The sequence below is a fragment of the Myodes glareolus genome, chromosome 3 (genome assembly GCF_982192425.1).
Source record: "Myodes glareolus chromosome 3, mMyoGla1.1, whole genome shotgun sequence".
In the NCBI taxonomy this organism is placed as follows: Eukaryota; Metazoa; Chordata; class Mammalia; order Rodentia; family Cricetidae; genus Myodes; species Myodes glareolus.
Window position 1 is genome coordinate 723,448 of NC_142028.1, and position 144,179 is coordinate 867,626.

General features: G+C 35.5%; 7 protein-coding genes and 2 pseudogenes across 9 annotated transcripts; 7 read left to right on the forward strand and 2 right to left on the reverse strand.

The window, feature by feature from the left end:
- The first annotated feature begins 4,581 nt into the window (after positions 1-4,581).
- Positions 4,582-5,657, forward strand: LOC125399500 (olfactory receptor 4P4-like). Its single transcript, XM_048432918.2, is given in 2 exon segments — positions 4,582-5,506; positions 5,509-5,657. Coding segments are annotated over 2 exon segments (1,074 nt in total).
- A 13,802-nt stretch (positions 5,658-19,459) lies between these two features.
- Positions 19,460-20,386, forward strand: LOC125399499 (olfactory receptor 4C11-like). Its single transcript, XM_048432917.3, has one exon. The coding sequence runs from the start codon at positions 19,460-19,462 to the stop codon at positions 20,384-20,386; it is 927 nt and encodes a 308-aa protein (XP_048288874.3).
- Positions 20,387-34,822: 14,436 nt separating this feature from the next.
- LOC125399285 (olfactory receptor 4C6-like) lies at positions 34,823-106,056 on the reverse strand. 3 transcript variants are annotated; one of them, XM_087903810.1, is made up of 3 exons: positions 105,328-106,056; position 103,946; positions 34,823-35,022 (listed from the first exon to the last, which is right to left on the reverse strand). In XM_087903810.1, the coding sequence occupies exons 1-3, from the start codon at positions 106,054-106,056 to the stop codon at positions 34,823-34,825; spliced, it is 930 nt and encodes a 309-aa protein (XP_087759936.1). The 3 variants fall into 3 exon arrangements, with proteins under 3 accessions (XP_087759936.1, XP_087759935.1, XP_087759934.1); XM_087903809.1 differs by lacking the exon at position 103,946 and having other exon boundaries at positions 34,823-35,031; positions 105,336-106,056; XM_087903808.1 differs by lacking the exon at position 103,946 and having other exon boundaries at positions 34,823-34,979; positions 105,284-106,056.
- LOC148122457 (olfactory receptor 4P4-like) lies at positions 50,161-51,093 on the forward strand. The gene has a single exon (XM_087905014.1). The coding sequence runs from the start codon at positions 50,161-50,163 to the stop codon at positions 51,091-51,093; it is 933 nt and encodes a 310-aa protein (XP_087761140.1).
- On the forward strand, positions 62,127-63,053 carry LOC125399286 (olfactory receptor 4C16-like). Its single transcript, XM_048432767.3, has one exon. It carries the CDS (start codon positions 62,127-62,129, stop codon positions 63,051-63,053), a length of 927 nt encoding a protein of 308 aa, XP_048288724.1.
- Positions 87,333-88,268, forward strand: LOC125399287 (olfactory receptor 4C46-like). The gene has a single exon (XM_048432768.3). It carries the CDS (start codon positions 87,333-87,335, stop codon positions 88,266-88,268), a length of 936 nt encoding a protein of 311 aa, XP_048288725.2.
- A 16,954-nt stretch (positions 106,057-123,010) lies between the features above and the next one.
- Positions 123,011-123,931, forward strand: LOC125399498 (olfactory receptor 4A5-like). The gene has a single exon (XM_048432916.3). It carries the CDS (start codon positions 123,011-123,013, stop codon positions 123,929-123,931), a length of 921 nt encoding a protein of 306 aa, XP_048288873.1.
- A 6,424-nt stretch (positions 123,932-130,355) lies between these two features.
- On the forward strand, positions 130,356-131,252 carry LOC148122458 (olfactory receptor 4A16-like; annotated as a pseudogene).
- Positions 131,253-139,663: 8,411 nt separating this feature from the next.
- Positions 139,664-140,578, reverse strand: LOC125399496 (olfactory receptor 4C11-like; annotated as a pseudogene).
- Positions 140,579-144,179: the final 3,601 nt, after the last annotated feature.

The following is a 144,179-nucleotide window of genomic DNA, read 5'->3' on the forward strand; positions in this document are numbered from 1 at the left end:
TATTCCGGCCAGAACTCCAAACGAGAACCTTGAAAAAAGAAAACCAAAGAAACAACAAAACCCCAATCGACTGCTCAGATTTTTTTTTCAACTATACAAGACAGTAATTTTGGAACTTAACCACCACTTAATTTTTGCAGTATCCCATTAAGAGAACATTGCCCCCATGACAGTGGAAGCAATTCTAGAAGACGATGCCCTTATCCCAAAAAAAGATTGTCCGTAGGGTCGGGAACAATGTTTAGGTGTTGATGATTATTTCTTTTACTAGATAGAGGATTGGGGAGAAAACTATGTTTTTTTTAAAAAGGGTGGGGTAGGAATAGTAGGTAATAGAGTGAATAATTGTTAGCTTTTATTTATGAATAATTCACATTGGTATAGTATTATATATTGATACAAGTTAAAATTATATTTGATACTTTTGTTTATATTATTTATACATATATTCAAAGTTACTTTGTCTGATTGTATATATGCATATTTCTACTTCGGTTTAGTCACATTTTGTATATTGATACAACTTTTAGGGCATATTTTTATATTTATATAGGTCAATAGTTGTTCATAGTTTGTTGTGCATACAATTAGATCAATTAGGTTCTTTAGATACATAAAGATTGTATTCTGTCTAGATAAGTATTCTTCAACCACTTCAAGAATATGTGGAATATGACATTTAAATAACTTAGGGTTCTGTTGACATGAGACATGATTGCTTCTTACAGCACCAATCTATTCCCAAGAGAGTGTTAAGCACTGAAGACACCCCACTTGGAGCTTGTTTTCTTCTTGACAAAACTGGACTTTGGGTGAGGAGCTGACAATGCCTCAACCACTGACAAGCTACACAGTATCCGGAAATGGATAAGCAGGACTGTCAAATCTTACCAAGACAGGGCAAAATGGTTTTGAAATTTTTCCTGCCTCTGAAAATGGCCTGTTAGTTACACCAGGCCTTAGCCAAAGTTGGTGCTTCAACATTGCAAAATGAGACTTTGGGAGATTGCTCAGGTAGCTAATTGTCTGTGTCATGTAATGCTTGTTTTGGAAACTACTTGATTGTACTTCCTGCCTGCTCAAGTAATATTATCTCCATTCTCAGGCCTTTGATAGGGTTGAAGATTAGATAATCATAGTTACTGTACTCTTATGATCTAGCCAAACCATTTCCTATACAAGACTTAGACTCCATAGGATAGAATATCTATTAAAACATTTAGCATATGTTCCTTGCTTAATATTGTTTATGCTAATTCTAATCTTATACTTGATATCTGTTCCTAGTGTATATTGTTTTGTATTCGGTTTGAAATTCTCCTACTTAAACAAAAGGGGGAGGTGCTGCGGCTTACTGGGTAAAATTCCATCTGGCTGTCTCTGGTAGGGCTACATGGCTTCTCTCTGACTATACCCTTCATTTTCTCAGCATTCAAATTAGTTTTTCCAATCTAGTTCTGTTCCTCTATAGCTCTGTTATAGGCCCAAGCAGTTCCTTTATTAACCAAGGTAATCACTACATACAGAGGAAAATACCACCTCAGGGAAAAGCACACAGAATAACATCAACAGCAGCAAAAACTAAATTAACTGGAGAGAGCAATTACTGGTCATTAATATCCTTTAATATAAATGGACTCAACACACCTATAGAAAGACACAGGCTAAGAGATTTGATGTGAAAACAGAATCCATCCTTCTATTGCATACAAGAAATACACCTCAACCTCAAAGGCAGACATTGTCTCAGAGAAAAGGGTTGGGAAAAAATCTACAAAAAAATAATGCAACAAAACTAATGATATTATTAAAGAAAACTTTAAAATGTGACCACGTGATAGTGTTGGTTATAGTTTTACTGTCATATGTACAGGCTAGACTTGTTTTACAAAGTGCCCCTGAGACAATTCCCCTTGGGTTTTCATGAATTTTAGCTTAAAGCGTTTCAGGCGGTGAATCTTTAAAAGCTATATGGGATTAAAGATTCATGAGAGAGATAGGTGATTCCAACATCTAATTTTTTGTTTCATTAATGGTCACAGAAAGGAAAAAAATCCACTTTAAAGGACAGGTAGATCCTGCAGAGGTGAGTATTGTGAATGGTATATATCTACATCTATCTATATCTTTATCCATATCTGTATCCATGCTATGATTATAAAAAAATCTTTGAGGTATTGATTTAACTTCTACATAAAATTTGTTATTGATAAATTCCACAAACAAATTCAACTCCCAACATATCATTCCTAACAGTACTTCTTAAAGATTTAGACATTTAAAATATTATATGGAAACTACAGAAAAAGTTATCTTGATAGTCAACTTTTAAATAATTTTTATTTTAGCATGATCTTAAGAAATATGTAGATAAGGTTGAGGTACCAATCCCCTGTTGTTGTCCTTCTGCAGCCCTGTGTTTTTATGTGTCTATTTAGAAACAGGGAGAAGTAAAATGCCTAGAGTCCATCAGGAAACCATAAAGAAAAAATTGAAAAAGTGGAGAAAGCTATTTAATGTTGTGTTCAAAGAATTGCTAATGCTATGTATAAAACACATAATTTCCTCTTTTCTCCTAATTCCACAAGTCTTTGTTAATATGTATTATTATTTTACAATTTTTGCTAATAAGGTAAGCTTATTCAAAGTAGCCGAAGGATCATGGAATATTCTTTCTGATAGCTAACACTAGTAATGTATTCTCATAGTCTTAGCCTTCTTTAAAGTCTAAAGAGTTTCACTTCAATGTTGTCCTTCCTTTCTATTTTTTTCCATTAAAGTTGTTGTTGACATGGTTTTGAAAACCATATTTATCAAAGAAATTTTGATTTTAAAAATTAAATTGAAGACTTTCAGAAAATATAGTTTAGAAAACAAAAGGTATGTAACTAAATAGGAGGGATTAGATTACTCAAAACCTCATTACATCAGTTTCTGTGTATGTGAGAATGATAGAGAAAGAAAAGGAGATAGTGGGTGTACAGAGAAGGGGAGGCAGAGAAGGGGAGAGGTATAGAATGGAAGAGGAAGAGAAAGGCAGAAGGGCAGAGGAAGAGAGGAGAAAAAGACAGATGGAAAGTGGAGCAGAGAAAACAGAGCAGATAGTAGAGGCAGGAAAAGGTGAGGGGTGAGAGAGAGAAGTAGGAAGAAATGATTTTAGCATTGTAAGAATAGAAAGATAAAAGCATATAGTATGTAGGTGACATGACAGTCATAAAGGGACTGTTTTAGGTAGAAAAAGGAGACAAACTAGTTGGGGTGGGGTGGTAGCAGGATAGAGGAAGGAGCCTAAGTGTACGATGGGGAAAGTCTACATTAAAAGGGCAGTTAATGGAACAAAAACATATTCTCTCTGTTTCCTGGACTTGGATGTAACATGGCCATCACTTTGTGCTTCTGACTTCATAGTTAGAGTTTGTCAGGTGGCTATGACTTCTCTGCCATGATTAAGTGATAATAGATTTGCTCAATTGCAGAAAAATAAATATAGTGTGTCTGAGCTTTTATTCTTCTGACAAGCTTTTGCCTGTACTGCTCCTACTGATAACCCAGATTCGTTTTAATCTGTAGTCTATTAAAAAATAAAGTATTGTTTTGTAGGGGAGGACACTGAGTTGCTGTTAAAACATGATGTAATCCACTTATTTCCTTTGTTTTCAAGATGTCAACATCACCATGGCTACAACATTCTCAATATGCAATTAAAATAAAAAAAAACAGGATATGTCACTAGAAAATTAACATGTCTCTGAAGTGACTCCAACATGTCAGTTGTTAACTCTAAAACATGCCTTAAGATTTTTAGAATAATATAAAGATTGTCCTTTCAGTTTAAATGCCAGACATAGTTACCTCAAATTCTTTATTCTTAGACTCTCTGTGTCTTGAGCTTTGTTGGAATTATCTAAGGAGAAGCACGTAAACACTTGTCAGATAAATCAGGCAATTTCACTGGTGTGATTAAGAGCATTGCACCATTTGAAAAATGACGATCAATTTCACATGATGAATCAAATGCTAACAGTGATTTGGGTATATTATAAGAAAAAATATGTGAGAGTTAAAAGAAATTCCCAGAGATTAAATATTTCTGAAATGCCAGATACAACATAATATAATATAATCCTTACTTATTTGCAAGGAAGGAAAATGAGTAGAATCCTCCTTGTTTGTAGAAAATATGAAAGAAGAATTAATATAATGGCATCAAGAAAAATATGCAAGGCTTAACTGCTTCATATTAAATGATTTATGTAAGTCACTTACACCTGACATTTCTGTATTTCTTCACTAATTAAATGTTTATCTGGACACAAATCATTTGCTTCTATTAAAGTTAGAGATGTATAAAATATTTATAAAGTACCTATGCATAGAATATTATTATTATTATTCAATTAAGCCTGGGAGTATAACTATACATGTTTACAAAATGGTTAAATTAACATGTATGTAAGCTAATATAATGATTATTATTCAATTTACAAATCCCAATTAACTAAAAAAAATGATCAACATTGTTCATTTATTTTCTTTATTTTCAGATGAACTAAGTTTCAGGTGTGCTTTGTTTACTCACTAATGGAAAATCATAAAAATGTCACTGAGTTCGTTTTTATGGGCCTTTGGGAAAACAGACAAGTAGAGCTCCTGTTCTTCCTCTTGTTCCTGCTGTGTTACCTGGCTGTTTTAATGGGAAACTCCATCATTCTAGTCACCATCACTTGCAGCCACTTAATTGAACAACCGATGTACTACTTTCTTTGCCACCTTTCCCTCATGGACCTCTGCTACACATCCACTGTGGTTCCCAGGCTCATTAGGGACTTGGCTGTTACAAGAAAGAACATTTCCTATAATGAATGCATGACCCAGCTCTTCACTTACCACTTGCTGGCAGGTGTGGAAATCTTCATCCTGGTGTCCATGGCCTTGGACCGCTATGTTGCCATTGTCAAACCCCTGCACTACATGATAATCATGAACAGAAAGAGATGTCATGTGCTGATTGCTATGGCCTGGGCAGTGGGTTTCTGGCACTCTATTGCTTTACTTCTTATGGTGCTCAGTATGCCTTTCTGTGGTCCCAACCACATAAATCACTACCTGTGTGATGTCAAGCCTCTTTTGAAACTGGTCTGCAAAGATATCCATGTCGTTAGCATTTTAGTAATTGCCAACGCTGGGATGGTGGTCGTTGCCATTTTTCTTGTTCTAGTTGCTTCTTACATACTCATTCTGTATAATCTGAGGACAAGATCATCTGCAGGGCGCCGCAAAGCTCTCTCAACCTGTAGTTCTCATGTGACGGTGGTAGTTTTATTTTTTGTGCCCTGTATTTATATTTACATTCTCCCTGCAGGAAGTGAGAACAAGGATAAGGAAATTTCTGTGTTTTACACTGTGATTGCCCCCATGCTGAATCCCCTAATCTACACTCTGAGAAACAGTGAGATGAAAAGCGCCATGCACAAGGTGTGGTCTCGAATGTCTCACTCAGAGTTGAATAAATGAAACATCCCTGTGATTCTTGTTCTATGTTCCCAGGTCAGATATCATTTGAAAGATCACAGAAAGCACAAGTTATATGTGTATGTGTAGGGGAGATGGAAGTGGGAGTTATGTATCCAAGAAGCATCAAGTTCTCCCAGAGATGATAACATGGATGTGAAAACTCCAAAAATGGCCTTGGTTTGGTAGAGTGCTTGCTTAGGACAGAAAAACCCTAGATTCATTTCCTAGCCACCCCCTCAACACACACACTCAAACTGAAGTTCATCTTTACCTACTTCAATCTGCTGTCTCAGAAAAATTATATGAAACTGTTTTTTAAAGGAATTTAATCCCTCTTTCTCACTTGTTTATTTTTACTGTTTTCTTGGTTTTGTTTTTTTTCCTATTGTCATGTATTCATTGTATATGATACTGAATTTTCTAAAGCAATTTTCTCATATGTATATGGTATACCTTGAACACATTATTTTTCCACATTTATATCTCCTTACTCTAATATCTCTTCCACAGCTAATTTGTGTCTAAATATATAATGTGAGGACTCACTATGCTGGAATAGGTATAGTGCTATGATTATAGGCTTTGGGATTTGGGGAGTTTTGGGAGACATTCTGTCTATGTAACACTTGTTCTCTCTGTTTACAATTCTGTAATAGTTATATGAGTATATTTTTATGGTACATGTGTCAATCTGTAATGTTTCACAAATCAAAAATCTCAGTTAATAAATTATAGTCATAAGACGGCATGTGTTATTAGATACTTTCTTTTATTCCTGTCTTTCTTCAAGTCAGGTCCTGCATGTGGATGTACTCCAGTATTTCTCCCAGATCCAATGCATTTTTACTTCATCCCCTCAACCCAGCTTTCTCTGTTTACTTGGGTTGAGAGTCCATGTCTTATATATAACCTGTTGTTACATACTCAGGAAGATTCTAGAAACGCATAAATAGGCCTCCAATTCCTTCCTATTTCCAGTATATCTATGCCTGAAGATTTTTCTATTTTTAAAATAATCCTGTATTTGAGAACAAAAGTTCTTAAAAACAAAATACTCACAATTTGATTCAGCCAGGTTATAAATATAATTTACCTATATTCACATAAAATAAATGTATAATTGTTTGTACCTTATTTTTCCATGAAATGACTATCAAAAATTAAGGGCTAAATACATATACCAACTGACACTAATATATACTGGATTTTATATGTTTATGTTCATAGCAATATATCACTGAATTATAACCTCTATTTTTTTGTGGGTCTTTTATGAAAACATATTTCCTATGCGTTTAACTCCGTATTATCTTCTGATAATTTTTCTTATGTTGGATATGTAATGTGTTTTCTCCATCTATGGTTATTGAGAATTTTGCTGGGTATAATAGTCTAATAATTTTTTTCTCTCTTTGTGACGACAGAATGTCTGTCCAGCATCTTGTGGCTTTCAGAGTTTCCATGAAGAATTTGGGTGTAATTCTGGTATGTCTATCTTTGTAGGTTACTTGATTATTCTTTCCTTTAAGGTTTTTAATATTCTTTCTTCATTCTGAATGTTTGTATTTTTATTATTATATGGTGTTGGGACATTTTTCCCCTATCTATTTGGTGTTCTCTGAGCTTCTTCTACCTTCATAGGCATATTCATCTTTAAGTTCAGAAAGTTTTCTTCTATGATATTATTTACCATATATTCTTTGTCTTTGAGTTGGAAATATTCCCCTTCTTCTATTCTTAATATTCTAAGTTTTGAACTTTTTATGATGTCGCAGATTTCCTGCATGTTTGGGGCAGCCAGATTGATATAAACTCAGCCCCACATTGGGTGTCCAATGTAGCTCAATTAATAAACTCCCAAAGACAGATATTGGGGTTTAACCTGAAGGTCATAAAAGCAAAACTCCTAGCCACTGACTCCTAGCCGTTTCAGTCCAAAATGGCAATCCTGTCTCTAGGAATATTCATAATGAGACTGTTAGGAGCGGTCTCCTACCATCTTATATTCCTCCCTAATGCTGGGAATAAAGGCAAGCACCCTTACCACCCAGTTCCTATGACAAACTGCTGTGACTACTGGGATTAAAAGTGTGTGTCACCAACGTCTCATCTGAAAGGCATATCAGGGTGACTGTTTAACTTTCTGATCTTCAGGCAACCTTTATTAAAATGCAAATTTATTAAAATACAAATGAAATATCACTACAGTTTTGTGTTAAGAATTTGTTGGATTTTATATTCTGTTTGACTGATGAATCTCTTTCCTTTCTTGTATCTTCAGTGCCTGAAACTCTTGTTTTTCCTCTCTTGCTTTTTATTGGTTATGTTTACAGCTGTAGTTCTTGCTCATTTACCCAGATTTTCCATTTACAAAATTCCCTTGTTTTGTGTTTTCTTTGTCCCTATTTCAATTTTCAAATCCTGAACTGTTTCCCTCATTTGTTTAATTGTTTTATTGGATTTCTTTAAGGGATTTTTGATTCCTTCACATTTTCTCTTCGTCTTTTCCTCCATTTTTTAAGGAAATTTTTTTTCTCTTTAAAGGCCTCTACCATCGTTGTTATATTATATTTAAGACCATTTTATTCTTCTTTATCTGAGTTGGGTTGTTAAGGTCTGACTGTTGTAGAATCACTAGTTTCTGGCATTGTCATACTGCTCTTTATGTTTTTGAATGTATTCTTACACAGCTGTCTACCAACGTCTTACTCAAATCACTGAAGTTGGAGCCTATGGATCTGGTGGTTGCCAATGTAACAGGGGATGGTGAGGGAGAGTGGAAAGAATTCTGTTGCTTGGTATTGGATGGGTACAGTATGTGGGGGTATGGCACTGGATATGCCGGGGAGACAAGGTCTAAGAGAGCAGGGCATTCCAGCAGGTAGTTCAGATGATCATCACTTCCTCCATATATAGGAAGGCCCTGTGTTTCTGTTCGTCACCAATTCAGTAGAGGATGGTGGGGAAGTGTGGATTCTCTTCATGTTTTAACTAAAAATGTTCATACATCTAAAACCATTGCTTTTTCCATGCAATGGTTCAAAAGTGTAGAACATTAAGGGAAATATTTCGCACCTACCAAGATAAAATAAGCTCTTTCATTATTTATCCATATGCCTTTTCTACTTACTTGACATGATGTGACATCTTTCCTTGTAGGTTTTCTTATGTGGAATATTTAGTGGTTAAGGGGATGGGTACATAGGAGTGTTTGTGCCATAGAAATATTGCTATTCAGCAAAACAAAGCAGCAGAAGAAATAATATGCTATGATTATTTTTTTCAGATACGCAATTTGGGAGAAATATGGTGTTATAAGAGTGAAAATTATATTGAATTGTGATTAAATTATTATTTGTGTTTTTTAAGCTTCCTTTGAGACAAATTAATTTTGTAATGATCATTTATTTATTCATTATAATGATAATTTTTAGTGTATTTTCTTGCCATGAATATGGGTCAATATTTTCTATGTCACCATACATCTATTTATGACAGCCAATCTTGTATCATTGGCTAAATAATATAAATTGATACTCTGTTGATTTCCTCTAGCTCTTTCTATTTCTCTTAATGTCTTAAAAGATGTTCCTTGAGGTTTATAAATGTATATATGAGTATTATCCTTTTCAGAACTCTTGGATTCCATGCCATAGTGAGAACCACCTATTTGTATTTTGATCTGTCTTGATTCTCTGTTGTAACTACCACCAATTTATAAAGACTTTTCCCTCCATGAACAAGGTAAATGACAAAAATAGCTAATTGACATAAAGACAGATATTTAGAAGTCATTTGGCATACATTGAACAGCTACTTAACAAAAGAATAGAAGTTAACTCCTGACTGGTAATTATTACAGTTCCACACATATTTAATTTTTATATAGTCTTTCTTGTTTCCGGTACATAGCTCAGGCTCCCTTATTGCATTTCATGTAATAGCATGTAGAAATAAGTGTAGTCTTCAGTTATAAATATCTAACATATGACCAACGGCCTCTCCTGTGATATTTTTGCACTTCTTGACCAACAGAATGAAACCAGTCCTAAACATACTCATTTGTAGGGTATACTCTTGAGTGAGTACAATTTAAGTTATACTTATATAAAGAAAAATCATATTAAACACATGAAGTGGGGTGTCTTGCTTAGCTCAAAGTCATGAAGCACATATATAAAATATTTCAGTGATGTACTGAATTTCTCTGAGTGCACATAGCTTGGACCATAAGGTTTTAGCTTGAAATAAAAGAAAACATATTTTCAAGATACAGTCTTAACAAAGAAGTATGTTTCTGAAGTGCTTGCCTTGCTTAGTCACTAATACTTACTATAAATAAGCTGAACGGAAGCCTGGGCATATCCTGAGACTCTAACTAAGCTCATCATCATGATTGTGAGGTAATCGGAAAGGTCAGGCTTACAACTTAGAGAGGAGTAGGTCTGAACTCAAAAACAATAGATGCAGTGGTCTTGAGCATGGAATTTTGCCATTCTTACTTAAGGAATCTTTATAAGAAGAATATTGTTCACATCTAGGCAGCATCCTGTATCTCCTGACTGATTCCACAGAAGAACATCCACCTAAAAGCATTCTTTAAATATGACAAAACCAGCTATGCAGCAAGAAACTGCTTTATTCTTTAAACCAATGTTAAGACCTTGCCAAGACACACACGACACTGGAGGATCAATTGCTCCACTTTGTCAAGTCAAAGTAGGTCACTCTCCCCAAATTCCTACCCACAGAGAAGTCTGTAAGTTCTTCTGAACTTGGCATCTAAAGACAGTCACTGTTTATGGATCTTTGGTCCCACAATAACAACGGAGAAATATGGGACTTCCTAGGTAGATGGAAATCTGTCTCACTTATGTTTATCCTTCTCAGATCTGATGACATTGGATGAGGAGGATACTGATAATCTTACCAGTTCAGCAGCTTTCCCCCCTATTTCATCCCATTAAGGCTAAAACCAACTTGGTAGCTCACTGGTTCATTAGTTAAGTTTCCTGTTAAGAGTACAGACAGATGTTCCTCATTCACAGGCTTTGTGGTAGAGGATAAACAGGTTTCAGATATAACTTCATTGGTTCAGAGATTTAGCACTGAAAATGCAGTCTTGCTGAACTGATAGGGCCCTGATAGCAAACAGTTTTCTGGAGTCCTTAACTTTCTGTCAATTTTACTCATCCCAGGATTTTGACACAGATTAGCATAAGAGAGGTTATAGAACCCTACAAGTATATTCAGCTCCTTCTTCCTCCACTCACTCAACCTCTTTTGTTTTATGAATTTAGATTTAAATGTGTGTTTTTTCTAACTAGAACCATGCCCTAGGAAAAAAATGTTTATTTTTTTGATGTCCATCTTTTAGCCCCGAAGCCATAGCCTTTTGTTTTGACACCAAGGTGTAAATCTGTCCCAGTTGTTTTACATGTATCTGCAGGTTCTTGGGAAAAGTTCTGATTCTGTATCAAGAAATATGGTCTGTTTGAAACTACAATCTCCAGATCCCCTCTTTGACCCTACCTGTTTGCAAGCATATTTTACAGGTTCACTCTTCTTGCCTAGGCCAATACCAACCCACATGGGACTCCCAAGATACATAAGTCTTGCACCATCTTAGAGGACACTAACTGGATGAGTAATGGCAGCTTGATCTCACACACACACGACCACTAGTAAAAAGGCTACATTATCTCTTAATTCTTCTTAACACCTTCACAGGATGGATGTATTCACCACCTCCATTGAAACAGCAAATGTAATGCCTCAAATACTCCTGAAGAACACATCATCCATACATTTGGCATGCCATCTCCTGCTCAAAAGCTCCTGGGACATCAGTGCTGGTACCACCTTTCCACACTAGAGCACACACCTATCCAGCAACAGGTTTGGTTTTTCAAATAAGTCCCAATAAAGAGCGTATCTACTCTCATGTCTCACTCTTTTACCTTTGTCTCTTTTGAATAGCCAGGGTATTTATCCATTCCATTCTCTGGTGGTCTTTCTTCTTCACATGGCTATCCTGGTTCTTAGGGCTGGTGATAATCTATTCTTTCCCTAGTAATTTGCTTTCTCTGTCTCCTCAAAGAACAGATGCCTGAGGTCTCTAGGATGACAATTAGCTGCTTTTCCATTCATACCTCCTGATGAGCCTGGGCCCACAGATTCCTGTCCACCACTTCCCCATGTTGTCCCGTGCCTGCAGGAAGTAGTCAGACTTTAAAAAGTGCCCATATTCCCAAGAACTCTATACCCTGGGATGTTTATGTGGAAGCCCCACCCAGCCTCATTCCTCCCATTTCAGACTACACCTCTGACAAAGCTTGGCAAGGGTCAGCTCCTTCCCCACAAGTTCAGTACCATAAGATGCATTACCCCACCTGCCACATAGTTTTCCCTAATGGTTTTCTCCTTTCTCACCAAGGCCACCTGGAAGTAGCTTTGTATATTAACCCTAGACTCTTAATTTGGCTTGATTTGATTTATTGCATCTACAGAAAGATTTCATATTGGGGTATGCAAACATATCAGTGATAATTTGGAAATTATTACATGAAGGTTTTTAAACAACTGCATGTTATTTTAAGAAAAATGTATTATTCAATATGTCTTTTTACTGAAATTGCTAGGAAGCTAGGTTTCAGTGCCTTTTCACCAAAATTGCCAGGTGTCTAGTTAAAAGTTACTAGGTTTGAAAGCTATAGAAAACTGGATCTCTACTTAACAATGGCTTTGTATATAATAGCATGTGTCCTTGTTAACACTTAGCATTTAAAGAAGGAGAAAATATCACATAATCACTTCATGGATTCTAAAATATTATGGACAAGCACCAGGAATCTCCTTGACAAAAGGTTCATTTGTGTTGGAAGAGGGGCTTAGGTACTTGTTTATTCCCAGATACCCAGCTAGCTTAGACCTGAAATAACCACACAGAAACTATGTTAATTAGTTTGGCCCATTAGCTCTGGCTTCTTCTTGGCTAACTCATACATATTAATTTAACTCATTTTTATTAATCTGTACGTCGCCATGATGCCATGGCTTACTGGGTAAAATTCCTAGTTTCTGTCTCCAGAGGATTCATGGCTTCTTCTTAAATTTACATCCTTCCTCGCAGTATTCAGTTCAGTTCTCCCCACCTAACTCTGTTCTACCCTATTAGGCCAAGTCAGTTTCTTTATTCATTAACCAGTAAAAGCAACACATAGACAAAAGTACCTCCCACACCATTTCCTCTTTTCTGTTTAAACAAAAAGGAAGGCTTTAATTATAAAATAGTAAAATTACATGTAAAAAACAGTTATCAAGCAAGAATTACAATTACAAAATTTATATCTATTTTATTTTTAACCTAACTAAGGAAAACTATAACTATAAATTCTTAAACTCCATTAAAGATTCCAAAAGGATATACTATTATCTAAATAAATAATAACTTCATTGTCAAAGCTCTAGAATTGACAGAGACATCTCACTGCCTGGACAGTCCCCCAGAGTTTCTCTGTATCTTTGGAGCATCCATCTTCATCCTACTGGCCCATACTATTCAGCAGACTCTTTCATTAAGCAGGAAATTTCAAGAACTGTTCAGCCTCAATTAGCAGTTAGTCAGTCATTTTCTTCTGTGTCCTGCAGAATGTCTCACAGACTCTTTTATGAAGCAGGAACCCTCACCTTTAGAGAAGTTCAGCAGTCATCTCTCTTTGGGCTTTGCATGTCCAGGCCAGCAGTCTAGGCAACAGCAGGTTTTTGCCCAAGTGGCTAGCAAACTCTATGAGGAGCCTCTTTGATTCCCACCTTCCTCTTGGAGTAGATTTGTGCTGCCAGGAGCAGATGTGTTTCACTGTCATGATAAGTCCTAAGTTCTTCAAACACTTTAAATGCCATATTCTGAAGGTCTCTAAAAGATTTGAAGAATACCTATCTAACTGAAATATATCTCATACATCTAGAAATTCTAACAGAATTCAGATTTATATCTGAATCTGTCCTTATTACATTATCTTTAATTCTTTACTCTTTGAAGAGCTTTTAAAGTGGTAAGCAGCTTGATAACAGCTGCTCTGGATGCTGGCTCTTCCTCTCTCTGCTTTTAAAATGGTGGAGGTTTCATAACTGCCAGGTCTATTGCTGCCAGGTAGGAGCCACACTCATCACTTTAACTCTGAGAATGAGCATGCAGCACATAAAATCTTTTTATCTGAGTAATAGCTAAATCTGCCCTGCAGAGTACCGCACAGTCTGGAAATATCTCTGTATATGGCAGTAGGAATCTGCAAGCTCTCTTGCCTGAGCAAGCTTGGGAGACCTGACCCAGTCTCCTCTGGCGGGAAGTACTGAGCAATGGGCATTGTCTCAGGTACTTTTCTCTCAACCCTGAGTGGGCACACAAACACTCAGGCCCGCAAATGCTATTCAAATGCTCCATAGCTGGAGTTCATGCTGACAGCGTTTTAAAACTGCTTGTCTCCCCACCCTCCCCGCCCCCGCCCCTGCCCCCACTATGGCTGAATAAGGAAAGCCTCCCTTAAGGGAGCTGCAGCACACCACCACCTGAAAAAATCATGAGGCTAAACTTTGTTTTTTTGTGTGTCTTGAGTTCCTTTTCAAGCTTTTTCAGGTTTTACATGGATTTAGTCCACCACATTGGCATGCCAAATCTGTTAGAGAGGGGGCCGAGCTGCTTGTTGACTTAGACTTCAAATAATCACACAGAAACTATATTAATTAAATCCCTGTTTGGCCCATTAGCTCTAGTTTCTTATGCACTAACCTTTACATATTAATTTAACCCATTTCTATTAATTTGTGTATAGCTACGAGGCTGTGGCTTATCCAGCAAAATTCTTAGTGTCTGTCTCTGGAGGCTCCATGGCTTCTCCCTGAATCCACCTCCTTCCTCCCAGCATTCAGTTTAGTTCTCTCCACCTAACTCTGTTCTACCCTATCAGTCTAAGCCAGTTTCTTTATCCATTAGCCAATAAAAGCAACAAATAGACAAAAGGACGAACCACACCACATTCGGTTCATAATATCTTTTGAAAGGACTCCAGGGAGTTTCACCGGAACAACTGAAGATGTCTATGAATGATGCACATGAAACATAGGAAGATGGGAGGACTGTCTTCTGGATGAGATAGGCTTTCATATGCCCCAGAAGCCTTTCTGACTAATATAGTTGCTTACAGACCGTTACTGCTAAGATACCTGTTCTATGCCTTCCATCCTAGAAAACGGTCCTATTTCAGCACAATGGACCAAATCCTAAGCTGCATTCCCTGATACCATAGACATTCTTTCTGAAGATATTCCATTTCCCATGAGACAGAATTCTCTTACTAAACCTGAGAGTTTTCTTATATTGTAACTTAAAATGCCTAATTTTCTCTACTTACTCCTTTACAAGGAGCTGGAGCTATCTCTAGCTTACCTACTTTATTGTTTTGGTTTGGTTTTTGTTTGTTTAATTTTTCTCTTTCATATTCTGATGTAATTTGACTCAAGTATTTGAGAAATATTTAATGTATTTTATATAACACTAAGACCTGAAAAATGGAACCAACTGTTTCCAATGACCTGGGTTTGTAAAACAAATGTAGAGGGTTTTTTCTTAAAGTGATATGCAGAGCTCTGTATTGATACTAATCCTCAGAGAAATTATTATCAGTTTTGAGATCTTGAAAGGTATCTTCTGTAGACCACAGAATAGACTTTGAGTTCCATCACTCAACACTTCCCTACTTGATTATATTTAGCAACTACCTTGCAAATTCACCACGCAAACTATTACAATCTCTCCACATCTCCATCCAAGGTAGTAAGGCTAATTTAAGGCCATACATAGCAAGGAATCATGATTCAAATTCTCTTGTACCAATAATATTTTCTCCTTTTTTTGTTACTACTGTTGTCTTCACTACCCATTCATACATTTGCTTTTTTCTACTCTGGCAACTTTAATGCAAATTAAAATTCCTTTGTACCATAATTCCTGTCTTATTAGTGAATTCAAAAACAATTCATTTAATGTTGATATACTCTAAACAGACAGTGTAAATTAGATGCATTATAGTCTCTAGAGTGGTTTGACTATCTGGAGAGGAGAAAGTTCAGGTGATAGTGCTACCAACAACATCAATGTTCTGTACCAGTATGTGCTAATATAGTCCCTCTGGAGGGCAGAAGAAACATTTTCTTTTAAGCATCCTGTGGGATAGCTGCTATCAAAAGGTGTTGGACAGGTGAGACTCATGTACACAATCCTCTAACAGGTGAGAGAGCTTATTTATCTGTTGTGAGTTCATAGATAAATTATTCCAGTTTTGGTAATTATGCATATTTTAATGTGTTTCAATATGCTGTGTGAATATATGATTACTTAGCTAAACTTTGGAAAAGAAACATTAAATTTCGCAGCCCAGTATATTTTAAAGGGTTATTGTTATGATAAATACAAATTCCTATCTTTGAAATGAAGCGATGCTCTAAAGTCAATGAATTCCAAATAAGAAACAGGTATGTGATAGTTCATCAATATTGTGTACAAAGAAAAGGATGCATTTGATATATTAAAATTTAAGATTTTATTGTTTGACATGTTAAAGTATAGAAACATACTCAAATATTTTCATGTAATGTTTCTGGATGAGATTAGACTGACCAAGAACTATTCATGTACACAAAAAAACCCTAGAAGATTCTATCTCTAAATAAATTTGAAGAAAAGTTTGATGTGGAATAATGGACAGCACTTCTGGGAAGTGGCAGCTTTGTGATGAGCAAGTACAATATTTGAACAGAGTATTATATATCATAGCATAGATTAATATTCTTTACATGCTTCTAAAATGAAATTACAAATCTTTGACTTACAATAGACATACACCTGAGTTGACTAACTTCTTAAAATAAACTTTAGAAAAACCAAAACAGTGAGGGCACCCTTTAAATATGTAAATAATAATAATAATAGCAATAATAATGTATGGGGTGTTCCTTAAATCTCAATAAGAAGCTGCTTCGTCAAAAATGTCAGGTATCATATTTTCAGTCCTAAATCCTTCAAAAAGCACCTGCTATCTGTATAGTTGGACTCAAAAAGAAAGACTGCATAGTAATAACTGACAATTGAGGAAATCAGATGCAGAAAGTGTACTTTAAATGTATTGAATTTGTGTGTTTCTGTATCTCTGCCTAGGTGTCTCCTAGTTCTCCTTTTGATAATATAGCATGAATCATGGGATTAAGTAACATAGCAAGAGAGTTTTGAGAAGTGTTTATTATGTGACTTTTTAATTTAAGCTCTTAAATGCTAACTAGCTAGGGCAGCTAGTTAATATTCTCAGACTGTGATAACCTATGCATAGAAGTGTATTTAGGAGTGAGAGTCTCTGAAAGACACAATGTCAGTGCCACTGAATTCAGGACAGATGATTCTTTAATACAGCATTTTGGAGAAGCAGATTCTTCCCAGTGCAGTCTCCCCAAGGCAATGTATTTCTACCCTTCTGTATTCGTTGCCTTTTCTGGTTTGTTGTTATTTCAGATCTTATCCATCACAACAAACACCTACAAACTCTGGGTTTACTGTATTTTAACCAGTGTAGCCAGTCTAAAATTTTTTATCTTGTTTGAAAAGTTAAGGTAAGTGCAGTTGTTTCTAGAAGTTATGCTGTATTCTGCTGCTGTCTGTCTTGAGGATATTGTGGTACATTAAATGACTGAAAAGAACCTAAGAATTGAATTCATTGCTACTTATGGAGAGGTATGGGAACAGATATGGTTTATAGGCATAAAAACCAAGATATAAATAAAAAATAAAAAATAAATAAAAACCCAAACTAAAACAAAACACTCACAAAAAAACAAAGCAAAAAATTAACAAACCAAAACACATCTTACAGTCAAAGGAGAATTTTTTTTAAAGATTATCCTTGCATGACTCAAAGATTAAGGATTAATGTTCTCTGTTTGTTATGTTAAGACAGCCATTCTTCTGGAAGCCAACATCTTATGCTATGCTAAACTATACAGCACATGGGACCTTCCATTTCAAGTTTATTAGAAAACTCATTAAGATATTTCAATGAATCTGAATTTTGTAGTGCTTCAGTTTGGAGTTTTGTCTTGGCTTCATAAATTTTGAATGTATTTGTTATCTTCTGTACATAATATATAAAATCATCAATGCATTAGCTACATTAGTATCTTCATAATGTGAATGACGTTAACAATATTAGATAAGTATCGTCATATTCAAAATGTAATAGAGACTATTTTACTTGAGACATCATGAACCATCTACATTGCAAAAGACACTGAATTTAGCTCTGAGAGCATTGCTGAAGATGCATAGATTTCCACAAAAAAAGCTATGTAAAAGATACACATAATTATATTCTCCAATAATGCATAGATTTATGAAAATGTTAAAAAATGCCACTAATCTCTTTTAAAACTCTCAGGAATCATGCACACATATGATGTGGATATACACATGTAGGCAGAGCATTCATGCTTCTCAGGAACCAGGCACACATATGGAATTCACATACACATACATGGCAAATGTTCATACACATAAAACTAAATAAACTGTAATTCATTTAAAATAGTGGCAGAAAGCTCATTTTAAAATTTGGTGAAGTGATTCAATTTCCAAGGATGAGGTGAAACATGCATATAAAGGTAATTTTGTGTCTCTCTCAGTTATCAGATTCTGCCTTAAAGCAGTTCACAGTTCTCATTACAATGAACTGCAGGTGTAGCAAGAATCAGAAAGAGCACTGTGGATAAGTGAGCCTTTCAGAATATATTAACTGTATTGCATCTCAGTTTGCATGATGATAATGACATTTCATAAGCAAAAGCTAGAAAATGTTGAAAGTTTTATGAAATTTTGCCTGCTAAAAAATAGACTTTGCTTAAAAAATGATATTTCATACTTGATATCATCATAATTTCCAGATCTAAAAATAGGTTGAACAAAAAAGTCAAATATAGACTATCCTTCTTCCCTTTCTATAAAACCATACTTACCATCATCTTTGAAACATTGCTCTTACCCGAGAATGTGGAATTTTTAAATACCTGAATATAAAAAACTTTGCTAGAGATAATTACTGTGCCCTGACATTACAACAAATTTGGCAATAACCATTAGGGTATTCTAAGTATTAGGATATTTATTTTGCAGATATGTACAATTAGACAATATAAAATACCCCTTTGCTTTTAGTAAATTCTCAAAGCCTTTGAATAGTCTAAGGTATGCTTTTCAGAAGTAGAAGTAGACACTGAGATATTTAATAGTCATATCAAGGAACATTGTTTTCTGTCTACAACACAATCTGCAAGATATCATTTAGAATTCCTTAAGATATTACCAGATTATTTGCATTTTACAGGCATTTCTTGTTCTCATTTCAGTGAACAAATCTACAAATGAGTTTATTATTGCTTATAAATGTAGGTAATTAATGTGTAATGTAAATGGAAAATAAGATTTTTATATAATGTAAGGCCTAGACAATTTTACATGACTACTTTAAGGGACACTCAAAATATTCTAAATAAAGGAAAATAAACTATATAAATGATGCCCCATCAGAGTTTCTTTGCCCATGAAACAATTAGTTAAATAATAAATAAAAGTACACATTTTATTTTATATTAATTGAACTGCAAAATTAATCAGAACCATGCTAAAGTCAGTGAGTTTATATATGGATAGCATTACGGAGAAAGTGTTAATTCCATCAGCTTTTGTGATACTATAAAGATGTTGAAACTGAAGACAGAGATTGGAAAGCATAGTTATGAGAAAGAAATACTTTTATTTTATATAATCTATTTTACCACTTGTTCAAATTAGTTCCTTTGTCTTTTGCAGATGACACATTTCATACTCTTTCTTTCTCATTCATGAACCATGCAGCTGAGTATTAATGTGACCAATTTCCTTCTCCTTGGCTTGACACAGGACCCCAGAAGGAAGAACATAGTGCTTGCCATTTTCCTGTTCTTTTATATGGGGACATTAGTGGGTAATTTGCTGATCATTGCTACCATCAAGATAAGTCAGGCACTTGGGAGTCCCATGTACTACTTCCTGTTCTACTTATCCTTGTCTGACACCTGCTTCTCTACAACTGTAGCCCCTAGAATGATTGTGGATTCCCTCATGAAGCAAGCCTCTATCTCTGTCAGTGAGTGCTTAATCCAAGTCTCTGCATTTCATTTATTTGGCTCCCTGGAGATCTTCATCCTCATTCTCATGGCTGTTGACCGCTATGTGGCCATCTGTAAGCCACTGCACTACATGACCATCATGAGCCGCCAGGTCTGTGGGATGCTGGTGGCCATAGCCTGGATGGGATCCTCTGTGCATGCTTTAGTTCAGACACTTCTGGCCTTGAGTTTACCTTTCTGTGGTCCCAATGAGATTGATCACTATTTCTGTGACTTGCAGCCACTGTTGAAACTTGCCTGCTCAGACACCTATTTGATCAACCTTCTCTTTGTGGCTAACAGTGGGATCCTTTGCACTGCGAGTTTTCTCATGCTCATGGTCTCATATGTAATCATCCTTTATTCCTTGAGAAACCACAGTGCTGAAGGGAGGAAAAAAGCCCTATTTACATGTGTCTCCCACATCACTGTAGTCATCTTGTTTTTTGTGCCTGCAATATTTATATACACACGTCCTGCAACCACCTTCCCCATGGACAAGATGATATCGGTGTTTTATACAATTTGTACACCCTTTCTCAACCCTCTGATTTACACACTGAGGAATGTGGAGGTGAAAAATGCCATGAGGAAACTCTGGAGCAGAAATGTCTCAGGTGATATATAAAGAATCAACTGTATTTATATTAATAATGAAAATCTTACTTTTCAGTTATATGATTAGAACAGCAATGGCCTGAGAATGGTGGCTTGGTTCCTTCTAGAAAATGGGAAAATGGATGTATCCTTTAGTAAATATAAAGATATTATTTTGTTAAAGAAGACATAGTAGGAAGAAGTGAATATTTATCTCAGTCAAAGTTTTAGAAATTTTGATGGCTTGTGGGTCCATATTTAGAGAAAAAAAACTTAGATTCAGAGTTTGTAATGTTTATCTTCTCTCAAATGACTTCCTTTAGTATAGATTCTTTTCTTCCCAGATGTGGTAATGTTTTGTCATAAATTTTCCATTAATATCTTCTTCAATCAAAGAAATGTATTATATTCATAAATTGATAGATGTTTTCATTCAAGGTGCAGTCATTGTATATCATTTTTGAGTGTGTGTGTGTGAATGAGTGAACATATTTTTGCATGTTCTTTCTTTTCATGTACTCCTTGTTTCTTTATGAAATTTTTGTTAGTTCTTAATAAATTTCATATCATGCATCCCAATATCTCTCATTCCCTTCCTTACTACTACCCTCTGCCTTTTCAATCTCTGCTGCGGGAGCTCCTTCCGCTCCTTCAGCCAATAGCCGCTGAGATACCAGCCCACTGGGGCATGGTCTCTCTTTAAAACAGCAGCGGCTGTCCTTCATTCTCTCTCCGGCTTCTGGCTAATCGACCCCTTTCCTGATTGCGCAGAGGGGCTGTTGTCTGGGATGGTAATCTGTAAGTTTTTTCCCTTTGAATAAATAACCATACTATTAATCATAATTCCAAACTGGTGTGGGATTGTTTGTGACTTACGCCTTCAAATCTCCCCTCAAATATATATAAAATCTTGGTATGAAATGGATGGTATGGTGTTGCCTCCTGAGTCACACAGTATACTCTTTAGTTAACATACCTTTACTTATAAATGTTCACTACATTGAGTCATTGGTCTGGATCGAGGCCCCTGGCTTCAGCTATGCTGTTGAAAGTCGGCTCTCACTGGGTCTCTTCTTGGATATCCTGTTGTTGCCTTGTGTCCTAGTGATCCTGTAGTTTTGGTTCTGCAGATCTGCCCCCATGTTCTAGAATTTCCTAGTTAAGATAGTTGTTGGGATTGGGCTACTTATTAGTCCTTGTTCTAGGCCTGGCTAGTAGCTGGGTTGGTCATCCCGTCAGCTTTTCCTTATTGTTAGCATCCAGAAGAGCTCTCCAGCACTGCCCTGCCTAGCTCAGATCAAAGAGAAGAGATCAAGGAGCAGTACCATTTCTCCTGCTCTCACAGCTCGAGTCCAGCTCACCTGTACTCACATAACCAGAGCCAGTTCTACTGTTTTGATCAGATGAGGTACAGGGCATAGTATCCGATTACTGTACTTCCTGAGGAGCAGACACGGCTCTTCTGTTCTCATGCCTCTGAGGTTGACTCTCCTGCCTGTCATAGGCACGAATAGATGAGGAGTGTTGTGGAATTTTCCTTTTTCTCTGTAAAAATGTGTCACTGTGGTTGGTTTGTTAAAGAGCTGGATGGCCAAGGCAGGGAGAGGTTAGACATGACTTCTAGGGACAGAGAGGTGTTGAAGTAGAAGAATAGTGAAGTACCTAGCCAGATGCACAGGAAGCAGGATGTGCAGGACAAGATAGGTAAAAGCTATGAGCTTCATGACTGGATGCTAACAATGAGGGGTAGGATCAGCTCTCCTACCCTCATGATTCTGGGACCATTTTTTTCTACCCTGCTGTAGGTGTCACGGGATCAGGTACTAGGAACTAGGAGGATATCTCTCCTTCCCACACACCAGAGCATGACAGACCAAGGGACTAGCTCCTCCACTCTCGCATATTTAGGGCCAACTTACATGCATCCTCACCAATAGGAACAGTTTTACTCTGATGCCCAGGGGAGGTACAGGTTTGTGCTGTCATCCAAAATGGTGTACCTGGTGAATGGTAGCGCCAATTCTACACAGCCCTATCCTCACTGCATTCAGTGGTATCAGGAGCCATGTTCAGGTTCAGGCAGAGCCAAGGAACAAGACATAGCCCCAGTTACAGTTCAGGAGAGTCTGAGGCCCTGGCCCTGGGTGGCAGTGCATATTACTCAGGTTGGGATGGGCCCAACAGCAACAACCCTCAGGAATCAAGAAAACCACAGGTGGAGGCCTGGGTCCTGAGAAATAGTGTGGTCCTTTGTGGCAACATGGGCCACAGATAACAACAGGGACTCAGGCTGCTGTAGAACCACAGTCACAGATATGGTCCTTGGCAACAACCCAAACTGGATGTCATCGTGGTCTTACTTGGCCCTGCCGGAAAGCTCAGATCAGCATGATCAAAAAAACAGCATCATCCCCAAACACTAGTATGTCCACAGGTCCACTCAACCTTAGATGGTAGTAGGAGCCATAGACATCAACACAGACCCTTGCTGTGGTAGCAACACAGGCACGTATGTGGGCTACTTCTACAGTTTGGGACTGGATGACACCAGGACCCTAGGTTGCATTATAGGTCACACATTTCTGTATGCTTCCCTGTGGCAGCTAGACCCTGTAAGACCGACATGGTCTTAGGTTTCAGCCTGAAAACGCAGTCTTCAGCATGAACCCCATTGGCAACAGGAGTCATGATATCAACTCAAACTCAACCACAACAGAGCCACAGACATGGCCCCTGGCAGCAATCTGGATCAGAAGTTATCATTGTTCTAGGAGGCAGCATAGAAATCCTGGATTTGAATGGCCCCTGTGGAGGCTCATGCCTTGGGCATCAACTTAGTCATAGGTAGTGGCCCAGACTCTGCTATCACCAGGAGCCTTGGTGGGAAAGGGGTAACAGATATCAATACAGACCCCTCACAGCTGTATCAGGGTCATGAGCCAAGTAAGGACCGTTGGAAGAAGCACAAATCAAGACATCTGACCCTGGGTGGCAAGTTGGGCCTGAACCTCAGTTCATTCTTCTCTTCCCTCCACCTCTTCAGATCTGCCTCTCTCCTCAGCACGAGAAGTATTCTGCACCCCCACCCCCACTCCCATTTTGCCACTCTGTACTTACCATGAAGGTGCCCAAACTGCCTGGTGTGGTCGGTGCTGAGCAGGCTCCTGGGTGAAATTCTTTCTGTCCCAAGTCTAGAGACCGGGGCCAAAGCTGTGCTTATCCTCCAGAGTCTGCCAGGCTTGGAAATTCCATGTGGCTCTAAGGTAAAATTCTTCCTGCCTTGAATCTTATTCTTAACAACTAACCAGATAATATATCTGAGTATATAGAGAGATGTGTATATATATACATATAAATTCACATATACATATGTGTATATATATACACAAAAATATATCTACATTTATTATATGTGTGCTAGACAATTTTCATTTAGTTTTGAGATTATGTTCTGTGAGGTTTTTTTTTGTGTGTGTGTTATTACACAGAGCTTTAATAATGTTAAAATAAGTAGAGTGATGTCACCCATGAACAGAAACTCTGAATTTAGGAAGATTCCACTGTTTTTAAATTTAATAATATGACACTTTGGGAAAACATTTCATCTTCAAGCATAAGCATTATACTCACTTTCTTTTCTAATGCAACATTAATAAGATTGATGTGTGTGTGTGTGTGTGTGATTTTAGTGATTAAATTTGTGTTAAGGATTTCTCTGAACTGTGGACTACCAGTGGACTGCTGGAAAGCAAACCTTGTTTTTTTTATAAGATCAATGAATGTTTATAACTGTTGCTCCATCTCTCTAGCAAAGCCATCACTTGAATTTGCACTATATCCTACAGATGAATGTTTTGAATGCTCTTGATTAGGATGCATTGCCTTGGTGAATACTTTAGAAACTGTCTTGTGGAATCTATTTCTGAAAGTATGTTATTAGGTTATAGACTTTGAGTATATGTCTATTTCTGTTTCCTTTTCTGAGATCTCTGGCTCAGTCTGATAAATAATGCCTGGAATAAACATTTCTATTACAAAAGGAAGGAACAGAATGGCTATGTCAAAACAAAATAAAAATAAAGTTGAACAAATATAAAACCCTGTAGCTTTCTTCCAGAATGGAGCGATATGCTGTGAAGATGTGTATTCCAATGGCTTTGAATAGCTTCATTTCCAAGTCTTTGTCTTCTGTTCCACACAGGTTCTTTTTCTTAGACCAATAACAATCTCTTCCTTCAGTTTCCTTATAGGAAATTCACCATTATTGGAATTGAAAAATCAAATGATCACCAGTGCAGCTTAGAGTTGATGACTCCAATGTCACACATTACCTTGTCAGAGGCTGTACAGAATGTGTTCTAATGTAGTTGGAAGTTTTCTCTGTCTTGCCTAGTTCCACCAGACCAGCTTATTTTTTTCCCATCAGTCCCCACAACTGCTAATGAATCATGGAGAGGAAAATATTAAGAATAATTGTTTGGCTGATGGCAGACACATCATTGATTTCCTCGAACAATTAAATCAACCAATTCTTAGTAATCTTAGTATTGCCACACGACTGTGACTTATCAGTCATGTTCTGGTATCTTTCTCCTTTGGCCTCTACATAGTATCTCTCTTCTTGTGTGTCTGACTCACATTCCTCTTGACAGCAGCCTTGTGTTCCTGTATACCTGTTTGAATTTTCAGCCTATCTATATTCTGTATTGCCATAGACAATAAAGCTTTAGTTATCAACCAATGGGGACAATATATATTCACAACATACAGAAGAACATTCTACCTCATCTCCCCATTTTTTTATCAAAGTAAAAAGGAAGGTTTTACTTTAACATAGTGAAATTATATAAAACAAAACAGGTATCAAGCAAGAATTACAGTTACAATATTTAGTCTATTTGTATTTAACAAATTAAGAAAATGCTCCATCATCTATCCTTGCTTTGTGAAGCTAATGCTTTGTGTCTAATTTATCTTTTATCATAACTAAGGAAAACTGATTATAACTTCAATTGTAACTATAGTCTTCAACTCCATCAAAATGACAGAAGGATATAATATTACCTAAGTAAATAGGAAGTGCATTGGAAGCAACTTTCAAAACTCTAAAAATGACAGAGTTATCTGGCTGCCTGGACAGTGACCCAAAGTTCCTCTGTAATATTGGGGCATCCATCATCAGTTTATAGGCCTAGAATATCTCTCAAATTTCTCAGAGAAGCAGGAAATCTGAAGGACTGTCCCACCTATTTAGGCAAAATTCATCAGTCACTTTATTCTGTGTTTTGCAGAATCTCTGGGAGACTCTTATTAAGCAGGAAACCTGGAGAGGACTGTCCCATCTTGATTTGTTAAGTTCAGCAGTCATCTTTCTGCGGGTTCTGCGCGTGCACTCTACACAGCATAGTCAAGCAATCCAGGCCAGTGCAGTTTCTTTTCCCACATGACTAGTTTTTGCCATAAAGAAAACAAACACTTTATGTAGATTCTCTGACGCCAACCATCTTCACTGAAGTAGACTGATAATGCCATGGGCAGACATATCTCATTACTGTGAAAAACCTAAGTCCAGAAAAATTTCAAATGCCATATTCTATGGGTCTTTGAAGCATTTGAAGATTTTCTATCCATCTAAAATATATCTCTGTAAATCAAGAAAACCTAAGTTTGACTACAATAGTTGACTATGAATGTGTATTTCTTAACTCTAAGTTACATTTTTATATGAGCTGCATAAACATTATACCTTAAGAGTAAATATATATAAAGAGTATAACCAAATTCAGCTTTAATTTGTATCAAACCAAAACAAAAATTTATACCAATGTATTCATTTCTATATCATATCCCCTTTTACCTTTAGAACGAAATTGGCTGTGCCCATTAATTATTTATAATCAACACCTTTGAATGAAAATAAACACTTATAAACATATTTTGGTGAAAGATTTTATGTTGTATGGTGTGGTCCACTTGTTCATCCTAGCTTATCTCTGAAATAACAACAAAGAAACTGTGTTAATTAAAACATTGCTTGACCCATTTAGGTCTAGTTTCTTATTGGCTAACTCTTACGTATTGGTTTAACCCATCCCCATTAATCTGTGTGTCGACACATGGAAGTGGCTTACCAGAAATTGTAACCTGTGTCCATCTCAGATCGAGGACCCATGGCTTCTCTCTGATTCTGCTTTCTTTCTTCCAGAATTCAGTTCTGTCCTCTCCACCTACACATAGAAAGAAGGCCCTCCTACAACATTTTTATACTACTCCCTGCTGATTGCTGGGCAGAGATCTTATGGGGACTCTGAGAAAAATTAGAATTATGGTTAAATCTTGGCTGTAGTAGTCTATGAAACTGTATCATCTTAGACAGTTGTGAAGCTGTTCTGGATGTTGAATAACCTGAGTCATTGATCTCATGGAGGCCTCTCAGGGATTCTTAATTGAAATCAAATTAGATTGGAAGGTATCCACAGCTCTTAATCTTCTCTGAAAACAAAAGCAGTACCTCTTTTCCAAGACAACATATTCTTACATCCAAATTGTGAAGTCAAGATATGTTTATGTTGATTTTGCTTAGCAGCTCTTACAATCAAGTATCATTCTGCAATTAGAATATTAACAATCAAAATATTTAAAGTAAACACAATCAATAGTAAATATAATCCAGACTCTCTATGTATTTTCTATATTTATATGACCTACTATATTTTTTACTCTATATTTTTTTAAGGACTTCAGGTTATTACTATTAAATTAATTTTTATCAATGACTTTGTCTATCCTCTATCCTCTTTCACTCAAATCCGGGTGCATTTATCACACACACTGTGATCCATTTAGAGGTCTTCCTTATTTGTTTGTTTGAATCAATTTTAATTGTATGTCTCTTTTTTTCTGACTATTTTTGAGCATTTAAATTTGAAGCAAAATGGTCACTGTGACCCTGGAAGCCAGCTTCACCCTGCTCAGCCTTCCAACATGGTAGAGGTATGTTTACTGGCAGATCTAGGACTACAGAGTGGGAGCTGTGCCCAGTACCCCAACTCTGGACAGAAGCATGAAGCACGCTATCCAGAAAACATTTTTGTGTATAAAAGTAAAAGTTAAATTTATCATGTAACATGATGCATGGCCTGGAAATGCCTCTGTATACTGCAGTGAGAATCTGCCATGCTTTGCTCAAGACTGAATATTTTGGCATTTGTACACCATGACCTGCATAAGAGACAGAACCAGAAAGCTCTCCTTAGTTCTGTTTATTTGTCCTAGAACCACCTTTATTTGCCATGCTTTTTCAGGTCTTATGTGAATGTATGTGCCCTGCATTAAAGCAACAGACATAGCTGGAAGTTTTCTCTGTCTCACCTGATCTCTCTGGACTTGTTTCTTTTCTGCCTTTTGGTCACCACAGCCACTTTTAAAATAATCACCCAGAGATAAATATTAAATATACCAATATAATATCCCAATGGCTCAGGCATATTACTGACTAACATTCAAAAACAAATTGATCCATTGTTATTAATCTATGTATCATCATGTGGCTGTGACTTGCTGGTAATTAATATTCTGGCATCTTTCTTCTTTGTTGGCTATATGGTATCTCTCTTCTTGGGTGACTGGTTTGCAGTACTCTTGATCCTGCCATTGTTACCTTTTACATCTGTTTTGATTTCCTGCCTAGATTTATGCTGTCTTGTCATTGGCAGAAACAGCTTTCATTATCAATGAATGAGAACAGCATATATTCACAGTTACAAAATAACATCCCACCTAACCCTAATAAATTGCTTTGTCTTCTGGTCTTTTATATGAAAACATAGTGAAAAGTTTTATAATACATGTTCATTCACACAAAAGGAAAATCTGCCATGAGTGGTCTAATCTCAGCACTTCAGGTTCTGGGAGAGTGACTTCATCTCCTGAGCCTGTTGACAATGTCCTGCCCAGTTCCTGCAATTGTTAAGTCCCAAAGAAATCACACAGAGGTCTACATTAATCATAAACTGATTGACCCATTAGCTCAGCTTCTTATTAACTCCTATAACTTATATTAACCCATTATTCTTATCTATGTTAGCCACATGGCTCGGTACCTTTTTCAGAGTGTCAATCACATCTTCCTTCTATGGTTGGGACAGGACTGGGGAGGAATGGACTTCCTCCTTCCCAGAATTCTCCTATTCTCATTTACTTGGCTCTACTTCCTGTCTGGTTGTCCTGCCTATATTCCCTGTCTGGCTACTGGCCAATCAGTGTTTATTTAAAACATAATTGACAGAATATAGACAACTGTTTCACACCATGAGCCCATTCAACAGCCTTGTGTTCTGACTAGCTTGCCATTTACATAAACTACAGAAATTTTCTGATTTCTTCTTAAATGGATCATAATATCTATGGAGGAGTATTCTGGTTATTTTATTATTCAGCATAAAATCTCTGAATATGATTAATAATTTTGGGGCTCACAGTCATGATTTTGATAAGTGAAAGAATAATTGAAAGAAATTATTTAATTCTCAAAGTACTTTGTTAAAGAGGGATCTATACATTTTGAAAGAGCTTTTAGCAATAATTTACGACTATTAAAAGAAAACTAAGATATAAAGCCTGTCTCTCTTCTCTCTCTTTGTATATGTGTATATATATAATGTATACATAATGTATATTATATATATATACATATATATATATACATAAAGGAAATCTTGGTGAAACAGTATCAAGCAAATTATTTCTTTTCTATTTACAAACTCATCTGCAAAGACTTTCCCATTCTTCAGTAAAAGTGACAGTGAAAATCAAATATACTTCTTATAGCTTAAGCTAAGATACTTCTTGTACTCTGAATCAAATAAGGGGGGAATTAATTTTTATATTCCATGATAAATATAAACTATCATGTTTATTTTATTTATATGGAATTAAGTTTGATTCATTCATTTAATACATTAGAAAATATTTGCTGATATCTATTAGATATTTTAAGAACAAAGCTTTTATTCTTTTTCTTTTCTTTTTTTAATACTACCACCCTTAACCATATGACCACTCTGGCATCTGAACCAATGTTTTATTTAATGTCATGGTCCCTGTCTGACACTTAAATGTGCTTTAATTTAAGCCACCAATTTTCATGATGAGTTTTTAGCACATATAATATTAGTAACACAAACGAGCTCTAAAATTTATAAGAAATTTAAAAATGCTTCAGTCCTTGATAGTTATATTTGTCGTTCAGTGTCTCATTATTCTTAGAGCCTTCAAGTATTTTGATGCTGTGATTTACAGGCAATATAATAGCATGAAGTAGAAACAGGAAACTTTTATTAAATGTAAAAGTTCAAACTCAAGATTTCATTGCTTTAAAATTTTTCACATTTCTTAGTGTTGGAATTAGTTAAAATTTACATGGGTTTCATTTTATCATTTTCTCTATGCCTAATAGTCTGGTAAATATGGAGTAAGAGAAAACCTCAAACAATAGGATTGGGATTTGAAACACAGTCAGATTCCAGGCAACAACTTTCATGATTATATACAGCTATAATTCTAACAGTTAGCTGTGAGTTTGAGACCACCCTGTTCTTCACAGTTACACCTTACCTCAAACAAAATGGACGAGGACACAAAAAATAATACATTTTTTTAAAAAAAAAACATAATTCTACTTACTGTATATTTTGACTCTGCACCCCTTTTCTTATTTCCAATTTAGATTTTTAAGGAGATAAATAGTGATAATTGGTTGTGATTTTTCTTTGAAATGATCAGATAGTTATCAATGTGCATTTTAGTGTTCTTTGTTGTCCAAGTGTTTATCACATTTTGTGAATTTCTACCTTTCTATTAACATAGTATAAAAGTAGTGATTGTGAGTTTCTTATCTTGCAGTTTTAATTATATTTAGCATTCTTAATGCTATAGTTTTTATCTTTTATTTGATTCATATGTACATATATGTATGTATACACTATGGGAGGCTGGATGAATATATGTATGAATGTATGTGGAATTAATTTTTATGTTTTAAAAACCACAAAGCTATTTATTCAAATTTAACTAAAAATTATATTGACAAATATGAGATATTGCTGACAGTGCTTGTTTAAGTTATACTGTGATTTTTTCACTGCTGTCTTGGTTAGAGCCATCAAACATTACCTGAAAAACCTTAACCTAATCAGTGTGGCGGTTTCTCAGGAAACTGGAAGTCAACCTCCCTCAGGACCCAGCAATTCCACTCTTGGGAATATACCCTAGAGATGCCCTAACATACTACAAAAGCATTTGTTCAACTATGTTCATATAGCCAGAACCTGGAAACAGCCTAGGTGCCCCTCAATAGAAGAATGGTTAAAAAAGGTGTGGAACATATACACATTAGAGTTTTACTCAGCGGTAAAAACCAGTGACATCTTGAATTTTGCATGCAAATGGATGGAAATAGAAAACGCTTTACTGAGTGAGGTAAACCAGACCCAAAAAGAGGAACACGGTATGTATTCACTCATAAGTGGATTCTAGCCATAATTAAAGGTCTTTGAGCCTATTATTCGTGATCCTAGAGAAGCTAAATAAAAAGATCAACCTGAAGAAGATTTATTTAGCTATCCGCCAGGTGGCAGGAAATAGACAAGAGTCCCAGGTAACCTCGGGTGCATGGGGGGTGGGTGGGTGGGAGGGTTGTTGGAAGGGGAGAGGGTTAGAGAGAAGGGAGTAGGGGAGGAATGGGGAAAGCTTGGTGGCCTGGGATGCGGGGGGGAGGGAGGAAGGATGAATATGGGATCAGGGAAGAATATAATTCAACTAAGGGAGTCATTTTAGGGTTTACAGGAGACTTGATTATATATGGGATCCCAGGTCCAAGGAGAGATCCCCAGATTGTTCTCTGGACAGAGGAGAGGGTGCCTGAACCGGCCTTGGCCCATAACCATACTGATGAATATTTTGCTTATCACCATAGATCCTTCATCTGGCGATGGATGGCGATACAGACAGAGACCCACATTGGAGCACCGAACTGAGCCCCCCAAGGTCCAAATGAGGAGCAGAAGGACGAAGAAAATGAAAAAGGAAATAAGGACTGCGAGGGATGCTCTCACCCACTGATACAAGGGGACGGATCTAATGAGAGTTTACCATGGCCAGTTGGACTGGGACTGAACGAGGACGTGATCCAACCTGATTCTCTGAATTTGGCCGGATTCTCTGAATGTGGCTGGCCCAGAGTCTTTCTGAAAAGCCATTGACAATGACACTGGGACTTGTTTCCTCTGCATATACTGGATTTTGGGGATCCAGTCTGTTTGGATACTCACCTTCCTGGACCTGGAGGGAGGGGGGAGGAACATGAACTTCCCACAGGGCAGGAAACCCTGACTGCCCTTAGGGACGAAGAGGGAGGAGGAGAGGGAGTGGGGGGAGTGGGAGGGTGTTGGGAGTAGGGGCGGAAATGGAAACTTTTATAATTTAATAAAATTACTTTTAAAAAATACATATTATTAGGATCTTACCTTGCATATGTAAATCAAATAACTTAATTGTGTATTAAGTTAAAAACAAGAATTATATCACAGACAAAAAACTCAAAGTAAAATAATTCTCAAACACACCATGCCCGGGGAGCACGCCATGTAGGCGTGAGTAGATCCTGAGCTTGAGGACGGCTCCACCAAATTTTGCCCATCTTCCATTTCCAATTGGTGAGGTTTCTCCACACAAGAGCATTTATTAATCAGCCTTGTATTCAGTGAATTTGATACAGAATTGTTTTGTTTAAATGTGATGTGATATTCTGTAAGGAACTCTTCTAGCCAGTCAATAATCCTATGGAACACAAAGAGATAAATATCGAGTAATTGTAATTTTCCCTGAAAAAGTCTAAAATGATTTTCAATAAAAATTCTGCCACAATAATAAAAAAAGAAAAACCTTAGCCTAGAGTTGAGTTCATAGTATATTATTTGAATAGGAATATAATGTTTTGTTTACAGAAAACAGATGTATTTTCTTATCATTAAAGAAGCCAATTAAAATAGTTTTGGATCATAGATCATTAGTATGTTTACATTAAAATTTTCTTGCTGAGGTACCAAGTTGAGATTCATAAAAGATTATTAAATGTTGCAATAGGGGACCCCCAATTTTCAACACAGGACAAAAAGGAAAATCACCAGCTCAATTGGATATATACCATGAGCAATCACAGGAAGATACTAATCACTGTTGCCTTCACACAGTTTAATTTGGAAGACAAGGGCACTCTCACTAAGCTGTTGGAAGATACTGGGACCATTTACAATGAAAAATACAATGACAACTGCCACCACTGGGAAGATAACATCCTGCCTCCTAAATCTGTGATTCTTATTGCCAGACTAGAAAAGGAAAGTCCAAAGAACTTGCCACTAAACTAGGTTATGTGTACAATGCTCAATCTTCTTTACATAAATATAAATTACAAAATTAAAAATAAATAGATATTGGATTGGTTTTACAACCGAATTTTTAACAATTTCTGAAATTGTCCTAAATATATTTCTTTCATTTTGTCAGAAGTATTCTTTTTAGCATTGATGATTATAAATTCACAGTTTCCCTCAACTATGAAAATAGATGAAGATGTTATATTTTGTACAAAACATTTTTTCCAAAATTTATTATATTTGAAAGATAGAAAAGTATATTTTACCCCATGTAAATTTTCATCTCTTGATAAATTGTAAAATTATAAACTAAAGGATTGTTTTAAGAACTTAGATGTTTAAAGAATAAATTCATAAATAACTATTGAGCATTTGATTTATATACTTATTTTATATATTTAATACCAGAAATAATGGACAAGAATTTCTTATACAATGGGTTCCATGAGAAGGAAAGTTTAATAAAACTCTGAGTTTGATAATGTTAGGTTTTCAATATCTTTCTTTTCTTAAGACAATTCTAACAGGATTCATATATGTTGTTAAAATCAATGTATTTTAAGGTTTTATAATATTTCATTATATAAATATATCACATTTTCTTTGCCCAGACATCTGACAATGAACATAACATTTTCTCCCATATTTTGTTATTGTGGGTAATATTTTAAAGCACTAAGACATTCATGAGCTTGTGAGTTTGATTTCTAGAACTTTGCATAAAAATCTGGGATATACTTATTGGATCAAGTGGTGGTCTTTGTAACACTCATGCGGATTTTTAAATTTTTCATGGTATACATCCACAAGAAGGAGGGAAGAGCCTTACTTTTTACAAATCTTTGCCAGTATTTGTTATCTATTGCTGAAACACCATCCTTTCAGCTGACATTGAGCCTCTCATTATGGCTTTGAGCTGTAGTCTTCATGACTGCAGTTGTCATGGAGCACATTTTTCTTTAGATTTTGCACAATGATTTATATTCTTTGGAACAACATACATTCAAATTTTTAGTTTATTTAATTTTTATAAATTGACATCTAAGTAAGAAGTTTGAATATATTTACCAAAATACAATTATATTTTGAATATTGTAATATGTCTAATTCAGGATTAAAACCTTCTTCTTCTCAAAAACTTATCCTCCTTTAAGCTGGTGATATTCCAAATCTTTTTGTATAACATTTTAAAATGTTTAGTATATATTATATGGATACAGAACAGTACAGTTTTCTATATTTGAAACTTTATTAATCAAATCTAGTCTCACCAACTAGATCCATGCCTAGTACCCAGAGACTTTTCTTCTAACAGAAAGAAACAAACAGAAAAACAGAACTATAGAACTCAAAATAGGTGAATGATGAGAACACTCTTATTTGATCACCAAAAGCACTGTGTGTATGAAGAGGTTATCAAATAGATAAAACAATAACTAACCTATAGAATCTGTTCAATTTTATATATTAAATGTATTAGTGTCTATTTCTAATTTGCAGTTACTGGTGAGGGGATGATCACACACATGAATACGTATAAATTAATACACACAAACACACTCTAAAAAATCTTTTCATAAAGAAAGATAGTTAATGAAATTAGGATATATGACAGAGACAAGATTGACAGAGGAGCAGTGGGTTACCACATGATTTGAGTGTACAAGACTGGAGCTTGGAATCTGATCTGACAGATGAAGCTGGAGAGCAGATTAACTCTATATACTTAGCACATTAGACAGGAAATATAGTCAGTTGGAACTTGGCATAAAGGAGAGAGAGAGAGAGAGAGAGAGAGAGAGAGAGAGAGAGAGAGAGAGAGAGAGAGAGAGTGTGTGTGTGTTGTGTAAATTAAACAACCTGAGTTAGGCTCTTCCCATTTGGGGCACTCATTTCTGCTTATCTCAGAGCAACTCAAATTTAGGATTTATTTGTTTCTTCATTGTGTAAATAAAATTTCCATACTGAGGTCATCTAAAGTATTCATTCTATTCTTTTTCCAGTCTATTTGAAGTTGCATTATTGTTGGCTTATTTGTACTTTGACTGAATTTTTCTACTAAAAAATATCTTAATGGCATTTTTCATCTGACTATTTCTCAAGGTGTAGATTAATGGACTTAGCATGGGAGTTATTACAGTATAAAATATAGCAACTTCTTTATAAATGGGCAATGTAGCTGCAGGTCTCATGTACACAAATATGCAGGGTACAAAATACAATATTACCACTATAATGTCATAAAGAATAACAACAACACAGGCTATCTAAAACACTAAAAGCAGTCCTTCTGCAAGACACATGGTAACCAGTGCATGAACATAGTCGTGTTATGAACTATTTCAGAATTATCACATGGACTTAAGTATTAAAGATTCTTTTAAAACAATATATGCCTACTTTCAATGTACCCTCAGCACCATCTCCTCTGAAATTTTGGAACCAAATTATGTTCTGCTTTGTTGCTTTTTATGTAATTACATAAAACATAGGTAACTTTGACTTAGATCAAAATGTTTGTAGCTTCACAATAGTTAGAAAATGCTACTGTTAAATTCTATTAGTGGCACTCCTCCTGCCTCCACTGCTATTAACTTCTCTAGTACTGCTCACTAATGAATACTAGTGTGTTTCAGCCAAGGCCAAAGCTCAGTTTATGGTGCTTGTTTCCAAGATCCTTTTTTACTACAATTCACTAGTACTTTCCCAGTCAGATAATGATTTAACTTTTCTGGCTCTCCATTTTCTGTAAATAAACTGTAGAAAATTTGCTTTTACTTTAATGCTACTGCAATGAACAAGAATACATCCTACTATCCTTTGTGAGTTTAACTGCCTCTAGGAGAATAATTTGAACCCTTTTAAAACTATGATTCATCCCAAACATTCAGCACACTTGAGACTGCCTAGAATATTTACATATCTTGCTCATATTATTAAACTTTTTAGCTATCTCCAGGCAGAATGCAACTAAATAGTTTCAAGTAGTCATAAATACCTAGAACTCTTTCTGGAAGAATAAAGAATAGTTGGTTATATTTTATTGATTAACAGAATGAAATTAAATTAAATTAAAAATAAATAAACATGAGAGTGTATCAATTTTCCCCCAGGAGGTATGATTAACTGTCTCATGAACTAGATGGAATACAGGAACAACGTGACTGAGTTTCTTATCCTGGGACTCTCACAGAACCTACACATGCAGAAAATTATATTTGCTGTTTTTCTGGTCATCTATATCTTCTCTGTGTCAGGAAATTTGCTCAATCTGATCACCATTGCAAGCAGCCAACTGCTGAATTCCCCTATGTACTATTTTCTGGCCTATCTCTCCTTCATTGATGCCTGCTACTCCTCTGTCAGTACTTCTAAGCTGATTGTTGATTCACTCTGTGAAAGGAAGTTCATTCAATTCAATGAATGCCTGACTCAGATCTTTGGGGAACATTTCTTTGGAGGGGTTGAGGTTATCTTGCTTACTGTCATGGCCTATGGCCGCTATGTAGCCATCTGCAAACCTCTGCACTATGCAGCCATCATGAACCAACAACTCTGTAATTTACTTGTGGGAGTGTCATGGGCTGGAGGTTTTCTTCATGGAGGTATACAAATTCTATTATACAGGTATAAGAACAAAAACATTAAATGAGATCACTAAACACTGGCTGTCAACTAAGGGTTCTTTTAAAGACTTCTTGGTTCAGATGTATTCAGATACACCAAACAGATATTTGTCATCATTTTCTACAAATTTTCATATATTTTCTATGTACTATGGTAACAGAAATATTATGTTTTCTGCCTAACATAAGCAGAAAAATTGGTAATGTTAATTACACTCTTTTTGCTTCTTCTAGTTACTTTTATCTCCCAAATTTTAAACTATTATGCACTTCAAATCATTGAACTATATAATCATATTTTCATGTTAAAAAGTCATTTGTCTACAAACTGTCTTGTATATGATTTACTTACTTATACACCATTTCAGAAATATTTTCATTTGATGCAGATTTATAAATAAATCATATAATAGGGTGATACATAATGATATATTTAAATTTTTACTAAATAAGAGAATGATAGCTGATGTGCACTTGGAAGAACTCTTTCATTTTAGCCCACCTTTAGATCATCCTTCCTATATATCATTATATACTAGAGGTGGCAAAACAGTTGGCAAAACTGTGGGAATGTGCTGAAACAGTAATCTAGTACATCATTTAAAGACTGTAGGAATTAAATGAGAGTTCTTGCTCTTCCTCTTCTCACTTACCTTGAATTTATTCCCTGGTACTTCACACACCTTTTTCATCATCTATCTATAAAATGAGAATAAGAATGGTATTGCATAATTTACCATGAGAATTGGCTAAAATGGGAAGACATGCTTAAAGGACTACAATTTCTGTATTTAGAATGAATACATTTACCAGATAAACATAATTGTTAACTTTAGCAGCAACATGGAGAAATGTTTAACCTTCCAAAAACTTAGGAAGAATACTTTTTAATAGTTTCAAAGAAGCTACAGAAATTTGCAATAGTCATAAACACAACCCCAAAATTAATTGTCTGTGTTTGTAATTAGAATAATAAGCTTATTTTTACTCACTCAATATTCATATTTAGGACTTTTGATGTGTGGTCAAGCTAAACTCTGCTCAACTTCATCATTAACCTTAGTTGCTAAAAGAGGTATCCAACGGTAAAGCAGTGAAAGGTGGGTCTAATCCATCTCTTCATCTTTGGGTTACATTATCTAACATTAAATAAATGTAGAATACTTACCAAATTCCATGAAAAGAATGGGTGCAGATGAAACATACTCTATCTTTATTTGACAAACCTTGAAAAAAGAAACTCTATATACAAAATGTCTTAGTATCAACTAATTTTCGCAGTGTTGAAAGATATACCTCGGAGACTCTAGCTCTCAGTGAGTTCTGAGTGTTCAGAAGAGACTTGGGAGGGTGGAGTTTCACAATTAAATCTTGACATTTTTGTGGATATCCTAACAACATATATTAAATAGTATCTCCATAGAAAAATCTTTCCCTCTTTCCTAAAAGATAAGGCTGTTTCACTGACCACATGGAGTTTTGATCTAGAATGGATTCTTTTAAGACACTATGTAGAGATGATATTTGATTTCTAATTCTGGTTCTTCATTCTGAAAACCAATAGCTTGCAAGGTTGCAGAAAATTCTCCATAGAATCCACTCTACTCATGGTGAATCTTGGTGAATGTCTTGCTATGGACATGGGATATGGAAAAAGCCAACATTTGTATCCTGCATTATAAGCGTATTTAAAGAAGTTTCCATGAATTTCAATGATCTTGTTATTGTGCTTTCTCTCCCTGGAATTGATTATCTCCATTGATGGAACGGGTCTGTCTTAGAATTCGTGTTTTTGAAAATATATTTGACTCACCCACTATTCAATAGAGAATAGAATTCCCCATGCAAGGAAAGAAAGCATGTAGTAGATCCCTTCCTCTATCTAATACTGTCTTGTTAAGAATACTGAATGCCATGTAAGCAAGCTACAAGGTCCTCATTCTACTATGAACAATAAGAATGAAGCTTTTCTTGTGATGAATAGGACATGGGGATTACTTTTATTCTTACCAATATGACACTATCTTTACAAGACTGCTTAATATCTAAACTGATAAATGCAAGAACTTGACAATCATTTAAAAGTAATAACTTCAGAAATTTTACACTGACATTTTAAAGACTTTTGTTCTTTTTAAAATCTATACAATTCTCTATATTACATTTATCTCCAAGCCATTGTTATCATAAGGACTAGATTGAGAGCTCTATCCCAAAACAAAACAAAACAAAACAAACAACTTAAAGAGTAGGTTTTAAACTTATCCCCTTGTATTAATGGATATTAAACATACAATCATCCATTAAGTTTAACAATTATAAATAATTGTAATCATTATTTTTAATGCACAATCACAAGTAATTTAGCCTGGCTTTGTACTCAGTATAGAGCAAAATACTAGCTGAACTCCTGATCTGCCTACCTCTACTTCCCAAGTAAGTGACCTTCAACCCTTATTGTCATTAATCCAGTTATATCTTTGACAATTTAATACACATATATAAATCATGCTGGATACTGTTGTGTTTTGGTTATAAGTTTAATCATTAATGGCTCAGCCATCTCTCCATCTATCCTCCTCCATTATGACTACTCTCACCAACTACTTTCTCTTTTCTGTTCCTTAATCCATGTTAACCCAACCTTCCTACTAATCTCTTTCCCACATTTATCTCCATCGCCTCTTCCTGTTCCCGCTCCCCACTCATCTTCCTTCCATCCTCTTTTTTTTCTTCCTCTTCTTTCTCTCCTCCTCTTCCTCCTCCTCCTCCTCCTCTTCCTCTTCCTTCTTCTTCTTCTTCCCCATTGAATTTAACCAGGTCCATTCAAGCGACCATGAGGATATGAGGGTAGAAATATCTATTGAGATCTGGTTGGGTCACTGGTCGATACACTGCTGAATGCAATAACATTAATACCCTTGACAACCACCAATAGTTTACAGATAAATTGGTAAGTTGGGGATGTATGAACCTTTTACCACACAAGGACTGATATTACATGAGTTGATTTTTCATACATAGTGCAGATAACCACAGAATTCTGTGTTTATTATTGCAGTGGATGTGCCAAACACCCAAACTAGTTCACTGTCATTATCCCTATGCTATGGCTTTTATAATCTCTAGACTCCCATTTTAGCAATGTGATCTAAGTGTGAGGTGTTGTATAAATGTACTGAACAGGGTTGAGCACTCACCCATCACTGATTTCTAGTTGCTTCATTAGTCATAAGATTCTAAAATAACTACTATTCAATGAAAAGAGAACCTTCTCCTATTTTGGCTGAGGATAACATTTAGAACCACTTTAATTCTTCTTAAATTAACAACAATGGTGATTTTTCTTCCATGGCTTATGACCCCATTGGTCAAGGGTATTTTGTAATGTTTTCAATACTAGGCATAAATTCTTTCTTTGAAGTAGGCATCAAATCTAACCAGAATTTAGTTGGTTATCTCCAGCTTAGTCTTGCCAGCAATGTAAAAGCAGGCATACATCGCACCATGTGCAGCTTGGTGAATGCATGCATTTCTCTGCCCCATAATTTTGGATAACAGCTTTCAGAATTATGTACATCAGTTGGGAAAGAGAAAGCTTCCAGTTAAGCTTTCTTAATCCAGTTGATTTCTCAGTATCCTACAACCCAGATGTTTGATATATTCAGAAATTAGGTCTAGCTAGCTTGTTTCTGTAAGGCCTCCAAAAACAATGGAAAGAGACTAGATTGTGTGGGGCTTCTGGGGGCTTCCTGACGAACAATTTATAGAAATATATCCCATACCTGGCATTGAAATTGTCATTTGATTATTCATAATTTCTGCAATTGGTCCTATTCATCCACACAGCCTACTTCCATTCAAATATACTTTATAGAATTTTAATTAGTTTCCAGAGTAGTGTGTTTTCATATGTCTTCTTCTTATACCGCAATATAAGTTAAAATCCATCTCTAGCTATCTCCTGTTTCTCCTACATCTTTCATGTCTTATTCAGCAGAATTTCTCTCATTCTACTTTCATTCTGCATGATTTCTAATAGCTTCGCTTGTTCAGGCCTCTTCCAATGACCTATGGTTCTTTTTTGTTTGTTTATTTTTAGATTCTTGTTGGTTGCTACAACATTCCAACAAACACAAGATTAATTTATAGCTATAGTCCTCATGTGATTGCGATTTTTTTTTACTTTTTATTTCATATTCTGGATTACCTTCATTTATGTATTCCAATTTCAGACTTTAACTGAAAATTTCAAAAATTCATTTTCTTTCATCAAGGATAAAATTCCCTTGTGCTTATTGAACTCATATTACCTTCTAATCAGCTGATAACAACTATGATAGTTCTAACTCCTATATCTTGTGAATAGAGCCCAAATTAACATGAATATATATGTATCTCTATCAAAGACTATGAAGTCCTTTGAGTATATGCACATGAGTGCTGAATCTTGCACATATGGAAGATCTGTGTATATCTTTCTAAGGAGCCAATTTTTATTCTGACTGCATAATTTGTACCTCCTTATGGACAAAAAGAGCACAAAGCTTCCCTGTTTCTGTTTTCTATTCTTCTTCCTTAATTAGTTACTTTTGATTATCTCTGGATATTGATTATTTTTTACTTGAACACGGACAATTCACATGTAGTCTCAAATGATAATCTGGACTTTATTTTCATTTTCATTGCATCTTTCTATTCTCCCAAAATTACTTAGTTCTAGTAATAAATCAAGGTTATAGGTCCAGGTACATTGATCATCTTCTAAGAAATTTGAGAATGTTCTTAATTTCCATGAAATAATGTTTCTTCTGGGAATCATCCAAATTGAACCCCAAAGTTCTGGGTTATAAAGAATATGTGACAAAGGCTGACATTGGGTCATTGAATGTAGAATGAAAAGAGACCATCAAGGCAACCCATTATCATCAGGAAAATTTTTGAGGGTTTGCTCAGTGTCCCCCAGGTCAAATGTGGTTAGTCATTCCCAGTCATTGTGGAGGGCATGCCTCCCCAAGAAAATTGGAAAATCCAATGCCTTTATTAAAACTGTACTGCAATGAATGGTAGAAAAACTGTTGAGGATGAATCTAAAGTTCCAACAGAAAATAGAAAACATATATTTTTAAAAACTTCTATATATTATAAAAGATCAAAGCTGAATGTACAAATATAAAAAATATATAATGGAAGAATTATAAGACACTGGGACAGATGTGACTTTTATAACTCCAGAATCTTGGCATCCAAATTGACCCCTTCAGGAGGCAGATATTCAATTCTTAAGAATTGGAACCCTGTCTCAGGTAAAACAAAGCACAAGATGGGTTGAATACACAGGTCCAGAAAGATATAAAGGAAGCCTGAGGAATATGTGGCTAAAATAGCAGTGAATCTATGGGTCATGATCTGTTTCAACAGTTGAATAGCCAGGTAAACATTGCTGTAGTCCCAGGCACAGTCCATAGACCAACTCATGTTTCTGGGAAGGATGTTAAAATGTGCTGTAAAAATTAGACATTAACCATTTGGGCTGTGTGGGGCAATGTTATACAGACCACAAATTTCTGCATTGTATCAGCAGCCAGCCTCTCTAGCCACAGTAGCAACAGAGGTGCTAAAGGCATCTTCAGACTGGCTGTCTCCAGAGCTCAGGATATGCTACTCCTTTCAGGAGATCTCTTGAGAAAAAGTGTGAATTCCAAGTTAGTGACAGAGCTGCAGACATGACATTAGTCCTGCTACCCTGGAAAAAAATTGCTAAAAACATGTTTGGAAAATAAACGCTGGTAATCTTCAGGATTTGAATGAACCCTGAGACTCCATTCTGATACTGCTGAGTGAACTATGTCTCAATTATCCCCACACCTCCATGCTGGTCCAGAAAGATAGTTTATGTTGGGTTTCTGGCCCTGACAGGGCTGAACAAAAATCCAGAACAACAAGTGGCAAATTCTCAGAAGTATGCATGCCCTACCTTTAAGATAGTTAAATAAGAAACCTATGTGGGTTTAAAAAAAAAAGGACCTTTAACAATAGAGCAACTGTATGCTTTATAATAGGTGGTTCAGAAGCAAATAGGTGCTCAGTATATTGAAGAATCAACCATCCCTTGGAATTCTCCTGTGTTTGTTGTTAAAAAGAAATCAGGTAAATAGAGAACAGCAATAGATCTAAGAAGTTAATAATGTGATTCAACAAAAGGACCGTCTACAATCTGGAATTTCTTTGCCTTCCCTATTGTCTAAAGTATGGCCCCTTATAGTTATTGACTTAAAAGATTGTTACTTCACTATACCTTAATAAGAAAAGTTCAGAGAAAAATTTGCCTTCACAATGCCTACTCATAATAATTCTCACTCTGCTAAAAGGTATCAATGGAGAGTTTCTCCCACAGGGAATGTTAAATACCCTTGCCTGTGATAATATTTTGTAAATCAGTCATTGAAAATGATATATAAGCAATTTTCTGAATCTATAGTACATCATTACATAGATGACATTTTGCTATCTGATACAAACACAAATACTTTAGAAAGAATGTTTAAAGAAGTAAAGAACATTTTGCATTGCTGAGGATTATAAATTGCTCCTGAAAAACTACAAATAGGAGATTCTATTAATTACACAGGTTATAAAGTAGGGTTAAGAAAATTTGACCCCTAAATGTACCAGTTAGGAGAGATTGATTGCAGATTCTTAATGACTTCCAAAGACTGATAGGTGGTATTTTCAATATAAAACTCTCTATTGGCATAAAACCTGTTAAACTTATTTTTTAAACAAAACTTGCCAGGTGGTGGTAGTGCATGCCTTGAATTCCAGCACTTGGGAGGCAGAGGCAGGTGCATCTCTGTGAATTTGAGGTCAACCTGGTCTCCAAGAGGTAGTTCTAGAATAGGCTCCAAAGCTATAGAGAAATCCTTATCTTACTCTCCAAATACTTCCCTACAGGAATTTTAATAGACAGGAAAGATATTATCTTAGGATCTTTATACCACATAAACTGAGTAAAAAATTAAAATCTGATGTGGAAAAGGTATTTGAGCTAATTAAAAAAGGGAAAATTAAGATTTCATTATTTTTATCAGAAAAATACCCAGCACAAATTACAGTATTTTTTTTACTAATGATTAAATTCACAAATTATGGGGAGAAAGTAAACACTGGAAAATAACTTTTAGTAATTTTTGAGAGACATTGACAACAACCATCTCAAAAGCAAAAGAATTCATTTTATAAACATATCTAATTGTATTCTTCCTTGCATTGTATGGGACACATCAATAAGTCAAGCTCCTACATTCTATAACGATACAAACAAATGATGAAAGGCAGCTTTCAAATCAGAAAACTTAAGTAAAGTGGAACAAAGAAAGCCCTTATGATTCTTTCCGAAAGAGAGAATTATGTGTTATTCTCATGGTACCAAGGGATTTTTAAAGAATCTCTCAACATAGTTACCATTTTTCAATATACATATTGAAACCACAAAACTTATACCAGTTTATACAAAATTGATTTATTCAGGTACAAGATATGATCAGGCATAGGCTTGTCCCATATATATAACACACATAAAATTCCAAATGGGTCTGCCACGTCCTAAGGCACAATGTAATGCAAAAATTGATTAGTTATTGATTGAAAATGTGCTGAAGGCCTCCAAATTTCACAAGAACTATAATTTCTATAGCAAAGGTATAGGAAAGGATATTTCCATTACATGGCAACAAGACAAGGAAATTATAAAGAAATATTCTACTTGTTCTTTGTACAACCAAACACTGCTACCTACAGAAAGAAACCAAAAAGAAACTCAAAAAAAAATAAAATAAAATCTGGCAGATGCATGTGTTCCATTCTGTAGAACTTGATCAAGTCAGTTGCCCATTGAAAACCTGGATAGTTATCAATGGTATGATGTACTTATTTTAATTTTCCAATTCTACAGGCTAGAGTTCACTAATGAGTGAGTACATACCATATTCATCTTTTTGGGTCTGGGTTACCTCACTCAGGATAGTGTTTTCTATTTCCATCCATTTGCATGCAAAATTCAAGATGTCATTATTTTTTATTGCTGAGTAGTACTCTAATGCATATATATTATACACTTTCTTTACCCATTCTTCCATTGAGGGGCATCTAGGTTGTTTCCAGGTACCCAAGAGATTACTGATACAAATTTGGGATTTGGATAAACATACTCTAGATTTATTTTTAGTTTTGTTCAAGGTATTGTACAGCTCATTTAACCATATAATGCAAGTTTATAGTCCTTGAAAATTATTATTACCTCCTGTTTAAAGTAATAAAAAAGCATAGGTTAATCATTAGTCACCTATTAAAATTGAACTTGGAGTTATATTAGGTATGTTTTCAATGTTAAATAAAGGTATATTTTAGATAGGTAAGTAATCTTCAAACACTTCAAAGATCTATAGAATATGACATTTAATATATTTTAATAACAGGCTCTTTTTTATGACAATGAGATACTTCTGCTCCTGGCAGCACCAGTCTACTTCAGAGAAGTTCATGGGCATTAAAGGAACTTCTTATAGACTTTAATTTTTTGTGGCAAAAGTAAGTCACTTGGTAAGAAATGTCCCTACCTCAACTGCTGACAGTATGTTGTCCTAATTATACAATCAGGACACAAAGAAAGTGACTGTCAAACATTGTCTAGACAAGGAGTGACATTCCTTCAGAATAGCCATTTCAAAGAAAAGTCTCTCAGATATGCTAGGCCAGAGATAGATGTGCCTGCATTGTAGAGGCACCTTTGGTGGCTGTCTAGGCAGCCAGCTGTTTCTGTCTGGCTAGAAAATGTGTTACTCACATTTTATTGGAAGTAGCCGCTAGTGCTTTGGGGGTCTGAGGGAGTTTAAGACTGGATAGCTTTAAAGCTATGGTTATATTTTTCCTGAAATAGAAAGCAAGTTATTATAGAAAGTAAATCAGGTTCAAGACTTTGAACTCACCAGGATAGGATAGATATGGAATATTTTCTTTAATTTGTTAAATTCAAATGAACTAAACATTGTTGATTTATTCATTGCCTGTATATATTGTATATTATTATACTTATTGTGTATAGTTTTTGTTATTTTAGTTATAAACCTTCTTTTTCATTTCAGTTAGATAAAAATGGAAATAAAGTGGCAGTTCATTTTATTTTAATAAATAAAGCTTGCTTGAGGATCAGAAAAGAAAATCAACAATACTGGCCAGCCTTACAAACGAAACAGCAATGACATAAACCTTTAATCCCAGTAGCCACACTTGTTTGCTGTAGAAACCAAACAGTAGTGGTCCAGGCTCTTAATCCCCAAACTAGAGAAGACTATATAATTGGAGGAGACAGCTCTCAGTCTCAATCTCATTTTGATCTATGCTGAAGTCAGGATTATCATTTCGATCTGAGATAGAGATAAGAGCCAATGACTGGTTCTTTTGCTTTTCTAACCTTCATCTTGAACACCAATTTTTGTCTCTGAGATTTTATTAATTTTGCAACATTTCAGTCTCTTTGTGTAATACATACATAGTTATTTTATTTAATAAATTATATTATATTGTATGTACATATATACACACACACATACACACAGACATTATATAGTTTACAGGCTATGATCTGGGGAGTACAAGATTGACTTTCTATCAGTGGAAGTTTTCAAAAATCCAATATTTTTTAGTATAAAAGTCTGGATTTTTTAGATGGTCTCACTATGAGTCAGAGCCCCAACAATGTAGGCTTTAATTTTAGTGAATGTGTGAACTTGCTTATGAGAGCAAGCAGGCAGAATGAAAGAGAGAGAACTAGCAAGGTTTCTTCTCTTTCCTTTATATAGGCTGACACAGAAGGTGTCTGACAGATTTAAGACACATTTTAGTGCCTCAAAGTCTCCAACTTTATATGATTTAACTAAGAAAACAGTCCCTCATAAGTATACATGTGATTTAATTCTAGATGTAATCAGTTGGTAACCAAAAATATCAATTACATTTGGTTTCTTCAGTTATGGGTTAAATTTGGCCACCTCTGTACGGGGCAACAAGTGTTCATTATTTTCTCTTATAAATGTTAATATTTCTCAGTTATGATTTCATCTCCAGTTTAAAGGATGTAATATAAAAGTTTGTTTTCCTCTTCATTTAAACTAAGAATAAAAAGCATCAAAAAAATCTAAAACACATTAAAGTACAATATGTTTAAATAAGGTTAGGAGTTTTAGGTGTCTTTCCTAAGTGAAACAGTACTATCCAGAGTATAGCAGGAAATGTGCTTTATATGTATTTAGTAATCAAATTGTATGTGGATATTCAGAGCAAGTCTTATTAGTACTGGCTTCTTTTTTATGGAATAGAAAACTTTTACCATCTTGTACGTAAAAATTAATTGAAAAGTAAATTTAAGGTGCAAAAATTGAGGATATGAGAAATAATATCTACATATTGATATCTCAAAAAAGGAATATTGTACAAATCCAGCAAGTATAAAGAAGGAAATCAGAAAATAAATGAATTTCAAAATCAGTAAGAAGAAATATCCATGAGTGTGTGAGTGATGTGCTGTATGGAAATATGTGAGAGAGGCTTATTAGTGCAACTGATTTCCAAGATTGCTAGTGAAAATCACCATGTGTACCACTGTTATTTTATGTATGTGTGTTTATATGTGTGTGCATGAATGTATGTGTGTTTATATGTGTGTGCATGAATGTATGTGTGTTTATATGTGTGCATGAATGTATGCGTGTTTATATGTGTGCATGAATGTATGCGTGTTTAAGGAGTTATTCTTTTCTATTTTGAAATAGGGTCTTACTTTACAATCATGCCTGGAGTGAAACTCAGGAGGTTGACCAACTTGGTGGAAAATTTACAGCAATCTCCTTGTCTCAGTCTTTTAAATGATATATGATTTCACACATATGTCTCTATGACAGATTTTAATTTCTAGTTTTACATCCAGACTTTATCAAAGTTAGAAAATATTTGTTAAAGCAACTGACTAACAGGAATAAATTATTCATAAAAATGTACAGATTCATTTGCACATTTCATACAAGCTAATTCTGAAAAGTAGGAAAATAGTTCCACATATTAAAGATAAGAAAACAATTCAGATGCTGTGGATTTTTCCACTTTAAACATACACTAATGCCAGTGAGAACATGTATAAGCACATTGTATTATGTATATCTTCTAAATTTCCAGTGGGCATTATTAAACATTGAGGAAGTATTTTCAACTCTCCATGATAACAATGATTTTTAGGGTAACATTGGCAAGTATAATATTAATAGTCTTAAATGATTCTCAGCACAGAGATGCAGTCAGATGAGAAGTAATCCAGGATTTATTAGATATGTCATACATACTTCACACATCAGCAGCTTCAGACTTTCATGAAACTTTTTTGGGAAAAAAAGGACAATAATTCACAGGACTTTATCAAAACCAATAGAAACAATGAAGGACTTATATCATAGATTTATCAATGAATAAATGAAATCTTTAATATGTGATCACTCAAAACTGTTGACTGTACATTCACAGCTGTAACTAAAGACTAGACTTGAAGCAAAAAGTTCCTTTGAGACTATTCCTCTTGGGTTTCCTTCTCTTTTAGCTTAAAGTATTTCAGGCAACGAATCTTTAAAAGGTACTTTAAATTAAAGATTCATGGGAGAGATAGGTGCTTCCCACATCTTTTGTTTTAGTTTAGTCTTAAGGTCTAGAAAAGAAAAGGGTGCTACTTCAAGAACAAAAAAAACCATGATATTCCAAAAATTCATGGTAGAAGTAAGTATTCTGAATATTTATATATGTGTACAAATGTGATAATAATAAATTGTTTCAGGTGTTCATATTTTTCTGCATAAAATTTGATATTAATAAGTCCCACCTATAAAGTCAATTCCTGACAAATCTGTGCTCATGGTTAATTTTTAAAATAGGATATTTTAAAAACTGTCTGACAGTTCTAGGCAAAATTAGGTTGACAGCCAAATTTTTAAGTCATTTTTTAAGTAAAAATTTCAGAAATATGCAAGCACTGTTGAGACAACAATCTGCTGTTTGTCCATGTGCAGCCCCGTCCTGTTGTATATCTATTCATAAAACAGATAGAAATAAAATGACATATGGACCACCAGACATAATGAATAAAAAACTGAGAAAAGGATAAAATTTACTTGATACCATGTTCAAAGCTTCATTAATGCTAAATATAAAACATGTAAATCCTTCTTTACCTCTAATGTCACAAAATTACATATTGTTGTTTTACAGTTTTCCTAATAAGAAGTTATTCAAAGTAGCAGAAAACTTACAGAATATTCTTCCTGACTGTTCAGACAAATAATATATTCTCATGGTCTTCACATTTTATTAAGTCTCAAGAGTTATATTTCAAGACTGTTCTTCCTTTTTATTTTTTCTGGTAATTATGTAATTAACATAATATTGTAAATAATATGTATTAAAAATTTCAATTATTACAATCTAAATTGCAGACTTTTAGAAAATATGCTTTAGTAAAAGATATGTTACTAAATAAGGTAAAAATAGATTACTCTAAACTTGATTATATTTTTCTCTGTATTTTAGAATGATAATGTAAAAGGAGAGAGCGGGAAGACAGGAAAGGGGGAGGCAGAGATAGGGAGAGGTGTAGAGTAGGAGAGGGTGAGAGAGGAAGGAGAGAAGTGAAAGAGAGGGGAAAAGAAGGAGATGGAATATGAGACAAAGACCTCAGCCAGCAAGATAGACAGAAAAAGGAGAGATGAGAGAGAGGAGGGAGAGATGGATTTCAGTATTATAAGAATAAAAAGATAAAAGAATAGCATGTATATGACCTGACAATCATCTAGGGACAGTTGTAATTATGGGAAGGAAACCAGCTAGATGGTGTGTGGTGATAGCAGGATAGGGAAAGAACAGAAGAGGAGGATGGCTAATCCTAGATATAAAAAGGCTATTATTGGAACACCAGAATTTTTCTTCCTTTTCCCTGGATGTGGATGAAATATGACCATACACTTCATTCTTCTGGCTTTACAGTTACAGACTGTCTTATGGCTGCAACTACTATGCAATGATAAAGTATATCCTCATAACTGGTTCCCAATTAAGTGTACCTCTTCTTCTATCTTTCCTTTCTGTGTTCCTTCCATCTTTCTCTTCCTTCCTTCCTTCTTTGGCTCATTTCTCTCTTCTTCCCTCCATTATACTTTCTATCTATTTCTCTCCTTCCCTCTTTGCATTCTTAAAAGTCAAACTAAAAAGACAACAAAGGGGGTTTGGAATAAAGTTGAACCTATGGATAATTTGACATAATGATATGATTTAACTGGACTTCTCGTAGTCTAGGAAATAACCTTGGAACATTTCTATCCATAAATATCTGCATTTGGTTAAACAAATTGATCATTGCAAATAAGAGTGATGGATCTTCATGTAAAGATAGCTTTATAATTACATCACTATCTACGAAACATTTGAATTATTGAATTTAATATATTTACTTTCTACAGTTTTAATTCTCCAAGCAAATTTCTTTGATTTTTGTTCACAGATTATTTCACAAAATATAATATATATAAGCTAATGTGATGATTATTATTTAATTTACAAACTCCACTTAACTAAAAACTGATCAACATTGCTTCATTTATTTTCTTTTTTTCAGATGAACTAAGTTTCAGGTGGGCTTTGTTTACTCACTAATGGAAAATCATAAAAATGTCACTGAGTTCGTTTTTATGGGCCTTTGGGAAAACAGACAAGTAGAGCTCCTGTTCTTCCTCTTGTTCCTGCTGTGTTACCTGGCTGTCTTAATGGGAAACTCCATCATTCTAGTCACCATCACTTGCAGCCACTTAATTGAACAACCGATGTACTACTTTCTATGCCACCTTTCCCTCATGGACCTCTGCTACACATCCACTGTGGTTCCCAGGCTCATAAGGGATTTGGCTGCTACAAAAAAGAACATTTCCTATAATGAATGCATGACCCAGCTCTTCACTGCCCACTTGCTGGCAGGTGTGGAAATCTTCATCCTGGTGTCCATGGCCTTGGACCGCTATGTTGCCATTGTCAAACCCCTGCACTACATGATAATCATGAACAGAAAGAGGTGTCATGTGCTGATTGCTATGGCCTGGGCAGTGGGTTTCTGGCACTCTATTGCTTTACTTCTCATGGTGCTCAGTCTGCCTTTCTGTGGTCCCAACCACATCAATCACTACCTGTGTGATGTCAAGCCTCTTTTGAAATTGGTCTGCAAAGATATCTATGTTGTTAGTATTTTAGTAATTGCCAACTCTGGGATGGTGGTCGTTGCCATTTTTCTTGTTCTAGTTGCTTCTTACATACTCATTCTGTATAATCTGAGGACAAGATCATCTGCCGGGCGCCGCAAAGCTCTCTCAACCTGTAGTTCTCACGTGACGGTGGTAGTTTTATTTTTTGTGCCATGTATTTATACCTATGTTCTACCTGCAGGAAGTGAGAACAAGGATAAGGAAATTTCTGTGTTTTACACTGTGATTGCCCCCATGCTGAATCCTCTAATCTACACTCTGAGAAACAGTGAGATGAAAAGCGCCATGCACAAGGTGTGGTCTCGAATGTCTCACTCAGAGCTGAATAAATGAAACATCCCTGTGATTTTTGTTCAATGTTCCCAGGTTAGATATCATTACAAAGATCATAAATAGCACAAGTGATAAGTTGCCTGGGGTTGGGAGAGGTATATGGGTGGGAGTTTTTAGTCAAAGACGCAGCTTGAAGTTATATGGAGTGCAGATAGCAAAAGTAAGTACAGAGATGACTAGATAAACATGATGCCTGCTAGAATGGCCTTGGTTTGGTAGAATATGTGCTTAGGATGAGAAAGTACTAGTTTCCTTTCCCAGTCACTCCACGCACTGCACACACAAACACTAAAATTGAAGCACATTTTATAAACACTTTAACCCTCTGTCTGAGAAATGATATATAAAACTCTGTTTTTGTTTAGAATTTAATCCAACTTTTTCTCTTATTTATTTTACCTCTATTATTTTTAGTTTTTTCCTACTTCATGTATACATTGTACATACTGAATTACATAAAAGCATTTTCATATTTGTATATTGTATACTCTGAGCACATTAAGCTTTTATGTTTCCACTTCTTTACCTTGATACCCCTTTCACAGATGATTTAGGTCTAACGTCGTAACCTCAGACATCACTAGCTGGGATAGGTATGGGGCTATGATTATAGCCTTTGAGGTTTAGGGAGGTCTGGGGGAACATTCTGTCTCTGTAACTCTTCCTGTGTGTGCTTACTAGTTTGTAATAGTTCTATGAGTATATTCTATGGTACCTGTAAAATGATGCAATAGTTCATGGCTGGAAGATCTCTGTTAATGCACAGAAGTCTTAAGAGGACATATTTTATGAGACACTTTCAGGATGCATGGGTTTTTTTCTCATTCCCTTCTTTTTTTCTGTGATGCCCTTTATGTGGATGTACTTCAATGGTTCTCTCAGATCCAGTACAATTTTCCTTCTTTCCCTTAGCCTAGCTGGCTCTGTTTACTCTGGTTGATATTCCATGCCTTACATTTAATCACATGACTGCGCTTAGTTTCTTCAGAAAAATTCTGAAGATTCATTAACAAGTCACCGAAAAATCCCCAATTTCTAATATTTTTGTGCCTCGAGACATTTACTCAAGACATTTCAAATAGTCCTGTATTTGAGAGAAATGCTTCTTAAAAACTATATCTTCACAATTTGATTTAGCCACTTTATCAACACAATATGAATATATTCAAATAAAATAGATATATTATTTTTTCTACTTTTTTACTGTAGAAATGACTCTCAAAAATTAAAGGTTAATTAGACACAGGAATCACATTAAAATAAGATGTTTATTTTCATTGCAGTATATCAGTAAGTTATACCCTCAACTTTTATTTGTCTTTTATGATATATTCACTGTGCTTTCAATTCTGTGTAATACTCTGATACCCAAAAAGCCATATATTATGAGAAATATTTTTAAAAAAACAAAAACAAACAGTAAATGACTCCATTTACCTATCAAAGAAAGAATGGCATCCAATATTCTTAGAGTTCCTTGTAAAATAACGCTTGTTTATTTTCTACAATAGGAAGATACTGCTAATCTACTTACAGTTTCTCCCATGTGTTATGTAGTATTACCATTATACATTCTCTCAGCTCAGTGTTATATTTCCCTTTGTTTACCTATTTTCCTTTACCAACAAATTTGTCTTTCTTTTGTCCAAATTTCTCAATTCATTCTGTACATAATGCTTTGCTGAATGTTTCCTTTTTCAGCATCATGTAGAAATTGGGAAGCGGAGAATCTTAAAGTTATGGCAGTTTGTCTGCAGTGTCAGAAACTCTCCATGTTTTATCTCAATTTTTTTATATATCTAGATCATTGTTTCACTTATGCAACTGTTCAAAAGTCTCAAATATACAAGAAATATTTACCCCTTCCAAAAGAAAATTAGCTCTTTTGTTAATTTTTCATAACCTTTTAAAAATTTATTTGATATTTTGTGACATTTTTCTTAAACAGTGGAATTTTCAGTGATGAATCAGGGTGTAGAAGTGTGCTGTAAGTATATGTGTTAGCATGATGAGTTTATGCATACTTTTCCCACTTGGGATATATGATGCTTTATAGGATGATTCACAAGAAGTGTCTGTACCATGGTAAGACTGTGTAGTGATAAGGAATGGTGGGCTGTGTTCCCGCCACCCGGCTATCTTTATCAGAAATAATTACACGGAAACTGTATTCATTTAAACACTGCCTGTCCCATTAGTTATAACCTCTTATTGGCTAGCTCTTACATATTGATTCAACCCATTTCTATTAATGCATTTTGCACTTGACTGTGACTTACTGGGACGAGTCTAACCAGCATCCATCTCAGAGAGGAGAGCTATGGCATCTGCCTGCCTCTGCTTCCTTTCTCCCACAATTCTGTTCTGTCTACTCCACCCACCTAAGTTCTGACCTATCAGGCCAAGCAGTTTCTTTATTAATTAGCCAATGAAAGCAACAGAAATACAGAAAACCCACCTACATCAAGACTGCTATTCAACAAAACAAACCAAAGGAAGAAACAACAAGCTATGGCCCATTTTCTTTTTTTAGTTGTCCAATTTGGAGAGCAAGATCATATTATAGTGTGTGATTGAAAATTATATTGAGCTTAGATTAATTTACTATTTTTGTGTTCTTTTAAAAATTTATTGTGATAAATTCATTTTGCATTTTTTACTCATTTCTTTATGAAGATGATGACACTGACAATCCATACGACTGTTGTTTATTCTCTTTTTCTGCTGATAATATGGATCAACATTCTTTATGACATCACACATTTATGACTGCCAATGTTTATATACCAATATAAACACTATAATCAGACACTTCTGGCTCCTACAATTGTTCTTAAGCTCCTCCAAAATATTCCTTGAGCATTGGAAAAGTTGATATGAGTATGATCCTTTCCTGCACACTTGGATTCCATGCCATATCATGGTTCACCTATTATCAGTCTTTTCATCAGCTTTGATTTTCTGTTATAACTACTACCCGCTATATAAAGACCTATCCGTCCATGAACATGATAGCTGACAACAATCGCTAACTGATGTAAACACAGATGTTTAGAAGTCATTTGACATACATAAAGCATTTATTTAGCAAAGCAATAGTAATAGTTAACTCCTTGCTGGGATCTATGATAGTCTCACATGTTAATTATTCATATATTTTGTGCTGGCTCACAGCACCAAGCTTAGGTTCCCTCATTGCATTTCATGTAGTGGTGTGTAAAAAAAAACATGTACTCTACAGTCATGAATAGACTGCACACAACCAATGGCCTCTTCTGTTATATTGGTTACTCTCCTAGAACAACTACTAAGCATGCTCATTTAAGGAGTATACTCTTGAACAGGCACAGTTTAAGGTCATACTTTAAAGAAAAATCATAGTCACATGGGTAGGGGATGTTGCTCAGCTCAGAGTTTGAACACATCTATAAAATATTTCAGTGATATACAGAAATGTCCCTGAGCATGCTAATCTTATATTGTAAAGTTTAAGCTTGAAATAAAAGAAAACTAACTTTGGAGGTACATTATTAACAGAAAAATATGCACTTGAAGGTGCCTGATATGCTTAGTCATTAATAATAGCTCCAAGTAAGCTAAAAGAATGCCTGGGAATACCCTGCAACTTTTACTAAGCTCTTAATCATGGATCGAGTACCTCAGAATGGACAGTCTTATAGATAGGAGAAGAACAGGTTTAAACTCCCAAACAATAGATACTCACTCTTAAACATGCTATTTTACCTTCTTATTTAAAGAATTTTTATAAGTAGAATATTGTCCACATATGGACAAACTTAACCATAAATTTTGTTAGCTGTGTCACAATCTTCAATTCTTAGATTTAAGATACTTCAAAAACACACCAAGGTAGAAAACTCCTTTCCTTCCCATGTTCCCTTAATTTTCTCTACCTTTTTATTATATCTCAGAAACTGCCAACATATCCCTGTCACTCACCTCTTTTCTGAACTGATTTTTTATGCTTTGATTCTCCTAGCAGTTTCTAAATGTAGCATCTGACTTTTCATCACTAATGCCTACACCCATAATTCCTGTCAGAGGTAACTTTGTGTGACTCAGATAAAAGTATTTTATTATTTTCCCTCTGTCATCACTCCTGTGGATGTTTTAGCACATTACATTCCTGAAATACATTTATTTTAAGTATCTTGTAAGGAGATTCTTTCTTTGTAAAGATAATGCCTTATTATGTAATCAGCACAGCAGGTAAGGATCTCCTGCTCCCCCACCCCAACCTGCCAAAAGCAATGTGTTTCCTGATATTAGGAAGTAGGTGGTTTTATCCAGTATATCTCTACTTCATAATCAGTATACATATAGATGTGAGTTCATCATCATCCTAAGCATAGTCTGATAAACCAACCCACCCCACCTTATGATTAAAAGTGATCTCATAGTAAAGACAAAATAGATTTATTCTTCTTTATGCCTAAATTTTTTCTCAGGGATTAGGCTATGTCCCTCTAGTAACCTGAGCTACAAAGGATTTTGTTCTGCTTTTTAAAATAAATGGCAACCATATTTTTGTTCAAAAAGTTACCCTGACCACCTATTGTTTTGACTACTTTGCTATGAACACCTCTCAATCACGTCTCAGTTTCACAGTTGTTATGACCAACTTGTTAGGTTCTGTTTCTGTAACCCTATCTATTTGCCTGACGAATGCCCCCTTTGGAAACTCCCTATCCAGGAGCTATAAAATCCTTATCTTTCTGATATCCAATGCTGATTTCTTGAACCCTACCTCTACAAAGACAACCTATGTGCAGGAATAAGAAAGATAGCTTTAATTAATTACTAACTTTAATTAATCTGGTCATGATACTTCAGTTGGTATTCTTTCTCCTTGCATCTTTGGGATTAACTTCATGACTATAATAACCACATTTATATCTATCCCAGTGAGGTATAGGCACACATCATCTCTTTAGTGATGACTTCTCTCATTATGATTTCTACCTATTTCTCTTCAGAAAGTAGTATACAAGAATGCAGCAGCATAGCAAGCTTCTACCTCCAATCTATGAAAGAAAGTTAAACAACACTATTACTATCACCAAGAACTAGATATTACTATATTGTTAAGTTCATTTCTTTTCTATGGCTGCCAGTCAAGCATACACTAGATTTTCACAGCAACTTCTGTCTTAATGACTGTTGAGCTGGTGGTGATCTCACAAATCGTGATAGACTAGTTCCACCTCAACAGAAGGCTTCATAACCTTTGCAGGTTCAGTTTCTCATACACACAATGTCAACTTTCACATCATGGACTAGAGATATGGATGTAAAGATGAATGTGATAAGTGGGAGATTATTACATGAAGGTTTTATAAAATTTGGATGTTATTTTAAGAAAAACATTCTTCAGTATGTCTTTTTACTAAAATTGCTAGGTAGCTGGTTTTCATTTTTTTTCTCTAAAATTACCAGGTATCTATTTAAAAATTAGCAGGTTTGAAAGTTATAAGAAAATGGGTCTGCTACTAAACAATGGATTTGTGATAATTGCCTGTGGCCTTGTTAACACATTAATATAATGAAGGAAAAATTATCAAATTATCCCTCCATGTGTTTTAAAATATCATGGTCAGTCACCAGTTATTTTCTTTACAAGTGGATCACTCAGTTGATAATATCCTTTGACAAGGACCTAGGGAACTTCAGTAAACCAGTTGAGTTTGAAGACCCTTATCATTAGAAGAGAATCTTGCTTTACATCCTGATCAGAACAGCATGACTCTGAAAGGAGAGAAAAGACATGATGCATGTGAAACATGGTAAGATGAGGACTGACTCTCTCCTGAATGAGGTAGGCTCTTATAGTTCCCAGAACCTCCAATGACTGATACAGCTGCTTACACACTTATTGCTACGTCTACAGCTTTATTCTTTCCAACACAGAAAACATTTTCTTTTTCCCCTTTTCTATCCCTATTTGTGCCCAATGGACCCAAACCTAAACTTTGTACCACGATACTCTAGACCTCTCTGAAGACATACAATTGCCAGTGAAACTATTTACAGAATTCCTTTACTGAGTTTGACTGTTTTCTTGAATTATAACTTAGGAACCCTCACTGTCTCTACTTATTCCTACTACAAGAAGCTGGGCATATCTCTAGTTTGCCTACTATATTATGTTTTTGCTTTTTCACCTCCTACATTCAAATACAATTTACCTCAAGTTTCTAAGTAATTTTGAAATTATTTAATAAATAAGACTATGACATTAAAAATGGAATTGTTTCTAATGAAATGGGTTTGTAAAATGCACAAAAAGGCTTTTTTTCTTAACATGAGATTGAGAGCTCTGTATTCATACTAATACTCAGTGAAATTATTAACAATTTAGGAATCTTGAAACTTATCTTCTGTAGTTTACAGAGCAGACTTCAGGTTTCATTATTCAATACTTTTCTCTATGATAATATTTACAAATAACTTTCAAGTACATTTGGGGAGCTAAAGTCTCTATACCCCTGCCCCCAATGTAGCAAGGCTAATTTAGGGTAGTTCATGAAAATAGAGATTCATGATCTAAATTCTCTTGTCCAAATAATATTTTCTTATTTTTTCTGTTCCTGTCATTGTCAACATCATTACCCATCATACTTTTCTTTTTTCTCTCCTCTGACAATTTTAATTTCTTATTAGTTAATATATATGCTAGTTATATAATATATATATATATATAACTATTGCTACTAAAAAGACAATGCAAATTAGATGTGTTGTAGCCTCTGGAATGGTTTAGATTAGCAGAAGACAGAGAAGACAGAGAATTGTAAGTGATAATGGTACTCTCTACATGAATGTCTTGCACAATTGTGTGTTAATATTCCCTCTGGAGGACAGAAAAAAAATTTTTTTCCAGCATCCTGTGGGATAGCTGCTATCAAAAGGTTTTGGGCAGGTGAGACTCATGTAGCCAGTCCTCTAGCAGGTGAGAGAGATTATTTCCACACTGTGAGCTCAGAGACACATTATTACAGATTTGGTAAATATGCATATTTTAATATGTTTCAGTACATTTACGATGATAGTACGCTACTGGCCTTTGGAAAGGAAACATTAAATTTAATAGCCCAATATACTTTTAAATGTTAACTATTATGATAAATAGAAAATACTGTCTTTAGAATGAAGCAATTCTCTAAAATTGTTTTCCTTATAAGACACAGGTACGTGAAAGTCAATCATTACTATGTGAGAATAAAAGGATGCATTTGATATATTAATGTTTAAAGTTCTTTCTTGAGGTGATAATGTATAGAAGCATTCTCAAATATTTTCATGTAAAGTACCTAGATAAGATTAGACTGACCAAAAACCTTCATTTACACAAAAATCCTATAAGATAACATCTCTAACAAAATTTGGAGAGATATTTAGTATAGAATAACAACTTTGACAATTCTTTTGGGAAAAGGCATTTTTGTGATGAGCGAATTCAATTCTTGATCAAAGTATTGTATGTTACAGTATATTATGAATGTTTTTACATCCTTCTAAATTATATTACTTTTTACTTACAGTGGGCATACACCTCAGAATTATTTTAAGAAGTTGACTAACTACTTCTCAGACAAGCTTCAGACCCAATCAAACAGTGAGGATACTTAAATATATAATAAAGAATGATAATACCATGTATAGGAGTGTTTCTGAAATCTCACTAAGCACCTGCTTCTTCACAAGTGTCACATATCACCTTATCAATCTTAAGATCTTCACAATGCACCTGCTATCTGTCTAATAAGCATAAAAATGATTGCACTGTAATTTTTTGACAATTGAGGGAGCTAGATACAGAATACGTACCTTGGATGCATTGAATTGTGTGAGTTTCTGTATTCGACGCAGGCTATTTTCCAGGACTCCTTTTGGTGATATAGTATGAATCATGGATTAAGAAACACATTTTTGAGAGGCTAGAGGAGGGTTTTGCATGTAACTTTTTAATTTAAGCTCTTAGTTAAAGAAATTAGGACAGCTAATTAATATTCTCAGACTATAGTTGTCTATGTGTAGAAGTAAATTCAAGTGTGAGAGTCTCTGAAAGACACAAAAACAGTTTCACTGAATTCAGGATAGGTGATTCTTTAAGACAGCACCCCGAAGAAGCAGATTCTTCCCAGTACAAGTTCTGTCAAATGGAAGAAGCCTCAGTTTGTGATGTTAAGATAATCATTGTTCTGGAAGTCAGAATCATATGCTATGTTAAGGTGTACAGCACATGGGACCTTCCATTTTGAGTCATTTAGGTAATTCATCAAGATGCTTTGATGAATTTCACTTTTATTGCTCTTTGATATGTGTATTTTTCTTGGCTTAATAATTTATGAGTGTAGTTGTCCTCTACTGAACACAATAGATAAAAATAATCAATTTCTTAGTTATGTTAATGTTTTTATAATCTGAAGGGCAGTATCAATATTATATGAGTATCATTGCACACAAAATATGGTAGAGGGTATTTCACTTGAAACAGTCTTCTACATTCAAAAGACACTGAATTTAGAAATGAAAGCATTAAATACTGAAGATGCACACATTTCAAAGACTCTAATTTCACAAAGGATGCTATGTGAAAGGCACACATAATTTTATTTTTCCAATAATGAAGAGAATTATGAAAAATATGAATCTTCTTAACAGTAACTTAAAAGTAAACTTTGAGTAGAGTGTTTATTATTAGAAATATATTTTGATTTAAGAACTTCCTAACATCTCTAAGAAAACTAATTCCTTTCTTTGCTACACATGAAACTTTCTACATTCTTAGCTTCTCACCCACAGAGCTATGCAGTCATTCTGTTTAAAGAGATCCAAACCAATTTTCATGTGTCAAAAGGTAATCATCACTGTCTTTGTACAGAAAGATTTTTGACTGAAGATTTTTCATAAATGTAGAATGGATGAAAAAATGTCCAAAGAAGGAAGAGAGCATTGATTATACTTGTCATTAAATGCTTGATGAAGACTCACAATTATTTTCATATTAAAAAATATGAATTTATTCTTTGTAATTTATTTTTAAATATTTGCCTAAATGTGTAAGAAAAATAACTTCATTGCAGTCATTGACAATATATAGATTAATGATAAATAAAGCAAAGGCAAACAGTCAATGAATGGTTAAAATCTTGTAGCTTTTGATGAGAGTGAGATTTTTCACATTAATTGACCTTAAAAGACCAGCAGGTTCTCAGGTTAATTGTTCATTTTATGCAATATTTTTAAATAAAGAAGAGAAATTATAATTTTTAAAATCAGTTATATAAACTGTTTTGTTTTGGTTTATTTCTTATCAGAGATCATACATTGTAAATAAATTTTGTTATGCTTTTATTATTGACACTTAAATGCAAGTGCCTTAATTAGGCATTTTCATAAATCTTATTCAAATAGTGGAAGAGAGTTCTGGAGAAATAGTTTAGCAGTTAAGAAGACTTATTGCTCTCGAGGAACTGGGTTTGAGTCCCAGTCTCTAAATCTATTTCCAGGAATCAATTCTCAGTTTTTAAGCTCTCAAGGATTAGACACACACATAGGGTACAATCACACATGCAAGCGAAGCATTCATGCTTTGCAGGGACCTGGTACACATATGCTGTTCATACAAACAATCAGGTTAAAGGCTCATACACATAAAATTACATAAATTTTTAATTTATTTAAACTAGTGGGATAAAGATATCTTTCAAATTTGGTGAAGTGAATCAATTTGCAAAGATGAAGTGAAATAAACATACAAAAGTAATTTTGTGTCTGTCTCAGATATCAGAATCCACCTTAGAGCAGTTCACAGTTCTCTTTACAATGAACAACAGGTGTAGCAAGAATCAGAAAGAGCACTGACGATAAATGAGTCTTCCAGAATATATTAATTGCACTATATCTCAATTTGTATGGTGATAATGATGACTTTTCATAAGCAAAAGCTAGAAAAGTTTTGGCTTTGAATGTCTGTTACAAAATATTCCAACTATAAAAATAGACTTTAATGAAAGAAGTGATGTTTAATGCTTGATTATGATGATAAAAATTTCCATGTCTGAAAAATAGGTTGAACAAAAGAGATCAAATACAGACTATCATTCACCCCTTTCTTAAAGCCATAAATTCATTTTTGAAATTTTCTTGTTTTCTAAGAATATGAAATTTTTAGTTGGTTGAGTATTAAAATATTTTACTTGAGATGATTGCCATGATCTGATCCAACAACAAATTCTAACACTAAAGTATCCTATGTATGAAGATAATTTGTTTTCAAACATGTACAATAAGATATTATAAAATACCACTTCATTTTAATATATTCACAGAACTTGTGAGTAGTTTAAGGTATGCTTTTTTCAGAAGTAGAAGAAAATTAGAAATTTAGATATTTAATAATCTATCAAGGTCTATTGGCAGCATTTAAAAATATCAGGTTAAAATACTGCCAGATTGTGTGTATGCTTTTAGCACTTCTTCTTTGTTCAATGAGTAATACATAGAAATAAGTGTATTATTACTTATAAATGTAAGTATTTAATGCGTAACATAAGTAGAAAATAGAAATTCTATAGCGTGTTTGCCTAGGCAAATTTACCTGATCACTTCCAAGGATAGTCAAAGTTTTCTGAATAAAGAAAAAAAACTTACATATGTGATGCTTTGCCAGAGTTTTTGTCCATGAAATGATAAGTTAAATAATCAAGGAAATTTTACATTCTGTTTTACATTAAATAAACAGGACAATCAGTCAGAGCCATGTTAAATTTTGTGTGTGAAGAGTTCTGTGGAGAATGTGTCACTGTCTTCATCTTTTGTGACAATAGTAAAGATCTTGAAATTGAATTCAAAGAGGAGAAATAACAGTTTAATAATGCAGATGTACAATAATTTTATGGGAAATAAATATATTTTTTAAAATTATCTATCATATCACAAGCTAAAACTAGCTCTTTTGTCTTTTGCAGATGGCACATTTCATACTCTTTCTTTCTCATTCATGAACCATGCAGCTGAGTATTAATGTGACCAATTTCCTTCTCCTTGGCTTGACACAGGACCCCAGAAGGAAGAACATAGTGCTTGCCATTTTCCTGTTCTTTTATATGGGGACATTAGTGGGTAACTTGCTGATCATTGCTACCATCAAGACAAGCCAGGCACTTGGGAGTCCCATGTACTACTTCCTGTTCTACTTATCCTTGTCTGACACCTGCTTCTCTACAACTGTAGCCCCTAGAACCATTGTGGATTCGCTGACGAAGGTGGCCTCTATCTCTTTCAGTGAGTGCATAATCCAAGTGTTTACTTTCCATTTATTTGGCTCCCTGGAGATCTTCATCCTCATCCTCATGGCTGTTGACCGCTATGTGGCCATCTGTAAGCCTCTGCACTACATGACCATCATGAGCCGCCAGGTCTGTGGGAGGCTGGTGTCCATAGTCTGTGTGGGATCATGTATGCATTCTTTAGTTCAGATATTTCTGGCATTGAGTTTACCCTTCTGTGGTCCCAATGAGATTGATCACTATTTCTGTGACTTGCAGCCACTGTTGAAACTTGCCTGTTCAGACACATACTTGGTCAACCTTCTCTTTGTGGCTAACAGTGGCACCCTTTGCACAGTGAGTTTTCTCATGCTCATGGTCTCATATGTAATCATCCTTTATTCCTTGAGAAACCACAGTGCTGAAGGGAGGAAAAAAGCCCTGTTTACCTGTGTCTCTCACATCATTGTAGTTGTCTTGTTTTTTGTGCCTTGCATATTTATATACACACGTCCTGCAACCACCTTCTCCATGGACAAGATGATATCGGTGTTTTATACAATTTGTACACCCTTTCTCAACCCTCTGATTTACACGCTGAGGAATGCTGAGGTGAAAAATGCCATGAAGAAGCTTTGGAGTAGAAAAGTTTCAGGCGATATATAATGAATCAAAATATACTGATTCATTCATATATATCAATATATTGATAAATTTTCAATAAAGAAAATTTTAGCTTTTAGTTATATATTTAGAATAACACTGTCTTGGAAAAGGAATTATTATTATTTTTTTTTAGAAAGAAAGATGTAGCAGGGAGTTGTGAGTCTTTATCTCGTTCACTGTTTTAAATGTTGAAACCCATTAGGTCCATGTTCTGATCAAACATTTCATATTCAGAACATTGGAATGTTTACCTTTTCTCAAATTATTTTCTTTTTCTCATAGATTTTTTTTATTTCTGATTTCCATTTGTGTCTTCAATCAAAGGAATGTAATGTATTCAGAAATATATACTTTTTTTCATGGTACAATGTGAGTGTGCTGTATGTAAATTGTGTTTGTGTGTAAAAGTCTTTCTCTGTGTGTGGGTGTGTATGTGTGATCATGTTCTTCTTCTACATATTCCTTATTCTTATCACCTCACTATGGAATATCTTTAAAGTTTATCAGCTTTTAAATGTACTTGGATCTCATTTTGTATAAAATATCTCTTAAAAGAGCTATGCCTCTGCTTGCTTCTAGCAAACAGACCCCACTCAAGAAAATGCAGTTACCAAACCATGCTTAACTTTGTTATTTTGTGTCTAGGATTCCATTTCAGCTCTCTCAGGTTTTATGTGGATATAGTCAACTACATTGGGCTCCAATTTGTTGGAGGAGGCTGCTTGGTCATTCCCTCCCGGCTGCTCAACCCCAAAATAATCACACAGCAACTGTATTAATTAAATCACTGTTTGGCTCATAATCTCTAGCTTATTTTCTAACTGTTATACTAACATTAAGCATTAACCCTTCTGCCTGTCACCATGTGGTTGTGGCATACCAGGTAAAGTTCCCTGTGTCTGTCTCTGGATGGGCTCCTTCGCTTCTCTCTGACTCCACCTCCTTTCTTCCAGCATTTACTTTACTTTTCCCCACATCATTAAGTTCTGCCCTATCAACAGGCCAAGGCAGTTTCTTTATTCACCATTGGTTTTCACAGAGTATAGTGGGTAATCCCACATCAATACCTAAATGAAGAAAAGAGAAAATTAAAACTAAAAACAGAAGAGAAAGTACTCTGCAATTTATCTCCAACTTTTCTTCCTATATCTTCCTATTTCCTGTTTCATGATACTTAACACCATATCAGTCCATGTGGACAATTTTGAATCAATATTTCTGAATGAAGTTATCATTCAATTGAACTTGATGAGTCTAAGGAGAAGACAAAGTTTAGTTTCAATAGAAGTATCTTCAGCATTAGAATACCAGGCATTCTAATGGGTGTCATTGATAAGGGAATGCACATGTACATAAGTTTTGATTAATAGACGTTTCAAGATCCTTTCTCAAGTCAACAAAGAGATGTAAATGATTTCTGTGGTGGTTAAGCTGTCCTTTAGGAAAAGCATCTTTCGAGGCCATTGTGCTTAATTCTTTCAGTTGCAGAAGTAACAAGCCAACCATGAGCCTAGGGAAGCTGTATGTGCTATGTATTTTTAGGTTTTTGTCCTAGAGTTGTAGGTAAGTCAGAATACATCTGTCTCCTCTTGTGTATTATAGACTAATGAGGAAAGATGACAAGAAAACAATGGTAGTCCCAGCACATTTGGAATCAAACTCAATCAATGGTTTTACAAACTGCTATTCTTCTTAGCATCTTACTCACTTAAAAATACAAATTATTCAAGACCATTGAGGTTCTATCTTAGAAGTTTGGAGCAAATGATATTGTGCTCCCTTATTTGTTTATCTAGAAAAGGTAAATACTTAGAGACTAACTTGATCCTTTTCCTGTCCTGTCTAAAGCACATAGGACTAGGAGAACCATCCTTTCTACTAGCAATGTTTATCTTAAAGCCCCTTTCTACTTTTTTCAGCACTTGAGATTTAATATTCTTTCCAGTGACTAACATTTTCTTATTCCTTTATGACTCCCTATCTTAAAGGTAGCACAATACAGATATGTCATTATCTTATCATTGTCTTTATAAACTTATACTTCCTTTTCTTAAAAGAATAGAGCTTATGAATTTTATTGTAAATGCAAAAAAATGATAACTTGCTCCATTCCACAAACATTGTTTCCCTAGTTTGAAAAGAAGGTACTTTACAATTAAAGCTTAATCAATTCTCAAATAATAGACATAACACAGAAAAAAATAGCAAAAAGTATATTATTATACCTTTGTTATTTGAGTTAATAAACAGTGATACATATATTAACATATTAAAATATATTTATTATATTATCCAATTTGTATAATTATTTTGGTTTGAATTGCCTGACTTCTAACAAACTAATAAAAACAGATATAAAGAAAATCACGTAGAGAAACAGTCACTCTTAAAGTACGTGGCCAAGCATGGTAGTAAACACTTTTAATCATAGCACTTGGGAGGCAGAGATATAATGATCTCTGATTTCATAAAAATTTGATATACATTGGGAGTTCCAGGACAGCTATAACTATATAGTGAGATCCTGGCTCTTTTTTTTTTTTTTGCAAAAGCAAACAAAAAAAAGAAAGAAGGAAGACTAGAGGTGGAATATAGATTTGTAGCTGAGCTGAATGTAGCATACTAATTCACTGGAAAACTTAAGGTATATATAACCACAGACAGTTGAGTGTCCAACAGTAGAACTAAAAATCAATTTAAAAACCATTAACAAAAAATAAAAAGGAAGAAAATAAAAAAGAAATATGAATAAAATACTCCATCTTTCATCAAAGTTTGAGAATCCCACAATGTCACCTTAATTTTCTCTTTGGTTCATATGCAAATGTCCATACTCTGTGTACTAAGTAGTAAACGGACATTGTTTCTGAAATAAAAGTGACAATTTTATGTATTTATTTTAACCTTGTAGCATAATGTTTTGGAAGCTTGTCATGCAATTTCATTATTGGTGACGTGTTCTTATTTAGTACCAAGAGGTATCCTACTCTATACTCATTCCCTTGAGGGTATTTGTATATTTGTATTGCTAGCTTATGGCTGTTATGAACAATATTTCTGTGAAAATTTCTATGCAATTCATGTACACACACACTTTTAATTGTCTTGCATAGGAACCTAGAACTGTAACCATAGATAAGAATAGAATTATGCTATTTGCAAGAAAGTGGTTAGAGCTCATTATAATTATAGTAAACAAAATGAACCAGACACAGAAAGAAAAATATGTTACATTTTCATATTTTCTCTTTAGTGTAAACTATTTATCCATCTATCCATGTATCAATCTGTCTATATATAATCTATCTATTTATTCATCTATTAATGAATTACATGGACTAAAAGAAGAACTATAAAAGGGAAGATTCTGAAAGTAGCTAATAAAAAGGAACAACACAGAGTTGTAGAAGGAAGGAAACAAAAATATCACACATTGTCATCATATGCTGGTTATATATTTATCTTTGCATAGAAAACCATGAATTTGTATATCTGTGTATTTTGAAATACACAAAAAGTGGAGAGACAGAAGAGGGGCTGGAACAATGATAATGAAGGAAGTAATGTTGCAGAGGCAAAATAAAATCTACAATTGAAAACAGACATAGAAAAAGAATAATGGAGAAATGAAATCGTAGAGGTAAAATAGAATTTATAATTGAATACATACATAGATGTGTACATGTGTAAATGTCATGATGATAATCATTATTTAATTTTATTTATATTTTTATTTATTTATTTAAGTGTTGGTGGAGGGTAAAATCAGGCCACAACAGGAGATGGCAGGTCAGTGTCCAACTTGCAGGAGCAGATTCACTCTGATTAGATGGGTTCTGGAAATCATAGTTCTTCTGGCTTGAGAGCACATTCCATCACACTAGCTCAGAAGCCCAATATTTTATATGCTAGCTAAAAAATCTTTTTATATTTATTAATTAATTAACTTTGCATACTGCTGCGTTTCTCCCTCTCCATTCTCACCATTTACTTCCTCCTTCCCCTCTGTTCTCACCCCTGAAACTTCTCCTCCTTCCTCCCTTTTCAGGAAAGGTGCAGGCCTCCTATGAACATTTATCACTGCTAGGAGCCTTAGCTGGAGTCAGCCTTGTAGAGTCCTGGGAGATTCCTTTGCACTCTGTGTTTACATGACTTCAAAATCTCCCTCACTTTTCAGTATTATCTTTCAGTACTTTCTCTTTCTCTCCCACTAACCTAGTAATCTTGGAAATTAACCATCATTTTACTTTCACAGGATCCCATACAAAGACCATCACCCCCATGACAGTTGGAAGTAATTCTAGAACTCAATGTCCCGTCTCCCAAAAAAGTTGGCCCTCAGGGTTAGGGACATCATTTAGGGGGTTAAATGATGAGGATAATCATTAAATGAAGAGGACAAAGCCTCTTTCTGCCAAGCCTTAAGGTGATGATCACATCGAATTGCCAATTTGAAGGTGTAGAGAACTTCCTCTACTAAGGTTTCTCTCGCCTCCTTTCTCATAGGCGGGAGAAGATTGAAGCCAGTTTAGGGTGTTTAGCTGTTAATAAAACAGTTCATAAGTATAATTGCTATCTGACTAATTGAGGCTTTAGCTTAATAATATCAATTGATTTGTGCTCATTAGTTATAAGATGGAGTCTTGAAGTCCTTATCAGAAGTTTAACTTTATGAGTTTGTTTAAGGCTTTGAAGGCTCTTGGACTGAGTATCCTAAACTTCTATTTGTAGTAATAGTAGAGGGGATAGTGGGAGAATTATTTTGCTTATGATTATTAATGGTGGGACAACTTGGAGCCTTACTAGGTGATGATCAAATCTATAATATGATAATAGCAGTCCATGCATTTGTCATAATCTTATTCACAGTAATGCCAATGATAATCATGGCCACGGAAACTGATTAGTTCCCCTAATAATTAGAGTCACTGATATAGCATTCCCACAAATAAATACCATAAGCTTCTGACTACTACCTCCATCATTTCTTCTATTTCTAGCATCATTGATAGTAGAAGCTGGAACAGGAAAAAGCTGAACTGTGTATTCACCATTAGCCCGTAATCTAGCACACACAGAAGCATAAGTAGTTCTTACCACTTTTATTTTTACTTCGCTTAACAGGAATATCTTCAGTATTACAGAAATTAACTTCATCAAAACAATTATTAATATAAAACCACCAGCCCTAACACAATATCAAATCCTCCTATTTGTTTGATCCATCCTAATTACTGCCGTCCTTCTCCTTTTGTCCCTTCCAGTATTAGCTGCAGGTATCACTCTGCTCCTCAGAGATCAAAACTTAAATACCACTTCCTTTGACCCAGCTGGTGGTGGAGACCCCGTGCTTTATCAACACTTATTCTGATTCTTTGGCTACCCAGAGGTGTATATCCTTTTTCTCCCTGACTTCAGAATCATCTCACACATTGTTACCTACTATTCAGGTAAAAAAGAACTGTTTGATTATATAAGCATTGTATGAGCCATGATATCAATCAGCTTCCTTGGATTTATTGTATGGGCTCACCACCTGTTCACAGTAGGATTATATGTAGACGCACAAGACGCACAGTAGTTCACATCAACTACTGTAGTTATTGCAATCCCAACTGGAAAAAGTGTTCATCTGATTAGCAACTCTATATGGAGGTAATATCAAATAATCCCCCACAATACTATGAGCCCTAGAATTCATCTTCTTATTTACAGGAGGAGGACTCACCGGTATTGTACTTTCTAACTCTTCCCTAGATATTGTCCTTCATGACACATATTATGTGGTCGATCATTTCTACAGTGTCTTATCAAAAGTGTTGTTTTTACCATTATAGCTGGATTTATACACTGATATCCCCTATTTACAGGCTACACTTTACACGATGTGTGAGCTAAAACTCACTCTGCTATTATATTTGTAGGAGTAAATGTAACATTATTCCCACTACATTTCCAATGATTATCAGGCATAGCATGACACTATTCTGACTATCCAGATACCTACACTACATGAAATACAGTCTCAACTATAGGATTGTTTACTTCACTTACAGCAGTCCTAATCATGATTTTTATAATCTGAGAAGCCTTTATATCTAAACAAGAAGTACTTTATAAAGAACACTCATTCACAAATTTAGAGTGACTTCACGGCTACCCACCACCATATCACAAATATGAAGAACCTATTTCATCATTAAAGTAACCATCATTAAAGTAAAATAAGAAATGAAGTACTCAAATCTCCCAAAACTGGTTTCAAGCCAGCTTCATAACCTCTATGTCTTTTTCAATGAGTATTAGCAAATAAATTACATAACTTTGTCAAAGTTAAATTATAGACAAATCTCTATATATCTTATATGGCTTATCCATTTCAGCTGGGCTTATAAGAGACTTCCTCACCTATCATAGAATAACTAGCAAACTTTCATGATCACACATTCATAATTGTCTTCCTAATTAGATCTCGAGTGTTTTACATATTACACTCATGTTAACAACCAAACTCACTCACACTAGCACTATAGAAGTCCAAGAAGAAGAAACTATTCTTTTTATTTATTTATTAAAATTTTCTACCTCCTCTCTGCCTTCCTTTTTCCTCGCCCTCCCCACCTCCCCCTCTATTTCTAGTCCTAAGAGCAGTCAGGGTTCCCTGCACTGTGGGAATACCAAGGTCCCCCCACCTACATCCAGGCCTATAAACATGAGCATCCAAACAAACCAGGCTCCCACAAAGTCAGTCCATGCAGTAGAATTAAAACCCAGTGCCATTGCCATTGGCTTCTCAGTCAGCATTCATTGCCAGCCACATTCAGAGTGTTCAGTTTGATCACATGTTCCATCACTCCCAGTCCCTCCCATTAGATCAGTCCCACCATCTCAGTGGGTGGACGCACACCTCGTGGTCCTGACTTCCTTGCTCATGTTCTCCTTCCTTCTGCTCCTCATTACAACCTTTGGAGCTAAGTCCAGTGCTCGAATGTGGGTCTCTTTCTCTATCTCCATCCATAGCCAGATGAAGGTTTTATGGTGATATGCAAGATATTCATCAGTGTGGCTATGGGACAAGGCTAGTTCAGGTACCCTTTCCCCTGCTGCCCAAGGAACAACCTGGGGACCTCTCCTTGGACCTGGGAACCCCTCTAGAGTTAAGTCTCTTGCAAACCCTAAAATGGCTGCCTTAATTAAGATATTTACTTCCCTGCTCCCATATCCACCCTTCCTCCATTCCACATATCCCATTCCCCCAAGCTTTCAAGGAATCCTCCCCTTCTCCCTTCTTTCTACCCATCTCCCCTTACATACACCCCTCCAAACCCTATGCACCAAAGTTTTGCCCGGCAATCTTGTCTACTTCCAGTATCCAGAAGGATAACTATATGATTCTTTTGGGGTTCACCTTCTTATATAACTTCTCTAGGATCACGAATTATAGGCTCAATGTCCTTTATTTATGGCTAGAATCCACTTATGAGTGAGTACATACCATACTCCTCTTTTTGGGTCTGGTTTACCTCACTCAGTAAAGCATTTTCTATTTCCATCCATTTGCATGCAAAATTCAAGATGTCATTGTTTTTTACCACTGAGTAAAACTCTAATGTGTATTTGTTCCACACCTTCTTTCACCATTCTTCAATAGAGGGACACCTAGGTTGTTTCCAAGTTCTGGCTATTACAAATAGTGCTGCTATGAACATAGTTGAACAAATGATTTTGTAGTGTGACAGGGCATCTCTTGGTTATATTCCCAAAAGTGGAATTTCTGGGTCCTGAGTGAGGTTGACTCCCAGTTTCCTGAGAAACCGCCACAGTGATTTCCAAAGTGGCTGCACAAGTTTGCATTCCCACCAACAACGGATGAGTGTTCCCCTCATTCCACATCCTCTCCAGCATAGGCTATTGTGACGCGTTTCCTGATCAGCAGGAATGGACGATCACAAAATCAAGAATCCTTCTCAATCACAATTTATTAGAGCTCCTTGATTGAAAGGGGGAATGGGGAACAGGGATGACGAGAGAGAGAGTGAAAAATCCAAAGACAGTCGCTTTTCTAGGGTGAGAGGCTCGAATGCTGATTGGTTGATGCCATTCTACTAGGACCCAAGGCCACGGGACAGGTCAGGAGACCGAGTCTCTTGAAATGCAAAACAAGGCTCCGAGCACACAGGCCTAAGGTGGCAACAACAAAGGATATGTATACCTCCAGGCTGTAGGACTGCTGGCACTATCTGGCCAAGGCCACATCCTGGCGGCTCCCTACAGCTCCTCCTTTTATTGTCTTTAAGAGCAATAAGGCAAAACTATTTTCCAATCTGGTCCCCACCTCATGATGTGTGGACTGATTAAAGAAAAGAAAAGCAAGACACACCCTTCCCGTGCAATAGGACAACTACTTCCCTGGGAGTGCTAGGGCTGTGTCTGCACACCCTCCGCCTATGCATTCCTTCCTCTGTGTCGTGGGACTATCTGGTCCCTAGAGGGTGCAAAGGCTATGCATGTCTAATTGCCTATGAGCTCTTTTGAGGCTGAGAGCCAAACCTGGGGTGAGGATACACATTCCAAGGCTGCCAAGGCCTGTGCCACAAAGACCTTGTCTCTCCTCACTTGGGCTAGCAGGTAGAACACACAATCAAAGACATACAGCACTTCCACCTAGACACAGCATGCCAAGAATATCTCTGTTCCCACCCATTCCTAAGGAAGGAAAAGGCAGAATAGAGTCAGTCAGAAAATTGTTAAGAGATAAGAGGTTGCACAGGGTGCTGCTCAAGGTGATAACGTGAGACAGCTGCTCTTGACACCGCCCAGAGGGTCATCACTGCTGCCTCCGCACGAATCTTCCACAGCAGGACACTCAGCATCCACTGGATCATCTTTCTTCTTTATTTCTCTTGTCAGTCTCGCTGGCACCCAGATTGGATCTTCACGATTCTGAGGGAAAATGCAAATTGCTCCCCTGGATCTGGTAATTACCGGATCCGGTCCACACCATTTATTAATCAATACATCCTTCCACATGACCAAATCTCGCTCTGTAGAGCTTTCAAACAGGGCATGCCTGTCTGCTGCTGTTTTTCCAGCAATATTTTGAATTAAAAAATTAAGTGTAAAGAGTGCAAGAGAAATCCTTTCTCTGGGGGAAGCTGCTACAGTTATTCCCCCTTTTTGCTTTCGCAAAATTTTCTTTAAATTTCTATTTGCTCTTTCTATGATACCCTGGCTTTGAGGATTGTATGGTAGGCCAGTGGTATGTTCAACTTGTAATTGCTTGCAAAAGGCTTTAAAGCCCTGTGAGGCAAATGCCGGGCCATTGTCGGTTTTTAAATGACTTGGCTTTCCCCAAGCTGCCCAGGCCTCTAAGCAATGCATTTTTACATGAGTTACCTTTTCCCCTGCCAGTGGGGTGGCATGAATTATTCCAGAGCATGTGTCTACCGACACATGAACATACTTTTGTCTGCCAAACTCCAAGATGTGAGTCACATCCATTTGCCAGAGTGAGTTTGGCTTTAACCCCCTGGGATTTACCCCAATATGTGGGGGATATAATATGGTCACGCAGGAGGGACAGGCTTTTACTATCCTCCTGGCATTTTCCCTAGAGATCTTAAACTTTAAGCGAAGTGTATTTGCTGGAACATGATAAAGCTGATGGAAATCTCTAGCTAGCTGGAGTGACTCTGTAGCCACAAGGGCGAGTGCTCGAGTAGTACCATCAGCTTGAGCATTGGCCTCTACCATAGGTCCTGGCAAGAGAGAATGGGCTCGAATATGAGCAACATAAAAGGGATTTTCTCTTTTTAAAATATGTTTTTGTATTTGTAAAAGAATATTAGACACTGTACTTGAGCTGCGAATTGAGGCTGCAACCTCAAGAGAGGCCACAGCATTGACCACATATTGTGAATCTGAAATTAAATTAAATGGCTCAAGAAATCTCTGAAACACCTCCAAAACCACCAAGCACTCAGTGACTTGGGGGGAATCAGGCCGAAATTGAAAGACCACAGGTTTAGCATTTCCTGCCACCAGAGCCCCTTTTCCGGTCTTTGAGCCATCTGTATAGATAGTTAAGGCTCCTTCTAATGGGTAGGGCGAGGTAATCCTGGGAAAATACACCAAATTTTTCTCCACAAAATTTATTAAGGGGTGCCTTGGCACATGATTGTCAATAACATTAGGGAATGCACAAAGCAGGATAGCCCAGCCATCTACTGTGGCTGTCAAAACTTCTACCTGTTCCCTCGTATAGGGAATTATCAACTTGTCAGGCATTCTCGCAAAGTGGGCTAAGCAAAGCTTTATTCCCATTAATGCTTGGGCAGCCACCAAATCTGGATAATATTGAACAGATCTCGCTCCTATGGAATTTCCATGCATCCACCAGAGGGGTCCATCTTGCCATAACACTCCAGTGGGATAATTCTTTGTTTTGAGGATGCATAGCAAGATTGGTAAGGATGGATTCACTCGCTGTAATTGAGCTATAGTAATAGCAGATTCTACCCTCTTAAGGGCCTGCATTGCAGCCGGGGTCATGGCTCTAGGTGAACAGATATCAGGATTGCCTTCTAAGATGGAAAACAAAGGCAAGAGCTCAGATCGAGGTATATTTAAATATCCTCTAATCCAATTTGTATCTCCCAGCAACTGCTGGAAATCATTAAGAGTTTTAAGGTGATGGGTGCAAATAAGCACTTTCTGAGGCCTGATGCTTTCAGGGGTGATTATAGTCCCCAAAAATTTCACCATGGAAGATGTTTGTACTTTATTTGAGGCTATGTGGAGTCCTTGCTCCTCCAAAAGGGATGTAACCTTTTGGAAAACTTCCTTCAGGGTTTCCTGATGGGGGGCAGATAATAAAAAATCATCCATGTAGTGAACAATTTTCACAGTAGGAAATTGTCTCCTAACAGGATTCAATGCTGCATCTACATATAACTGACACATGAGGGCGCTATTGGCCATTCCCTGAGGCAAAGTTTTCCATTGAAACCGAGCATTGGGTTGCTCATTGTTAACAGATGGAAGAGTAAATGCAAACCTTTCCCGGTCCTGAGGGCACACGGGAATTGAAAAGAAACAGTCCTTGATGTCCAAGGAAATTACAGGCCAATTCTTTGGTATTGCTGAAAGCAATGGGAGGCCCTGCTGGGCTGGGCCCATGACCTGCATCTGAGCATTGACTGCCCTAAGGTCATGCAGTAACCTCCAACCTCCAGAAGTTTTTTTAATCACAAAAATAGGCGTATTCCAACGCGATACAGAATGTTCTAAATGTCCTAGTTCTAACTGTTCTTGTACTAATTGTCTTGCAGCTTCCAGCTTTTCCAAGGAAAGGGGCCACTGAGGGACCCATACCGGCTTATCTACTAGCCAAGGGATGGGCATTGTCTTTTGTGTGGAAGCTACAGCTTCAGTGGCCCCTATGAAAAACCCAAGCCTTTTCTATCTAACTTGGAGACAGTCTCAATAGGATTCTGTCTACCTTGGAGACGTTTACCAAGTCCCTTATTGGGAACATAGCCCTGACGTGCCATCATTTGCTTACTGGTATCAGAATAATCATTTGTAAGTCTCAATCTCATTTGAGACTGCACATCCCTGCCCCATAGGTTGATGGGCAAATCAACCACAAAAGGCTGAAAAGTCCCTCTCTGATCTTCTGTTCTCCAGACTAACTCCTTAGCACTTATATGCGGTGTTTGTGCATACCCCAGCCCTTGAAGAGACTGGGAGGCCTGTTGTAAGGGCCAGAATTTTGGCCATGCTTGGGATCTGATGATACTTTTATCTGCTCCAGTATCCACCAGGCCTGAAAAAATCTTTCCTTCTATTTCTAAATTTAAGATTGGTCGCTGATCAAGCTCCAAGGATAAACAAGCCAAATCTACTCCCATGGGAGCAAGGCTTTTGTCCTTTAAGACAAGCCCCTCAGCTGGAAGCTTATTACGCCCTGAAGGCAGAACTAAGAGTTGAGCTATTCTGTCTCCTGGGGCGATGGAAACTACCCCGTATGGAGAATGGCAAAGAATTTTAATGCAGCCTTCATAGGCAGGGTCTATGACTCCAGGATGGACTATCAGGCCTTTCATAATTGAGGATGAATGTCCCAAGACTATGCCAACAGTATCTTTTTCTAATGGCCCAAACACGTCTGTTTCTATGACCTGAACTCCCATATCCTGAGTTAATAGCAGTTCGGAGGTGGCACAGAGGTCCAGCCCTCCGGAGCCTTTGGCTGCCCTTCTTGTTGGGACAATGGAGTCATCTCGGGGACTGCCATCGTGTTCTGAATTGCCCCAAATATTTTTGGGCCCTGGGTGCATGGGCCCCTCAATTCGTTTTTTGACAATGACTGAATAGGCATAGGAATAAGTTGTCCATTTATATCCCTAACTGATCTGCACTCATTAGCCCAATGTTTCCCTTTCTTGAATCTGGGACAAATGTCTGGCTGCCTCTGCGATGTTGCAGCTGAGAGCCCTGAAGAATCTGAGGCATTATGACTACTGGAACATTGTTTTTTGAAATGCCCCAACTGTCCACATTTAAAGCATGCCTTTCCCTTATCTCCTCTGACACCTCTGGCAGCAGCAAGCATAGCAGCTGCCAGCCCTGCATTGGTTAGAGACCCCCCAACTTCACGGCAGGCTTTGATCCAGGCTTCTAATCCCTTTCCTTTTACTGGACCTATTTCTCTTTGACATTCCTTGGTGCTTTGCTCAAATATTATTTGCTGGACAAAAGGCAATGAAATATCTAAATTCCCAAACATTCTTTCAGCTGCCTCTGTCATCCTAGCCACATAATCAGAGAATGGCTCTGCAGCACCTTGAATAATCTTGGTTAAGTTACCAGCTGTTTCACCTTTATTAGGGAGTGATTTCCATGCCCTATAATGAATCTCACTAACCTGCCTATAAACCTCCCAAGGATAATGATTCTGATTTCCAGCAAATGCCCCCTGTCCAAGAAGTATATCAGCCGTCCACTCTGGGTGGCCGCCTTGTATGTTAATGCGCTCTTGGGTCTGAGCCTTGTCCTGGACTATAGATTTAAAATCCAGGAACTGCCCTGCTGGAAGAGCTGCTCTTGCAATCTCCTGCCAGTCTGTAGGAGTCAGCGCTACTGTAACAATCCTTCTCAATAATGCGATTGTATAACTGGCATTTGCTCCATAATTTCTCGCGGCTTCAACCAAGTCCTTCAGCTGTCTGTATGGGATTGGTTCATACCACCTATTATAATTCTGTGGCTCCTCAAAAACAGGAAAGGCAGCAGCCAGTTGCGACCAAGTTTGCCTTCCTATGAAGCTGTGACCTTCTGTAGCTACCTGCTGGTACATGGGTGGAGGGGCGGATGGGGGAAGGGCAGAAGGTACTGGCGCCTCGTCTCTTCTGCCCTTTGTAGTAAACACATTATCATCACCCCGCCTTCGGCTACCTCGCTGCTCTTTCTCAGATTTAGCAGCCGCTTCCTCTAGTTGTTCTTCCTCCTCTGATAAATCTAAATCTACAAATTCTTTCACTACTAAAGCTATGGGGCTTCTCTTCCCCTTTTCTCCTTTTCCTATTCCCAGATCCTTATCTTTTAATTTTTCCTTTTTCTTTCTAGGCCTACACTCTTGTTCCTCCTTCTGATCTGATTCTGAAAAGCTGTCCTGATGTTTCTGTAATGCCTTGCGACCCTGTTTTAATATCTCTATATTACGTTCTTCCTTCAAGCAGTCCCGCACCATCCTCCAAAAAGGAAGTGTGCCTCTCCCAATATTTCCTTCTGCTTGTTCCAAATCCCTGCCTAGCTTATTCCAAGATGGCAAAGTTAGGTCACCTGAAGCTGCAAACCAAGGTGAGACATCAACAATGTCTTTTACGATGTTAGCGACAGTGCTAGAAGAGATCTTTAAATCACGCTGTCGCAAAAATGCCTGGATTGAGCGATAAATCTCCCTGGGGTTTGAACTGGCTCCATAAGAATTGCCCATGATGTGCACTTACCCCCTGGGCTAAAGAAAAAAACCTCCTTTTTACTTACAAGGAAGTCCTTTTAGAAAAATGCCGCTTGATCTACTGCGGAATTAGTTTTACTTTTGACTAGAGCTGCAGTCACAGCAGCAACAAAGGCACTCACCACCTGGTTAATCACAGCGCAACCCAAAGCAACAGAGAAGAAGGAATGCAAACATTACCACTCTGGACCAGCCTTAGCAATCAGCATACATCTGGAGGATTTCCTGACGTCAGTCACAGCTCTTTGCGTTGAGTTCTGAATTCTGCTCCCTCCTTGGCTTGTTCAAATCTGGCGTCCCGGGTTTCGGCACCAAAATGTGATGCGCTTCCTGATCAGCAGGAATGGACGATCACAAAATCAAGAATCCTTCTCAATCACAATTTATTAGAGCTCCTTGATTGAAAGGGGGAATGGGGAACAGGGATGACGAGAGAGAGAGCGAAAAATCCAAAGACAGCCGCTTTTCTAGGGTGAGAGGCTCGAATGCTGATTGGTTGATGCCATTCTACTAGGACCCAAGGCCACGGGACAGGTCAGGAGACCGAGTCTCTTGAAATGCAAAACAAGGCTCCGAGCACACAGGCCTAAGGCGGCAACAACAAAGGATATGTATACCTCCAGGCTGTAGGACTGCTGGCACTATCTGGCCAAGGCCACATCCTGGCGGCTCCCTACAGGCTATCATTGGTGTTTTTGATTTTAGCTATTCTGACAGGTGTAAGATGGTATCTCAAAGTTGTTTTAATTTGCATTTCCCTCATAGCTAAGGAGGTTGAGCATGACCTTAAGTGTCTTTTGGCCATTCTAATTTCTTCTGTTGAGAATTCTCTGTTCAGTTCAGTACCCCATTTTTTAATTGGGTTAATTAGAATTTTAGTGTCTAGTTTCTTGAGTTCTTTGTATATTTTGCAGATCATACCTTTGTCTGATGAGGAATTGGTGAAGAGTTTCTCCCAATTAGTAGGTTGCCTTTTTGTCTTAATAACAATATCCTTTGCCTTATAGAAGCTGCTCAGTTTCATCAGGTTCCATTTATTCATTGTTGCTCTTATTGTCTGTGCTACAGGGGTTCTACTTAGGAAGTGGTCTCCTGTGCCGATGTTTTGTAGACTACTTCCCACTTTCTCTTCTATCAGGTTCAATTTGGTCAGATTAATATTGTGGTCTTTAATCCATTTGTACTTGAAGTTTGTGCATGGTGATAGAATGGATCTATTTTCATTCTTCTACAAGTTGACATCCAGTTATGCCAGCACCATTTGTTAAAGATGCTTTCTTTCTTCCATTGTATAGTTTTAGCTCCTTTGTCAAAAATCAGTTGTTCAAAGGCTTGAGGATTAATACCTGGGTCTTTGATTCCATTCCATTGGTCAATATCTCTGTTTTTGTGCCAATACCAAGCAGATTTCATTACTGTAGCTCTGTAATAGAGTTTGAAGTTAGGAAAGGTAATGCCTCCAGAAGTAATTTTATTGTATAGGATTGTTTCAGCTATACTGGGTTTTTTGTTTTGCCATATAAACTTGATTATTGTTCTCTCAAGGTCTGTGAAGAATTTTGTTGGGATTTTGATGGGGATTGCATTAAATCTATAGATTGCTTTTGATAGAATTGCCATTTTTACTATGTTGATCTTCCCAATCCAAGAGTATGGGAGATTCTTCCATTTTCTGGTATCTTCTTCAATTTCTGTCTTCAAAACATTAAAGTTCTTGTCAAATAGATCTTTCATTTTCTTGGTTAGAGTTACCCCAAGATACTTTATGCTATTTGTGGCTATTGTGAAAGGTGATGTTTCTCTGATTTCCTTCTCTGTATCTTTGTTCTTTGTGTATAGGAGGGCAACTGATTTTTTTGGAGTTGATCTTGCATCCTGCAACAGTACTAAAGGTGTTGATCAGTTGTAGGAGTTCTCTGGTAGAGTTTTTGAGGTCGATAATGTACACTATCATATCATCTGCAAATAATGAAAGTTTGACTTCTTCCTTTTCAATTCGAATCCCCTTGATCTCTTTATGCTGTCTTATTGCTATGGCTAGAACTTCAAGCACTATATTGAAGAGGTATGGATAGAGTGGACAACCTTGTCTTGTTCCTGATTTTAGTGGGATGGTTTTGAGTTTCTCTCCATTTAATTTAATGTTAGCTGTCGGCTTGCTGTATATTGCTTTTATTATATTAAGAATGACCATTGTATCCCTAATCTCTCCAACACCTTTATCATAAAGGGGTTTTGAATTTTGTCAAATGCTTTTTCAGCATCTAATGAAATGATCATATTTTTTTTTCCTTCAGTTTATTTATATGGTGGATTACGTTGATAGATTTTCGTATGTTGAATCAGCCCTGCCTCTCTGGGATGAAGCCTACTTGATCATAATGTATAATTTTTTGGATGTGTTCTTGGATTCTGTTTGCCAGTGTTTTATTGAGAATTTTTGCATCGATGTTCATGAGTGAGATTGGTCTGTAATTCTCTTTCTTGATTAAGTCTTTGTGTGCTTTTGGTATCAGGGTGACTGTAACTTGATAAAAGGAGTTAGGCAATGACTCTTCTGTTTCCATTTTTGTGAAACACTTTAAGGAGTATAGGTATTAACTCTTCTAGGAAGTTCTGATAGAATTCTGCATTGAAACCATCTGGTCCAGGGCTTTATTTGGTAGGGAGGTTTCTGATGACCGCTTCAATTTCCTTGTGACTTACAGTTCTATTTAAACTGCTCACCTGGTCTTGACTTAATTTTGGTATATGGTATTTATCTAAAAAAGTGTCCATTTCTTTCACATTTTCCAATTTTGTGGCATACAGGCTTTTATAGTAAGATCTAATGATTCTCTGAATTTCCTCTGTGTCTGTGGTTATGTCCCCCTTTTCATTTCTGATCTTGTTAATTTGCGTGTTCTCTTTTTGCTGTTTGATTAGTTTGGCTAGGGGTTTGTCAGTCTTGTTGATTTTCTCCAAGAACCAGCTTTTTGTTTCATTGATTCTTTGGGTTGTTTTCTGTGTTTCAATTTTGTTGATTTTAGCCCTCAGTTTGATTATTTCCAGTCTCCTACTCCTCCTGGGTGAGTCTGCTTCTTTTTTTTCTAGAGATTTCAGCTGTGCTGTTAAGTCTCCAGTGTGTGCTTTCTCTGTTTCCTTTATGTGGGCACTTAGTGCTATGAACTTTCCTCTTAGCACTGTTTTCATAGTGTCCCAAAGGTTTGGGTATATTGTGTCTTTATTTTCGTTGAATTCTAGGAGGACTTTAATTTCTCTCTTTATTTCTTCCTTGACCCAGGGATGGTTCACAGGTTGACTGTTCAGTTTCCATGAGTTTGTAGGCTTTCTGGGGTTAGAATTGTTGTTGAATTCTAACTTTATTTCATGGTGATCCGATAGTACACAGGTGATTACTACAATTTCTTTATATCTATGGATGTTTGCTTTGTTACCAATTATGTGATCAGTTTTTGAGAAGGTTCCATGAGATGCTGAGAAGAAGGTATATTCTTTTCTGTTTGGGTGGAGTGTTCTATAGATGTCCGTTAGAACTATTTGGTTCATTACATCTGTTAATTCTCTTATTTCTCTGTTAAGTTTCTGTCTGGTTGACCTGTCCATTGGTGAGAGAGGAATGTTGAAATCACGCATGATTAGAGTGTGGAATTTGATGTATGTTCTGAGTTCTAGTAATATTTCTTTCACATATGTGGGTGCTTTTATATTAGGGGCATAGATATTCAGGGTTTAGACTTCAATTGTTCCTGATATGAGTATAAAGTGTCCATCTCTGTCTCTTCTGATTGATATTAGTTTGAAATCAATTTTGTTAGATATTCGTATAGCCATGCCCGCTTGTTTCTTTGGTACATTTGATTGGAAAACCTTTTCCCAACCCTGTACTCTGAGGTAGCGTCTGTCTCTGTGTTTGAGGTGTATTTCTTGTAGGCAGCAGAATGGTGGATCTTGATTTCATATTCATTCTCTTAATCTGTGCCTTTTTATAGGTGAGTTGAGTTCATTGATATTAAGTGATATTAATGATCAGTGATTGTTGACTCCAGTTATTTTTTTTGTGGGTTGTGTTTGTGTTTTTCCCTTCTTTGAGTTGTGCTGGTGGACGGTTGTCAGATGCTTGTGTTATTGTGGGTGTTGTTGGCTTCCTTGGTTTGTAATTTTCCTTCTAGTATTTTCTGTAAGGCTGGGTTTGTGGCTATGTATTGTTTAAATCTGTTTTTGTCCTGGAGTATCTTGTTTTCTCCATCGATGGTGAATGCAAGTTTTCCTGGGTATAGTAGTCTGGGCTTGCATCCTTGGTCTCTTAGTTTCTGCAGCACATCTATCCAATACCTTCTGGCTTTCATGGTTTCCATTGAGAAGTCATGTTTAATTCTGATAGGTTTCCCTTTATATGTTGCTTGACCTTTTTTCCTTGCAGCTCTTAATCTTTGTTCTTTATTCTGTATGTTTTGTATTTTGATTATTATATGGCGAGGGGATTTTTTTTTTTATCCAGTCTATTTGGTGTTCTGTGTGCTTCTTGTACCTTCATAGGAATATCCTTCTTTAGGATGGGAAAGTTTTCTTCAATAATTTTGGTGAATATATTTTTTGGACCTTTGAACTGCAAATCTCCTTCTTCTACTCCTATTATTCTTAGGTTTGGTCTTTTCATGGTGTCCCAGATTTCTTGGATGTTTTGTGTTAAGAATTTGTTGGATTTGTTTTGTTCTTTAATCAGTGAGTTTATTTCCTCCAATGTCTGAGATTCTTTCTTCTATCTCTTGTATTCTGTTGGTAATACTTGTCTCTGCAGTTCCTTTTCGTTTACCCAGATTTTCCATATCCAGCCTTCCCTCGGTTTGTGTTTTCTTCATTACCTTCATTTCATTTTTCAAGTCTTGAATTGTTTCCCTTACCTGTTTGATTGCTTTTTCTTGTTTTTCTTGGGTTTCTTTGAGAGATTTATTCATTTCATCCACCTTTTTGTTTGTTATCTCCATTTCTTTATGGCAGTTTTTCAACTCCTGTTTAAGTTCCTCTATTATTTTCATATAGTTCCATTTAAAGTTGATTTCTTCTATTTCTTCTGGAGTAGAGTGTTCAATACTTCTTGTTTCATGATCCCTGAATTCTGGTGATGTCATGTCGCCTTTCGGGTTGTTGGGGGGAATTCTTGCACTGGCGCCTGCCCATCTCTTCCTTCAAAAACAGCCAGGCGAGTCTTGGTATCTTGGTCCAACCTTTGCTGTGACTGACTCTGGGAGGATCTCCTCAGTGCAGGCGCAGGAACTGTTTCCAGTTGGCCAGTCTGAAAGGTTGTCCTCAACACAAGGACAGGACTCTTGGAGTTCTAAGGACCCCGCAGACAAAAGGGCAAACTCGAGGCAGAGGGGAGAGTTTTGCTTTGCCAAGAAGCCCCTGCAGCAGGAGCTGGAGAGGCCCTGTACTCCTCTCTGGGGCTCAGTGCTCCTTTCTCGGATGTTCTGCCCCGTCCCGGGATGGCACCCACTCACTGGCCTGAAAGGTTGTCCTCAGCACAGGGACAGGACTCTTGGAGGTCAAAGGACCCCGGAGACAAAAGAGCGAACTCCCCCGCCATTATTCTTTTTTTGTTTTGTTTTGTTTTTGGTTTTTGTGCCCCAAACGTTTTTATTTTTTTAATTTTTATTTATTTGTTATTATTATTTATTAAAATTTCTACCTCTTCTCCGCCTCCCTTTTTCCTACCCCTCCCCACCTACTCCTCCCTCTAGTCTTAAGAGCAGTCAGGGTTCTCTGCCCCATGGGAGGTCCAAGGTCCTCCCCGCTCCATACAGGTCTATAAAGGTGAGCATCCAAACAAACCAGGCTCCCACAAAGTCAGTCCATGCAGTAGAATAAAAACCCAGTGCCATTGCCCTTTGCTTCTCAGTCAGTCTTCATTGCCAGCCACGTTTAGAGTGTCCATTTTTATCACAGGCTCCATCAGTCCCAGTCCAGCTGGCCTTGGTGAGCTCCCATTAGAACAGTCCCACTGATTAATCTTATACTGATTGCCCTCCCCCTCTTCAAATTGTTTATATAATAGACAAAATTACTAACTCAGCCCTTATAGTGGAAACCATGGGCCACCAATGATACTGAAGTTATGAGTATATTATGAAGACCTCTGTTTCAACTCATACATAGTACCAACCACCAACTTGAAACTTGGAGAATTACATGTACAAAGTAGATAACTGAGTCATTCTTTCTATAGAGATTCCTATCCAAATGCACATCTCATCTGAAGACATCATACACTTGTGAGCCAGCCCATTCCTAGGTCTAAAATTGGATGAATCCCAGGATGACTAAGTCAAGTCACCATCTCATCAAATTGCCCTGGCCTATTCTATGGACAATGTTCAGAAATCTGCAGATCCAACCACAGCTTTATACTTATTGTCCTCAAAAATGTCACTCTCAAAAATTTTGAAGACTGATCTTTATCAATATTTTAATCACATTATGATGCTTAGAGCATTAACCTTTTAAGTTAAAATTAGAGATGCCAAAACTCAGTAGTGTTATGCCACAACTAGAATTATAATAAGTGAACTATGAGAATGTAAATTTTGACAAAGGGAAAATGTATGAGTTATTTGGGATTGTTTATTCTTTCAAATTTTGTACCTGTCTAAAGTTATTTCTAAGTACATTTCATTTGAAATTAAACTGACCATACTTTATCTCTTATATGATAGCATTTTTTTCTAATATACTCTCAGTCAGTGATCATAAATGGATGGGAAATAGTGGATACAATCTCCAAAGCAAACCCTGTTTTACTGGGTAGACAGACTTTACCTGTGTTTATTTAATGCACAATTGTTCTCAAAATTAAAATTGATTTTGTAAAACTACTTATTCAAGTGGCATCAAAACTTTCAAAAATCCAGTTAAAATAGAGTTTTACAGTAGTGGTTATAAAATCATTTTAATTTTTCTTTGTGTTTCTGTGTGTGTGTTTGAAGCCACACTTATTTACAACATTATTTCTCATCTTGGATTTCCTAGTCAGTGTTGCACATCAACATTACTTATGACATTAAAATTCTTATTAATATCATTTTTCCCAAAGAAAGGTCAAGTAGTTGCAATGTATAGAATACATGCATAGGGAAGGTATTTTAAATAAGCATAATGCGACACAACCTAATAATATATGCCTCTGTTCAAAAGTTTAAAATAGACAAGAATTAGTATCAATTCATTTTATTCGAAAAAGTGAGAGAGAGGGGGATTAAAAGTGTATAGTACAAGGATGAGTTCTGTCATTCCCAACAACCTGAAAATCTGGAAGAGATACACAAATGTGAGACCCCAGCACTATCGTGTGATTGGAGACAGCAGTAGAGACAAGGCAGACTTGAAAAAATATGACAAGATCCAGGCTATGTGCTACATGCTGCTGGTATGTGGATTCTTTCCAAGAATAACTCCAATTAAAAAATAGAATTAAAACTTAAACTTTCCATGTACAGGAAACTCAATTACCAGCTGAAAAACTGGCAAGTGTTAAATAGAAGTTTCCAGAACACCATCTTCTAAGAGAAGTTCTTTCTATCACAGGAGATAATGAATTCCTGTGAGACAAGTATAAGATATAAAACTGCAGAAATCTGAAAGCATACAGCTTTAAACACTCTTTTAAGGTAGGGCACAGATGCTTCCTCATTGAAAGACTGACCAGGATTGAATCCATTTAAATGGTCTTTGCAATTTTGCTTCCTCCTACCTTGCAGAACCAGAATTAGGAAGCAAAAATAATTTCTCTATATAATGCATTATAAGCATCACAATTCATACTTTTTCTGAAATAATTTTAACTTGGTGGAATTGGGGAAGATTTTCTTCTGAAGACACTTCCTTAACACAGGTCTATTTGATAGTAAGTTATCTAAGGAGTTTCTTAGCAAATGTATTCATATATTTCATAGTAAAGGTTTCTTTTCTCTAGGGGAAGTCTCACTGAATGTGATATTGATGTGAACACTGAACACTCACAACTTTGGTCAAGATCATTTCCAACTGCTAAGGTATGATTTTCAAATGTGCTTATTGGATATTGTGAGTTTATTTACATATGGGAATCACCTCCCAATGTTCATCAAATACAGTCACAAAGGTTTACCTATTCATCTTACTTTTTATAATTTAACAGATAAATGTTTTACCATTATCCTTTGATAATGTGAAACTAAGAAATAAGACAATTAATAAGACCCACCAATCTATTAATAATTGGAATAAATCAAGAGGATAAAATTATTAGTTTTGCCTTTCACTCACAAGTCCTAAAGGTTTGTATTAGTTGCACTATTATTGAGTTCTTGATTAAAAGCACAAACACAGATAACTCACTGTGAGACCCATCTCTGTGACTTTTTAGAAAGTAAGGTTGAGGAGGATTGTTCTTCAGTTCATGACAGGGCCAAATGTTTTTCATGCTTTTGCCCACTCACTTAAGCTTATCCGTTAAAGTATACACAACTATACAAAAACAACTTGAAGCCTTATGCTTGTCACCATTGTGTATGTTTTTCTACTTTAACCAATTCTCGTGATATACTATAAGGCAGATTTCATTCTATAAACAGATGATGAAGCACCTTTATGACTTGCAAGAAACTGAATGTAAAATGAGAGTAGTAACAAGAGGGAAAGCTGACTTCTTACTTGCTTCTGACAATTCTTGAATGGATATGTTAGGTCCCTGCTGCAATAGTTTTTAATGGGTTACCAAAGAATTCTGGGATCCCATTTTATAATGATGTTACGGAAAAGTGAGCTTAAGTTAGACCAAGATAAAGGAACAGTTTCAAGAATCCAGTAGCATGCATTTCTTAGTACTTGGAATGTACATATGTCATAAATTATTTACATGTTAACTGACAAAATTGGTTGTATGAAGTTGTCACCAAAATTATATGAAATGCTATGAAGTGTTATAACACATTCAGAGCATATTATAAACTAATAATTGTATAAAATGACAGTTATTAAGCTTAATGTTAGCATTTTAGTAATAATATTTATTAAAAAATTGAGAGACAAAATTATGTAAGAATGATAATAATCAAAGTCAACTTTTCTTCTGATTTCTAGCATAAAAGCATTAACTTCTCTAGTTTTATATTATATAATTATAAAATTGTTTTATAATTAGAACCTTATGTAACATAATTACATGTAATGTTATATAATTGTAAAAATAACTATAAAAAGTGTAGAAAAGAATGAGATTTACGAGCAAATTTATTTGCAAACAGGACTGAATAAGCAAACACCTTTAAGAAACTACTATTAAAAGACAGTAGAATTTGTCAATTTATTTAATATTGACATTGAATTTATACATGGTTCTATCCATCATTTCCTTACTTCTAAACTAAGTAGCAGCAGATACATAGGATATTATGACTATTAAAAAAAATGAGGAACAATGTGCAATACATAGGAGAAATACTTTGTTATAGCTATTACAATACTTTCATATATGTAGTGAATTATTATGCATTATTTATAGCAATTGATTTATTTCTTTATAAAATAGTCTTATTATCATGACCTATATATCCATTAATAAGTCAGTTTAAGTGCTCATTAATATTTATTTTGGAAAAAGTAAATGAAACAATATTTTTTTAGATCCTGGTAGTTTGTTTTAAAAAGATTGAATCATAACTAATTTTCGTAATTTTTTTACAAAACAGAATATCTTTATCAAGTAATGAAAAGAAAATATGACAAATAGTCTAATAGTTGAGCTCCCTTCTCTGGATTTGATGGAGAAGTGAACTCAATTCTGTTTCTTTCAAGGCACAAAAGTCAGTTTACTATATTGTCCTGAGTTTTTTCTTATTCAAATGACTTGTTAGTTTTCAAATTATATTTTCAATTACCTTTTTTGGTTTCTTATTTCGTAAGTTTAAGAACCGAAATATTTAGCTTCACATTGGCGGTCATTACTTTGATCCTCCACCTATATGAATCTCTTCACCCCCAGCTTTATTTACAGAAGTTCTTGATGTTTATACTCTTTACAGTCGTCTTCATCCAGTCATTCAGGAGTCAATTTGAATAACAAAAAGTATAAAGAAATAATTTTTTGTTTGTGAAGAAGAACATGAAGAACATCCAAAAATTTTACAATTGAGTAGCACTTGAATGCTAAATATGAAAATGCAGAAATTAAATGAAGTTAAGGATGCATTATTTTTTCTGGCAATGTGATTAACTATTCAATGAGGCAAATGGAAAAAAGGAACGTGACTGAATTTGTTCTTTTGGGTCTCACACAGAACCAAAACATGCAGAAAATCATATTTGCTGTGTTTTTGATTATCTACATAGTCTCGGTGTTGGGGAATTTACTCATTCTGGTCACTATTACACACAGTCGATTGATAAGGTCCCCTATGTACTTCTTCCTTGCCTATCTCTCCTTTATTGATGCCTGTTATTCTTCTGTCAATAACCCTAAACTGATTTTTGATTCACTTCATGAAAAAAAGACTATTCAATTCAATGGATGCATGACCCAAGTCTTTGGAGAGCATTTCTTTGCAGCTGCTGAAGTCATCCTGCTTACTGCAATGGCTTATGATCGCTACGTGGCCATCTGCAAGCCCCTGCACTATGCAACCATCATGAACCGAGTAGTATGTAACCTGCTAGTGGGGGTGTCATGGATGGGAGGGTTTCTTCATGGAATCATACAGATCCTGTTCATCATTGATTTACCTTTCTGTGGCCCTAATGTCATAGATCACTTTATGTGTGATCTGAACCCTTTACTTGAACTGGTCTGCACTGATACCCACATTCTGGGGCTCTTCGTTGCTGCCAACAGTGGGTTTATCTGTCTATTAACATTTCTCCTTCTTTTGGGCTCCTACACAGTTATCCTGTACTCATTAAGAAACCATAGTGTAGAAGGGAGACGCAAAGCCCTCTCCACTTGCATCTCCCACATCACAGTGGTTGTCTTATTCTTCTTGCCCTCCATATTTGTGTATATGAGGCCTGCAGTCACTTTACCTATTGATAAGGCAGTTGCTGTGTTCTACACAATGATAACTCCCATGTTAAACCCTTTAATCTATACTTTGAGAAATGCTCAAATGAAAGATGCTATTAGGGGATTGTTAAATAGAAAAATTCATTCAGAAGACAAATAAATCTATTTCTTTTCAAATCAGAAAAAGGATTCAATGTACATTTTATATTGACTCTATTAAGAACATTTATAGCATGAAGACTAAAACAGCTGTTGTTTATGGGGTGGCCTTGAAGAATGCAGAAATAAGAACTATTGAAAGGAGAAACCTAACACAATCTAGGTTAGAATTTCACTACTGTGATCGCACACATTTCCTATCTCTAATGCCTATTCAGTACTAATTTATTATTCTGTATCAGCTTAGAAATTGATGGGACCCACAGGGCTATTCAGATCAGGATATTCTGATTTCTGTTTCTATCATATTCATTATCTAACTGTACAAACTGTGCCTTTTGAAGTTGAGTATTTGCTACTGGTTCCTACCATGTAAAACCCCATTAGAAATTTTTTACTGTTACATCCTGGTTCTGTTATTTTTTTTATTCTGTATGTTCCCATTAACAGTAAAAAGTGATAATAGAAATATTCATGATACATTCTCTTAGTTATAATTATCTTTCTCATGGTTTTTATCAAAATTATGTCCAAGCTCTGTTAGGTTGAGTAGTAAGATTTACATGATAAATGTCATTAACATTCCTATTCCATTGATCCTTGAATCTCTCCATCATCATCTGTGGATGATGGAATTATGAATATTGCTAATTTACTCACTGTTGACTCTCCTTTTTACCTATACCACAAGTAAATATATAAACAATGACCTCCTCATTATGTGAGTTACAACATTAAATGCATGATCTTGATCTAATGAGTCTGTATAGTTAAAGCTTATTTGATATAGTGTGAAGTTTGTTGCACCATAATCACACATTTTCCTAGTTAAAGTAAACAAATCATGAAGTTCTTTGAAATGTGGTACACTTGGATCAAACTGTACTTACTCATAGGGTCTTGCTAGGAGTAGAGTATACTTATTGTTTCAAATAACGTGGTGTTTTGGGAGTGATTTATATAAGCTATTTTCTTTAAGCTTTCAAACTATCTCTTTTTTATTTGAGACTATAATTACATCATTTACTCTTTGGCTAAACTCTTTCATGTACCCATTCTTGTTGTTCTCCAAATATATGGCATTGTTTTGCAGTGTGGTCTAATAGCCCTATTCCCTAAGAGCTTGCCATAATAGTTTCCCCAGTCTGTGTAGTTAAGTCCTTCAAGTAGAAATCTGCTTCCAAAAGGAGGCACTTTTATTGAGTGGAGAAAATTTATCACTTTGAAGGATTGTTTTCTTTTTCTATTACATTTTCTTAGCTGCTTCCTCCATTTAGTGATGCAGTCAAGAAAGCAGAATTCTCTTTTTCTAATATTAATATTAAAATGTATTTGTCTGTTATTGAGAACTCTGTATCTCCATAAAGCTTCTCTACCTGCAGATGATAGGGGATTTTTCTTTCTGAATTGAGATATATAAATATATATTTTTGTATCAAAAATTATCAACTCACTCCATGCCATGGAGCCTGGATGGGTAGACCTCAGCCAAACAGAAGCCAGGGACAGTTGCCATGGCGTGCTGAACTCTAGCAGAGTACCTAGCCCATGCCATGTGGCCTGGGTGGGTTGAACTCAATCAAAAGTCCAAACCAAAAGCCTGCCTAGTGCCAAAGTACAGGGCAGATGGGCGACATACTACTTGGCATGCCTCTTGTACTATAAATGTCAATGTAAAACGTCAATGATCCGGAGCTTTTCTTACTGCTGGACTGGGTTCCTGTTCCCTGTTCCAGCAAAGACTGTAAATTGCGAGTCTACCCCTAAATAAATAACCATGTATTATACTCAATTCTAAACTAGCTTGGGAATTCTTTCAAACATTCCTCTTCATCTGATGCCCCACATGGATCCGGACTCCACACCAACTGGGTGGACCTGCTTAAAGGCCTAACGGGTCCACAGACTAGAAAGTTTCCCACCCCTGCCTGCTTGATTTGCTTTTTGTTTTTGTTTTTGTTTTAATAAAACCCCCCACCACAGCACAGCTAACTGCATGCAGTGACTTGAAAATTTCCGAAGCTCACACAGCCCTGCCCCACTGCCATGTTCCCTGCAGCATTCCCTGTGTGTGGTGATCTGCGCAGCTTCCACACAGCTTTCGGTTTGTACTCCTGACTCCTGAGTTCTGGGCTTCTTTCTCCATGTAATTGTTTTTAATTTGTCAAGCAAACCATATTTCTCAGTACCAAGACAGGGAAAACTCAGCGGCTCTGGACTGTTCCTGGCATGAGGTTGCTCTGGTAGTTGCAGCTCTGCAACCACAACACCTGGAGGACAATAAAGATTATTACACCTAAAAGAATGTACCAGACCTTATACCAGGTAAGCATTTTATTAATTAATAAATCTATAAACTTGAAAGTTATACAATTGCAGGCATATTACCACAGAGGATTTTAGTGACATTTTTGCTAATATAATGGCTTATATGGTTATTGTGATACAACCATTTATTGGATATTTATTGAATATTGGGACTCAGTCTTTATCTTCATATTATATCGTTAAGAAAATAGTTTGATAACAGTCAAGAATGAGGCACTTTTAGAAATGATACAGTCTTTACAAATGAATAATGAACAGCTAGCTGACAGGATTATTACCATTGAAAACCAAAAGTTACCAGAAAAAAATAAATATTATTGAAAAGGGTAACATTCATTTGACGGGCAAAATTGAATCCATGTCAAAAGATGCTTAGAAATTATTTGAAAGAATTCATACTGTTTAATTTGACAAAAAATTTGTTAAAAAGTTATGATAGGTTAGCAGATACAGTATCTTTCTAATATAGCAATTGTCACACTATCCAAATAATGTCCCAGGATGAGGTGTTAAATTTAAAGGAAAAACTTCAGACATTGGAATCACATGTGAGGAATGAGGACCAGAGGTTAGGTACCTCAATGAAATATAGGACTGGAAATATAAACAGGCCAGGAGATTTGGGCTTTACAAAAGATATTAAAAAGATTTGAAATGATTGAGGAAATTACTGGAGCTGATGAACAGGGAAAGGAGGCACAAAGATAGGATTCAACATCGCCAGTAGCTGTCAGAGATAACCAGTTTATTTCAAGGATGTGTTGAAGCCAGGAGATGTGCTACATTAGGGAAGGAGTTTTGCTCTTGTTTCAACAAGAGAAGAAAAGTTATGGATACCATAAGAATTAATAAATAGTCAGTTTGAAAATGAGAAATCTCTTAAGAAAGATAAATGATGGCTCATCCACAGAGGTGACACTTATACAGGTGTTAAAGAAATTATATAGGGTTGGGGCAGGGTTCTGCTCTTGCCTTTACAGGGAAATACACATCTTCAAATATTCAAGAGACCCTGGATATTGGAATGCTCACAGAAGGAAAAATAACTATCCAAAAAGGATCATCAAGAAAAAGGAATATGACTTATAAGAACAGGTGATCAAAACATATATATACATATACATACATCTATGTCTATATCTACATCTATATCTATATCTATATCTATCTTTGAAATTTGACAAAGGCTCTGTCCTTCTATAAATCCAAGCATGTTGTTAAAACAAAATTTCAGAATTTTTGTCTCATGTCAGGAGCCATCTAGTATGGGACAGACAAAAAAAATAATTTACTTTTCTTCGTACATAATTTTGTCTCTATCAAACTTTCATTAAGTATATATGTCTGTATAAATAATGTTTAAGTTTTCCACAAAGAATAACAAATTTCCCTGCAGTAATGTTTGAAGTTTCCAGGAAGAAGATGGGAACCCACAACAAGTCCGCCTGGTTGATATGATGTCATGATGCTAATAGCGCTACTATAAGGCCTGTTTTGGGGGTACCATCTATTCAAGATTGTTCCAACTTGGTAAGATGAAATGATGCAATTTTTTACAACATTCTGGCCAGAACTCCAAATAGCAACCTCAGAAAAACCTTACCAACTTCTCAGACACTATTTTCAATTATACCATACAGTAATCTTGAAACTTATTCATCATTTCACTTTCACAAGATCCCTTAGAAAGAACATGGCCCCATGACAGTTGGAAGTAATTCTAGAAGATGATGTCCCCTCTTCTAACAATGTTTGTCCTCAGGGTTAGGGACATCATTTAGGAGTTGATTATAATTGTTATAGGGTAGGGGGTTGGGAGAAAAAATATCTAGGCTTGGGGATCTCTTTGGAAAAAAAGAGAAATGGATGAAATGATAGGTTAGTGTGAGCTTACTCACACTAATAATAATAGTGAGTAATAGAGTGAATATTTTTGAAATATTATTTATAGGCAATTTACATTGATATATATTGATACAAACTTAAGTTATATTGAAAATGTTCCTATTTTGTCTACAATATTTATATATGTATGCAAAGTTATTTTATCATATTGTATGCATGCATGCTTCTACATCTGCTTAAGACATTTTGTATATTGATACAATTATCAGATATATTTATGATATTGCAATACATTGTTCACATTTTGAGGTCATTGTTCTCATTTGTTTCACAGTTGTTTGAAGATAATTTAACATTCTAGTATGAAGTCTTAGTTTTTAAGTTATATAGGTATTAAGACTTATATGTCAATAGTCATCCACATTTGTCATACTTATAGTTAGCGTAATCAGGTTCTTTAGATACAAAGAGATTGTATTCTACATAGATAGGCAGTCTTCAAGCACTTCAAAGAACTTAGAATATGGCATTCAAATAACTTATGGTTCTGCTGATGTGAGACACAATTACCCCTGGCAGCAACACATTGATTTATTCTCAAGAGAATATTGAGCACCAATGACACTCCACTTGGAGTGTGTTTTATTTTTGGCAAAACTGACCTGTGGGCAAGGAAATGCCCATGCATCAAGCACTGACTGTAATGACAGCCTGCTTGTTGGGGTTTCTGTTCTGCCCGGTTTCCACAGCCAGTAAGCCCCAAAGAAAATCACACAGAGGACTCCATAAGATTATAAACTGGTTGGCCCATTAACTCAGGCTTCTTAGCTCTTGTAGCTTATATTAACCCATTATTCTTATTTATGTTAGCCACATTGCTCAGTACCTTTTCAGTGGGGCAGGTCACATCCTGCTTCTTCAGTGATCTGGGTAGGACTGGGGGAAAAAGCTTCCTACTTCTGAGAATACTCCTGTTCTCATTGCCCCACCTCTACTACCTGTCTGGTTTTCCCGCCTATACTTCCAGCATGGCTAATGGCCAATCAGCATTTATTTAAAACATGATTGACAGAATACAGATAATTCTCCAGCACTAACTGACATAATGCATGATGTCCAGACAGGACAAGCAGAACACAAAAATAAAGACTGACAAATATTGCCAAGACAGGGGAAGATGGTTTTAAAATTTTCCTTCTGAAAATGATCTATCAGTTACTCTAGGCCTTAGCCAAAATTGGTTGCTCCAACATTGCAAATGAGACTTTGGGTGTTTGCCCAGATAGCCAGTTGTCTCAGTCATTTGTTGCACATTTTGGAAGTTGCTTGATTGTTATTCCTGCTTACTCAAGCAATATTATTTCCCTTCTTGAGTCTTCGATGGGGTTCAAGACTAGATAATTGTAGTTACTTTCCACTCATAACTTGGCCAACTTATTTATTATACAAGGCTTAAATTCCTTAGGATAGGAATTTTTTTTTGGTGTTTTTCGAGACAAGGCTTCTCTGTAGGTGCCTGTCCTGGAACTAGTTCTTGTAGATCAGGCTGACCTCAAACTCACAGAGATCCATCTGCCTCTGCCTCCAGAATGTTGGAATTATAGGTGTGCACCACCACTGCCCAGCTGGATAGGATAACTATTGAAACATTTACCACATTTCTTACTTGATATTGTTTATGCTGGTTGTAATTTTAATTTTAATCCTGATATTTGTTCTTTTTGTATATTATTTTGTATTAGACATAGAACTTTCCTATTTAAACAAAAGAGGGAAGTGCTGTAGGAATTCCTACTGCCAGTAGCCTTTAAGTTATCTGCCCACTTGTTCGTGTACTCTTGTACTATAAATACCGATGTAAAGTGCTCATCGGGACTCTGTGTCAGCTGCTAGATTCGGTTGTTGTTCCCCATTCGAACAGAGGTAAGAAGTGTGAGAGTTCTGTCCCTGTCCCCCTCATTCACAAGCTGCAACACTCAGGAAAGCAGACCTCTCCAGGTGAACACAATAGAGCCAACCCTTTTAACAAAGTTGTGGGTGAGTCAAACTGGAAGGTGTGAGCATGGAAGAGCTGACCCAGTTTCTCCTGTCTGGTGGCTGCATGAATAAATGAAAGATGTTCTACCCCAACCCACCAACACCTGAGGCAAGTGAGAGAGCTGGTCATTAAGTCAAAAGAGCTAGAGAGTAGGCCCTATACCTTATCAGGGCAGTACAATAATTCTACTTCTGTTTGAACAGTTGTGGGTGAAGCAAATCTGAATTTATAGTCATGGTAGAGCTGTCTCCATTACCAGTTTGTCTTCTGATAGCATGGGCACAGAAGAGTTGCCCTCCTTCCTTCTGCCCATCAATGCCTGTGGAAGGTGGGAGAGTTGGCCTTGTGGTCAAAAGAGATGGAAAACCAACTGCATCCGGCAAGTTTGGGTAAGTCAGCCCAGAAGTTGTAAGCATGGGAGAGTTTCTCCCATTGCTCATTTGGCAGACCATCCATCTGCCCAGGCCCAAACCCAGATTTGTGATTTGGGCTGCCCCAATATCCACTCCATCTATGACGACCTTCTGGAGCACAAGAAGAAACGTGACCCCAAACCTGACCCCAGACCAAAGACTTAGGATCTTTATAATATAGGGCAAAACCAGGATACTCAGGAAGAGTCCTAGTGAGGGCCCAGCATTGATAGAGCAGAAAACAGACCAATGATTCTTTGCAATGATCACTTGTAGGAGACATTGAAAAGCAGGTCTACAGTGTAACTGCTGTGTCACACCTCAGTTTCCATGATGACATTTTTCTTTTTAATTTTTTTCTTTTTTTCTCTTAAATTTTATTTTGTTTGGGGTGAGGTGCAGGTATGGAGGGTAGATGCAAATGTATGTGGAAATTAATGGGATCAAGATACAAGATGTAAAAGACACACAGAATAATCTGTTCAACATATTTCAATATTTAGTTTCATTTTTATTAATTGGACAATAACTGTAACAACATTCAGTATCATAGGTTCACAAATCAATCATAAGCAGTTAAATAGTTCAGTGAATAGTTACTGAACCTTGCATCTAGAAAAGCCACATTTAATAAAGTCTTCGCTGAATGATCCCCAGCTTTGTACTTTTACCATTTTTTGAAATCTCTAATATAGTTTTAAAAAACCATGAAGTTTTCCTTAGTTTAAATTAAATTATAAAATATGATTTTATGAATTTGAAATTTTAATTTTCACTTTGAATCTGAGTAAAAAATAAGGGAACATCACTCCTATATGTTACAAACAGTACCAGTATCTTTGCGATTAGCATGTTTTCTGGCAACATTGATCTATTTCACGGTTGTAGGCATTCTATGAAAAAAAATTGAACCCAAGGTATCAATAAGCATGGCATTTTCACTGCTGACTTTAAATCATGTTACATAGCAACTGACTGATGAAAATGTCAGTGTTTTTCAATTATTATTTGATTCAGCAGGTGGTATTCTACATGGTGAAGATAATGAGAATTCTTTGAAAAATTAAGTTTTAAAATACAGAAATGTCTTGATAACTACTAGCTGTGTAAAGGCTAAAGTCAGAAGAATGCAAATAGCTATGCTCATTTTTTTTCTTGAGAAAGTCAGTAATGCTTTCATTCCAAAAAAATAAACAATATTTATTTCAAAATGGTGATTATTATTTTGTATCTCATTTTTAAGCCAAAGTAAAATTTTTACCTCAGAAAGTAATACTTTTACATTACTAATATCCTCTGTTCAGTACTGAATGCTATTGTAAACTACCATTTAAATAGAATACACAATCTAAAAATATTTTTTCTCTACATGATGTTTTTCAATTGAATACATTAAATTCCAAGATAGCAAATGGCTGTTAGTTTAAAGGATTTTTAAACAAAGATTGAGCAGAGGAAAATTCTTGGGACCAGTATAGTTTTAATTTTTTTCATATTTTAGAGTATTTCATAAGACCTTGAGAATGGGATCCACATTTAAACACAAGGTTCATTTATATTTCCCAAGGCTTGAATAAAATTTTATATATTTTTATCATACCTCAGTTTTAACTGAAAAAATTCATAAAATGAGATGGAGAATTTTCTATCCTTGGTATCATGTCTGAACACAGGTGCTAGATTATACAGTGCTTTGACTTTTGAATTTTCACATTAGTTATGCTCCATTTGTATGATAGATATTAACTTAAAAACATGTCATTAGGGCCCAACAAACTTCTATTTCCAAGTCTAAAGTTACAACAGTATCAAGATTATATTTAATTTATTAAATATTACTATCATGAAATTGACTGTATCCTTAGTACATCTTCCAAAGCTGCAGAATTTTCTAGAAGATTTTTCACTAGTAGCAGAGTCTGTTCACTCCTTTTAGTCTTTTGGCTTTTGGAAAGATTTCTTGATTTTCCATACTCATTTTGCTCCTTTTCTATGACTTCACTCTTCTTGGGCAAATTCCAGTGAAATATAGCATTAACTAGGAACAGTGGTATGGGGGCCAGTAAGTGTAGTAAGGAACCACTCCATAACATACTCAGCCCAAGACTTTATGTCAAGCATCTTCATAGCAAGGAAGAAACTGGGGCTTGTGCTGTAGTAGAGAGCACTATTTTTTTTCTAGGTTTATCAATGAGCCATCACAATTAAGATGACCATATGTCATTGTCTTCTTTAGTTAGACCCCAATTTAGAGAGGTTTAAATTCATCAGGCAGCAGGTATAAAATTATTTTAAGCATTACATTCAATGAATTTTAATCATACTCTCACATATCCACACAGATTCCTCCCACCTCCCAACCACCCAACTACATGCCCTTTTTCACTCTTTGGAAAGCAAAATACCAGAAAAACAGCAACAAAAAAGTAATAAAAAGCACAAGAATTACCTCTCTTTCTCTCTCTCTGTTTCTATCTCTCTGTGTCTGTCTGTCTCTCTCTGACTCTATCTGAGTCTCTCTCTCTCTCTCTCTCTGTCTCTCTCTCTCTGTCTCTCTCTCTGTCTGTCTCTCTCTCTATGTCTCTCTGTCTGTCTCTCTTTCTCTCTATCTCTCTCTCTCTAAGTCTCTCTCTCTGTCTCTCTCTCTTTCTCTCTCTCTCAAACACACACACACAATGCTTAGAAATCATACTATACAGCCAAAAAAGCACGGAGACAAAAAAAAATGCTGAAACAAACTATGACACAAAATAGTCTACGAAACAAAACCTTGACTTAATTTTGTGTTGGTCGTCTACTGGTGGGCATAAGGCCTGCCCTTAAGTGTTTATTATTTCATTTTTCCCATGGTACTAAGAAAGCAAAGCTACACAAATAAATAAAACAAGATACATGAATTTCTAATTCAGTGACAATTTAAAAACATATAGGAAGAAGCATCAGGGTATGACATTGGGTTGTATAAAAGAGAATAAATATATAAAATAATAGGAATAAAAGAAGGAAATTCCCAATACTTATGACCTTTATAAAGTTCTTCGATTCTTTCTTAAGACATGCACTTATAATCATAGGATTTCTACATAAATTAGGTAGAGAACAGGAACATTGTCCTGCGTGTAGAAAAATTTTTTAATGCATCCACATGGAAGGAAATGTAGGAACAGGGTAAATGTGGAAAAACCTTAATGTGGGACTCACTTATACAATATTCCTTGTTGAAATCTTATATAATTAACTAAAGAAATCTTCCATCTTCATGAAATGCAATATTTCCTTATTTCACAGATATTTTAATAATGGATAAAATGATCCAAGCTCATCAAGGCCAGGAAAGAAAGTTCTGAACAAAAGTAGAGAGCCAGAAAGAAACAAAACACATTGAATTCAAAGTCAAACTGATGCAAACAATATTAAATAAACAGATATAAATAGGATGCAAAAATCTTATAAAGCATATATACATATGTCAAAATCTGTTCAACAAAAAATAACCTAGTCATCAGTGCACATAACAATTAGATAGATGCTCATTTCTATTTATCACATCTATTAAAATAACTATAGATACAGAGAAAAAATGACTCTTACACGTTGACAACAGATGTTCAAAATTAAACTTGAACATCTTGTGACAACTAGGAAAAATGTGACTAAAGAATAGTCAGCTTAGGTGGTTTTTAGCACAACACTAAATAATGTTGTTAATGTTTTCCATTATATGAAAAGTAAAAATTCTTTATGGATTTGTTGTGAACCTTGCCTTTAATGGCTGAGCCCTTCCTTCAGTCAACATAGACAGTTGACATGTGCTTGTGGAAGCTTATGAACTCTGGACAGTCAGCCAGGGAGTCAACATGGACTCTGTATGTGGCTTACAGTCACAGAGCTTTTTGGGGGCCCCTAGCAGTGGGACCAGGACCTGTCCCCTATGAATTAATGAGTTAGCTCTTTGGAGCCTATTCCCTATGGGGGGTTGCCTTCCTCAGTCTTGATGCAAGGGGAGGAGGTTGGGCCTGTCTCAACTTGACAAGCCATGTTTTGTTGACTCTCATGGGAGGTCTTAACCCTTTTGAAAGAAGATGAAGGAGGAGTGGATGTGGTAGTGGGGAAAACTGTGGTTGATATGTAAAATAAATAAATAATTTATTAAAAAATCCAAAAGAAAAAAAAACCCTAGATTTTATGTAAGTTTTTGGACAGATAAATGGTATGTACACAGGTGTACTGTTATTTGTTGTAGGGATGGAGAACCAAGCTCAGGGACATCCCCATAATAACCATGTACCCTATCAATGAACTATATGGCAAGCTAGCTGGTACTTAAAGGAACAAGTCTTTCATTTACCCAATCCATCTAAAAAACTCTGAAACATTTGTGTTGAGCTAGTTACACAAAATTTAATTTGTAGCTGAATAACAGGATGACAAAATGTGTATCATATTGCAGTTTTAATTATAGTGTTTCTCAGATTACAGAGGAGGGGATTAGGCATGTGGGTAATAATATGTAAATTGCAGGTAATTGCTTTGATCTCACTCCCTACCGGTAGTATATAGGCATAAATTTCAGGCACATTAACTATCACCATTTTGTAAGAACTATGGGTTGACAGAGCTTTGCATCACCGTGCAGATGACATTGTCCTGAGATTACACAACAATGAAAATATACCCAGATATACACCTCCACTGTGGTTCCCATGCTCATCAGAGACTTGGTGATAGCAAAGGAAAACATTTCTTATAACAAATGCATTATCCATCTCTTCACAGCTCACTTGCTGGTAGGTATGGAAATCCTCATCTTGTTGTCCATTACCTTGGACCAGTATATTGACACTGTCAAGCCCCAGCATTACATAGTCTTCATAAATGACAACAGATACAATAATATGCTGATTGTCCTGTGCCAATGATCTCAGTCCTATTCCATACTTTATCTTCTATCAGGTTCAGGATATCTGGTTTTGCATTGAAAGATTTGATACATATTATGTTGAGCTTTATGCTAGGTTATAGATAAGGGTGTATTTTCATATTTTCTGCCTATTGCTATCCAGTTTGATTAGCACCATTTTTTAAGATGTTGCCTTTTCTAGAGTATATCTTTTGGCCTCATTTTAAAAGAAATAATGTAGCCCTTGGTTTATGAAATAATGTCTGCACCTTCAATTCGATTCTATCAATCAACAAATGTTTTTATGCCAATAATGTTGTTGTTTTAATTGTTATTGCTCTATAGCACAATTTTAAACAGAGAATTGTGATGTCTCCAGTTCCTTTATTATTTGGAATTATCTTAGATATTCTGTTTTCTTATTTTTTTAATGTGTTTCCATGTGAAGTTGAATACTGTTCTTTTTTTCTATTTTTGTAAAGAATTATGCTTGAATTTTGATGTTCATTTCATTTATTTGTAGGATTGTTTTTATTCAAGCTAAGATTTCAAGTACTATACTAGACATGTATGAAAAAAAGCAGACATCTGTTTCTTGTTCCTGATTTCACATTGCGATTTTTCTCCATGTAGTTTGATATTAGCTGTGTACTTGATATAAATAACCTTTATGATCTTGAAGTATGTACAACATTTCCCTAGTTTTTCCAAGATTTTCATCATGAATGGGTGTTAGTTTTGTCAAAAGACTTTTCTTCCTCAAATGAGATGTTCATGCGGTTTTGCTGTTGTTTTTCTTTTACATCTGTTTAGTTAGTAGATTGCATTTATTGACTTATATATTTTAAATCAAGATGTGGAATTCCCCTCTGTACTCTGTGAATACCATTGGTTGATAAAGAATCTGCTTTGGGCCTATTGCACTACAGAACAGGGCACGGCAGGATTTCCAAGCAGATAGAGGAGGAAAGATGAGGCACAGTCAGGAAGATGCCCTGTAGTCACCAGAGGAGAAAGACATGAGTTGCCAGCTGGAACCCTGATGGTAAACCATGAGCCTCATGATAAAATGCAAAATGATAGAAATTGGTTAATATAAGATGTAAGAGCTAGCCAATAAGAAGCTGAAGCTAATAGGAAAAGCAGTGATTTTATTAATTCATTTTCTGTGTAATTATTCAGGATCTGGGTGATCAGGAATAGAATGAGCTGTCTCTGCCTACAGAACCATTTCTTCATTTGTGGAATGACACTTACTTAACAATGGTGGAAATTTTTTTATTTGATCTTGGATTCAGTTTGTTATTGTCTTTCTTGAAAATTTTTGTATATATGTTTATAAAGAAAAAGATTCTGCAATTTCATTTCATTATTGAGGCATATGGTTTTGATATCAAGGTAATTGTTTAATAAAAAGAATTAGGAAACATTTTTCAGTTTCATTTTGTGGAATAATTTTGGAAATATTGGCCTCAGTTGTTCTTTGGAGATCTGATAGAATTCTGTACTGAATCCATTTCGACCTGGGATTTATTTATTTACTTTTTTAGTGGGAGTGTTTAAATTACTGCTTTGATTTCATTAGAGATTATGTCTCTGTCCAAAATATTTATATGATTTAACATTGATAGTTCATATAGATCAAGAAATTCATCCATTTCTTTCATCTTTTCCAATTAGATGTAATATATGTTTTTTAAAGTATACCTTAACATCAATGAAATTTTCTTCATGTCTGTTGTGATATCTTTCTTTCTATCTTAGGTCTATTAAAATGGATCGTCTTTCTCTGTATTTTTGTTGATTTACTTTAAAGTTTACCAGTTGTGGTGTCTTTTCTGTGCAGGTGTTCCTTGGCTGTGCAAAAAGACATTGAGGAATCCAGGAGGAGTGAATCAATAAGAAGTTTCTCTCCAGAGCCTCTGCTTCAGTTCTTGTTTGAGGATCCTGCCTTTAGTTCCTGTCCTGACTTCTCTTGATAGTGAACTGAATTCTGTAAAGTGAAATAAATCCTTTTTCTCAAAATTGCTTTGGATCATGGTTTTCTATTATAGCAAAAAAAAAATCCTAGATAAGAAACTAGATATGATTCTCTAGGGAATGGTAGTGTAGTCAAAATAAAGATAGATAAAAAATCATAAGAATTTACAAATAGAGATATGCCAAAAAATATTATAGTCTAAAACTTGACCTGTATCATCCAGAAAAAATCTAGTTGATATAATTGCAGTTATCAGTCTAGTGCAGTATTATACAGAAGCTAACTTGGAAGTAATGTCCTTGCCCTTGACAGATAGTATTCCTTGTTCTATGAAACTGAACAAAACTACTCATATGTTTTATATATATATAGTCAAAATGATTTCGACATAAAAATATTAAAGGGCATTGTCATTGTGGTGGAGATCACTTTCTAGTGTAAAAAACTGGGATGATGTTTAGATGTGTAGGTCCTATTTGTGGAGCCTCCTGGGACATACTACCTTTTAACTCACACTGAAATAAAACTTTCAAAACTCTAAAAAAAATATGATAGGATATGTATCCAAGAAAAGTAAATTACATGCTCGGTTCTAACACATAATATTCAATGTGTCAGTTATTCTTATTATACAACATGTAAGAGGAATAGAAATCACCATATACTGGAATAATCACTGTAGGATCAGTTTAACAGAGTTTAGGAAAATAATCATGTAACCTTATTTTGGCTTTTACCCTAAGAATAAAGGACATGAGGTATGATCATATTTATAAATTTGAAAGATCTCTTTGTTTTGTGTTGAAGATCAAATATTAGTCTCAGAGAATATTAGTATCAACACAGGGAGTCTATCTAGGAAGCAATCACATCACACAGGTAAAATATAGTATTGATTTAACATGAGATAACAGTTGGCAAATGATTGAAAGTGGCATCACCTGAGATATGTTTTGAAGATGACATGAACAAGATAAAGATGTTGAAATAGGAGGTAAAGAAGCACTACCCAGGAAAAAAGAATTTCATTGATTTCAATTGGGACACAGATAAGTAATTCAGAGTAGAAGGTAGGAATGGCAGATAGGGAGTTGAATGGTGAATTCATGAGATTAGTTTTGCATTCTTGCATTGTACCCTTTTTAAAAGTGCAAATTATGTTTTTGTTTGTACATTTTAGTACATTATTTCATTATTAATTATAAATAGTAGTAAATTCTTATTTTTAACCACCAAGGCAAGGTTTGTCCTAGAAGTCAAGTGAATGAAAACAATTAAGATATTCAGCTGTTAAGTAATGTGTTTAATGAGACTGTCTAATGTGAATAATTTGGTGGATATACAGAACATAGAATAGAAGAATTTTGGAAATTTATATTAACAAAATATGTGTCATAATTTCAGTATGAATGATCAGCCGAGCTCTTCTGTGTAATGAGCTATAAAATGTTGTTATTAGGCAGGAAACTTAGCTCTCTTACTGAAGTGTCAAAGATTAAATATTAGCAATATATAAAGGTTTTTAAAATTCTAATTTCTAAAGCTATCCAGAAGTCCAAGAAATATTTTTAATTATTTTGGATCAAGCCAATTTGATGTATATAATATGCTTAAATTTAAGGATGTAAAAGTAAAAGAATTTTCTAACCAGTACTTTGCCATGTTTCTAACCTCACCTTGTTCTTCATCACTCACAGAACCACATCTACTGCTATTTCTTATTGTTTTATTCAGGATTGTTTCAAATAACCTTCCCATTTTTTTGTACCTCATTATTCCCATATATTTGCCTTTAGGGAATTTTATTGCATCATTCATGTCTTAGTATAGAAATCCCTTTGAGAGTTCCCCCTCACAGCTATTTTGTGAAAGACATTTTGTGAAAAAAAATCAACTGCTTTTCAAGTGTTTAAATTAAATTACTATAAATTGTTGCCTGTCTTTATATTTGAGCTCTAAACAATAACAAATCATTCTCTTATCAACTACTATAAGTATGGCTCCTAGAACACCCTCTGAAACATCAAGCATTGCCCACCCTCAATAATGAATAACTGAAAATGAACACCATGTTTACTGATGTTTTTGATGTTTGCTAGGGTTAAAATGTCATTGAACAACTATATTTTAAAAATGAATGTTATAATTTAAATGTTTTAATTCCATAACTGACCCTGTAATTATTGTCACAATATCATATACATTCACTTTAAGGAAATGTGATTCTAAATTATCTAGGGCCTGAGGATCACCATGTATCCCATCATAGCAGTATTAAATGCCAAGTATGTTTTGCTAATATTATCATAGTTGAACCTTAAAAGAAACAAATGTTCTTTGTTTATGAATGCTCAAATCTTGAATTTAACAGCAAATACATTCTGCTATAACCAAACAATACAGAGCTCTTTAAAGAATATCTAACTTCAAGATAAGGATACATGATTCTAAAATATCTCCAGTCGACTAAAAACATCTTTTCCATTTTCTCCTCTAAATAAAAGCAAAAAGTAGTTGAGAATTTAGGTGAAGTGTTGATATCTTTTTTAAAATAGCACAATAATAATTTGAAATTTTTTCCTGAATGAATACTTGACAGCATGAGAACTAGGGGATTTGGCTTCTTAAAGTATTTAGGTATATTGAACCATTCAACATCCTCCTTGTTATTTATTTGTGAACATGTAGGTCTCTAAGTGTTTCTTTGACTAAAATTTCATCACCAATATTTATGAGGATATACTTGACAACTAGGGATATTTTTATTGATGAAATTCCAACACGCAGAGGTGAATGTAACCCACAGGTTCCAAAGATTACAACTTGTAAGATTGAAGACTATAAAATCCAGGGGATACTCTGAAGAATAGTTTTGAACATGAATCTTAAGAATACAACATGGATATAGAAGTGGAGAATAAACAATGCAAATGACTGAGAAAGGCAAGAAATCATTTTTCTTTTCAAGTAGGAATTCACAAGGAACCTGAAGAAGCCATGGTACAGTGGTCAGGAAAAGGTTCCAGAAGAGATCATTCCAGCAAAAAAGAGGGAAAGAATTTAGAATATTAAACTGAGAAGTTTTATACTGTTCAAAATGTAAGTGTGTTTGAGTGTGTGTGTGTGTGAATGTATGTGTGTACATGTATGTATGTACTTCCTTGTAAGGAAGAATGTGTATCATAAAATATCTTGGTGAAGTGCTCTGGAAACTAGACAGTAGCCAAAATATACCATTTTCTGAATTTTAAATTCAAAAAATACTCCTAAATCCCTTATCCTCAGAAGCCTGGAATTAGTAGAGAGAGTAGACATTCATTGGCTTTGTAGGAACTAATTCTTCATGTTTTAAAAGTTAGTGGCATCTCCTGTGCCCCATTTCATGCACATATTTTTCAAAGCCTTTTTTACATCTGAATTTCTCAAAGTGTAGATCAAGGGATTTAACATTGGTTCAACAACAGTAAAGGACACAGCCATTGCTTTGTCTATTGGAAATGTCACCACAGGCCTCACATATAAGAAAATACATGGTACAAAAAACAACACAACTACTGTGAAGTGTGAGCTACATGTGGAGAGTGCTTTGCGTCTCCCTTCAGAACTATAAAACTTGAAAGAGCACAGGATTGCCATGTAGGAAGTAAGAAGAATAAGGAAAATGGACAAACACATTACCCCACTGTTGAGAATGACCAAGAGACCCAAGATATGTGTGTCCATGCAGGCCAGTTTCAGCAATGGAAACAAGTCACACATAAAGTGATCAATGACATTGGGACTACAGAATGGTATTTGATACATAAAGAGAAGCTGAATGGTTGCATGCATGGATCCTCCTACCCAAGCTCCTCCTACCATTAAGCAGCACACCTGAGGACTCATGATGGTTATGTAGTGCAGGGGCTTACAGATAGCCACATAGCGGTCATAGGCCATCACAATGAGAAGGATAATGCCCACACCTCCAAAGAAATGTTCTGCAAATAACTGGGTCATGCAACCTTCAAATGAGATAATACTCCTCTCAGAAAAGGAATCTATAATCAACTTTGGAGCAATAACAGAAGAGTAAGTGACATCCATGAGTGACAGACATAAAAGGAAGAAATACATGGGTGACCTCAGACTTGGACTTCTGGTTATTGTTACCACCATGAGTAGATTTCCCAACACTGTGGTCATGTACATAATTAGAAACAAAGCAGCCAAGAGTTTTTTCAGTACCGGATTAATTGTGATTCCCAAAAGAATGAACTCCGTCACATTGTTTTGATTCATCATTTTACTTATTTGGAGAAAATATAAAATTCTGAAGTGGAGAATCTGCAAAGGGGATATAACTTTTAATGGGTCATTGTGTAGTGTTGTGGACATCTGTTTCTTCTTGTCTCATACCTTCCAGACACAGTCAATTTTTGCAGATGCCAATAGAGAACAGAAAAACTCTTACAGTAGTTTCAGTCTTATTGACTTAAAGACAGCTTCATTTCTCATTAATTTAACTCTTGTTTTCTATCTTAGTGCTTCCTTCTTTGACACTTTGAGAACTCTTCTTCACAACTCACTATGTGCATATTCCTATGAACATTATATAATTAAATCATTAGGAAAACCTTAGCTATTGGAGTATATCAGCTAACAGGTTTTAACAACTTCTTTGGCATACTGTAGGTTTGCCCTGTTCTCATTCTTTTTGTCACACCTCTGTTCCAGGGTCATTTTTTTCACACACAATGGAAGAAATATTACACATGTGAGACTTTCTGAATATTGCAAAGGCTCTGATTCTTGCACATTTGAAAGTAGAACGTTAAGTTTCACTTACCCTTACATGTACACATGGAAAATATTCAAGTCATCATATACTTATGCCATGTTTTTTATTGGATATATGCAATGCTGTAGTTGAAGAATATTGAGAAAAATCAAATACCAAGGACTATGGACCAAAGATATCATCCTGTCCATACAAACATTTACTTAATAAAATGGGACTGTTAATACCATTTTTATATATTGATAATATTCAGTGAGTCTCTACCATGCCTTTTGAAATCACATGTCTTACAATGTTGTTTTCTTTTTTCATTTTAGAAGTTAGTAAATAAGGCTTAAAGAGGTGGCAGGAGAGGATACAAAATTCTCTTAAGCAATAAATACAGAAGTCCAATCCAAGTTCAGCATTTCTGATTTTAAAACTAAAAGCATATAATCTATATTGTCTATCCCAGGTTAATAGCTAGTCCTCAATATAAATGGCATTGATTATATAATTTAATTATGTTAATGATCTTCTGAAATAAAATTATGTTTCCTATATCTGCATCATTCAACAATTCAGTAGTTAAATTCAGTGACAATCCTAAAAATTGTTAATATTCTTATTTTAAATTATATACACATAAAATATATGAATAAATATTCTAATGCATCTCAAATTTGTTGTAATAATCTAGTTGCAGTATTGGCATTCAAGGAAGTCATATTCATGTCTTCCACATTAATACATAAAATGTTTTGGTTTTATCTGTATTTAGTTTTAATGCTTCCAAGTAAGATTTTCTATAAGCAGATACAAAAGCTAAAGTAGTTTAAAATAATAACTAACATGTCTATGTTATAATAAAGTATAATCCCCTTTTTCTCATATCTGGAAGTCAGTCACAATGTTTCTTCATTTATACTATACATGCCAATCAAATTAATCTGGCAGAAAAACTGTCTTCAATACTAATCAAATCAATCTCCATTCTCTTCTTTTTATGCATCATCCTCTCAGGAAACTAGAGTCCCCCTACTGTAGAAACACAAACCTTGGAAAGCATTTTATAATGGGCAAAGTACTGAGGTAGAGTGAACTTTGTTAGCTCACAGTAAAATTGTGTTCTCACTGGCAGGGGAGAAGATGAGAATAATGAGTTTGGGAATAGAATATGGTCAAAATATATTTTATCTTGTATGAAATTGTGTTTCTGAAACCCAGTACTATGGATAATAAATAAACAGCAAAAGAAAAAATGTATGTATTCACTATATCTTTAATCTTTCTAAATAAAAAATACAGGAAACTGACCCAATGTAGATATTACAATAGACATGAGATCTCTCTTAGCTTTTAAGTTAAAAATTACAGCATAATATTTGAACATATTTGTTCTTGCAGGATTGCATGCTCAGTAGAGCAGATATTGTAAGAATACTATACATTACCATGTAACTATTTCCTTATTTATAAAGAAAATAAAATACATGATATTTGCAGAGTTCTAGCTAACCAATCATCATAGTTATTTTTCATAATTTAATATTGTACCCTCCCACTGTCTCTGGTTAGATTTTCTATCAACAAATCTATAATCCTTTCTTCTTCACTCATTTCCTTCTACCACTACTTCACTAATATCATCCTAAGCGTTTTTTAGATTTTACCTGTATAGTTCCCATATTAGCAAAAATTATTCAATTTTCATTCTTCCAATGTTTGTTTTAGCCTTTTAGTACTATGTTTAAACATAATGAATTTATTCTATTCCATCAAAGTTAAAATTTTTGTTATATACATAAATAATTTAATTCATATGATAATATTAGATTCCCTGCTCTTTTTTACAACTTCCAAAATGAAGTAAAAATTTGAATTATAAATTTCTCTTTATAGTTTAGGGCTCTTCATCACCAGACCACAGTAGTGCACATAATAAAACAACTAAAATAATTACTGGCATCAAAAGGTATAAGTGTAAGTATATAAGATGCTTTAATTACTGCAATAAATTCAAATGTAACTCAGATTAACAAAAATATGTTTCACAGTAGAGTAACTCTAAAAATTGTCTTCAATTTCATATCATTGCTGTCTCTGTAACCCACAAAAATCAGTTACCTTGATGTCCCCAGTAGGTAAAAGAAAAGGTTGCACAGGTGATTCTTTAAATGCTGGTCAAGGTGACTAAAGGCACAGCTCGTGATGTTCTCATGTGGACTCCTCTACAGAAGAGCTAGAAATGTGAATAGATGCAGACATTTGAGTACCACAAGGAAGTCTTCTTTATAGGAAGATTGTTTCTAACAATCTCATAGAAATATTAAAAAGATGCTCTCAGTACTCATGTAATTAAAGAGTAAACAGATATAAGTTAGAAAAAGAGACTTAAACTTGCTCTACATAGGAAAAGTTCTCCAAAACTCAACCAGCAGTTCTTTCAGCTACCAAATCATGTACATCATTCTGTTGTATGTTAAACTTACTATTTATTCTTCTTCCTAACTCTAAACAATAATAATATGCTGTCCCTTGAGTAATGTACTTGGGGACAAAGAGCTCACATTAAATATTGCAAATTGTACACATTTCTAAGGTGTATGGTCTTTCATCACATTTGCATTCCTTAGTGGCCAGATCTCTGCTGACTGATGATCTAATCCCTTTACCTTCAAATTCCTATCTACCCCCGCAGTGATTATAGTTTTCCCAGTGGCAGGGCAAGAGCATAAAATGGCCACCTGATTCTTCAAAGTCAAATGAAACAAAGAAATAAAAAAGATATTAGTATTTCTTATTTAATTACTGGTTCCAATATTAAATTATAACAACTGTCACACAGTTTTCTACTTGTCCTAATATCAAAGAAAGAGAATACTGCTTATATCGACCATATAATAGGACCCCTATATCAGTGTTGCCTATGGTTTATTTTAGTAATCTCTCATCATTTCAGAAAAATCACTGAAATTGTGTCAAAATGAAGAATTTTTAAAATGTACCTTTCTCAAGAAAATTATGAAATAAATGATTTCTATCTTCAAGAAATGCCCTATCATACTACAAAAGCATTTATTCAACTATGTTCATAGCAGCATTATTTGTAATAGCCAGAACCTGAAAACAACCTAGATGCCCCTCAATGGAAGAATGGCTAAAGAAAGTGTGGAATATATATGCATTAGTGTACTACTCAGCGGTAAAAAACAATGACATCTTGAATTTTGCATGCAAATGGATGGAAATAGAAAACGCTTTACTGAGTGAGGTAACCCAGACCCAAAAAGAGGAATATGGTATGTACTCACTCATTAGTGAATTCTAGCCATAATTAAAGGACATTGAGCCTATAATTTGTGATCCTAGAGAAGCTAAATAGGAAGGTGAACCCAAAGAAAAACATGTAGTTATCCTACTGGATATTGGAAGTAGACAAGATTGCCAGGCAAAAATTGAGAGCTTGGGGGTGGGGGTGGAGTGGGGGTAGGGGGTGATGGGGAGAGAGAAGTGAGAAGGGAAGATGGGGAGAGCTTGGGGGAATGGGACTGTTAGGTTGGAGGAAGAGTGGATATGGGAGCAGGGAAGTATATATCTTAATTAAGGGAGCCATTTTAGGGTTGGCAAGAGACTGGACTCTAGAGGGGTTGCCAGGTGTCCAAGGGGATGTCCCCAGCTTGTTCCTTGAGCTGCTGAGGAGAGGGCGCCTGAACTGGCCCTATCCTATAGCCACACTGTTCAATATCTTGCTTATCACCATAGAATCCTCATCTGGCGATGGATGAAGATAGAGACAGAGACCCACGTTGGAGCTCGGAACTGAGCTCCCAAGGTCCATATGAGGAGCAGAAGGAGAGAGAACATGAGCAAGGAAGTCAGGACCCGCGAGGGGTGCGCCCATCCACTGTGATGGTGGGACTGATCTAAGGGGAACTCACCAAGGCCAGCTGGACTGGGACTGATGGAACACGTGATCAAACCGGCCTCTCTGAACGTGGATGACAAGGATGACTGCCTGAGAAGCCAAGGACAATGGCACTGGGTTTTGATTCTATTGCATGGACTGGCTTTGTGGGAGCCTAGTCTGTTTGGATGTTCACCTTCCTAGACAAGGATGAAGGGCGGAGGACCTTAGACTTCCCACAGGGCAGGGAACCCTGACTGCTCTTTGAACTGGAGAGGGAGAGGGAGGGGGAGTGGGGGGAGAGGAGGGAAATGCGAGGAGGTGAGGAGGTGGAAATTTTTAATAATAACAATAATTAAAATTTGTCTAAAAGTTATGTAAGATCACAGAACGTCCTGGAGAAAAAGAGAGTAAAAAATAAACTAAGTAAAGGAGATCAAACCTTGAAAATAAAAAGTGTAGCAATTCCCAAATGTTTCAAATTTTTAAATATTTGAAGTAATAGTCCTTTTTCTGACTTAATGTTGAAAGTTGCTAAAATCCTACATTTACAATATTCTTCTCTGATTACCACTTACTCATTAGAATATTGAACTAGAAAATGGCCCTATAGAGAACTGTTTTACCTACACATGGGTAGGATCAGTGTTCCTCAATCTATTACTAATCCCCACAACAAACATAATTTTCATATGTTTTTATCTTTTATTAATCCTGTCTTTGAAATTCCACATTCTTCTGCTACTTATATTCACATATTATTATTTTTTTGTTTCAAATACAAAATGATTATAATATTTTCAAGCCAATTTTTATAAACTTAGGAGACTTCTCATATGTATGTATGTATATGTGTATGTACGTATACACACACACAAACGCACACACACAGAAATAGAGTATCAGGTCATTTACTGTGTCTTGTATTTAGAAAGATTAAAGACAAGATGAATACTTAGAAACTATTTTTCTTGTAGTATATTCATTTCTCACAGTACTGTGTTCATTAAAGTTCGTTTCCTATAGCATATAATATACTTTAACATTTTTTTACCTCTACACTCCATATTCTGTCTTCTCCCACTGTTCTTAGTTCCATCCATTTCTCTAGACAGGTTCATTTTAACATTCATTTTCTCAAATATGATCTTATGAAGCTACATAGTGTCTAAATTCACCAAAATGGGGAAATATATTTAGTTTTTAATGATTCTATTTACTAAAAAATAATAATCTCTAGCACGTTCATTTTACTTTAATCAATATAGTGTTATTATTGAGGACTAAATAAAATCTTATATATCACATTTTTTGTATTTCTTTGTTGATAAGCACCTATGTTGATTCTATACCTTAGATATTGTGGATTCTGCTGCAGTAATCAAGGTATGATATCTCTATTATACATTAAATTTGATTCCTTCAGATGTCACCTATTTAAAATTCAAATATATATATTATTGAATTGAAAATTTTAAAGTGCCTATGGACATGACTCAATTTATAGGTATTTATTTTAGCAATAGTAATTACTCAGCCTATACATTTTTTACAAAGAAAATAATTAAGCAATAATATAAAGTCCTTATATAGAACACAGTTATAATATCAAGATTATTTATTTTGAAATTTGACAGGTTAAAAAATATAATGTGTCTGTGCATTTAATACCAAGGTGTTGTTGTTGGTTATGATACATATATATACACACATATATATATTCTATTTTCTATATTCATTAACGTTATTTTCTATATGTATTGTGCTGTGTATTTGTGCATATATGTGGGTGTGGATGTACATCTGAGTATAAATGTGTGGGTGTAGATAAAGTGTATATATGGAGGACATAAGAAATTGGTCATTTAAGTAGTTTTCTGTTTCTACCATGGGATCCCGGGGATCCAAACAGGTTGTCTGCCTTACCAGAAGGTGAACCACTGAGTCATCTCCCTGCTTCAAAACGTGTTTTCTATTATTGTTGTAACAAAAGCTAAATATAAAAAAGTTTTCAATGCTGAACTTTTGAGGCGATCTTTAAGTCCATGCATGGGTAAGTTCTTATTCTTATATCAATACATTCACTTTGACATCATTGATAATTCATTTTGAAGTGAAATTGCTTCAGTACTATGAAGATTATTCATGCTAAAACTCAATAGATATTATTTTCAAAACTTTTTAAATTTAATTGTTGTGGGAGTAACTTCCGCTGCCTCAACCTATAATCACTGAAGCAGGAGCCCACAGTGCAGCGGGGAGCGACTTCCGCTCCGTCAGCCAATAGCTGCTGAAATACCAGCCCACTGGGGCGTGGTATATTTCTCTCTTAAAAAGAGAAGCAGTTCCGGATAAGGCTCTCTTGGTTCCGGTGCTCGGTCTCAGCTGCTGCTCCCGGCTCCTGCTCCAGCGACTAGGCTCCCTTCCTGACGGTTTATGGTGTATGTAAGTTTTACCCCCCGCCAAATAAATAACCCCTTAAAACATAACTGGTGTGGGATTGATTCGTTAATAATTGGTGTAGAGCAGTTCAGAGATATTGAATACCTCTACAATTTTTACAAATTCTTTATACAGTTTCTTTTTATAATTGAACTTATTCTTTATTAGTCTGGACTTGCATACAAGTGGTTTCATATGCCTATCAGATACACTTTTTATCATTTTTTTACAAACCAACCACAGTTTTCCCTCAATCCTCTCTTCCCATTCCCTCCCAGGCCTCGTTTCTATCCCTCATTCACTCTTCTCTGCCTCCATTCAAATGGTGTAAGGTTTCCCTTGGAAATCAACAAAGCATGGCTTTTAATTTGAGGCAGGTTGTTACTTCCCCTGAATCAAGAGTGAACAAGGAATTTCAATATAGGGAATAGGTTTCAAAGAGCTAGCTCGTGCATCAGAGACAGGTCTTTGCCCCACTACTAGGAGCTATACAAAAGACCAAGCTACACAACTGGCACCCAGATGCAGAGGGCATAGGTTTGTCTGATACTGGCTCCCTAGCTGTCCATTTAGAGTCTGTAGCTCCCACAAGCTTAGGTCAGATTTCTCTTTGGTTTTTGTTGTCATTATCTTGACCCCTCTCTTGCTCATATATTTCCCTCCATCCTCTCTTCAACTGGACTCCTGAAGCTGTGGCCAGTGCTTCTCTGTGGATATCTATATTATATTTCACCATGTACTGAATGGAGGCTCTATAATAACAAACAAGGGCAGTAATCAATGTGATTACTGCGGAAGGCAAGTTCAGGCTACCCCTTCACCATTGCTAGAAGTCTTATCTAGGCTTATGCTTGTGGGTTCCAAGGAGCTTCCCTGGTATCAAGTTTGTCCCTAACCTCACAAATGTTTCTCTATATAGATATCCACCCATCACTCTCTCTGTTCTGTCCTTCCCATAACTTGACCATCCTTAAGCCTCATGTTTCCATCCCTTATACCCTCTCCTCTACTAATCCTGCTGTCCGCAGTTTATGCAGTACATCTTCTTCTCATGAATGCCTATGCATCGCTCTTAGGTTCCTCCTTGTTACTTATTTTCACTGGGACTGAGTATTATAGCCTGATTATCTTTTTATTTGCACCTAATATGCATGTATAAGCGAGCACATAAAATATTTGTCTTTCTGGGTCTAGGGTGTAGGTTACCTCATGCAGGATGAATTTTCCTAGTTCTACCTGATGTGGGATTTCCCTCATTATGCTGTTAACTTGTTTTATTACCATTGGTTAATAAAGAAGCTGCTTTGGCCTATGGCAGGGCAGAATACAGCAAGACAGGAAATCAAGCAGAGACAGAGGAAAGAAAGAGTCAGCAGAGTCAGGAAGACCCCATGTAGCTGCAGAAAAAGGAAGAAACCACCCAGCCAGCCACTGAGTAAACAAAATATTAAGAAAATGAGCTGATACCACAGCCTTATAACAATAGATTAATAGAAATGGGTCAATTTAAGACATAAGAGCTGACTAGTATTATTCCTGAGCCATTGGCCAAATAATGTTGTAATTAATATAGTTTCTATGTGATTATTCAGGTCTAGTTGACCAGGAAACCAAAGCAGAATCTTCATTTATATCCACCAGTTTGCCTAAAAATTTATGATGGCATTATTTTTTTCTGTTGAGTAATTCTCCATTATGTAGATAGATGACATTGTCTTTATCCATTCTTTGGTTGAGGGCCCTCTCAGTTGTTTCTAGGTTCGGGTTGTTACAAATAATGTTGCTATGAACATATTTGAGCAAGTATCCTTGTGGCATGATTGAGTATCCTTTGGGTATATACCAAAGAGTGGTATTGCTGGGTCTTTAGGTAGTTTAACCTTCAGTTTTCTGAGAAACAACCATGCTGATTTCCAAAGAGACTATCTATTTGCATTCCCACTAGCAGGGCAGACATATTCCCCTTACACCATATCCTTTCCAACAAAGGTTGTTATTAGCATTTTTTGATATTGATCATTCTGACAGGTATAGAAAGGTAACACAGAGTAGCTTTGATTCCCTTTTTCCTGATGATTAACGATGTTGAATATTTCCTTAAATGTATCTTGGACATTTGAGATTCTTTGTTTGAGAAGTCTCTGTTTAATTCTACATCCCATTTTTAATAGGATTATTTGGTATTTTGATGTCTACTTTCTTGAGTTTTTTCAATATATTTTGAAAATCAGTCCTCTGCCAGATGCGTGGTTGGTGAAGAATGTTACCCATTCTGTGGGTTGCCATTTAGTTTTATATATGATATCCTTTGCCTTATAGAAGCTTCTCAGTTTCAGGAGGTTCCATTTATTAATTGTTGTTCTCAGTGGCTGTGCTGCCAGTTTTATATACATGAATTAATCTTTTGTATCAGTGTATTTAAGAACACGTCCATTATCCCTTCTGTCAGGTTCAGTGTAACTGGACTTATGCTGAGGTTTTTGATCCACTTTGACTTGAATTTTATGCTGGGTGATAGATATGAATCTGTTTGCATTTCTCTACATGTGGACCTCCAGTTATGTCCTCACTATTTGTTGATGAAGCTTTTGTCAAAAATCATGTGTTTATAAGTGTGTGAATTTTTGATACAGACACATTTTCATTACTATAGGTCCTTAGTCCATACAGTTTGAAATCAGGGATGGCCATACTTCTGAAATTTCTTTTATGTGTAGGAATGTTTTAGCTATCTTGGGTTTTTTGTTTTTCCGTGTGAAGTCAAGCATTTTCATTTCAAGATCTATAAAAAAATTGAGTTTAAAGTTTGATGGGTATTACACCAAATATGTAGATTGCTTGATTTTGTAAGTTAGTCATTTCTATTATGTTAATTCTACCCATCCATGAGCATTGAAAGTATTTCCATCTTCTGGTGTCATTATCAATTTCTTTCTGCAGAGGCCTGAAGGTATTTTCATTACAGACTTCTTACTTGCCTGACTATTGTTACCCAAAGATATTTTATGTTATTTCTGACTATTTTGGAGGGTACTGTTTTCCTCATTTCTTTCTCATATCACCTGCATATAAATTTTAACTTCTTTCTTTTCAATTTGCATCCCCTTGATCTCCTTCAATTGTCTTATTATTTCAGCTAGAACATCAAATATTATATTGAAAAGGTACTGAGAGAGTTGCTATCCTTGTTTTGCTCCAGATTTTAGTGGAAATGCTTGGGGTTTCTCTCCATTTAAATCCATAATGGCTATTGGCTTGCTGATGATAATTATATTTTGTTTAGGAATGTCTCTTGTATTCCTGATATCTATAAGTCTTTTATCATAAAAGAATATTGGATTTTGTCAAAGGCTTTTTCATCATCTAATGAGATGATTATGTACTTTTTATTTTTCTTTCAATTTCTTTATACAGTAGATTACACTGAAAGGTTTTTATATGGTAAGCCAGATCTGTATCTCTGGAATGAATCTTACTTGATTATATTGGGTGATATTTTTTATGTGTTCTTGAAATTTGATTGTGAGTATTTTATTCATGCAAAATTTATTAATTTATTTATTATTAATCCTAATTAATAATATTAATTTTAATTAATGGCATTAATTTCAATATTAATTGTATTTAATAACATTAATTATTAATTAATTTATTAATTTTGCATCAATGTTTCTGATGATATTTAGTCTGTAATTCTCTTTCTTGATTCTTTGAGTTGTTTGTGTTTCATGGTGACTGTGGCCAACAAAATGGATTTGGCTATGTTTCCTCTTTCCTTCTCTTTCTATTTTTGTAATAATGTAAGCATTGGTATTAGTTCTTCTTTGAAAGACTGATAGAATCCTGAACTTTAACCCCTCTGAACCTGATCTTTTTTTTCAGAAAATTAAATAACTGCTTCTATTTCCTTATTCAAAATGTTTATCTGATAATGATTTAATATTGTTAACTGGTATCCATTAAGAAAATTATCTATTTCATTAGTATTTTTTTAATTTTGCAGAGTATAGATTTTTGAAGTAAGACCTACTTATTCTTTGACAATCTTCAGTGTCTGCTTTTATATTCCCCTTCTCATTTCTGATTTTGTTAGCTTAGAAATTCTCACTCTTCATTTTATTTAGATTGGATAAAAGTTTGTCTATCTTATTGGTTTTCCCAAAGAACCAACTCTCTTTTTCAATGATTTTGCATTGTTCACTTTGTTTTTAAAGTATTTTATTGATTTCAGCCCTCAGTTTGATTATTTCCTGGCTTCTACACCTCTTGGGTTTATAAGCTTCTTTTTGTTCCAGAGCTATCTATTTGTGTTGTTAATTTGGTAGTATGAGATTTCTCTAAATTCTTTATGCAGGCAGTGCTATGAATTTCCCTCTTAGCACTGCTTATAATGTGTTGCATAAATTTCTATTCATTATGCATTCATTTTAATTGAATATTAGGACATCTTTAATTTCTTCCTTGACCCAGTCATAATTTATTAGAGAGCTGTTCAATTTCCATGGGTTTGTAGGCTTTCTGTAGTTGATGTTTTTGTTGAAATCCAGTTTTAATCTGTGGTGTTCTCATTAGACACAGGAGATTATTTAAATTGTCTTGTTTCTGTTGAGATTTGCTTTATGATCAAGTATGTGGTCGATTTTGGATGAGCTAACAGATATTATGATAGTGGGGGAATATGGCAGGCAGGCAGCATGACTGGATTTCTAGTTTGCTTGGTGTCTAACAGAGTAGGGGTGTCTTCTCTTCAGTTGGAGGCTGGAGCAAGGCTGCTAGGAAGGTGTGAAACTGGAAAGATATTGTTGGGAGAAGCTGAAATAGTGAGGTACTATAGTGAGATAGTAAGGGTGTTTGGTGGGCAGGCCTGAACTTCTCCCAGTCTTTGTAGTCTCTGGTAGTGCAGGGAGTCTCAGACCCAGTTAGTGGTTGGGTATTGCAGCTAGGGGGGTGAGAGACTGGGATTAGGATGGACAGAGGTTGAGAGAGAAGGGGAATTTGATTGGAGGATACTCTGTCTGAATTTACTCATCTTTATTAGAACTCAAAACCTCTACCCCTGTTGGAAGCTGGAACCTGGCAAGTAGGAAGGGAACGAACTGTGGGTAGAGTGGGTGGATGCAGAGACAGTGTGAGATTGGGAAAATTTTGGAGGCAGGCAACGTACATGGTCTTCTTCCAGTCTGCAAGATCTTTATAGAGTCCACACTGAATTTTCAATGTATATAATTTTCTACTAAATGCTTGTTAATTAGTCAAAAGCTACTTTATCATTTATTTTTCAGTAAAATATTTTCTGTATTATAGTGTGATTTATTTCCATTGAGGTTGATAAGAAATCCATTATTAAATTATCAAATATGAATGAATTTTCTGATTAATATCTGTGTCTGCTATGTCCTATTATTAACAGAATACATAAATCATCATCTGATATGGAAACTTCTTTCCGATAAGAAAAAAGCATAAGTAATTCATTGAATTTAGAGAGAAGAAAAGAAAATGAGAAACTTTGTAATTTTACTATCATTTCCCTTTTTCTTTTTATTTTATTTCATTTATTTTTATTTTGTTTGTTTGTTTGAGACAGGGTTTCTCTGTATCTTTGGAACCTAGTCTGGAACTAGCTCTTGTAGACCCAGCTGGTCTCAAACTCACAGTGATTTGTCTGCCTCTACCTCCTGAGTGTTGGGATTAAAGGCATGTACCACCACCATGCAGTAATAATTTCACTAACTTTAAGTAATAATTGATCTCTTAGAAATTTGTTAATGTGATATTATTATCCCATGTTAAATATATGCTTATTCATCTTTTGGAACTTACCAGTGAAAGAGACACAGAAATAAGTACAGATATAAATTTTGGACTTTGTTAATTTCATCTGTGTTCTGAAATAGTTAATTTATAATGGAGTCTATGAGACTTTTATGGAAAAGAAGGTGCATTTACAACTAATGTGCCCAGAGGAGTAAATGACGAGAATAATCATAGGGACATTTGAAGCTCTAGACACTGTAGTGATTGCTTGATTTTTTTGTGGACAGAAATAGTTATTCAACTAACAATAGATTAGATTAAGGCATCAAATTCACTATTAAATGTCTCAACCCCGTTCAAATGTGCAGAATTATGCTTAGCTGTTATTTTTCTAAGAATTTTGATGTCAACTACAACAGATTCTGCAGTTTAAAGTCTCTTCAAAGATTCTTGGATAGTTTCTTTCACTGTTAGAATAAGACAGTGTTCTGCTGGGGTCTGGGTAGGCAATGGGATAGGGATGACTCCATCTTTACACTGGTTCACATGATCTGCCTTATCTGAGTATTTTATAACAATAATTGTTAGTAGTAATTGTGTTATTTTTGGAATTTTTCTTTTCATAGTAAAGTCCATGTCACTTGAAGGTTAACTACATTTGTTGTTTTGCTAGGCAAGTCTTTTCTCTCTAGAGATTATTCAAGGACAGAATTCTTTCCAGGAGAGATTTCTTCATTTGAATTTGATCCAATGTTTTAACAAATAATTTATAATGACCTTAGAGTCCTTTATATATTCTTACACATTCATGGATAATCTCAGTTGCTTGGGTATGGATCTGTGTATATATATGGGGGTATGATTTAAGAAAGGTGAGGAAAACATTGTGAAGATTCAGTTATACTAGGTAAAAGACTGGAGGCTGCTTCCTCTCCTTAGGAGAAAACTACAACATTATTGTATCTATGGGGTAAATCAAGGACTGCCTATTGGACAGTCTAGAACTATCGTAGACAGTCACTTGGAAGTTATTATAAATATTTTATGTGAAATCCTTTTTTCATTCCCATACTCTACTACAAGGAGAAAATTTACAGAACTGATGCAAGCATTTTTGTTTTATCTTTTGCTTACTAGTGCTTTAAAAATGAGTTTGGAAGTTTTATTAGCACAAATTAGGCCAATTTAATGCAAAGGTGTGTAAATCATAGTATCTTTACTTTTCTACAAGAATATTTCAAGGCAGGCAAGAATGTGAAATTAGCCTTGTACATTGATATTATATTTAAAGGTACTTATATATGATTTATTAGAATATTAACAACTTTATCTTTTGCATTCATTCTCAGTAAAAGAGACAATTACTTTCTCCACCAAAAGGAAATCCAGAATGTGAGTTCTTGAGCCAATGGAAAAGACACATTAGGTAAATGTTTTTGTAATACATGAAGGACAACTAGTACACTGAACATTAGGTAGTCCCACAGAGATATCTGAGCTGGAAAAACGATTAAAAAACAAAAGCTAATCAGAGCAAATATAGTATGTATGCTTTTATTTTATGGCCTGATCATTACCCACAGGAGAAATTAGCACTCATTTGTTACATGAATAGACAAAAAAATATGTTTATTTATTTTTACATTGATTCAAGTGTGTTACATTTTTTATGGAATATTAACAAACATTAAAATACCAATTACATTAGAGTATACAAAAACAAATTGTATTTATTTACATTCTGGGGACTTCCTATAAGATTATATGTGTGAACCTTAAAATTATGAGTGTAAAGCAGTTGGAACATAAACAGAGAGAAATCCATGATTAGAGAATGTCACTTCTACTGTCACATAGAAGTCACAAAAATTTAAATATACTATGATTATCTTAAGCTATATATTATTTATTTAAAAATGTGTGATACTTTTATTGATAGTATAGTCTAACTCATCAAGAATTTTCATAGTTAAATCCTTGAAAACTTATGTTTTACAGTATAGTATATAGATAGTTTAATAGCATTTTTGCAGTATTATGGATATATTAAACTGAGCAATAGTAGATTTGTCCTAGTAAAATACAGCAATGACTGTTAAAGAAGCACCAAGATTTGTGGAAGGTGAGATGCGCAAGCACAAGTATTGGATATAGGATATTTTCACTCATGTCATTCAATAGGTGTGCTGTTTTCAGTCTATAGATTCTCCAAATTTGATCTCCTGAATCTGATGCTGCCAGTAATGGGAATGATGCACACAGAAAGAGTACCATAGTCAGCATCTAAATAAAACTCTGATTATTGCTTGACATGTTGTATCTCACGCCCACTTCTAGATAAGATACATTTCTGAATGGGAAAATATTGCTAGAATTTATATATGGTGCCATAGATAATTCCTGAGGCTTATAATTTAACTGATACCTCAATATGTATTTATGAATTTCAATATGTACTATAATATATATGTAATATACATGTTTTATACACATGTGTGTGCACAAATTACACTACACACATATATTTCCTGGTCCTTGGCAATCATCCTTATTAGGATAAATGAGATTATTTTTTCTTCTTTGTCACAGGAGCTACTCAAAAGCATTGATAATTGTTACCATCTACGTAGATTTTATCAGGTATTGGTGAGTATTTTAGGATCATTATATATACTCCCACCACCACCAAAATCAACAATAGCAAAGTATTAGGGAATGTATATCTAGGCATACTACAGTGGTAATAATGACGAAGTCAAAGTACAGGGAGGTGTATCATGTAGACCAATGTTACATTCATAGCAATGAAATGAACCTGAAATTACAGCATAAGCCACATAGCACCAGAGTTCTCATTGTTCACCAGTATTGACATACTTCTATAGCAAATGTCCAAGGATTTTATTTATGTAAATAAATAAATTCTCTGGATATTATTTATGTAACAAGCTTGAAAATATTTTCAGGATTCTGTATATCAATAAAATAAAAATATTGTAGACTGAATAGAAACAGATAAGGCTTCACTACTTCTCTTTGGATAGTGTCCTGAAAATGATTTTGATTGTGTGTCTTTGAATCCCTTTGATTTTCAGTATGCAAACAGGAAAATTTGTAATTATGTTTGTAAAATGATGAGACCCACTTTTACATTCACTAAATGTAGAGTTTCACCCTTTAGTATGGTGGTTTGGGAAACCTAAACACTAAATTTCAGTTTGGAAATCCCCTAGCTAGATGTCTGCCTGTCTGTCTGTCTATCTATCTATCTATCTATCTATCTATCTATCTATCTATCTATCTATCTATATTTCTGCATCAATATCAATCTCTTTATATATAGATATATACACCCTTTCATTAAGCATTTCCGATATTTCTAATAGTAGAGTAGTTTTGACTGACATAGTAGGTTACAGTTATAAAAGACCAGTTAAATGATATTGGCACATGTAAACATAGTGTGTTAGGAATGGTCTAAGGATAGATAGAATGGATATGTAAAATGGATATATTTGAAACAGACAAACTAATTCTATAAAATATCAGTGTGCTAAATATTTATGTGACTATAAGACACAACATAAGGTCTCATTTAAAATTTAGTGATAGGATTATAAAGGTTGCAAAACTTTGAGAAGTGCATGTGTCAAATAATACAACAGCAATGATGTGCTGGATGCTCAGATATACACAGATGACGCTTTAAATATATTCTCTACAGAACAACATTGCTTCAAGCAATGACTCTATATTAATTGATATACTGACTTAAAACATGTTTAATGTGTTTGTCTGCATGTATGTAAGTGCACCATATGCACTGTCTGATCCACATATAGGTCAGAAGAAAACACTGGACTCACTGGAACTGGAGTTTCAAATGTTTGTGAACGACTTTGTTGGTGCTGGGAATTGAACTAGCGTACTCTGTGAGAAAACATAGTGCCCTGAATCATTCAGCTATCTCCTCATCCCCATACTGAAGACTGTTGACTTCATGGAGAGCACATTTCTGAAAAGTGGGTGCCCTTTTTTTTAACATTTCTAACACATTTGCAAAAATGAACATTATTTTAAATAAGAAGTTTAAGTACATGACTATAGTATAGAGATATATTGAGACTTAAACCCTTGTACTTGCAGGCATGATTAACATATCCAAGGAGGAATAGAATCATCAACAGGAGGTGCACTGTGATTTTTGAAAGAGGAAACGAGTACTACTCATTTGCCAAATTTCTACTTAATTTCACCGTTGTAAAATATTAAGAGACTGTGTTTTCATGTTGAAAGGGATTCATGGCCACCCACATACTTCAGAACACATCTTGTTTTGACTTCTCATCTCTGAAACTAACCTAAAAAGTTCAATGGGAGAGAGCAACAATGTCACAGAATTTATTTTCGTGGGCCTCACTCAAGATCCCGCTGGGCAAAAAGCATTATTTGTCCTGTTTTCACTCATCTACATTGTGACAATGCTGGGAAATCTGCTCATTACAGTGACAGTGATTGTCAGCCCTTCTTTAGACTCACCAATGTACTTCTTCCTTGGTTGTCTGTCACTCCTGGATGCTTTTTATTGCAATACAATCTCTCCAAATTTGATTATAGATTTATTATATAATAAGAAGTCTATATCCTTCAAAGCTTGCATGGTCCAGCTCTTCGTAGAGCACTTATTTGGTGGTGTTGAGGTCTTTCTTCTGATATTCATGGCCTATGATCGGTATGTAGCCATCTGTAAGCCACTGCACTATTTGACTATTATGAACCGACAGGTTTGCATCCTCCTGTTGTTGGTAGCTGGAGTTGGGGGCATGGCGCACTCTCTGATTCAAGTTCTGACTGTGTATAAACTTCCTTTTTGTGGTCCCAATGTCATTGATCACTTTATGTGTGATATGAATCCCTTATTGGGACTTGCATGCACTGACACCTACTTCCTGGGCATTACTGTTATTGCTAATGGTGGAGTAATCTGTGTAGGAATTTTCTCCTTTCTCTTAGTCTCTTATGGAATAATTCTAAACTCTCTTAAGACTCACAGTCAGGAAGGGAGGCGCAAAGCCTTGTCCACCTGCAGTTCTCACATTATGGTGGTTGTCTGCTTTTTTGCTCCTTGTATTTTCATATATGCCAGGCCTGTTTCCAACTTTCCTGTTGATAAATATATTGCTGTGTTTTATACAGTTGTAAGTCCCATGCTGAATCCATTGATATATACCTTGAGAAATTCAGAGATGAAAAATTCTATAAAAAAGCTTTGGTGTAAAACACTAACAACATAAAATAAGCCTGTTTCCTCATTGAATGTGATGTGATATTAGCTGTAAATTGGAAACCAGTGATGAATTCTAATAAGAGATACTGCTCCTTGCTCATGTAGGTATGTTTTGAAGTATACAAACCCATTTAAATGAAGAATAAATTTACAATTTAGATTGTGGTCAAGGCAGGCCTTAGCCCTTAATAGTTAAGACAAGAGAATTTTTAAAAGGTAAAAATGGTTACAGAACTATTCCATATTACAAGCAGTAGTAGAAAAATATTACCTTGAACTTTATTTTTTTCAAGTAGTATTGAAGTAAGAATAGAAAAAAGTCAATGGGGGAAGTTCAAATAATGTACATTCATGAGAAAAGAGTAAGAGTGATATCCAAATTTCTGGGACTAAAAGAAAAGATTTTGAGATAGCAATTGTGCAATAATCTATCAGTATAGTGAATTTTGGGCTGTGTTATATGCATTGCTTTAAGAGGGTTCCCCCTACCTTATATTAGGTCTCAGTTATTTTATTTCTGACTGCTTAGATAGCAGGTGCCTAACTGATGACACCAGCAGTCAACAATTTCAACTTATCTTATGCTGCTGCTGCAACAGGATTCTACTTTTGAAGACCGTGCTAGCCCTAGTATGTATACATTGGTTTTTTGAGGCAGGGTTTCTCTGTAACTTTGGGCCCTGTCTTGGAACTATCTCTTGTCGACCAGGCTGGCCTCCAACTCACAGAGATCTGCCTGACTCTTTTATCTGCTAGGATCAAAGGTATGTGCCACCACTGCCCAGAGTGGACATATATTTCTATAATATTAATTATCAATTGACATACTTAATATTTATATTTCAAAATGGTTATCTTTATATTGTTGAAAAATTGATCAAATTATTTATGTATAAATACCATATTTATGAAAAGTTACATTCAACATTTTACTAAGATTCTTAAAAGTAATTTATTTTGACATAATCAAAATTTTATTTTGTAATTTTTGTAACAATAAACTGCTGATTTTTTTCTCAGTTTTAATCCATTTTGGAATATCACAAACCAAAGGAGATAACATCATTTTAATTACAATATGAAACATTGTATACAGTTGCATCAATGCTTTGATGTAGGTTTGTTCTGTATCCTTCCTTTTAAATAAATATTATTTTTAAGTCTACAACATGATGTTATGATAGACATATCCATAATAAGGAGACTGCTTCAGTATAAAAATTACTTTTTCCGCTTCTCACCAATAGCTTTTCTTATTGTTTACTTCTTTGCAAGCCTAGCTAAATCCACTATCAACACTGCTCCTAGCACAGATCACTTTTATTGCCTACAGATTTATATACATTCATTACAGAATACAATAGTACATTTATATACATAAAAGTAACAAGTTTGAACCTATAAATGAAAGTGTGATTACAACTTTGTCACTTAAAAATACGTATTAATTACAATTCCTTAAAGTATATGTAGCTGATTTTTAAATTTTGTAGGATCTTACTTATTGTGAAAATTACTGAAAGTAGTTCTCTGCACCTTATTGATGTGTAGGGAAACCGAATCTGCACCACCCTCCCCCGGTAAGGTTCGCACCCCTTCCATACCAGCTACGAGCTTGGGGCAAAGGCCTGGGGATTAAACAAAAGACACACACACACAAAGAGACTTCGTCAAGAGATAGCCGAATGCCACTTTAGCAGAATGTAAGGCTAATATACCTTGACCCCAGTAAGGGAACTTCCTCCCAGCCAGGGGTGCTAGGGGAACTGGCGCCATGTGGGTATCTACCCAGGCAGGGCGGAGAGCAGCGACAGACAGTGAGCCAAGCGGAGAGAGAAGCTGGTGCCAGAAGCTGGTGCCTGTAGGAACTCTCCCGGGCAGGTGGAAATTGTGTGGAAATTGCCACACCAAAGATAAAACAAAGCCCTAGACTGAATCACCAGGCTATAGCAGAGATAACAGAAACTAGCAGGAAGCTTAGCTGGCTTGCCAAAACAGTCCTCCAGATGCACCCCAGGGAGTAAAGAGGTACAGGGTCCTACACTGATGTCATTCCTGTGTCTTTCCAAACTAATTTAAGCAGCTTAACATCACATTTGTGTATCCTTAAATATATATTGATGTTTTTATTGATTTTTTGTAATAATGTCATTAATAACACATAAATCATTTTGTAATAAACAATATGGCTCCAGAGTTTACACCATTGTTTTAGACTTGAGTCCTCTCTAGAAATTTGTGATTTATTTGGAAAACTGGAGTCACTATTTAGTTATAGAAATTATTACATTAATTTTATACTAGTTGGCACATATGTGAAACAGTAAAAGCTTGAAGATGTTTCTTTGACTCAAGAAATATGATAATTACTTGCAAATGAGAAATAAATTTTTCTCAGGTAGTCTTAATGGGCAAACAAAATACAATTAAGGATGTTTCCCATGCCAAGCAGTAGAAATAAAAAAAAAATAATTTCAGTGGTACCATTGGAGGTTCCTTGTCCCATAATGTCTTATCAGGGATTTTTTTCTTTTAATTTGAAGTTTAACTTTAAGATGTAGAATGTATTTGTATGAATGTTGTTCTTGATACAAATTTTTGTTGTAGTAGTTTCACTATAACTGTCCAAAAAAACTATGCATATATAATATTGTGATTTATATTTACTTTATTTGTATGATCAATACTAGGCTTAGATAAGATGATTTCCATGAACTAGGTCAGTTTCATACAAATCTGGCTTCATTATCTTCCTTTGAAAGTATTTCCAGTAGGTAAGGATGGTTGATTGCCTTCATATATAAGCAATGACATAATACTTAAGGATTTCAAAATTTTTCTTCAAAAGTGTGTTTATAGCATTATATCCAGTACTCACCCTTAGTAAAAGAGTCAATGGTTTTCCCTAGTAAAGGCAAATCAAATGTGAGTTATTGAAGCTATCTGTGGATAGTAGGTGAGTATTATTGTGAAGAGCTGAAATGCAACAAGTGTCTTAAAGACAATATTGTGGTGTCTGAATTGGGAAAATTAAGGTTGAACAATACAAAAATTATTTGGAATATATACAACATACAATTTTAATCCTGATTACTCTTTATTTTACACTTACTTAACATGTGCTTCAACTTACTTGTGTACTACTGATAAACTAATTTATCTATGACTTTGTTTCTGGTATTGTACTTCTGAATAACAAAGGAGTGTAATTATCTGAAACATCTGTATTAGAGAATTTAAAATCTCATACATCAAATGTGAAAGAGTGCAAAAAAGTTTTGTGTGCATAATATATAGATTTTTCTTAGTAATTCTTAAAATGACTCAACAAGCATGTTAGTAGCTCTCCACAGAGAAAAGCACAATCAGAGATCACATTATCTCCTGTCACATATATTTTAAAATTTGTTAATATAATACTGTGTTTGTAAAAACATGAAGCCATGTTTATTGCCACAGCACTATGGTGTTTCAAGGTTACTGATATCACTAAGAAGCATGTTGTCTGAAATTCATAAACACCATTTTTTATATAAAATATAGAGCTTTAATAAACAGAAGTAAGACTTACAACAGCTTACACCAGAATCCAAACGATCCTTCTGGATGCAGGAGCCAAGCGAAAAAAGGGGGCTAGCGGAGTGCACTTGCTAGGTTTATAGGCAGGCTTTAGCCTGAGGATGGCACGCCCCCAAAACAGAATGTGATTGACTGAACTCCCGTATCAGATATTTTTTTTTCGAAGTTTATTAAATTATAAAAGTTTCCATTTCCGCCCCTCCTCCCAACATCCCACTCCCCCTCCTCCTCCCTCTCCATCCCTAAGAGCAGTCAGGGCTTCCTGCCCTGTGGGAAGTTCAAGTTCCTCCCCCCTCCCTCCGGGTCCAGGAAGGTGAGTATCCAAACAGACTGGATCCCAAAAATCCAGTATATGCAGAGGAAACAAGTCCCAGTGTCATTGTCAATGGCTTTTCAGAAAGACTCCAGGCCAGCCACATTCAGAGAATCCAGCTACATTCAGGGAATCTGGTTGGATCACATGCTCGTTCTGTCCCAGTCCAACTGGCCTTGGTGAACTCTCATTAGATCAGCCCCCTTGTGTGTTTGGTGGCAGGGCCTCTTAAAAGAGCTGCAAGGTTTTGCAGATAAAGTTGAGTCAGGAAGCCTCTCTTAAATGAGATACTTGCCTCAAACAGAAACCAACTGAGAATGTACTGCCATCAATAAGCTGTGCTTTATTCTTTTCTGTCTAGAATTACTTCATAAGCTCTTTCAGGCTTTTTGTGGATGCAGTTGTCCACATGGGTGCCCTTTGTTGAATGAGGTTTCTGTCCCACCCAGTCCCACAGTCATTCAGTCCTGAAGAAATCACACAAAGTTCTACACTAATCACAAACTGATTGGCTTATTAACTCAGGCTTCTTATTAACTCTTATAACTTATATTAGCCCATAATTCTTGTCTGTGTTAGCCATGTGGCTTGGTACCATTTTTCAGTGAGGCAGTCACATCTTGCTTTCTCTGAATCTGGGTTACGACTGCAGACTGAAACTTCCCTCTTCCCAGAATTCTTGCAGCTCTGCCTCTACTTCCTGACTGGTCACCCCACCTACACTTCCTGTCTAACTATTGGCCAATCAGCTTTTATTTAAAATTCAAGTGACATGGTACAGACAATTGTCCAACAGCAATGGTAATTTTTGAACTATTAATGAAGAACATAAAGCTTAGTTGCTCCATTCATACTGGGTATTCTCATTAAATTAATCCTCTCAGGGCTCAGAGAACTTTGTGGAAGAGGAGGCAGGAAGATAGTAAGACCCAAAAGGGGATAGATGACTCCAAGAAAATGTATCATTTCATTCTTAGAAAAGTAAAATTTTTTTCAACATTATATATGATACTATTTAATGCAATTTTTTAAAAATATGTTTTTGTTAAATCTTTGAGAATTTTGTTCTTAGTACTTCAATCTTAGTTACTCTCTTCTCTCATTTCTGACCCAGATCCACACTTATTCAGTATCCACACACACATACACACCCACACACAAAAATGTGTGCTTCTTCTTTTATTTTCTAACCCGTTGACTGCAATCAAGGCTTTCTATATGTTCTTGGGTGTGTGACCATCCACTGGAGCTGATTATACCTACTGGGGACACATTCCGAAAAAGCAATAACTAACTCTCAATCACCTAGCAGCACCAATCATATAGCTTTATCCCTCAGTTTGAGACTCTGATGAAATAATTTGCTCCTCCTAAAGCTTCGAACTATCTGGACCATCTTCCAAGAATTAGATCATAGATTAAAACATAATAAAGTTGCAATTACTTAGACTCCATGCCTTGGAGATTCATGGGCAGAGAGAATCAGGACATCATGGTAAGATAAAATTTTGCTAGGGTGTTTTTGAGTAAAGCACTTGTGACCTCTTCCTTCTTAGTGGTGTTTTCATTGCAGGTAGAACAATTGGAACGTATTTAGATTAGGAAATCAATCACTCCTCAGTAGCTCTCTTTACCAGAAAAAGTCTCTATGAGAAAATGATCTGAATCTTGACAAGAAAGAGTAGCTAACTACTCTACAGAATATAAAAATTATGAAGTGAACATATTATATTATAACTTTTTGATACAGTTTAAAGTAAAGTCCCTTGTAATTTAATATAAAATCTTTAAAGAACAAAGTCATTTGAGATGTTTAGGGCAGATTGTAAAGGGACAATACCTTATCTTAGAAACAGATGTGTTTGGAGCAGAGCTGTCTGGGGGTTACATAGTATTATAAATATATTCAATACAAAATAACATTAAACTCAAATGATAGACATTATGTCAGTTGATGTATTCTAGTTTTATTTTCAACAAAGAGTATGGATTTCTTTGTTTTTTGTTTGTTTGTTTGTTTTTTAGACAGGGTTTCTCTGTTGCTTTAGAGCCTGTCCTGGAACTAGCTCTTGCAGACCAGTCTGGTCTCTAACTCACAGAGATCCTCCTGCCTCTGCTTCCCGAGTGTTGGGATTAAAGGCATGTGCCACCACAACCCAGCTGAGTATGGATTTCTTAACAATAACACTCTTCTTATGTTATCGCTGACATTTGTGAAAAAATAATATTTTAAATAAGAAGTCTAAGTGTATTAGTAACTGTGGAACTTTTGTTTGGTCTCAGATGCAAAGATCAAAGTCATGTTAACAAACCTGTTTGCAGGGGATTCAACAAAATCATCAAAAGAGAAATAGTAGTTATCAATATATCAGTGATGATCCATGGAAAAGGAATTTGGTACGTGCTTTTAAAAACTCAGTTGGAATTTGCATCTAAAAACTAAGACTGCTGTCAGTGAAAAATATTTATTGGCTGTGTTCACAATTTCATTACAGGCGTTTTCCTTAAGTATTATCTCTGGATCTACTCTTGTAAGAAAATGGAGCAGAGCAACAATGTGACAGAATTTATCCTGCTGGGTCTCACAGGCGATTCTGCAGAGAGAAAAGCACTGTTTGTCATTTTTTACTCATCTACATTGCAACAATGGTGGGCAACCTGCTCATTGTGGGGACAGTGATTGTCAGCCCCTCATTGAATTCCTCAATGTACTTCTTCCTTCCATGTTTGTCTCTCATGGATACTATTTATTCCATTGCTTTCTCGCCAAAGTTGATTATGGATTTGATCTGAAGCAGAAAAACAATTTCAGTTTCAGCCTGCATAGGCCATCTCTTTGTAGAGCACTTATTTCTTGGTGCTGAGGTTTTCCTTCTGGTTTTCATGGCCTATGACTGCTATGTAGCCATCTGTAAACCACTGCATTATATGACCATCATGAATCGTTGGGTTTACATTCTCCTCTTATTGGCAGCTTTGCTGGAGGTTTTGCCCACTTTTTTGTTCAAGTTATCTTTGTTTACAACCTCCCCTTTTGTGGCCCCAATGTCATTGATCACTTTATCTGTGACATGTATCCATTACTGGGATTAGCCTGTACTGACACTTATTTAATCGGCCTCACTGTTGTTGCCAACGGTGGAGCAATTTGTATGACTGTCTTTATCCTTCTCCTAGTCTCCTATGGGATTATTCTAAACTCTCTTAAGACCTATAGTGAGGAAGGGAGGCGTAAAGCCCTGTCCACCTGCAGTTCCCACATCATGGTGGTTGTCCTATTCTTTGTTCCCTGTATTTTCATGTATGTTAGACCTGTCTCCAACTTTCCTATTGATAAATCCCTGATGATAATTTATACAATTATCAGTCCATGTTAAATCTTTTAATATATACACTGAGAAATTCAGAGATGAAGAGTTGTATGGAAAAACTTTGATATTCAGGACTAACTATGGGAAGATTAAGAATGTTTCCTTGTGTTGTTCCTAGTCCAAGGATCCCGAAGAACCACCACATTTCCGAATGTGAAAGCAAGGTTTTGTTTATTAAGTATGGGCTAGTAGGGGTCCTCTACCTCACAGTCTGACCCCTTCTATTTTTGTAAGTGGTTTATAAAGACCAAAACCACAAAGTAGTCACAAAGTTACAGTTTTAAAGTTAAAAATATTTTATCATATATCACAATTGGTTAAAGGTTAGGTAAGACTTAACTGTTATTTTCTGATAGGCTGACATTGACTAGGGTGGGCTTGTTCACCCATAGCAACTGTCCCCTGGTCATGTCCTAGGAATATCTGACCCTGTGTTAACTACAGGGGCAAAAGAGTGGTTAATTAGGTACTTACAAGGACATTTGAAGCAAGCAAATGTAAATAGATGTTTGAGTAACCTGGCAAGACTGACACAGTTTCTTGGGAATGTTTATGAATTTGCTGGATTGTATTCAGCCCCCTAGTTAGGTCCTGTCTAAAATGGAGTTGTTTTTCAAAATGGAGTTTGTTTTTCTCCTTCACTTGCTGAAAACATACTAATTCCAAATCTACAAATTGGAAATAAATTCTAACAAAGAATTATGCAGTATGCTCAAGGAGTTCTTTTGGTATGCCTTTCTTATACAAAGTCATTAAGGAGAATAATCAATTTTCCATTGAGATTAAAATTAATCTAGTAGATTTTTGCATAATACATATAAAGAAAGAACTAAGCTAATCTTGTAAATAATTTTAAATAGGGCATAGACAAAGGTGGTTATCATTTTCTAATCAGTCAACTAATCAAAATTTTGAAATTATGATCAACTGAATTCATAAGAAATCAGTGAGAACAATGTCTAGATAAATTTCTTGAAAAGATACATTTAATAAACTAATTATATACCATACATTTCTAATGTAATATGATCTGCATGTCATATTTTAATATCTGTGCACTGTTTCAGGTTTCCTGCTTTTTCCTGGGTCAGTGTTAACACAGTTTCCAATCATGTACTCTAGTGATGGATGATATTATGATTAGTTAAAGATGTGAATCGTTTCATTGTATGAATTTCTGTTGAAGCTAGCACTAGATTACAGCTCTTGTAGACAGAATAACTATTATTTAAAACCCATTTTATGACAAGTTATGAACCCATTTTTGTTTTTTGTCACTAGTTACCTATATTATATGTTCCACTTAAAATAATCAGGTATATGTTATAACTATTTGCATCACTAGATAAATGTTTTCTCACATCTTCATTCTAGACACTGGCACCGGTCATTTAGACCTTCACAATTTGTAGATTCTATAAACCTGATTTCTATGCCTCGATTATTTAACTTAATAACCTTCAGTTTCATTTATTGTTGCTCCAAATTAATGGTGTTCCTCTTTCTAAAGGCTAAAACACATCTTACACTGTGTTTTACTAAATATTGTTTTCTTCTTTATTCATACACTGATTCATTATCATGTAGGTTGATTCCATCTTGACTAAGGTAAATAACATTAACATGATAAGGAAACCTGTCTTAGTCACACAGGTGTTCATAAACTCCTATCCTTGAACGTGGCAGGGATTGCATAGTAGTGTTTTCTAACACAGCTACGCAATTCTGTGTTCTCAACAACAGTATCTAAGGATTGCATTTAATGAACAACCTGGTATTTCAGGCATTAAGAAGAAGATCAGGTACTACCTCAAAAACTGTTAAGGCTTCATTCCACCCTGATTTATATTAGAGAGTTCTGCCATCTCAAAGTTATTGTCAACATGTTTGGCTAATATCCAGACCTGGAATTTCAGATATTAAGAAGTAGATCTTTTACTACCTCAAACAAAAGTCTAAGAAACCAATTTATTTCCTACTCCTGTAGGGAGATAATAAAGGATTCCAACCAGGGAGTTATTTGCTTCAGAATGTTTTGGTCTATGTTGTGAGTGTTACATGTCTTGTTTTGGCAAAATAATGTTTAACTAAGAATGTAGTCCATAATCCTTCAACTGGTCTGTTCATTCATTGTATCAGGTTAATTCAATTTTTTATCTTATTTCTACATTTGGGGATCAGGATATTTAAGTAAATAGAAAATAAACATGGACAATTTTCAGAATTCACCGGAACTCCCTCCCAATACTTCTGAAATATAATGTTCACTTTCACCTTCATTCTCTTCACCTATTTTTCTAATCCCTATGCCCCTACCCAGGTAAATTGTATCTTTTTCGAAGCTGGTCTCAGAGATGAAATTACAGATAATATTCTCTTTTTTCTTGTAATTTCTTCAGGATAAATAATTAGCTATAATAATTAGTTTTGTAATAACAATGAAAATCAATAATTAATAAAAGTATGATAATGCAAACAACCATATGACTTTGCACTGAAAACTCTAAAGGCCAGAATAAGTGAGTACATAGCCATGAAATTTTCAAGAAAATGTAAGAAGACACCAGGTGGAAGAAAATGAACCACACATACTGTGGAAGGAAGCTGAGTTAGATAGGAGGTAAGACAGTTATCTATACGGCAGATAGAAAGTTATCATCACCTTCTCAAAGTTACTCAAAGTTGAAACTTACCTCACAACATTGATAGAGTCCATTTTTTTCTTTAATGTTGACAAGCAGAAAATGTTTAATTTTAATGTTTATCCATTTTTACTTTTTTTTCAACCGCAGAACAAATTTCATAATACTTTTAAAAGTGTCTCATGATAATACATTTATATATTTTTATACTTACTCTGTGTGGGGTCGTTCCACGCCACGGGGTCTTCATCACCACCCAACCAAGTATGGTCCACGACTCCATACCTCCCACGAGTTCTATATTGTCCTAGGGGTTAAAAACATAGACGCACACACACACATAAAGAGTTCGAGTCATTCCCCAGAGGAAAATGCCCAATTTATTCAATTGTATGGGGGTTAATATACCCTTTGGCCCCAGTAAAGGAAACTCCTCCCAGCCAGAGGGGGTTGGGGAAGCTGGCGCCGAGTGAGAGCTTCTTCGCAGGCAGGTGGGCTTGAGTTGCGGAGCAGTGTCAGACAGGGTAGAGGGACCTTGGCGCCTGGGCTCTTCCAGGCAGGATGAGAAATTATTATTTCAAAGTGATATAGAGTCCTAGGCTATTATACCAGTTTAGAGCAGAAGCAAGCAGGGAACTTAGCAGGAAGCTTAGCTGGTTGCCCAAACAGTCCTTGATTTGCATCCCAAGGAGCAAGGGAAGACATGGGCCAACAACTCTGTTCAGAAAGAATGAGAATTCTAGAACTAATATCATTATCTCTTTCTGAAAAACCTCAGAACAGGGCAGGGCACTCTGACTTCTCTTAGGAATGGAGGGGGAGGGAAATGGGAGGAGGTGGAAATTTTTAATAAATAAATAAATAAATAAAATTTTAAAATTAAGATTTTTACAAAAACAGAATGACATGACAGTGAGAGAAGGGCCATCGAAATCGGGATATCGCAGGGGGATTTCAATGGCAGGAGGCAGTAGTAAGGTAGTGGAATGGGAAAAACATATTTCATACCTATATAAAATGGTAGGGACATATTCCATACCTGTATAAAATTAGAAGAGAATAAACTAATATTTAAAAATTAAAAAAGAATTGCTTTTATTATGTTTTAATCGCAAACAGTAAATACAGGGAAGAATCTTAGAGTCAGATCTTTAATTTTATATTTGCTTAAAATGTAGGGATCACTTATTAGAAGAAGGTCAACCCAACAACCCAACAAAGAGTATGTTATCAGCTAATTCTTACTGTTAAAATATTTTCTACTTCATCTTATAAATTTGAATCATCTGTCAATTTACTTACTAATTTAGCACACAGAATTAAAAATACATTTGAAGGCTGGGCATGGTGGCTCATGCCTTTACTTCCAGCATTCAAGAAGCCAAGGCAGAAAGATGTCTGTGAGTTTGAGGACAGCTGGTGTTCAAAATAGTTTTCAGGACATACAGATTTACAAAGGGAGATCATGTTGCAAAACAAAAATTTCTGAATTTTTAAATTATAATATGATTTTATCATTAAATATGTCTTCAAAGAAAACAGTTAGCAAAGTAGATTTATGTAACTAATCAATAATTTCTTTATCATTGTAACTAAATCACCACACAGTCATAGTTGACAGTCAACATAATTATACATTAACATTTCTATCCCATTAAGCATTAAATTTAAAAGTTTAGACACAAAATGAAGTTGCAAAAACTGTCAAGCTACTCTGCTTATTTCCATGCTAATAACACTATATGAAAAAAAATATATATCAATCTCCAACATATGGGGGAAAGAATGCAAACTCCTGATCAGCATTGAAGTGTGAGAACAGTCAAAGTGTGATTGATCCTCTCTAAATTTTGCATACACACACACACACACACACACACACACACACACACACACACATACACACTGGAATGGACTATCACAGTGGTATTCCTATTATTTACCTGAACCCCCATCCATTGATCGATCCAGAGAACTGAGACCATACAAAATTTAGGCAGGAATAATTTCTTGTTTACTTCGTAGAATATATGGTAAGAGTTTCTGGTTGATAATATTCTCAAATGACAATATTCCTTATTTTCAGTGTTTCTCAGGGCTAGAGAGATATGGACATTTGCCATTCACTATTTATGGGGAACTACATAGAAATCTTGTAGGAAGTAGCCAAAGTGGTAAGAGTGGGAAGATGAAAAATTTTTTACAGGTAAGGGGATGTCCTCAGTGATAGCAAGGGATAGTTTCCTCTTGGGTAAACATCTTTAAGACACCTCAAAACATCCATAAGAGGAGACAGAATATACATTCATCAACATCTGTCAAGTCCAGAGTCTATGAGTCAGCTTTAAAATCAGCAATTTAAACCAGGCTTTCCTGTTTTCTACATAACTCTCCCTTATGAGTTTCCTTAAATATTCTTGTCTGTCTTTCTCATTTTCAGATCCTAGACCTTAACTGAAGATGGAGAGCAACTTTTAACACTTTAAAAATAGCAACATTGAATACTTTATTTTTAATATTTCTATATATTTTTATTTGTCACACAGTAATTACAAAAATTTCTGAGAAAAGTGTTATGTTTTAACACATACATTATATGTAATTACAAGAATAGGTAAAGGGGCTTATTTTCCATCTCTAGCAGTTGATTTCTGTGTGTCAACAGCCCTCTTAACCTTTCAAAACCTAGGTAGTTGAAGTATTCCAACTCTGCTGTAGGACAATAGCAATTGAGGGCAGATGGGTAAAATTGGTTTTTATTAGTTATCATTCATATTGTTGTGAAGCAGAATTAATAAAATTTAGAGACAGAAATTGGTGTTCAACTTGAAGACCAGAATAGCAAAGCAGCCAGTCACTGTTTCTTACCTTGACCTCAGTTCAAAACTGGTGATCTGTCCTTCAGGAAACCTCAAAATGAGACTGAGACTGAGTGTTGTTTCCTCCTGTTTTATAATCTTCCAGTTCTGGAATTAGGGGCATCCACTCCTACTGCCTGGTTTCTTCGACAAGTCAGTGTGGCTACCAGGATGAAAGGTGTGTGTCACTGTGACTACTGCGATTGAAGTGTGTGTCATTGCTGTCTGTTCTGTAAGGCTGGTCAGAGTTCCTGTTTCAATTTTCTGACCTTCAGGCAAGTTTTATTTATTAAAATACAAATGAAATGCCAGTACATTATTGTGAAAGATTATCATAGCAAAATTAACTTAAAGGAAGGATGGTTTATTTTTATCATATTAAGGGGCCTCATCCCAACCCCTGCCACCAATCTTCGGAATACTAGCCAGGAAGCTCCATTTTTAAGCCCATTCCCCTGGGAGTTGCCTTGTTCCAGACTCCACCTCCAAGAAAGCCCGCCAAGCGGTGACCCCTCCCCAGCGAGGGCCAGGACCACTCCAATGTGATACTTATGCTGCTCCCTAGAGAATGAACATGTGGTCTCCGGGTTTTACGTTGTCTCCCCTTCTCTCCCCATCCCCCTCTCTCTCCCCCTTGTCGTGCTTTCTTGGTGCCACTCAGGTGTACTGCATTAAAAATGGGCATCTTTTATTTGGTCTGATTTGGCCTTTATTGGAATTATTTGCGCTGGTGAAGAGGCTCGTTGTAAGAAATATTCCTAACAATTTTGTCTCCTAGTTTGAGGATACAGTCCATCATAGCAGGAGGGTCATGACAACAGCCTGTGGTTTCTAATCACTGAATCCACAGTTAGGAGAAGAAAGTGAAAAGCACAAAATCTTCATCTTTTTATTGAACCCAAGAGATCCCAGCTGTGGAACTGTGCACTCACAGTTAAGACGTATCTTCCCGACTAAACTAGTGTAAGATAGGTCATCCCTCACTGGCATGCCCAGACACCTATCTTCTAGGTGACTCCAGTACTTTGCATGATGACAATAAACATCACAGCTGGCCTTTCTGCATGTAAAATGAGCATATAAATTTCTGGTGGAGGCATTGTTCACTATCTGGGGGATTTGGAACTCCCTGTTAACTTACAGTGAGAAGACTCTTCATAAAATCTTGTGAGTTTGCATTTATAGACAGGTAAATTGATTTTTCTTGCTGTATGAATTTTGAAGAGACAGGTAAAGGTAAGAAATAAATATCGATTAGTTTTCTGACCTATTCACTTAAGAAGCAATTATATTTAAACATCTTCAAGGGTATTGAAAAGAAAACCCAAAGATATAAAATAATGAAAATTATAAATATTCATCTTGAAAAGATATAGGTAAATTTGACATTAGTGGATGGGAAACTAGAAATTTTTAAAAATATCCTTTAGAGATATCAATGCCTACTGTGCTATCAGTTGTTCATGATCAAATTATTGGAAAACCTGGTGGTGCTATAACCCCACGTTCAAATGAAATATGCTTTTATGGAGATAGTACAGTGACTTTATCATCAGCCTTTATCATTTTTGTTTGTTTGATTGTTTCTTTATGTTCGCAGAATGGAACCCAGGGCCTTCTGCATGCAATCTAACCCACCTAGCTATGAATTGTATTACAGCAGGCTATTTTCACTTGAAGTGGTTCTTCTATGTACCAATGTAATCTATAACCTGTGATACTGAAAAGGCAAGGTTATGTTTGATGGTGAAATGAAGATTCCAGAGTGAATATGAATTATAATAATATTGATTAGATATCATTAAATTTGAAAATATACTGTTTAAAAGACTCATATAGCTAAAAGTCCAAAAGGGATAAGCTATAGCTTTAACTTTCACTCTTGGAAATATAAATTCTAAATTTACATGTACTATTTAAAGACAGCAAATCCTCCTCACTCCATCATTTTTTGTACTCATGAGTTGCTAAGAAGTTAACCTACTTTAGGTTAACAATATATCCTAAATCAGAAACTCCTTTTCTTCTAAAATATGTTCACATAGCTAAAACAAGCAATAAAGATTATGATGTTCATTCTCTCCAGCCATAATCAGTCTTTCTGTGCCCATTTATCTTTTTAACCTTATTATACAATGGTCTTCCTTGATCTGCACATTCAGGCTGCCTAACTTTCTCTTTCTCTGCCCCTACTTCTCCAAAAATATAGAATAAACATTCTAATTCATTTCCAAGTGAAAGGTTTCTCCTCCTACAACCATCCATAGAAGTTTGGTTAGCTTTTCAAAAAGGGTCTAGGTTTCACATGTACTTTCAAGTTTTTATGACAGGTCAATTTCTATCACTGCATATCCCTCAGGGAAGTAATAAGGTACTCAGATTATCATTTTTCAAATCATGATTAGTTCTTAGTTTGACAAAATGATAAATTTGCTCTGTAAAGTTTCTTATGGATTATTCTTATAAACATTTAAAATAGACTAGAATAAACTCTTTAAAAGAAATTTATATATATGCTTTCAAAAGCGTACAATTTTAATCAATTAATTTTCTACCTATTTATATGCACATGACTAATTATTAATTTTTCTATCTGTATGTGAGGATTGAATTATATTATGATTTTTAGAACTTTTGTTGCATGTATTTATTCATTTATGGATTTATTTACATATATATGTATTTGTACCCAATGTGACCCATGTGAGGAGGTCAGAAGACAATTTATGGTAATTTATTCTTTCCCTAATCATGTTGGTTCTAGGGATTGTACTCAAGTAAGCAGGCTTGACAGGGAAAAAAATTACCTATTAAACCTTCTCACTGGCCCTAGAGTGTTATTTATATACACATATACAAGACAGAAACCTTGTTTAAATAATCTCAGAAATATTTTGTCTTTCTAGTCCATGTATGTAAACAAAACTCTTAAGGAGTTAAACTTTATAATCATCATATATTGTTTATCAACTGAAGTCATACTTTTTAACACCATAATTTTTTCATTGCATTTTTTACTTCTACATTCCTCAGAGTATAGATAATAGGGTTGAGCAAAGGTGTCCCAATTGTATAAAACACAGCCACCATCTTGTCTATTGGAAAAATGGTTGGGGGGCGAGTGTAAATAAATATACAGGGACCAAAAAATATGACCACCACAATGAAATGTGAAGTGCAAGTAGAAAGGGCCTTTCGTCTTCCTTCTGCACTGTGGTTTCTCAGAGAGTATAAAATGATAATATAGGAGATAAGCAATAGTATGAAACTTACCATGCATATGGCACCACTATTAGACACAACTAGTAAATTTATCACATAGGTATCCATGCAGGCAAGTTTCAGCAAGGGCTGCAAATCACAGAAATAGTGATCAATCACATTTGGGCCACAGAATGGTAATCTTAAGGCCAAGAAAAGCTGTGCTGAAGAGTGGATACAAGAACCTACCCAGGCAAGAATCACTAATACACCACAGATACGTTGGCTCATTATGGTTGTATATCTTAGAGGCTTACAGATTGCTACATAGCGATCAAAGGCCATGAGAATGAGCACAAAGATCTCCATGCACCCAAAGAAGTGAGCTGCAAAGACCTGAGTCATACATTCATTATAGGTAATGGTTTTTTTCTTAGAGAGGGAATCCACGATCAATCTAGGGGCTGTAGTTGTAGAAAAGCAAGCATCAGCAAAGGACAAATAGAAAAGAAAAAAGTACATGGGACTCCCAAGAGTCTGACTTATCTTAATGGTCACCACAATGAGAAAGTTCCCCATTAGAGTCATAAGGTAAAGAATCAAGAAGACTCCAAATACTGCCTTCTGTTTTTCTGGATCCTGTGTCAACCCAAACAAAATGAAGTCAGTCACATTATTGTTATGCATCATGTTTGTGGCTGTTGTAGGAAGAAAGTGGCTGACAAATGTTTAACCTGCCAAGAAAAAAATGGCATACTGAAATTAGTGCTCTGACCTTGAAATTTTTGTGTCCACTGCAGGCTATTAATCCCAGCCTTCATTGTCATTAAAGCCCTGAAAATTTCAGTTACCCCAATGTCTATCCTTTAAAATTGCAGCATAGATCACTAGATTTCAATGAGATTTACCATTGACTCAAAAACTTATTGTACTAGATCAAAGCTTTTGAATTTTACGGCTGAGAAATACAAATGTTGTTCAAGTGCTTTGGTTTTCATTGATGTCCCAAAGTGCAGAATTTTCTCTTTTTGTAAAAAATGACATACTGATTGGAAACTTAGATTCAGCTCCCAGTCATTCTCACTGCTGCCAGTGAGGCCATGTGATAGGTCTGTGCCACTTTGATGAGCTCAATTGAATACCACTTTTCTGCCCACTAGAGATGTAAAACTTGAGCACTAGAGTATCTACACATAATAATGTGAAATACAACATTCTCCCTTCGCAGGGTTTCTGCAAAGGTTAGTAGATGCTATATAAGCAAAGCTTGTACAGATGTGGTTACACATCACTGTGCCATTGCTGTGGTGACTGCTTCTCCAGTCACAGTTTCTCCTTTAATAAAACTTGAATTTCAAATTGTTTATTGCTCAATTTTTACATTGTTTCGGGCTCAAGTTTTCTTTCCAAGTAGCTGAGATAAATAACAACCTTAATGATCTTGATAGCTTTTCGGTAGTGACAACATGATAAAATTAATTTTTATGGTTTTTAGTAACTATAAAAACACAAAACAAATTACATAACATCTGGAATATAGGATTTCTGCAATGAAAGGAAAATTGAAAAGAGCACCTCCAAGAGTGTAGATTTCAGTGATTTGAAAATTAACAAAAATTGATCATTTGGGATGAAAAAAATGAAAGTACAATTTAGCAGCAATAAAAGGAACATACATTTCTAGGCCTTAAGCTCTCTGAGTTATGGAGGGTGGATGGAAGGGAAGGTGGACAGAGAAGGGTCTAGCATAGAAACAACCTAGGCCCTATGAATGTGGGTGACAGATATATCTCTGGGTCAGACTGTGGGGACACTGGCAGTGGGACTACGATTAAGCCCTGCTGCATGAACTGGCTTTTTGGAGCCCATTCTTTTGAATGAATACCTTGCTCAGCCTAATTATAGTAGAGAGGAATGGATGAATAGTGGATGGGGAGGGGTTAGAGAAAGGCAGAGGGAGTGGAAGGAGGGGAGGAAGTGGGAACTGGGAATGATACATAAAATGAAAAAAGACAGTTTGATTTTTATTTTTTTTATAAAATTCAAAAAAATGAAAATAAGAAACAAAAACAAAAGTTTTGAGATCTAAATGTTTTCTTATAAGAGGTTCATGAAAATAACATGATGAATTTTGGGTGTGTTTTCACTACTTTATTATAAAATTGAGGCATGTAAAACATGAGGACATCCATTATTAAGATATTTTCATTAGGCTATGGTGAGATGTTCAGCAGGATAAGGAGCCACCACTAAACCTGATGACCTGAGCTTGACATTAAGCATACTACACACCCGTGTGTGCACGTGAGTGCTCACACACACACATACACACACACACACACACACACATACACACACACACACACACACACACACACGATTGATGAGACATAGTCACAGAGAGATAGACACAGAGAAAAAGAAAAAAGAAACAGGGAGACAGACCCACAGAAAGATGAAAGTAAGAAAAATTAAAGTGAAAATTCGTTTATCTCCTAAAATAATAAAAAAATTACTGAGTTATTCAGTGGAACTTTATAATTTTTGTGTGCGAGGTTCTGATGACGTTAGTTGTAATGAAAAGCCAGGGTTCTCCTGTGACAGACATCTGTTGCTCTCTCCTTGCACTTAGAAAAAAAATTCAGTTTTGCCCTGAAAAATTAAAGGAGCTAGAAAGCTTGGATCTCGAGGACTTTGCTTCTCGTCCTAGGTTATCTCTGACTGTGATGTAATAAACAAGCAAGTTTTGTAATGACTGTGAACTGGAACAACAGAAAATTTCCTTATTAGGTGTGGTATTTGAATGAATAAACAATATTCACACAGAAAGGAGGAAATGGTATACTATGGATCACTTCATAAAACAAATAAACCCATACAAAATTTATAATGGAAGCCTGTTAGTAATAATGATGCCATATGTCAAATAGAGTAGAGTGGCCATGCAGGGCATCTCAAGCTTAACTTCCCCACAGAAGTCCCTGTCTTAGAGAAGGACTTAAAATTCTCATACTCAGCTATGTTCTAGAGGAATAGAAAAAATGATTGTCTTCCCTCTGTTTTATAAAAGTTTTTTTTGTATAGTTTTGGCTATGGTTCCTCTTGCACAAAATTTTAGAGTTTTTATGTCCTATTGTCTCATAAAATGTAGTGGCAAAAATACAATAAATCACGTTGAAATATATGCATACAAATATACATGTCCATACATATCTCTATCTAAATGTATTTCTTTGTATCTATGTCTCTATCTATATTGCTAGACATGTCTATCTATCTATCTATTTATCTATCTATCTATCTATCTATCTATTAATTAATACAGAAAAGAAATTTGAATATCCCAGGAATTAATTAATAAAAATCACTACAGCCTTTAGTGATTTGTCTTTGCTATGCCTCTAATCAGAAAACAAGGACCAGAATTTAGATTTTTACCTTCAGTTTTCCTGTATTCTCCTTGTCTTTTCCCTATCATCACTGTAAATGGACAAGGGAGCTTATGAAATGAAATGATTCATGTGCTATAAAATTATTACTGTTTCAAATCACAGTGGCTGAGATACTCACTCTCGCTTTCAGCATCACCGTTCCAGATGAACTTGACTCCATATAATCACACCTGGACAGTTTCTTTTTCTATAAGTTTTGTATGTTACAGTCTGATCAACTTTCCTGTTCTAAAATCACTTGTCTCTTTTTTTGTCGGGACAGAGAGCACAATGGAAATACCGTTTCCTCAGGACACCTACGTAGATTCACATAGTGGAGGGTGGTATTCTAATATACTTCTGCTTTACAGTTTGTATGCGTGAATTTGTTTAGCTTTATTTATTCCCAGTACATGCTTGTCTCTTTTTTGTTTTAGCATTGTTTATTCAGTCAGTTCAGTCAGTTTACTCAGTCAGTTTTAAATACCCAAATAGGACAAGTTTATGCTGTTCCAGTCTGTACATAATACAAAAACTTGTGTTTATCAGGAAGCAGCTAGAAAAGATCAAGGAATAGAAGCCAAGCTTTTATTCTTCAAGTTTCATAACTTCTGGATCTGTACTGTGGTCATGTCTATCATAATTATGTCAAGAGTCATGATGAAAAGGAAAAGTATATCATTGCCAGTTATTGTCATAGGAGGAAGATCAGAATGTGAATCAGGGCAAATCTCATGAATGGACAAACAAAGTACTATACACTGTTTTAAGATTTAAGTAGAGCTGCTTTCTATCCTTTATTCCTTGTCAGGGTGAATTGTAAACAGAAAGTTTATATCAAACCCCAACACTGATTTCAT

Bases quoted from the DNA above. Each gene is read 5' to 3' on its own strand.
- LOC125399499 (XM_048432917.3), top strand. From the start codon at position 19,460: ATGCAGCTGAGTATTAATGTGACCAATTTCCTTCTCCTTGGCTTGACA.
- LOC148122457 (XM_087905014.1), top strand. From the start codon at position 50,161: ATGGAAAATCATAAAAATGTCACTGAGTTCGTTTTTATGGGCCTTTGG.
- LOC125399286 (XM_048432767.3), top strand. From the start codon at position 62,127: ATGCAGCTGAGTATTAATGTGACCAATTTCCTTCTCCTTGGCTTGACA.
- LOC125399287 (XM_048432768.3), top strand. From the start codon at position 87,333: ATGAGGCAAATGGAAAAAAGGAACGTGACTGAATTTGTTCTTTTGGGT.
- LOC125399285 (XM_087903809.1), bottom strand. From the start codon at position 106,056: ATGATGAATCAAAACAATGTGACGGAGTTCATTCTTTTGGGAATCACA. The intron at 35,032-105,335 runs ACTTCACAGTAG...TTATTCTTTATG, and splicing joins ACTCTCCACATGTAGCTCAC to ACATTATAGTGGTAATATTG.
- LOC125399498 (XM_048432916.3), top strand. From the start codon at position 123,011: ATGGGAGAGAGCAACAATGTCACAGAATTTATTTTCGTGGGCCTCACT.